This window comes from Cynocephalus volans, chromosome 15 (assembly GCF_027409185.1).
Source record: "Cynocephalus volans isolate mCynVol1 chromosome 15, mCynVol1.pri, whole genome shotgun sequence".
In the NCBI taxonomy this organism is placed as follows: domain Eukaryota; kingdom Metazoa; phylum Chordata; class Mammalia; order Dermoptera; family Cynocephalidae; genus Cynocephalus; species Cynocephalus volans.
The window spans coordinates 55,773,849-55,918,027 of NC_084474.1; the positions used below are offsets into that span (position 1 = coordinate 55,773,849).

The window sequence follows — 144,179 nt, forward strand, 5'->3', positions numbered from 1 at the left end:
ACCTTGACCTCCTCAGCACACCCAAATGCCTGTGCATCTCTGAAAATCAGAGAGTGGCCTCTACTTCACTAGGGGAAGAATCCATTTAAATTGCTGCCAGCTTGTCTTCCAGCTGTCAGCTTAAGCCATACCATCATATGTTTTCCATCAATAATTTAACTACCTCAGGAACAAAGAGGCTCCAGGGGGTCCTTGGGGAGTCAACTAGCTCCATTCATTATTAACTGGACACTTACAGCCTTGCCCCTGAGTGCTAGGGAGACCTGCTCCAGGCTGGATGCCTTCCCCATTATACCTTCTCCCTTCCTCTTTCTGCCATTCATTTCCATCTTCTCTGTCTACTCTTTCTCTGATGCTGATCCTTGTCATCTTGTGCGGATACCTTCCAGATTTTGTAGCACTTCCCACGTCTACACCTTGCCATCCAACACAAGCAGAGATGCAAGTCTAAGAGGAAAAGTGTATTCAAAAACTCTTCTTGTTCTCTGCTGTGCTTAAAAAGGTTTTGTTTGTGTGTAGAAACATTCATAGGTTTTTGTTCATTTGTTGCTTTTTTGTGGGTTTTTTTTTTTTTTCTACCAAGAACCTTGCGAATTCTCAAAAGAGGGCATCTTGGCTGGGGGTGGCTGGTGAGAGGGACTGGTGGCATTCCTTCTGATAGCTCCTTTGCCCCCACTAGTCACCTGGAAGCTGCTGCTTTTGTGAGTGGTAGAGGAAGGAGTGTGCTGTGGCCACAGAAAGAAGCAGGACTCAGAGAATGGGATCAGGGATGCTGGAATTAGTGGTGTGCTGACTGCTCCCTGCCTGGTACCTTGAACTAGACAGAAGTCTCTGCTAGGGGTGAGGGATGGAGCTGGAGGAACTGGTTTCACCAGAGACTTTGAGACTGTGGGCTCATCTCACGCTGCCCTGATAGGCCTGAGGTTGGTAACAGAGAGAGCACATAGAGACAGCATCTGCGACAAGACCAGTCAGCAACGGTGATGGAGAGACAGCTTTAAGTGGCATCTCAGGCAGCAGATATGAATGAAAGGGAACAAAAGCAGAGGAGGAGTGATATGGGGAAACTCCATGGTGACTGCAACTGACAGATTGGTTTGCAGGACATATGGGCTTCTAGAAGTCACTGTGAGAATTGAACAGTGATGACTTGGTGGCAGGGTCAATGGTGTTGCAGTCACAGGAACAGGGGCTCAGAGCCACTGAATTTTAGACATTAATGTTTACATGATCCCTTTGGAGCTCACATCCTATGGAAGCCTGCAACATATGACTTATATCCTAAATACAGAGTGATTAAAAATATTACTCATCAGTCACTTTCGAATAGTTATTATTCCATGTTCTGGTTATCGATAGCTATGAAACAAAATGCCCCAATATTTAATTGCTTTAAACAACCATTTATTTTGCTCATGATGTTGTAGGTCAAGAATTTGGGAAGGCCCAGCTGAATGGCTTATCTCTGTTCCACGTGTTGTCGTCTGGGGCAGCTGGAGGACCCACTTCCAAAGGGCTCTTCACTCACATGTCTGGCCCATTTAGTGCTGTTCAGTTTCTCTCTTTTTCTCCCCATGTGACGTTTCATCCTTCAGGGCCTATGCATGTGGCTTGACCATCTTACCACATGGGTGTCTCAGGTAGCTGCTTTTCTTACATGGCAGCTGGCTTCCAAGAGCCAGGCCAATCAAGGACTAGAGGACGAACTGATGCTGAATCATTTCTAACACATGATACTGATGAAAGCACACATGGAGTCCTCCCAGACCAAAGGAGTGGAGAAATAGACTTCCCACCTGATGGGAGAATGGCAAATTCACATTGCAGAAGAGCCTGCAGAATAGGAGATACTGATATGGCCATCTTTGGAAAATTCAATCTGTCACTCTCAATAACTATGCTATGTGTGAACATGTAATGTAATTAAAACTAACTTGTAAAGAAATAATCATAGTTGTTTCTATACTCTTACAAACCCACAACATGCACAATTCATGTCACATGTCACACATTAATCCAACAGCCTTATTCATTCCAGACTCCTTGAAGCATATCACTGTCAATGGCTGAAATGACAGCCATGATGTGTTCCTTCATTTTTAATTTTTTTTGGTGGTTGCCCGGTAAGGAGATCCAAACACTTGACCTTGGAGTTTGTTCTTTCATTTTCATAAGGCTATGAGGAAGAGTGGCATAAACATGAAGTTCATAATGTATCACCACTAGAACAGGTTACTAAGTAACAATATTTGGAAAGTTTGCAATTCTCAATGAATTTCCCTGTATACTAATTGTGTTGTGTTGATGAAAAGGCCAAGTAATACATAATATATTTTAAAGTTTCTAAACTAATGAATTGACTTTAGAGGCAATACAGGGTACAGTTAAGAGTTTAGGCTTTGGAGTCAGATGAAACCGGGTTCTGGTCCTGGCTCTGCTATTTATTAACTATGTGATCTTAGAGAAAGGTTCTTAACCTCTCCCCACCTCAATAGTACTTAGGTTATATTGGTTGATATCAGGTGTTCCCATTAATGATTGCTGTGCAGGAACCACCCCAAAACAGTGACTTATAACCGCAATTTTATTTCTTTTGATTCTGTAGGTCAGAAACTCAGGAAAGGCTCGGCTGGGTGGTTCTTCTGCTTCACGTGGCATCATCTGGGGCCACTCTCATGGTTGCCCTTGACTGGCCATTCAGATTGACTGGAAGGTCCAAGACGACTTCACTCAGGTGTCAGGTGCCTCAGTGCTCCTCCCAGTAGCATGTCTCTCTCCACGTGCTCTCTCATTATTCAGTAGTTTAACCCAAGCTTCTTTATGTTATGGTTCCTGGCTTCCTCCAAGTGAAAGTAAAAGCTGCTAGCTCTCTTTAGAGCTAGACCCAAAACTGGAACAGTGTCACTTCTACCTCAGTTTATTGGTCAAAGCAAGTCACAAGGCCAGGCCAGGTCCCAGGGGAGGGGAAAGAGTCTCCAGCTCTTGGTGGGAGAAGTGAGTGGTGTGTGAACAGAGAAGAGAGAACTTGATGGCAGCTATCTTTGGAGACTGGATACTGCACCAGGATCCAATGAGATAATTTATGTAAAATGCATAGCACAGTGTCTGGCAATCAATGAATGTTTGCCAATTATGATAATTTTTATTTTTGTTGTTGTTGTTGCTGTGTGTTTTGTTTTTTGTTGTTTTTTCTTCTGTTTTTATTTTATTTATAATAGTGATTTTAAAATGTACAATAAAGATTTCATTTTTCTCAAAATATTTGACTTCCCAATTAAGAAAAATCACAGAATGGGTTGTTTGTATCTGAAAAAATAATGCGAGCATGGTATTACTGGAAGTGATTCAATTAAATTAATCTTTATTAAGCACCTGCTGTGTACACAACACTTTGTGGCATAATCTTTGCCCACAAGGACCTTATCCTGGTAACACGGGGACCAGTTTTTTTATCTTTATAAAACTGGTCCCCATGTTTTTTATCTTTCAGACAGTAAAGGCCATTTGATGCTGAAGTAACAAAAACTCCAAAATCTCAGTTCCTTAAAACCACTAAAGTTTATCTCTCACTCATGCAAAATGTCTGCTGGGGGTCCAGGGCAGCTGTTCTCCAAGAGTTGGTTCAGCTTTCCAGGGGAATTTGGTCTTAAGACACCTCTATATCAATATGTGCTTCCAAGATCACTGCAGAAGGAAAAGACAATGTTTAAATACCTCCAGGCAGATGTGAAATGTGTCACTTTTCCTTACATTTCACTGGCCAGAGCTAGTTAGATGGACAAGCCTAATTTCAAGGGGGCAAGGAAGTACAATCCCCGTGCTGGAAAGACCAGAGAACCCAACATACTGGTGAGCAGCAGGGTGCCACTCCACTACTCCAGAGGGTAGATGTGATGATTAAATGAGATCAAGTAATCATTGAGAACGACATGGCCACACTTAGAGGGAACTGTTAGGAGACTAGTTAGCCCTACTCAACACTAAGTGACTAACTCCTGTCCACCAGCCTCAGGGGCACAACTTTAACTGATGAATCCTCAGTTACTGCAGGTTTTGGAACTTCCATGTCATTCTTAGAGAGCTGAGTTGAGAGTATTAAAATTTGGTGGGGTGGGCGGGAGGGAGGGGCAGCTGGCTGGTATAGGAACCTAACCGTGGATCTTGTTAGCAGCACCACACTCTAAGCAGCTGAGCTAACCTGCCAGCTCAGAGTATTAAATTTGAGAATACAAAAATTCTGTGTGGGAGAAATGAATAGACATAATGACTTCAGACAACTTACAAATCTATGAAAATATTTGTTTCTATTTCCTTATATTTTCACCCCTTCTGTCTTAGTCAGTTTGGGCTGCTATAACAAAAATACCACAGACTGTGGCTTAAACAACAGACTTCATTTCTCACAGTTTGGGAGACTGGAAGTCTGAGATCACCGTGCCAGCATGATCAGGTTCTTGGTGAGGGCTCTCTTTCCAGCTTGCAGATAGCCACCTTCTTGCTGTGTCCTCACATGGTGGAGAGAGATTATCTCTATCATATCTCTTCTTATAAGATCACTAATCCATTCATGAGGACTCTGCCCTCATGATCTAATTAGCTCTCAAAGTCTCCCCCTCATAATACCATCACATTGGGCATTGGGCCTCAACAGATGAGTTTTGGGGGATGCAAATATTTAGCCCATGGCATCTTCCAACTGCAACCCCTAAGGCAATACAATAACCTGAAACAAAGCATTGTGCTTTAATATGTAAAGCCACAACCACTCATAAAAAGCCCTTTCCTTGTGTTTAGGGCTTTTGCACAGGCTGTCAACTTAGCTTCAAGTATCCCTAGGAAGGACGAAGAAACATTCCGACCGCATTCAGGTCTTTGGTATGAGAAAGGTTGTTTTGATTTAAATTGTACATTGTACACTCATTTCTTCCTTTAAGAGATTTAAAACCACTCACTATTTCCCAGGCCTACATGATCTAATGGTGGGATAACTGCATACAATTTAAAAATGTCCTCAGTGTTCTTGGAAAAGACTAGTTAATAATTAACCAACTACTTATTTTCCCTTTAATCTCTGTAATTACATTTCTGTAACAGAGGCAGGAAGAGGGCTGGTAGCCAAACAAACCCAACAGGTGACAGCAACAATAGAAAGAGAAGGGAAAACAAGCCAATCCAAGTGACACTGAGGCAGGAGACACAGAGTCAATGCAGCCCCAGCCCACTGGCAGTCAGGGAGCAGGGATGTTCAGAGCAATCGGCTTTTCTGGTTCAATGAGATTTAAGAAGGAATTTAGCCCTTTTAGCAAAAAGTTCTCCAGAAAATATACACTTTCCTACTGGAACGTACAGAATGTACAGAAAATAATGGCATCATGGATGGTTGACTCATCTTCCTTAAGATATACAAGTCAGCCTGCAATTATACTGTCATCTGTGAGCTCATTGAAACAGTGGCTGCCTCCTCCACCAGACTGTACACTCCAGGAGAACAGGGTCTGGGTCATGCTTTGCGCATGTGGTAACCCAGAGCTTAGCACAATGCCCAGTGCTTGGCAAGCTTGAGTCAATCTAGGCTGACTGAATGAACAGATGAGTTTGTTACAAACAAAAGTATCTGACAAAGCCCAAGGCTCTTATTCTTTACTGCCCAATGCTTGGGTGTGGACACAGGAGACAATTTAGCCCACTGGCTCAGAGTAGCCTTGAGCTGTCCTGCTGGGGTTCAAACCCTGGCTTTGCTACTGAGCAGTATGCATGCAATCTTGGGCAGGCTTCTAACCCCTCATACTTCAATGTCCTCATCTATAAAATGGGGATAATAACAATAATGCCTATTGTGTAGGGTTGTAACAAAGATTAAGTGATTTACTCATAGAACAGTGCCTGGTAAGTACAGCGAGTCTAAAAATGTTGGCTATCATCATCATTTATGTTCATTCAAGCTAGAAAACTGTTCTGGATAAATTTCTGATCTGAATTTGCAATTCTTTTGCTCTTTGTAAAGAATTTAGCTTAAGCTTTACATTTCAGCCATGTTTCTTGTTAGTTGAGGTTTTATTGAAGGCCACTGGTACAAAGGAGATATGGTTTAACACAATCCATGGGAAAGTGATGCTTTTGATTATGTTTTCAGTATATTTATGAGGCTTAATTAATGTACTTAATTATGACTTTTTGCATTAGGGCCCTTTTCTGGATATAAGAAATGTGCTCACAGATTCCAGCCAAGGAGTAAACCCTCAGTTATAATCCTTTCTTTTTTCCTTTTATGATGGTTTTATACCGTGTCACCTCGGCTAAGCTGAAACTAGGTTTGTCACAATCCCCTTCCTTACGTGGTTCCAACTTAGACCCAGCCAAAGAGAAATTTGGGTGAGATTGGAAGGCAGAAGGGAAACAGTGACCAAGAACTTCTGAAAGTCGTTGTGGTTTAAATGCAGAGAAAGACCAGTGTGGAGGTGCTGGCAGATTCCAGCCTGTCCTCACTCTCCAGCTCTGCACCCACCTCTTCCTCTCGACCACTGGCAGCAGCAATGCCAGCCCAGCCCAGACGCAGAGTGACGGGCTCCCACGGGCTCCTCAGGGCCCACTCCAGCAGCGGGTGCACCTGGCTTCCAGCTGCCCTCGCGAGTCTGACTTGCTCATCCACGTCAGTGCTTCAGCTGATCGACCTGCCCCTCCTTTTGAACGTCTCTTCCTCAGTTTCTCCCACAGCTGTGCGAGTTTGTCCACTTAACACACAGACCCCTTATTCTCTACCATGCATAGTGGTTCTGCTCCCAGCTTGAACCCTGACTGCTTTTGTTACTGGAACTGGTGAACATGGCCCTTGGTGAACCACATCTCCCGAGGATCACACCTTTGTAAAATCCCTTCCACATTGAATCCAGCTGACCCTGTGGCTCTTTTGAATCAACAGAATGCAGTGACAGTAACACGTTCCTCTTCTGGCCCTATGACTCAAGAAGGTCTTCTGCTTTGGCACTTTCAGGAACCCCAAGCTGCCCTGTAACAAGTACAGCTACCCTGATGAAAAGACCACATGGAAAAGCCTGGAGGGAGAAAAGGCCCCAAACTAAATGGAGAGAGAGACCCCACTGTGCCAGTGTCCCTGCTGATCTCAGCTTCCCAGCCACCTTCATGAAATAACAAGAGGAGAGATGATGCTCATGGAGCCATCCAGCACATGAATATCCAGAACGTTCCTGCCCCAGCATCTAACTGCAGATGTGAAAGATCCCAAGTAAGGCCAGAAAAGAAATGACCAGCCGAGCCTCAGACAATCCACAGTAACAGGAAAAATAAGAAAAGAGTTGTTTTTAAACCCTTTCTATTTTTATATAATTATAGACTTACAGAAAAGATGTAAAAATAGTACCAAAAAAAAAAAAAAAATCCTATATGCCTTTCAGCCAAATTGCCCAAATGTTAACATTTGCTACTGCGCCACAACTGTTTGAGAGTTAAGTTGCAGTCGTGATACCTCTTATCCCTATGTAAATCAGTGTGTATTTCCTAAAAACCAGAAAATTCTCTTACATAAACACTGTATAATTATAGAAGTCAGAAAATTACATTTTATAATGCTATTATCTAACTTACAAACTTCATTCAAATTTTACCCATTGTCCTTTATAGCAAAACAAAATCCTGATCACGCATTGCATTTGCTTGTCATGTCTCTATGACCTCATTCAACCTGGGCAAGTTCCTCAGGCTTTTTTTGCCTTTAATGACGTTGACACTTTTGAAGAACACTGGCCATTTAGTTTGTAGAATGTCCCTCAATTTGGATTTATTGGGTATTTCCTCATGGTCAGATTCAGGTTATACATTTTTGGTAGAAATACAATAAAGAAATGTTCTGTTTTTCTCACTGCACCTTATCAGGAGGCAAACAATGTTGATTTGTCCCATTACTGGTAATGTTAAATTTGAACATTTTGGTTATAAGGTTGTCTGACAGTTTTTGCATATTTAGTCTGTGTAAGGTTACTAGTTTTTCTTTGTAATCAGTAAGTATTTGAAACCATATAACCATGCTGTTGTTCATGACACTGATCCACCAGCTTTAATATGCACTGATGATTCAATTGATGAGTCAATTAACACCATGATGATTGCCAAATGGTGATTTTCTAATTTCATCATTCCTTCTGCACATATTAATTAGCACTCCACTGAAAGAAAGAGCATTTCCTTCTCCCCCATCGATTTATTTACGAGTCTTAACTAAGTGATTCCCATTTAAATGGGTTATAATCTGTTGCTATCATGATTTATTCCGATGCTTAAATTGTCCCAGATTTAGCCTTTGAGAGCCTCTTCAAACTGGCTTCAAAGTTCCCATGATTCTTTGAGCACTTCCAAACTCTTTGGGCACAAGATGTTTCAGGCTCAACTTGTACTGTACCTACCCCAGCCTTTGAATCAATCATCTTCCTAAGAAGCCCTGGTTCTTTTTAGTGGGGAAGGATATCTAGAAACCAAGACCTGGGGGGTAGGTATACTCACTGCTGCCGGAGTGACATTAGTTTTTGGCCCTCTTAATGGACAGACCTAGGATATATTTGTATGTGTTCATATGCGCGCACACACATGTACACCCATACTTTATCTACTTTTATGTCTGTCTTTTTATATTAAAAACGATTAGTTCGAACCATGAGTTCATACTGACACCTCTAATTCCAATCTAACACCATAGAGCTTTATTCTAGCTCCTCCCCTTTCCATATTTGTAACTTCTTTTTCCAACAATGAAAAACCTGGCTTCTATTATACATAACATATCGTCTTATTTTCTTAATCCTAGAATATACAGAGAATAGTTTCAAAATTGTTAACCCATACCTCTGCAGGAAAAAAAAAACAAGATAAAACTGCTGACTTGAGTTCGATGTTTACATATAGTTTTTGTCTCTAGCCTCAGGTTAAAGAGTCCAAGTACTTTCTTCAAAAGTTGCTCAAGGTTGTTATAGTTGTTTTAAGCCACCGTTTTAGGGGGTGGTTTATTTTGCAAAGACTGTAGAATGACTTTGCAAATTAGCACTTATCACAGGTCTAAAGTGAAAAAGGAATTAGGCAGCTCCTAAATGACATTAGGCTGTAGAGAAAGAAGTTTCATCTGACATATGCAGGAATAGGCATTCATTAGTTAGGTTCCTCTTGGGTAAATCTGAGAAGAGTAGTGCTGGCCTTGGGCCTAATTATGACTCAAATGAGGTTTGTCTTAGATATCTCATCTCTTTCAGTTTCCATCATTCCCAACTCTCTCTTTCCAGATACTCAATGCTACCCCAGGACATTCTACTATAGTTTCCCAGCTCTGCTGGGTCTCCCTTCCCAATCCTCCAGCAAGCCTCCCAGTCCCTCAGCTGTGGGCCCTTGGGAGGATAGCTATCTAGTTAAACAAATTCACAATGAAGGGTGAGACCATTATGTGACGAGTTAAGTACCCTCCCCAGGGTATTTGCGTACTGCGTTTGTTAAACTCAGGCCTTGGGAAAGGGTGAAAGGGAAGTGTCTTTGCAGCAAGCCTTCCCTGCCCTGACTTCTAATCCCTGCCTACTTAATCTGTGAGCTAGAATTGTCCTGGAAAGAGCTGAAAGGAATGCACATAATGTATGCTGACATGAAATCTATTACAGACATTTCCTTATCTATCACTTAAACGGTTTAGTGCATAAGTAAGTAAATACATTGAATTTATATACTCATGTTACTGAACTAGAAAGTTCATGAGCAATTACATCCCTGTATCTCCTGATTCAGTGAATGTCCTTACTGTCCACCACTTGAGCAGTTCACGAAGCCATGTGTTAGCTGGAAGAACTGGTCAATGGGAACCACAGCAATACCCTCATATGCCGCCATCACCGCCACGGGGTGGGATAATATCTGTGATACATCAAACTAAGGAGTTTGAAGAGATCTCCTTATTGAGCTGCAGACTTGCTCTAATCTATAGGGCATTGATCCCTGGCCTGCACAGCAAGTCTGCAGCTCAATAAAGAGTTCTCTTCAAACTCCTTTAGAAGCAGCTGGAATGATTCCTTATTGATCATAGAACCATTTCTCAGGGTTTTCTGAAATTACTTAGGGGAAAAGAACCTCATAATAAGAACAGCGTTTCCATAACAATCAAGATGAGGGCTTAGAATCATTTAATTTGAATTTTCAGAGATACAATGTTATCCTGTACCCAGACTGGCCAGGCAGGGCATAACTCAGGATATATTGCTGTGTCAGGTAAAAAAAAGTGCCTTCCCATCTGAATTGTTCTTTGCAGCTAATTTCACAAGTGTCTCAAGGTGGAGGGCCATCAGTGAGCAAAATGAATTTCAATATTATGGAGAGATTTCCAGGGAGTTACATTACAAATTAATAAGTCGAGCCTGAATTTGGAGGGATGATTAAAGGACCTGACTAGCCTATCTTCTGTGACAGAGCTTCTTAACTTGGGGTTCAGGGATGGATTTCAGTAGATAAATGCACATGCCCCCAAATTATGTGGGGTTTTGTTTAGAGTTGTGCTTGTGCATTTTTATGAGGACAGCGTCAGTAGCTTTGTTTAGAGTCCTTGACCCCTTAAAGGTTAAGAATCTTGATCTAATCAAACATTTCTGTGACTATGTTTCCTCAGACAACCATGGTAGGTGGCCGCCACCTAAAGGATGCTTTCACACAGGTGTGTTCAGATTTTGATCACCCTGTCCCCCCAGATTGTGACAGAAAGTAGAGCAACACCATAACCCACAATAGCCAGAACTGTCTGCTAAGGTCTGAATGCTTGTGTCCCTGAAAATTCATATGTTGAGCTTAATCCCCAGTGCAGTGGTGTTAGGAGGTGGGGCATCTGGGAGGTGATTGGGTCACGAGGATGCAGTCAGCGTGCATGGGATTAGCGCCCTTATAAAGGAGGCCTGAGGGAGCTTGTTTTGCCCCTCTCATCCTCCCCCCATGTGAGGACTCATAAAAGGCACCATCTATGAGGAACAGGCCCTCACCAGACACTACATCTGCTGGCATCTTGATCTTGGACTTCCAGGCCTCCAGAACTGTGCACAATAAATTTCTATTGTTTGTAAATTACCAGTCTCCAGTATTTTGTTATAGCAGCTGGAAGGAACTAAGACAGTATCTCTGCTCACTTAGTGGGAGTCACTTTCCTCCTTCAATGATAATATTTGAATGCAAGTGAGAGTGAGTGAAAAGCTAACTGCTCTAATTTATCTTAAATAGGAAATCAGCCCCAGATAAATATATTTATATATTTCCAACATACCTCACATTGGGTTGAGACAGACTTGATAATCAATATTCAGTGAAACAATGAGATGTACTCTGGAAGAACACTGAAAAATAAGAGTGGGAATTATGCAATATTTGTGACTGGATGAGCCTGTGATCTCTGGGGAAGACTCCTGGGTGCAAATTTTGGCTCTGCTGCATCCTAGCTCTATAATCTTGGCAGGTTACTTCACATCTCTGGGCCTCAGTTTCTTTGTGTGTGAAATGGGGATGATAATAATAGCACTCACTTTGTAGGGTTATTTGTGAAGATTTATGGAGCTAATACTTTGTAAAGCCCTCAGAACAGTGCCCAAAATGCAGTAAACAGTCAATAAATGGCTATTGTTATTATCTTCCCCATCAATTTGATCCACTACATTGTCAAATTCATTAGTTAATTTAGAGTCAGCTGATTGTTAGTCCAGATCCAAATGTTGGATCTATTTAGGATTCAATTGCTATGGTAGAGAAGAGTCCAGTTAAATAATAAGTAAGTTTGATTAATCATTTCGGGAGGAGCCCAGGGAGTAGATTGGCTTGCTTCTCAGGGAAATCCATCTTCAGACCTGAGGCTGTGGGTGCAGCATTTCTGCTTGGTGCAGGGCAAAGATCCAGTCCATGTGATGGAGAAAAAACAAGAGTTATCCTTGTGATCACTTACTGACAGCCTTTTGTATTGGAAGGACTTTCATGTAGCCTTCACAATAATTCTGTAATGTCATTCTATTTACCATTTCGCCAATGGGAAAATGGAGACTCAGAGAGGTTGAGTAATTTTCTCAAGGTCACACAGCTGATTGGCACACACATCGCCTGACTGACTCCAAAACCCCAACTCTGTGTTCTGGACTTGGCTTCATCCTGCTTTCACAATTATCAACTAGTAAAATGAGAATAATTTTATACCGTCACCCAATCCTACTTTACTAAGTACAGCCTGTTTCAAGAGGTCTGGGGAAAGGCAGAGGGGATGGGATACATCAATTTCTTCATTTGGTCACCTCTCAAAGACGGGGTGCTCTAAACTAGCCTCACTTTCCCACACACCATATTCTACATCCCCTGCCCCAATTTTTCCTCTTTCTGTAGCCCCTGCCCCACTTAGCATCACACACGCCAGCAGGAAACAGGGAGCTGCCCTGCTCCCTCACCCTCAGCCCTCACTTTCAGCCAGCACCAAGTCCTATTGTTTCAATCCTTAAAATGCCTCTCCATTCTCACTATCTTTGTCCTAGTTTAGGTCTCATTGCTTCATGGCCCGGTCATTTCAACACTTTTCCAAGTGGCCTCCCAGCCTTCATTCTCTCCCGTTGTGATCCATCCTCCATGTTGTCTACAACATTTCTAAAGACAAATTCAATCCCGTCATTTCTTTCGGTCCCTCCAACTGCCTACAGGATAAAGTCCAAACTCTTTATTGTGGCTTACACGACCATGGTTGAGACTTTCTGAGTTATCCACCCAGTCTATGAGTCACGGAACACCAACCCCTCCCTGCCAACTCCAACTCTTTATCTGAGAACTGTTTCCTCTTCCATCCAGGGTTGGGCTACCAGGTACCATATTCACAAACTATCATCTCCCCACATTTGATTGGACGAGGAGTGGTCACATGATCAGAGCTGTACTTATTGGAGTTCCCTCCCCAAGTGGAATTGGAACCACAGGATTATTTTCTCCCTGTGTCTGAATCTGTACCATATAAACCCTAGAGCTGTGAGCAGAACAGGCTCTGTTACGTGGACTGCATGTGCAGAATTCCTTTCTGGAGACAGAGAAGAAAACAGATTCTTGTCTGCAGAGAGAAGCAGATAAAAAGATGAAGAATGAACACTGCCTGGGCTTGCCCTTGACTTGTCTTTCCAGCTTGTAGTCCTTCCTGGCACCCTGGTGTGTCCCTGCCTTTGGGGTCTGAGAGATTTCCTGTTTCTTTATAGCAAATCCCTCTTTTTAGTGTAAGCCAGCTTCAGGGGTTTTTGCATGCCACCAAAGATGCAGCTAATCTGCCCCCGATTTTCCTCCCCACATCTCCTCCAGCTCCGCCACCTTCCCTCCTTGGGTTTAATTGATTTGCTGAGGGGCCCGAGGAACTCAGGGAAACACTTACTTAGGTTCACCCGTTTCTTATGAGGGATATTATAAAGGATACAGGCGAAGAGATGCATGGGGCTAGGTACGGGGGAAGAAGTGTGGAGCTTCCATGCTCTCCCTGGGAGTGCCACCCTCCAGGAAACTCCACGTGTTCAGCTCTCCGGAAGCTCTCTGAACCCAGGCCTCTTAGGTTTTCATGGAGGCCTCATTACTTAGGCGTGATTGATTAAGTCATTGGTCACTGGCTATCAACTCAACCTTTAGCACCTCTCCCCTCCCAGGGAGGGGAGGTGGGGATGGGACTGAAAGTCCCAACCCTCTCATCTTGCCCTGGTCAGTCACCATTCTGAAGCTACCTAGGGGCTTCCAGCCCTTAGTCAACTCATTAATATACAAAAAAGACAGCACTTTGGAGATTCTCAGGATTTGAGGAATTGTATGCCAGGAGACGGGGATGAAGACCAAATATATATTTCACAATATCACAACATGGTTCTTGGCTTTGAAGATGTCTTCAGAGGTGGCCCTAAGATGGGGCTGTTGCAGAGGAAGAAAGATAGAGAGCCCCGAGAGATCAAACCTGCACCCCCACTCTCTGGACATCCCAAAGCACCTCAGAGGCTCTAGCTTGACCTTGGTCTCCTTTCGTTCCAGGGAACCCTAAGCATTTTCTAATTGTTAAGCTTTTCCCTTTTCCACTTGAGAAACTGTTTTAGAAATTCTATGCTCCACTGCAGACTCTGGCCCCTGCCATTTACCCTGCTTGCTTCCTGGGCCCGCCTTCTAGGAGATAACAGCAGTCTCACCTCCCCCACCCCCAGGTGCCAGAGGCAAATTAGGCTCCTAAAGTGACCAACAGACTGTGTCCCACAATCAGCCAATCCAAATTAGCAGGACAGCATCCCTCATTTACATAAGAGGGCTTGATGGGAATCTGTGAGGGGAAAGGGCGGGAATTTAGGCTATATAAGGGGGTCTTTTCCTTTGTTCTGGGAGACACTGGTCTAGGAGTTCTTGCTCCCCAAGCAAAAAGAGTTCTTGCTTGCAAGCAAAAAGAGGGGCTGCAACACTGAACAAAGAGCTGCAACACTAAAATAGCTATAAAACTACAACACTGGTGCCAGTCTTGGATTCCTCTGTGCATTTGCCCCATAACACTTTCTGGCCCGTACTTTGATGGAGACTCAGAATATGTGGGGCCCATGGATGACTTGGCATTTGTCACTGCTGTTTCCCCTCCCCCCTCCTTTCAGTGTCCTCTCCAGGCATCCACAGGCCCACGTTGCCTCCTGGCACCCCCTTCCTTTTCTCTCTCCCCTGCTGCCTCCCACTCCTGAAGCTCCCCATCAGCTGCACATTCCACTCCCTACGAGTTCTCATTCACGACCCGTATCCTTCACATTCAGAAGTCATGAGCATTTATTACACACTGTGCCAGGCAACGAGCTAAGTGGTCACTGAGAGCTTGAGCCAACTGGAATGGCAAGATTATGTGCCAGGCTCTGGGGCCAGACTCCTGGGCTCAAATCCTGGCTAGGAACAGAAATAATAACAGTGCCTACCTCATGGGGTTGTTACAAAAACTAATGCATGTGAAGCACCTAGAACAGCACCAGGCACTCAGTAGGTGCTCATGAAGTTATTGTTCACAGGTGAGTGTAACATGCCTCCGACTTAAAGACACATGGGCATCCCAAGGAGGCTAATAATTCAGTGACCCTTCAAACCAAACATTATTGAGTTATTTTTTAAGCTTTATTTAGAACAGTGTTTCTCAAACTCTAGCATGCATCAGAATAATCTAGAGGGCTTTTAAAAACAAATAGCTGGACCACACCCCCAAAGTGTCTGATTCAGTAGGTCTTGTGCTGCCTGAGGATCTGCATTTCTAACAAGTTGCCAGGTAATGCTGATGTTGCTGGGCCAGGGGTTACACTTTGAGAATCACTGATTTAGAACCATGGTTCTCAACCTTGGCTGTACATTAGGAGATATTAAAACACCTGATTTCCAAGCTATACCCCTGTGGAAATAAACTAAGACCACCTGAATCAGAACAAACACAGTCCATTTATACAGTTTGCCCCACAAGGGAGTCATAACACTAAGGTCAAGAGTTCAGATCCCCACTGGCCAGCCACCAAAAAAAAAAAAGTCAGGAAGAGGGGTGGGGAAAAGAAAGCTTTATAATGGAAAAAAGGGAAGGCTTCACGTATGCTCTGATTGGGTTGTTGGTCCAGAGAAGCTGTAGGTAGCTAACTAAAAGCGGGGCGTCCTATGGGATTGGTTAGGAGTACATACTTAACTTTCCCTGAAAGGTCCTAAATTGGAAGCAGGGGCAAAAATTAGGGAAGCTAGCAGTTATTGATTAAGTCCTGAGAGCTTGGTGCTGGCTGCTACAGAGGTTGTAATTTGGCTTCCGGGACTGGTTGCTGTAGATTGTGTGTTAGATTTCCATCTTTATATATGATTTGGCCATTGTCTATTTGCATATTCAGTCTTTCAACCCAGACCAATTAAATCAGAATCCCTGAGGGCAAGATCCGGGCTTCAGTATTTTTTTTAAAGCTCCCCAAATGAATCCCACGCGAGCCAAGTTAAGAACCATGATTTTGAGGGAGAGTGAGCACTTTGCAAGGGGGAGTAGAGAAGGAGGAGGGGTGGGAGCAGGGCTCTTCCTCTGCTCTCCTGTCCCCAGGAACCAGTCCCTCGGTGAAGTGACCTGCCCTCCTAATAAGGCCAGGTTAGTGATCGTCTTTTTGCCTGGAGGTACCTCTAGAAGATGGGTCCCTACTCCTGGTGCAGAAACTTATCAAAAATATGACAGTTCGCAGGATTAGCATGTACTGCTGTCTGAAATTACTGTAGTCAGTTTATATGTTTATCTCTCTCCCCCAATAGCAGTGTAAGCTCCCTGCAGGCAGGGATTTTGTCTGTCAATAAGATACAGCTAAGAATATATTCTTAATGCTTGAAACAATGGGTTCCCAATCAACATTTGTTGAGAAAAGATGAAGGAAAACAAACAAGCAAACACTTGTTGAGAGAATGAAGGGGGTCAGGACTTTGCTCTTAATCTAGATTCCTCCCCTCTGTCATTTACTGAGTGTGTGACTTTGGGTCAGTCACTTTAGCCTCTCTTAGCCTCAATTTTCCCATCTGTAAGTGGGAGATGATACCTTCCCAGGCTTTCTTCCAGAGCTGCTGTCATGGTCCAATGATGTTTTGATGGATTTAAGCTCAAAATCTGCTCTTTAATGTGCAGGCTACTATCCTCAAATCTGCATTTCCAAAGGGTTTATTTCATTAACCCTGCAGAATAGCTTAAATATCCACTAGCAGGTCAAGTGAAGGGGACTGAGCACTTCCAGGATCCTCAAAGTCTGCCACCAAAGCAGATACCATCTCTAGCCAGCCAATGGGCCACTTTCTAACAGAGTCATATCACCCATGACTAGGGTGCTGCAATTTCTTGGGGACCTTGGGTGAAATCTGAACCAAGAGTGGAGCTGTGGCAGCCAAGGAGGGGCTCCTCTCCGGCCTCCTGCTGAGCTCAGGTACCTGCCCATCTCCAGCAAGGCCCCTTTGTCACTCCTGGGCATTCACCCCGAGACCACGCTTTCCCAGAACTGCTCCCAGCTGATGACTGGGCACCACAGAGGCTCTGGAGCTGGGCGTTCCTCAGAGCTGCACTGCAGTCTGCAGTTTTTCCTGTCCTGGGCTCCCCCTCTCACTCCCCTTTCACAGGTACCAGACCTGCACTGTGCCCAGAAGCCTCTTTGCCTCCTTCCGAGTCCTCCCCCTTATCCTTGACAGGTATTTCCCTTCATGTATCTCTGGCACATCTAACCTATTTTGGTATCTGCTTCTCAGAAGAGTCAAAGTGAGGGCCGGCCTGTGGCTCGCTTGGGAGAGTGTGGTGCTGATAAAACCAAGGCCAAGGGTTAAGATCCCCTTACCGATCATCTTTTTTTTTTTTTTTTTTTTTTAAAAAGAAGACTCAAAGTGGCCCAGAAGAGTTGGAGACAACTCTTATTCCTCCTGAGGCCATATCCTCCTGGCATTGATCTAGGCCCCGTTACAGCTTACCAGGTATAAAATTTTCATAAAGGCATCTTCAATTGGAAATCACCCTGTCTCCTCCTCCTGTAATGGAGTCTGGAGCAAGCTCAACTGTTGGAATAGATTTTACTGTCCCAGATTAGGGCTGAGTGAGGCAGCCCAAGACCCTGGTAGAGAAGGGTCATGGAAATCACAGGAATGCACACTTTGGGAAGTCCCCCCCTTTTGTGGAATCCCCAGTGGATATATGTATCATTGCCCTACAAGGAAAGAGGAACTTGGCAGAGAGGGTTGGAAATTAAGACACATTTGCCAAGTAGAATTAATCAATGGTCGCATGCAAGAGGAAGTCAGGGAGGAGGAGGCAGCAAAGCACTTAGAGGAAAATGTGTCTGGTAGACTAGATGCAGGAGAATTCTCTCTCATTATCTGAAGTTTTGAGTAAGCACCTAAATGCAGAAGGTACTCCTTGGAGGGGTTGTCCAGAGCAAGTGAGGACCACAGGACCTCATAGCAGGGAGCCTGAGAGGACATGTTCTAGCCCAGTGGATTTCAAATGGGTCCCCTTGAGTGATCACAGGGATTTTCTGGAAGGAGAAGGGGGTGGGGGGTCCCAAAAGATATGGGTCTCCTTGCCTTCTTACCCTTCAACCAAAACACCTCCACCGTGAAGGTTGTTTTTCAAAACCAAGTCTAGAAACCACTGATACAGTCTCACGCTTTCCTTTTATCCACAGAAAACCAGAAGCTCAGAGAGGTGGTGTGACTTGCTGAAGATCGCACCGCAAGTTAACAGCACAGGTGGAAGGATTAGAACCCAGGGCCCTTAGCCCTAGTCTGCTTCTCCTTCTGCTTCACAGTGCCACCCGCTCAAGGAATGTAGTAGCGTTTCTACATCAGCTTAGTGGCTATGTCAGATCAGACATAATCCAGTAAGCTGAATTAAACACATCAAGCAGATGTTCAAGCTGGGGTTGGGCAGATGTGTCAATTTCTGGTTCCGAGAAGATGAAACCAAAGAGATTTCCTGCTTTCTCCGCAAATGGTCATCTAGGCATATATTACTTGCATTTACTCATGGATATTTAAATTCATCATTACTACTACGGAGGCAATATATAGTGGTGGAAACAGCATGGGTTTTGAGGCCAGACACATCTGGGAGCGAGCCCTGACTCCTACCCCGGGCCCTCAGACGAGTTATGCGCACACCTGGAGCCTCAGCTCAGCTGCAGTGTGGACGGCACCGGCTCAAGGAGGGCACCGGCTCGCAGGCTCTTTGAGGGCTAGAAATGACGGAAGTGAAGCGCCCAGCCGGCGCCTGGCACACAGCGGGCGCTCCAGGGCGCTCCATAACCGGCAGAGAGTGTCACAGAAGGAAGAGGAGGCAACGACAAACTGCTAAATGATCACTGCTGACAGCGAGGGATTCAGAAGAGGGAGAGATTAATCCCCGGAGACGATGTAGGAGAGGGAGGACTTGCCTTGAAACTTCAGGGATGGGCTGCGGATCGGGGAGGTGGGGGAGAGGGGACGTGAGGAGGAGGTGATAGCAGGAGCAAAGGGCAGAGGCGGGCGTGCACTCTGGGAGTGGGGGGGTGGGGCGTGAAGTACCGAAGGAGCAGCTTTAGAAACCCACGTCCCTGCTGCAGCAGGAAGGAACGTGATGTGGAGCTAGCACAGCTCCGTGAGGTTGAAGACCGGGAATTCTGCACATGATCGATTGTTCTCGGTGTCAACTCTGAACCTGCTTAAGAGCTGAGGAAGGAATAAACCCCAGGTTTTCTCTTTCTTATATATCTGGGGTCTTACCCCAGTGTTTTAGAGGTGAGGAAACAGAACCAAATGACTTAAGCAGCTTCTCCAAAGTCACACAGCTGGGATGTGGCAGAGTTGGACTTTGAACGCCAAACCTTTTGACTCCCCAAATCCCTTGCTCTTTCCAATTTCAAACGCTTTGCTTTCTCCATAGTGCCAAACACAGGACTGGGCAGATAGATAATAAATGCCTTGGGAAATGCAATAAACCTTGACTGCAGTTGAAATAAGTTGCAAGTGCTCCAACAGTGCTCTTCAACACTAAGTGCGCATGGAAAGCAGCAGGGAGCTTTAAAACAAAGAAATATTGATCTCCAGGCTCCAATACACCACTTAAATCAGATCTCAGGGGCAGGGCCTGGGCATCAGTATTTTTTAAAACTCCCCAGGTGATTCTCACGTGCCACCGTGACTGTGTATCATCAAGCTGGAGTGTTTAACACACCTGGTCCATCCCCACGTTGGCGTTTCTCAGAAGAGTTCTTGAATGACACACCATCTGTGCAATCCACAGGCCTTCTGTGCTCGCCCCAGCAGCAGGCAGGTCTCTCTCTCCCTCTCTTTCTCTGCCATATCGCCTCTTGATTTGGTCTTCAGACTTGTTGGTGACTAATTAATCCTCCTGGAACAATCAAAGAAGACCTAACCGTGGGTGAGCCATCTGGAGAGTCTCCTTGTTTGACTTGGACTTTGTGGGGTGAGGGAAAGAAAGTGGGAAATGACTCATACTCCAGATGAAGCACAAAAATTATGTTTATTCAAGGAGGGTTGTGGTACTTGGGGCAGTAACTTTTCTTCCTGCTTCTCAATGGCTCCAGATGGCACTTTTTCTCTTTCTGCACCTGCACGTCCACACTTACCTCCATATATAGGGAGGCGTGGGAACTTACTCCTGTTCCAGTTCACAATGTGGATTTGGTATTTCCTCAGCAGTTTGTGGCTGTAAAATGCTTTGTGAGGACTAGGGAGCTCACTCTCACAGTAGTAGTCTTTTATAGCAGCATTCTCTTTTATAGATGGAAGAGGGGAGAGGAGGAGTCAGTTGTCAAATATTTATTGAACACCTGTTTTGTGTAAGAATGAGTTGGTGTTAGAGCCCAGCCCAGATCCCTCTTCTGGGGTCAGGGTGCCCATCCCACAGCTGCCATGCATGGTGGCTGCAGTTGGCTCTTAGCTGTCACCTCTGGGGAGGAAAACCCTCAGCTGATGGGCACCCCCCCCCACCCCGCCCCAGGAAGTGGTGCTTCGTGGGGTGGCCCACGGCCTGAGACTGACTGACATGGAATCCAGAATGCCAGCCCCTTGCCTCAAACAGGATACGGTGCATGCTCCTCACAATTCAGCCTTGTGTTGACCTGAGCCATGTCCTCGCCCACATTTCCCCTTCCCTCTTTGTTCCCTGCTTCCCCCTCCCCCCTCCCTTTCCCGGATTCCCTCAGGGCACTGCCTCGACAGTCACAGGCTCTGAGATCCTTTCTTAGAATCCCTTTTAGGAAACTGACCCGATTCAGAAAGCTTGCTAGGTGAGGTGACAGCTGCAGAGATGTCTCAGACGCTATTCTTCATGGGAAGATCCTTCTCGGTCCAAAACAGAGGCAAAAGCGTAACAGGTAAAAAGTTAAAAGGAAAAGAAGTAAATAAAAATGGCAATTAGATGGGACCCATCACCAGGTAGTACACAATTCTTAGATGAGTTTTAGAGGTAGAATGTTTTGAAGGAGAATGGCAGAGATCCATGAGAATCATTCTAGGAGGAGGAAATAGCTTGGACAAAAAAATGAAGGCAACAAAAAGCAAGGTGCAGAATGTCAGGCTGCAGAGCAGGGGTCTCAAGCTTTAGGGGGCATCAGCATTCCCCATAGGGATTGTGAAAACAGGGACGCCAGCCCCACCCAGGGCTTCCCATCCAATAGGTCTGGAGTAATTTGCATTACTAACGAGCTCCCAGGGGAGCTGGAGCTGCTGCTCTGGGGAATCACTTGCAGAGCCACGCCATAGTAGGAGGAGATTTGAGAGACCAAGAATTGTTAGTCCCCATGCTTCCTAATACCGGGGACCCTCCTGCCACCACTCAGCAGATATCAGGGGAGGGATAGATGCTTGAAGAATGAGGAGTTAGATTCTTGGCTCCCGACCGATAAAGAGACTTTCTTAAATCTCTATTGCAGAGGCAATAACTAATAACTAGTAACTGATCAAAGCTGTGACTTACAAATCCAAGGACCAGAGCTCGAGGGACAAAAGGCCCTTGCGTGTTTTAAAAGCTTGGCTCTATGTATCAAAAGCTCAAGTCTCCACGACTGAGATCATAGGATTTGTACCATAAACCAGGGGCCAGCAAAGGAAGTCCTGCGACCTGTTCTGTAAATACAGATGTGCTGGAACACAGCCACGCCTGTTCATTTTCCTACTGTATAGGCTGATTTCCAGCCGCAATGGCAGCATTGAATAGATGCCATAAAGACAGAATGTTCTACAAAACCGAAAACATTTACTATCTGGATCTTTATGAAAAAAGTTTGCCTACTCCTGCCATAAACCAAAGAAAGAGTAAGTAAAATGGGGGTCAGAGGGGTGGTGGGTGTTGAAAGAGCAGCCTTTTTATCTCTGAGGAGGGAGATGAGGGAAGTCCTACCACTGAGAAAGAAGGAAATCGTTAAGTTATGACAGAGTATCTCTTAGCACCGGAACGAGGATAAGAGCAAAGTTATATTCATGTGATATTGTGAAAATATATATTTGGTCTTCATCCCCATCTCCTGACATACGGCTTCGGGAATCCTTAGAATCTCCAAAGTGATGAGTCTATTTGTAGTATCGAACCCAAGAAGGGGGTTGTGGAAACCCCGACTTAGAGCTGGTTGGTCGGAAGTTCCAGAGGCCTGGACTTGTGACTGGCATCTGAAGTTGGGGATGGGGTGGCATTCTTGGGGACTAAGCCCTCACCCTGTAAGATCTGACACTTTCTCCAGGTAGATAGCATCAAAATTCCATTGGAAGACATCCCCTCCCCCACTGGTGTCCTCTGGGGAATTGCTTGCTTGCTTGCTTGTGGTGTGGAGAAATCCCCACGCATTTAGTCCCAGAAGTCAGAAGTCAGTCTTCTGTGTTACCTGTACTGTGAGAGCAGAGGAAAAACATGTGTGTTTTTGCATATTCATACAGTTTAGTTTTAGGAAGATGAACGTCCATTTTTGCATTTCTAATGATCTGTAAAAGTCATATCTGCCAGGGATGACTAAGCGGGATCCAAATGCGAAGAGTGGAACAAAATGGGCTGAACTGTGGAGTCTTCACGCTTGGAGGGTGGGACCTGGCTTGTCCCATCTGGTGTCTGTCCCATCTGCAGAGCAGCCTCTCTGGCACATGTCAGGTGCTTGAAAGGTTTGCTTTTATTATTAAAGTTAGAGGTTTTTTTATTGAAAACTTTCTCTGGGTCAAACACTATTATGGACTATATCCATGCATCTATCTATATATTTAATTTCAAATACAATAAAGAGATATTAGGTCCATTTCACAGATGCGAACCCAAGGCTCAGAACCCTTAAGGAACTAGCAGGTGGCTAAGTTGTGGATTTCAGGGAATAGATGAAGTATCTAGCTGAGTAGTTGGATAATGGCCAGACTAAGCATTTGGGACTTTTTCCTACAGGGGATGCTAAGCGTGGGAAGCTTTGAAAAGAGGGATGTTAATGATGAAAAGAGAATGAAGTCTGAGTAGGGTGGCTTGAAATCATTTTGGTAATATAGCTGACTTTGCCAACTAGACTGTGCTTTTAACAGAGAACCACATCTTAATCGTCTGTAACCTGGGTCATCTCATGGCCCATATGAGAACTGGGTCACATCTTTTAAAACATCAATGTGATGTAATTTTTATAAAAGATCTCATCACGGGCTTGCCAGGATTGGGAGGAAAAAATTTCTATTGAAGTTTCTTGAAGAGATGGAATTTCTAAACCTCTAAAAATCCTTCCTCCTGAAAGTCCCGCTTGTTACTGCAGAGCAGCTGTTCCTCTCTCCAGAGTTCTTCTCTCCAAACTTCCAAAACATTTGCCATGAACCTCAACATTTGCTAATTCCTCTCTTCTTCTGCCCACCTTCCTGGTTCTAACTATTCTGCCCCATCCAGTGTACATCAATCTGGCCTCTGTAAGTCTGTTGTTTGTGAGGTTTTTTTACTTTTTTTTTTTTTCTGGCTCCTCCTGGTTCACTTCTCTGGGCATCACCCTGCTCAATCTAACAAAAGTCCTAAGGGCTGAGAACTGGAAACTTGAAACCTTAGAAGGTGTGTGTGCAGATATAGAAAGTGGATACTTGGAACATTAAATTGTGTATGTGTGTGTGTCCTGTTTCTTTGCATCCCCAGAGCCAGGGGGTGCCCTGATAGGCACTTGGTAAATGTATGTTGAATATGAATGAATGGAGGGGGTGAGACTGGAGCTGGGACAGCCAGCTCAGAGGCCGTCAGGGTCATCCATGTGTGGGTGGGTCCACAAGGTTTGGATGGTGCCTGGAGAAGCAGGAATCAAAGTAGGTGGCTGATAGGGGTGCGGGGAAAATAGAATAATTTACTCAGGCTCCCTCCCTTAGGTCTGGCTGGGGGGTTGAGCAGCACATTTCTTGTAAACAAGTTGTGTGGATGGAGTTAGTGTGCATGTGGACCCATGTATCATTCTAGTTATTGCTTTTGTGTGTTCTGCAGTTTGTGAAGCAGGCTGGGCAGAGAGCTCCCATCTAACAATAGAGCATGTTTACTCTTCTGGCAGCTGCTCAGTTTCAGTTTTTCTTTGGACTTTGCCTTAGCAGTTGAGTTTCTGAGTTTCTCTTTGTACTGCTTAGCTCATAGTGTTGTGTGTGCTGAATAAATACTATTCCTTCTTCAGCCAAGGCTCCAAGGACCTTTTTGTCTGGTTACCTAGCTCATAGACCTGCATGCGAAGGGTTTGTGAACGGGCTTGAGGGGTCTGTGAGCTCCAGACCCTGCCTCTAGCTCTACACAGGGTGAGGCTGGGAGGGAGTTAGGAATAAAAGACTTGAATGGGACTTGAACACTGACTGGCTCTGGTGGATGAGAAAGAGGAAGGAGTCAAAGATTCCTGACCACACAGTCAGGACACCAGGCCAGAGCAACCTCGGGGGAAATGGGACAATAACAATGGGCAGATGGGGGCAGGGCTGCAATTTACAACCATACAAACTGCCTCGCACAACTCTAGGGGGCACTCATTGCCAAGGGTGTGTGATGAAAATGGCACCTGCTGGAGTCGTCCTGTGCATAGTCCTCATAGCGGCCAGATGCGGGAGCGGTTGGGGGAAGGGAACAAAGCTCCCCAAAGGCTCCTTCCCAGTAACACTCCTGAGAAAGGCCTTTGAGGGGCAGAAGTCACTGCCTGCCTGGGCCTGTGAGCATCTCTGAAGTGAAACATGCTAAAGGGCTGTATTAGTCAGAATCCTCCAGAGAAACAGAACCAATAGGATAGACATAGATATACAGAGGCGGATTTGTTATGAGGGACTGGCTCACACGATTATGGAGGCTGAGAAGTCCCTCGAATCTGCCATATGACAGCTGGGGAACAGGGAACTCGGATGTCCCAGTTCAAGCAGAAGGCAAATTCGCCCTTCCTCCACCTATTTTGTTCCATTCAGGCCCTCAATGGATTGGATGATGCCCACCCATGTTGATGAAGGTGGATCTTCTTGACTCAGTCTACCAATTCCAACACTAATCTCTTCCGGAAATACCCTCAAGACACACCAAGAAATAATGTTTTAGCAGCTATCTGGGCACCACAGTCAAGCTGACACATAAAATAACCACCATAGGGGCTTTCCAAAGCCATCAGAAGCTGGGTCTCCCTCTGAGGAGCAGTTTCTCAAATGAAGAGCCAACTGCAGAGTGACACAGATGAAGTTGACATTGAACAGAATGTGTCACCCTCACTCACCAAGCCTCCATCAAAGGGCTATAGCCCCAGCTGCAGGCCTGAGGGACAGTGCTATGTAGGCCTTGTACAGCCCAGCCCATGGAAAGCCCCCAAGTAGATGTGAATGGAAAACTCCAGGGCCCATGCAACACAGGTGCAAATAAGGGGAAATTGCCCCTGCATTGACACTGTAAGAAACTAAAGGCCTGGAACCCCCACATTTACATGAGGTTAGGTGATATGACTCACCAAGTAGTAGAATTACTGCTTTATGAGGTAGTTCACGTTATTTCTGGGTGCTGATGTGGCTGAGAGTATTAAGCACAGGCAGACCACAGTTCTATTCTTCTCCAGCATAGCTAACATCGTATTACACCTGGTCTGCCAGGACCGTTGAACTCTGGATAAGCCTTCATGAAATTCAAGAGGGGTGATGGGGAGCACATGCACTTAGCTGAGTCAGAATTGCGTTTATACCCTTCACACTTTATAAGTCAACCAAAGTAAAAAGAACCTCCACTTAGTCTAAGTCATCATTTTTACCCATCCTTGAACCTGAGCATATCCATGGTCTGGCCTAGAGGGAGGGTACTGGCCAGGACGAGGGCACTAGAGGTGGACGTCCATGGGCTGTGTCCTGTCTCTGCCATTTTCTAGCAGTGTGACCTTGAGTTATCATTGAACCTCTCAGTGCCTCATCTGAAAGATGACATTAGCAGTACATCTGTATCATACAGTTGCTATGCAGATTAAATGAGAAAATGTATGTAAAGTGCTTGGTACAGTGGTCAGTACATTTTGGCTGCTATTATTAATGGGGTCACAACTCAGGATGGTCTGGGTATCCCACTTGATGGGATGGGGAGGGGTAGTGGGAGGTGCCAGCTGGCCTTATCAGGTGAAGACAGCACCGCTGCTGGGGTCAGGGCAGGGCTCGGGCCTAAGTGGGCAGAGGCTACTAGAGTTGTACTGGGTGTCAGGGCCCAGCTGAGCTGGCCCCATTTAGGTCAGATCAGGAACGCACACACAGGAGGTTTTGTTCTGGAAAGTGAGACCACAGACTCAGAGTTTAGGTTGCGGAATTTATACGTGAATATTATCTGTGCTCTGCTATTTCTCCTCTGAGGGATTCTTTAACATTTTTGTGCCCTTTCATTCCAGTAGCCAGCAGATGCATCTCTTTGCTAGACAACTACTCCAGGCTGCCTGGGGATTCCACACCTCTCCCACCCCCAAGCCCTTAGCCAATGGCTGAGTGGTGTGAGGTATAAGTAGCTCTCTTGCCCCTGAGTCAGTCAGCTCTGGGGTGTGACTTACACCACCTGTAGAACTCCCCTGGGGGGCTGAGCCTAAATGAGCTCCTGTGGGCTGTTGCCTGACAAGTCACCCTTACTGCTTTAAGGGAACTTCAGTGGGTTGAGGTGGCATCTCACCCCTTTGAGGTGGAGGTGTTCTTCAGCAGTCGACTTCTGATCAGGAAGCCAGGGCCTTCCCTCTGGATGACTGGAGCCCATGTTTGGTCAGAATTCTTGGGTTGCCAGTGACAGAAATAGACCCTAGAGAACTCAAGTCAAGAGGTAATTTCTTGGAAAGATATGAGGACATTCACAGAACTGACAGGGAGGCAGGGGCGCTAGGCTGGGAAAGGAGGGTCTTATAAGATGAACTGTGTCCCTCAAAAGTTCGTATGTTGAAGCCTTACCCCCCAGTATCTCAGAATGTGATCTCACTTGGTAATAAGGTTGTTGAAGATATAATTAGTCAAGATGAGGTCATTAGGGTGGGCCCTAATCCAATATGACTGGTGTCTGTTAGAGACAGAGTCATACATAGAACACCGTGTGAACGTGAAGATGGCCATCTACAGGCCAAGGGGACAGACCTGGAGCAGATTCTCCCTCACAGCCCTCAGAAGGAACCAGCCCTGCCAGCAGCTTGACCTCAGACTTCTAGCCTCTCCTGACTGAGATGATCAAACTTCTGTTGTTTAAGCCACTAGGTCTCTGGTATTTTGTTAAGGCAGCCCCAGGAAACGAATGCAGATGGAAACCAAGGAACTCAGGGGTTGGGTTCTCTCAGGGCAGCCCTGAGGGGATCAGTAAGGGTTGTTTTCAACTTTTTGTCCTTGTGCTCTAGAATTCAAATGCCAGAGAGAGAGAGAGACAGAGACAGAGAGAGAGAGACAGAGAGACAGAGAGAGAACGTGATTAACTGTCCCACCAGACAGTGCTCAGCTAGAGAGGTGATTCCCCTTGAATGAAAACAGAGGGTTGGACGTACTTTTTACACACAGGCAGGATAATCCAGCAGATGTGCACATGAGTCCCAAGCATGGACAGTGGAGGGGCTCACCCGAAGCTTGTCTGCCCAGCCCTAAGGCCCGCTGACCACTGCAGCTCCGGTTGCCCCCTCTGTCTTCTGGGGACTAACGGCCTGACCCCCGGTGGGTCCCGGTCTCTGCAATAGAGGAGGCACAGCCCCTGGGGCCTGCTTGGGTCCTGGCTCATCAAGCCGCTTGCAGACCCTCCACCTCCTTTGGGCCTCACAACAGCCCTGAAGGTGGTTCCATTTTGGCAGGGAGGCACGTGAAGCTCTGAAGGTCTGAGTGACTTGACTTGGGACTCAGTTACCAGGTTTCTAACTCCCTTTTCCGGGAGCTCCCCCTATACTGGCCAAGAAAGGGAGAGGCTGCCACAGCCCCGGATGGGGATTGCCAGAACTCCCTCATGACCTGGATGTGATGGAGCACGGACAGCACAGGGAGGCTGTGGAGGAAGGTTCTGCATGTAATAAAGAGAATAAGTGTACTTCATTCATTCCTTCATCCACTTATTCATTTTCCAGCCCAGAGATGTATTCCTCCCTGACTTCTGAGGACAAATGCATTTTGATTTTTTTTTTTTTCAAAATCCTTTAGTCCTTAAAAGCTGTTGATCATCCTTGACATTCACCCAGTCACATTTGTTTAGTAAAGCAGCACAGCAGAAAAAAGAAAATCCTAAGACTCTGCAGTCAGATAACTGTGGGTTTGAATCCCAGTCTTACCATTTAACAGCCAAGTGACCAAGGACAAGTCTCTGTTCCTCAGTTTCCCCTTCTGTAAGTTAGAGGTAATAAGACCTGCCTTTGGTCCTTAACTAGGTAGCATGGATATGAGGAGAGGCAAGTAGGCTTGTCTGTGCAGTGACTGGGTACCATCTCTTGGTTACCTGGCACTGCGTTGGCAGGGACATGGGGCTTCCCTCCTCCCAGTGAGAGGGCCTGTGCATGGCCTCAACCTCCTGCAAGGTTTCTGGGTGCTATCAGCACAGTGTGCAACAGTGAGAAGTTTTCCTTTGCTAGCAAGACCACTCTCATGACTGCAGAAACCTGCATTGTTCCGTTCTTACCAGGCACTATCTGTCTCCAACCAGAGTCCCTGTAGCAAGGGAAACCAGAACAGGAGGCATCTTGGGGCTGCTATAACAAAATACCTTAGACTGGGTAACCTAAAACAATAGTAATTTATTGCTCACAGTTCTGGAGGCTGGAAAGTCCAAGATCAAGGAGCTGACAAATTCAGTGTCTGGTGAGGGCCCACTTTCTCAGAGATAACACCTTCTGGCTTTGTCCTCACATGGCGGAAGGGGCTAGCTAGCTCTGTGGGGCCTCTTCCACCAGGGCACTAATCCCATTAATGAGGGCTCCACCCCATGACCTGATCACATTCCAAAGTCCCCACATTCTAATACTGTCACACTGGGGATTAGTTTTTAACATATGGATTTGGGGGGACACAAACATTCAGACTATAACAGGTGGGGTCCCTCTCAGAGCACAACCCATGACACTGTCAGCAGTGCCTGGACCTAACAGGCTTCACCACAGTGCAAGCTAGGTGGGTCCTTCTTGGTCCCCCCTGTCCTGCACCAGGGTTTGGGATGAATTCAATTCATATGGATTAAGGAATATGCTTTACTGGAGAAAGGGGCAACCTGCAGAGGCCAAAGGGGAGCCAGAGAAGAGGAATCTTGGGTCCCCTGATTCTCCCATCAGGTGTCCCCTGGCCCAAACTCTGCTGGCTCTACAGTTTGGTCTGTGTTCCGTGGAGAGGCACCCCTCACCCCCTGCAATGGGCCTCCCTTCACACAGGGTAATCTTAGGAAAGCAGTTTTGTTTGTGGTGGAGTAGCTTCAGCCAGGTGGTCTGGATTTGGGGGGCCATCTGGGGCACAGAAAGTGTGTTTTCCGGCCTAAGGAACCACAGCAGACCCTGGCTACCCTTTCCCTGTCCTCTGACCTGGAGAGCAGGGCAAGTGGAGGTGACTCTGCAATCTTGTCACTGCACATTAGAGCAACACATGACCAAGTCCTGACGGCTCGGGCCTGCTGCCCAGGGTGCCTTCCCAAGGAGAGAGAGGCTGAATAACATCAGGTAAAATCAAGTGCAGGGCTCTGGAAACATCACAAAGCAGAATCAGCTCTTAGCAGAATCACAGATGTCATTTTGGGATCAAATAGGCATTTTTCTCCCTGAGAAGTGAGTAAAATTAGGAACACTTTATTTCTACTTGGGTGACAGAGCAACAAGCCCGGGTGAGATCAGATGACCAAAGGGTGGCTCACAGAGAGACTTTTATTTAATCCTTCTTCTCCCTGCCATGCAGAGGGTTTCTGCAGTCCCTGGGCACAGTGACACTGCTGATGGCTCTCCCGCAGGAGTGACAGACAATGCCGGTGGCCAAGAGAGGCCCCGCTGTCACTACTGTGGATAGCACCCACCAGTCCTGGGGTGAGTTAAGGTAAACCATTGTATCTACTTCAGGATAAAATGGCTAAACAGTAAGATTCAAACCTTGTTCTGAAAGGAACAATTTATTTAAAAATAAACTTTCACCTAGGAAGAAAAGAAAAAGCAAGCAGCTCACATTTCCAGTGATGACTTCTAGATAAAAACCTGTGCTCCAGGAGAAGGCTGTGGGACACAGAACGGGCTGCGTGAGGAGGTGGTGGTGTCCCCTCCCTGGTGGCCTCTAGTATTCAGCTAAATCCTCACCAGCCTGAGGTGACTTAAGTACAATGCTGCCTAAAGGCGGGTGTTTTAGTCCATTTTGTGTTGCTATAACAGAAATACCTGAGACTGGGTAATATATAAAGAACAGAGGTTTATTTGGCTTATGATTCTGGGACAGCTGCATCTGGCACGGGCCTCAGGCTGCCTCTACTCATGGCAGAAAGTGGCAGGCAGCTGGTGGGTACAAGCAGGTCACATGGCAAGAGGAAGCAAGAGAGAGAGAGGAGGTGCCAGGGTCCTTTAAACAATCAGCTCTCACAGGAACTAATCAAGTGAGAACTCACTCATTAATCCCCCCTCCCCCAGGGAGAGCATTCCATTCATGAGGGATCCGCCCCCATGACTCAATCAGTTTCCAACACTGCCACATTGGAGATCAGATTTCCACATGAGTTTTGGAGGGGACAACACATCCAAACTCCATCAGCGGGCAACTGAACAAAATCAGCAAAAGGGAAATCCCGTGGGGGCAAACGATGGTATCTTCAGCAGCAAAGTTTGTTTGGTATAATCTAAACCATTTATTAAGCACCAACATCCTCCTATTTAATCCTGGTAATAACTCCAAGAGGTAGATACTATTTTAATCGTCTCCATTTTATAGGTGAAAGAACTGTGGCGACATCCTTCTATAGGTGAATGGCTAAATAAACTGCAATACGTTCGTGGAAGGGAACATTAGTCGGCACTAAAAATCAGTGAGCTATCAGGTCACAAAAAGACATGGAGGAAGCTAAAATGGATATTGATAAATGAAAGAAGTCAATCTTCATAATACATTCAGAAGATCTGGAAATGTAAACTGAGCTTTAGGGAAGTGGGTAAGTAGGTTCAAGATGTCAGGAGGGGACAGATTGTGAAGGTCCATTCTTATCCAGCTATAATTTCTATAAGCCACCAAGTGGCTCTGGCGCGCGCGCGCACACACACACACACACACACACACACACACACACACACACACACATTACTACATAAAAAGGGAGTCCTATCTTACATATAGCATCATTTTGTCTTTTATGCATATCCTAGTGTTCTGGTACTTTGGAAATGCTCCTGTCTAAATAAAAGCCTTGATCCCCACCGGAAAAAGAAAAAAAGAGAAAGAAGAAAATCTGAAAAGGCTACATACTGCATGATCCCAACTATATGACATTCTGGAGAAGGTGACACTATGGAGACAGTTAAAAGATCAATGGTTGCCAGGGGTTGCGGGGAGAGGAGGATGAACCAGCAGAACAGAGAGGATTTTTAGGGCAGTGAAACTACTCTGTATGATTCTATAATGGTGGGCACACTTCACCATACATTTGTCCAAACCCAAAGAATGTACAAGAACGAACCCTAATGTCAACTATGAGCTTTTACCCACCATTTACGTTCTTTCTGCCATACCTCCCGCCATCCTTCATGTTGTGCCCAGCACGAGTGCTCAAAAAATATCTTCAGATGAACAAATGAATGAGTGCCTGCTAGCAGAAACTCAACTGTAGTCAGTTAGCAGGCAGACGTTTCTTTTATCCCTGTGAACGAATCATGGTTAGTCTAAACCACTATAGCGATTCCATTTCCCTGTGCAGTCATTGGCCTAGGAGTGGGCGGGTGGCCAGCATTTGATCTGTTCTGATTATCTAGTGTCCATGCCATGCTGGTTGTTAAATTTCTTGAACTTTACCAGGGAGTAATGAGAATTCTGCAGGGAGGTTTCTAAAAACAACCTTCTCCCTGCATAAACAAAACCAGAGGTTCGTGACCTTATGTTCACTCCCCTTCCTCCTGCTTTAACAGTATTGTGTGGCACTGCGACACCCATCTTGCAATCAGGAGGCAACAACCCAATGAGAAGATAAACAGAGCTGAGTTCTTAATGGTACTAGCCAGCCACACTGCACCAGGCCTGAAGCTGTCCTCCTTCTAGATGTTTCAGTACATGAGACAATGAAATACCTTTCATGGAAGGCTTGACTAATTGGTTCTTCTGTTACTTGCAGCTGAACACACCCTAAATGATACAGACTCAGGTTCAAAGGGTTAAGCAGTAACAATGACGATGCTAGATCGTTGTTGCTCTTCTCAATAACCTTAGAGGGAGACACTGTTATTCTTCCTATTTTTCAGATAAGGAAACCAAGGCTTGGGAAATTTAAAGAACTTACTCAAGCTTGTGAAACTAGCAAGTAGTAAATCTGTGACTTAAACCAAGCTCTGGCCTGGACTGCAATACAAATTGTTTCATTCTTAGCTTTCTCTTTGTAGTAGTAACTGCTCACTACGGTTCACGGTCCCTGTGTAACCGGCAGGGCCACCCAGGGACATTTACTTTCCATCATTCCAACTACAGAAGATTGGAGTGCCTGGACTCCCTACATATACAGAATGGATCCTTCACCCACTAACTTATCTAAACCTTTACTCAAGCTATATTTATTTTAAGCTTGTTTATGGAATTCAGTTTCACAAGGCACTGCTTTGCTCTAGATTTTTATTCAAATAGTATATAAAGGCAGTGTGGTACAATGGAAAGACTTGGGCACGCACCAGGCCTGATTCAAATCCCAGCTCCACCACTTACTGGCTGTAAAACAGACTCTTAGCCTCAGTTTCTCCATCTGTAAAACGAGGATACTAACATTGGCATTATAGGTTGTAGTATATAGAGTATGTCTTCAATAAATTTATTATTTTATTACTATTATTATTTGTATTAATTAGTCAGGGGTGGCCCTTATCTTAGTCCTGAGATATGATGGCACAATCCACGTTTATCCTATTGGCTGCTTGATGATTTTGTACAGTTGACTAAATCATCCTTACTCCCAACACCAGACTCTACCTACAAAGATTCCTCTTCCACTCAAAGTTATTATCTTTAAAGAAACAAAAAAATACCTGTCACATTTCACGTCTTCTGGTGTCATTTCCCTTCTTCCTTCCCCTGAAGCCAGTGTACATCCTTCCTGTGCATATTTGTGTGTATTTGTAACGTGGATATGACTCCGTAAACAAGAGATGTTTTGTGTGTTTTACAGATTTACTTGGCATTTCCTTACTATACAAGATTACTTGTTTTTAATCTGTTCTCATTCAGAAATCAGACATCGCCACACCGATTCTTATTTCATGCATCACCCCTTTGTCTGGACCATTATGGTGTCCTTGCCACATGGTGTTGCTGGGGAGTTATGCCCTGCAGGTGCTCTGTGGCTCATCTAAAGGTGGATTGTGGGTTGGCTTGGCTGCACTTCTGCCTCATAGAAGCCAGCGTTTTGTTGACCTTTTCAGCTGGGGCAGCAGAGTAAAAATTAAACTCAGCTAACATATATAAGGTACTTGCATGTGCCAGGCATTGTGTTGACCCTTCCACAAACATTCTCTCGCTGAATTGCTATTAATGCAGGTGAGTGTTGTTTGTTAGTGTCAAACTCCAGTGTCCAGGGGCTCTCAGAGTGCCTCCTGCTCTCACTCTACCCTGCAAAAGGGTGCCAGGCCAACGGCACTTTTTAAAGAATGGTGAGGGAAGAGGTGGAGTTTTTGTAGGAAGTTAAAATTCCATGAGTTCCACAATGGGGATCTAGGCTCCGGCACCACTTTTAGGTGCAAATACCTGTAGTCAGCACCTCGAGTTTTGTGACAACCTGGTTGTCTCAGGTGCTTCCGGCACAGTTAGATTCTATCACTTCAGGTACTCATCACTGATCCTCCCTTAAACTTCTGTTTTCCAGACGCGTATATAAAGAATAGTGGGAATATGTGCCTATAGTCCTTAATCAGGAGAGCGAGTGTAGTGGATACTGTGGTGTGCCACCAGATCCTTCCCCGTCAGGGCGGGGGCTGACGGCTATCAGTTGAATTCTTCAGGAATTGCCACCTCCTCCCTGTGGGTAGCCCACACCCAGTGGCTGATAGAGGGGGTGCCAAGGCTCAGTCCCCTTGCCTCAAGATGGGATAACATTGAGGGTCCATCACAGCCCAGAGTTCTCCACATCTCCCTCTGCCCATCCTGCTTGCTGCCCCCTCTCAGGCATTGTACCTGAGAGCACTCCTCAGTTAATCTTGTTTCACAGTCTGTTTCCCAGGAAACCCCCCTATGACAGTTAGGCACGTGATGGAGTTTGGATGTGTTGTCCTCTCCAAAACTCATGTGGAAATTTAATCCCCAGTGTGGCAGTGCTGGAAACTGATTGAGTCATGGGGGCAGATCCCTCATGAATGGATTAATGCTCTCCCTGGGGGAGGAGGCCCTGAGTGAGTTCTCACTCTATTAGTTCCCACTAGAGCTGGTTGTTTATAGGATGGCACCTCCCCTCTCTCTCTCTTGCTTCCTCTTGCCATGTGATCTGCTTGTACCCGCTGGCTGCCTGCCACTTTCCACCATGAGTAGAAGCAGCCTGAGGCCCATGCCAAATGCAGCTGTCCCAGAATCATAAGCCAAATAAACCTCTGTTCTTTATAAATTACCCAGTTTCAGGTAATTCTGTTATAGCAACACAAAACGGACTAATACAGCATCCCACCCCCAATTGTCTTTGTCTTTTTTTAACAGAGAAGTTTCTGGGACATTCTCAGAAGCCTAGAACATCCACCTTGCATGCAGGTCTGTGTGGATTCAAGGCTCTACTACCCTTATCTGACCCTTTCAACCACTATTTGAGGTCTTTTAGCATGCTTGCAAAGCCTATAACAGGTACATTTTTGAAAAGTCATTATTTATAAATACAGTGTTTATTTTTTAACGTGAATCAATAAAAACATTTAATGGTGTCAACAATTAATGTGTACTTATTTAGAGACTCTCCTTATTCACAAAGGAAATGCTATTATAGTCTATTTAGCATAATCCCTCGTTTTTCTCACCCATTCCCCATCCTGGGCCTTTTTTTTTTTTTTAAATAGAACAAGGCTACTAAGTGGAGGAGGATCCTGCGTAGGGATGACAAATTGCTCCAGAAGGAACTTGACATTCAGGCAAGGCTTGACATGATAGTAACATTAAGAGAAGAAGGGGTAGAAAAAATACAGAAAAGTGAGGAGACTGCAGGAGTGTGTCAGAAACTGCTGGGTGCCTAATTTTATATACGTCTCTTTTTTAAGCAGTAGAACTGCCAATTATTGATGGGTATGTGGCTTTACAGAGTGAAGACTACATATCCCAGCCTCCTTTGCAGCAAGGGGTGGTCATGTGACTGACACATGAAATGTAAGGAAAGTGCTATGTGACAGCTTACTAGAAACGTCCATAAAAGATGGGTGGTCCTCCTTTACCTCTTTTCTTCTTGTCATTCCCTTCCTCCTTCATGAAGGCTGGAATGAGAATGAGATAGTCGAAAGTTGAGAAATTATCCTGGACCATAAGACGTAAAGCAGTACTGAGGATGGGCCTTCCGCTGAAGACAGTCCTTCAATTCTCAGAACGCTCCCAAGAGACAGCTCAGTTATGCAAGTCGGTAAATTCCTTTGTTCTCCCAGCTACTTTTTATCTCTTATAACCAAGAGTTTCTATTCTTTTGTAACCAAAAACTTTACCAACACATGCAGTGCTCAACTAAAATAGTGTCCAGAGTAGAGGGAAATTTCTTTACCAGAGGCCTTAAAGATGAACTGGTTTAACCCATCAATTACAAAACAAATATTAGTTAGGTAACAGATTTGTTTAGCAAATTCAGTTTACAAAGCACATTTACCTGTATTGTATTTTAAGTTACCTTTTTTGTGAACTAAATTTGTTTTTTAATAGTGTGAAATCTGATTTTTTTTCCTTCTGAAGTCTGAGTTTCCTGTTATTTTAAACTTTATGGGCTTTCTTCTAAATGAAAAATAATAACAAGGGCCGGCCCATGGCTCACTCGGGAGAGTGTGGTGCTGATAACACGAAGGCCACGGGTTAGGATCCCTATATAGGGATGGCTGGTTAGCTCACTGGGTGAGCGTGGTGCTGACAACACCAAGTCAAGGGTTAAGATCCCCTTACCGGTCATCTTTTAAAAGAATAAATTAAACAAACAAACAAACAAACAAATAAATAATAAGAAAACGACCATCTAAGTAGAGTTAATTAGTTCCTTTCTTAATGCCCCTGTGGTTCACATTACAGCTGCTGGGCTGCTTACACCTATATTGCTTTACTTTCTTTTTAGTCTGTCTCCTCTCCAGCCTGTGACTTAAAGGGAACAGAGGGGCTATGCCTTTTTCATCATGGTGTCCTCAGTCTTTACAAGGTGCCAGCACATTGAACGTTTATTGAACAAGTGACTAAAAACCAATTACATCTGGGGAATATTTTCTCTCACTCTTAACACTACAGAGGTCACCAACAAAGAACCTGTGCAATTTCATCAGAAAAGTTTGTGTAGAGACTGTGGGGGGAGGGAGGAATCACCCTGGGGGAACCATTGCCACCGACCCCCCCCCACGGGTCCCTGCCATGCGGCAGCTCCTTGACCTGACCCCCCATTCCAAGTCTGGCCCCTGTTGTGCAGGCTGAGAAATTCAATTGGTAGTTACCCCAGCGCTGAGTGGGTTCTAAATACCTATCTCCCCAAAGCCACAAAGGTGAAGAAAAGAGCTGTCAAGCAGACCGAATACATACGTGCATTTGTTGGTTGGTACCTGCTCTTCCTTGAGGCTTGGCGATATATGCACATGGACAACTAGATTATAGCCGGGAGGCTGCCTGCTTGGCAAGGGATCTGAGATGGGTAGAAAGCTAGTGGATCATAACTGCAGATATTACCAAACTATGCAGTACCTGGCAAACAGATGTAGAACTCGTTTAATGGGTCAGGGGATCCATTCTGCAGACACTTACATCACTAGGCTTCCTTGGCTGAACATTCCCTCACCTGATCTACACATTTATTCTTTGGATGTGTGAGTGCCTTCAGGAGCTCACTGCCACCTCTTCCTGTCTAAGGCCAAGCCATTCTCTTTAAGGGTGACTTTGCCTACGGTATCTAGGCACAGCCATTATGATTTTTACTTCAATTCAATTCTCTGGGGGCCATCTTGGTTCCAAATCCTTTTTATTCTAATACTTTGCATAACTGTTCTACGTGGAGTTTCATTCAAAGAAGCATCTTCGGACCACCGTAGTAACTTAAAAGAAATTCCACCCTTTACTTGGGTGTCTCAAAGAACATGCAAAGGTATAATAACCCACAGCAACATATCTCTGAGCCTCTTTCTTCTGCTCCTTGGTCTCACATTCCTGATGTCTCTGGCATCTAAACCAGACTCGCTCCAGCCCAACCAGGTGGTTTTTCTTTCTTTCTTTCTCTTTCCTCCTCATTTTTTAGCTCTTCACTGTATGAACTGACTTGGCCATCCTGGCTAACGCCTTTCCCCCTTCCTTCCACCTTATCCTCTCTCTACTGATTCTTGTCATCAAAGATAGTCCTTTAGTGGATGGGAGAGGGTGAAAAGAGAGAATGGGGAAAGCAGGAAAGGGATGTTAATAAGTTTGTTGCCATCGAAACTTCACCCAGCAGTGTCCTGAGGACAAAATGGTGCCCAAGGCAGACTCCTCGCCCCCACGGAGCTTCCAAGTTCTTGAGACAAGTTGCTCCTGCCTCCCCTGCTGAAGAGAAGGGCTATGGCTGGGACAGAGGTGGAGACGGTGCGCACAGTGCAGGTCGATGGGGTGTGGGTGTATTATGTGTGTCCTAAGTGGCTGTCCTGCTGGCCCACCCTGAGGAGTCACAGCTAGGACCTGGAGTCAGCAAAGGGCAAGACCTCAGAGAGGAAGAGGGGTTAGTTCTGGGGATGTGAGTGGAAGAGGAAGAGCTTCTGGTGGAAGGAGAGCAGCCTCGCCCTAGGCAGGGTGGGGAGCGGAGGGGAGGTCCAGGACTTCACGTCCTCCCCCTGCATCAACAAAGAGAGGGGGCTAAGGGCAGGGAGGCTATTGCTGCTGGCCCTGGGGGCAGATTGCCAGGGGTTCCCTCCAGCCCCTTTGTCCCATGCGGTGGAGAAGAGGACAGGGGTAGGAGCAACCTTTGTGGGGAGAGGATGAAGGGCTCCCTGCCAAGCCCGACTTAGCCTGGACCTGCCTTCCTAACACAGACCGAGCCACCACAAGGATGCCCCGTGATTTATTCTTTGGATGCTTTGGCTTCCATGGGATAGATTCCCAGGAGTAGAAGTGTTGAGTCAAAAAGTAGATTTTTTCATTGTAATAGATGTTGTCAGACCGCTTTCCTAAGTGCTGGTAAACCATGCGCAATTCCACCAACAATATGTGAGAGTTCCCTTTTCTCTGCATTGCTGTCAACAAAGGTGTTACAGCTATTTTCATTTTTTCTGGTCTGGTAGATATAAAGTGACTTTAATTTCCATTTCTCTGGTCTCTGATGAGTTGGGGCATCTTCTCACATGTTTGTGGTTATAGAGACCTGCCCATCTCTGGATTGCCCTTTTCCTTTCTTTTCTTTCTCTTTTGTGCTTTCTTGTCAATTATAAAGGGCGCTTTGTATATTATAAACATAAATATTAATATTATAAATATGTTTTTAAAGCTTTAGACAAATTAAATTTAACAGAGTTTATTGAGCAAAGAACAACTCTCAAATCAAGCAGCCACCCGAACCAGAATAGGTTCAGAGCGACTCCAGGACTGCTGCATGGTTGGCTAAGATTCAAAAACAGAAAAAGGAAAGTGACCTGCAGAAAACGGAAGCGAGGTGCGGACATAGCTGGATGGGTTACAGCTGGGCGTTTGCCTTATTTAACACAGTTTGATCACTTGGCTGCCCGTGACTGGCTGAGACCCAGCTACTTGTTACACAAGTAGGTTACAATCTGTTTACACATCAAGTTACATTACAGTTCACTATGTCTGAAGAAACCTTTAGATCAACCTTAGTTTAACAATTATTTCATTCTGAAGATTTGTGGCCATCAGCTTGAGAAAATCATTTTCTATCATTTGTATGATAATTCAAATTATTTTCCACATTCACTGATTTTGGAACTAATCAGCTTGAAGTCCAGAGTGCAGGCAGTCGGGAAGGGAAGGTGGAGGTAAACTGGGAAGAGCAAGGGTGAGGTGGGACCACAGGCGTAGACTGAGGCCCGCCTGGTTCGGTTCTCGTTGCCTCGGCCCTTGCGGTGCGGGGTGGGCATCTGCCTTTGATCCTGGGGCCAAACGCACACACCAGGGCCCCGGAGTCAGGGCAGCTGGAGGAGCATGCAGGGGAGGGCAGAGCAGGTGCAGCCTGGTGGCCGCCTCACACCAGGAGACGAGCCGGCAGATCATTTGAGCAGCACATTAGTTACTGCTTCACTTCCCCCTCTAAATCTCTCCAGAATCTCTGTGGTCCTCCCAAACCAAAATATACAGGGAAAGGATTTTGGGAAATGTGGTTCAGCCTAGCCATGTTGACACCTTACAAAGCCACCACAGCTTCCTTTGAAATCTTATTTTACATTCATCTAGCATACTTAACACTCATATAAAACACATATAACTATGTGCCAGCAAGTGTTCTAAGCACTTTCTGTATATTAACTCATTTAATTTTTGTAAGGCCCCTATGAGGTAGCTATCATTATTATTATTAATAACCCTATTTTACAAATGGAGGAACTGAGAACAGAAAGGTTAAGTAAACTGCCTAAAGTCACACAGCTAGTAAATGGCAGAGCTGGGCTTTAAACCCGGAGTCTGACTCCAGCGTTTGTACGCTCCACACTATACTATGCAAAGGCAGTAATGCCCACTGGCCCAATGGATATTTAAAAGTGAAAACTGGTGAGCTATTATATATATATATATATATATATACACACACACACACACATACACACACACACACACACACATACACACACACATATATATATATTATTTTTTTTGCAGCTGCCCAGTATGGGGATCTGAACTCTTGGCCTTGTTTTCAGTACCAGGCTCTAATCAAGTGAGCTACCAGCCAGCTCTTAGAGCCTTATTTTAGAAGCTGTTTATTTGATTGGTTATGTTTTTATTTTGGACTCTCCCAATTGAAGTGGTTTGATTAATTTTTTTGTAATGAGGAATCTATGCTCCAGTAAATAGATGGTCGAGATGAAGCTGAACTACTTGAAGAATCTGCATTCCTCACCCCTTGGCTCCCCTGCTTTAACTTTGCCAGTGCTTCAGAGTCCCCTGGAGGACTTATTACAGCAGGCCCCAACCCCAGCGCTTCTGAATCGGTGGGTCTGGGGTGGGGCCAGAGAACTTGCACTTCTTATGAGTCCCAGGGTAGGTCGCTGCCTCTGCTAAGGGGACCACACTTTGACAACCACCACTTTCATAGCACTGCCTTCTCCACAGAGGCCTCTGAGGTGTGACACTGCTCCAATGTCAACCGCTAAACGTTGCTGCCAGCCAAGCTGGGATCAGCTAGAGGCCACCTTTCCTGCCCCCTCCCGCCCTGAGTTGGCCAGCACCAGCAAAGGCCGCCTGAAAGCCAGAAGCCAGATGCCCTGGAGGCCCCAGCCCTCTGCCGCTGATCCTGATTCCCCACACAAAGCATTTGCTGTGGCACAAGCTTGCTGACAAGCACCACCCTATGCTTTGGATGAACCAAGCCTCTGTAACCAGGACACCCATGGATTCCCGGCTCTGTAAACTGATGCTGAACTCCCCCTGCTCTCCCAGCCACCCCACCCTGACACACCCTCCTGCAGGCATGCACGCCAAGTGGAAGGCCCCCGCAAAGCTACACAACTTCGCCAGTTGTCGAGTAAGGCAAATCATAACTAAAGCCAAAATGCTTTGTTATTTTAGTTATATTAAGTTTCCATTTGTATTGCCAGGTCTAGGGCTTAGACCCTTCAAACACATTGTACAGACTGAGTCACCCAGACCCCTCACACACAGGTCCACACTAGGTAATTGGGAAAGATCCCGGGAGCCTTTGGCAGATGACGTAAGCTCAGTCAGCAGCAGCGGTGGCAGCGGCAGCGGCAGCGGCCTCCTGGAGGGTCCCAGAGACACTGGCAGCAACAGCCTCCAGCAGCAGTAGCGGCCTCCCCATGGCCCCCCAGGAGGATCCTTGGGGTGGGGGGCCCTGTGAATTAGAGCCACTCATCCTTTATACTTAAGTCCATAACCCAGGACACCTGGGTGCACAGGTGCAATTACATTAGACAACCAAGGAACATCTGGGTTCACGTGCATATTTACATCAAATATTTGGCAAGAGGGGCCCTGACCATTTTCCTATATTTTCCCAACAGCCCCAAACTGGGACACGGCCCAGCAGGAGGTCTAGGAACTGCTTTGCCAGCGGATATCAGGACTCCACCGGATGCAGCTGAGGCATGAATAAATGTACTCCACAGCTCCCTCAGGTGTTCTAAGTTCTTAAAGGGCTTGTGCCCTGGCCTAGTATTCAAAACCAGACACAGGTGCCCTGACTGTCAGAGAGGAGAGGCTTAGGCGGGGTTGGAGTTCCTCAGCATTCAGGAGAAAGTGTCCAGGCTCCAGGGCAGCCCCTTTTGACAGGAGTCCCCTCTCAGAGCCTCCCTGGCTCCAGGTAGTCACCTTTCCTATTCTGTCTTGCCCCCTGGCCACCTCCTCCCATCCCTATGCACCTGAGGCGCAGAGCGAGATATCTGCATGTACAAAGAACTGCTAATGGTCTCCTAGTGTTTCAACCTGGACTGACTAGTCGCAGTGTCTTACCTGGGCCCTGCACCCAGATGTGGATTGAAGGGGGGAAGGTCAGCAGGTTCTGAGGTATTCATCTGTAAAGGGCCCCAAAGAGCACTAGAGCAAATCAAGAGTGCCAGCTGACTGCAGCGCCCACACACAACCCTTGCCTAAGTGGAAAAACTTAAATTGCCCTCACTCCCAGCCTCAGGTGAAAGAAGAGAAAGAGCTGGGGCTCTTTCTGCTGAGTACTTGTGGAGTACCCAAGAGCCAGGGGACAGCCACTTGAAATCACAGTTGGTGGAATAATTCCAGGGATTGGGCTGACCATTAGAAATTAATCAGTTATTTAAATGGCTTTTAAATGAGTTCAAGGATTCAGAAAACTGTATGTACAGTTGGTCCTCCGTATCCATGTAAATCAGCCCCTAAATAAGTATTTGGGGTTATTCATTAGGGGCAATTCAACCAACCATAGATCGAAAATATTTGGGAAAAAAATTAAAAATACTGTTGGGTTAAAGCAATAGCTATACTTGTATAGCTAGGCATTGTATAGCTAGGCATTTCACAACTAAAGCCAAAACGTTTCATTATTTTAGTTATACTAAGTTTCCATTTGTATTGTCAGGGCTAGGGCTCAGACCCTTCAAAACCCATTGTACAGACTGGGTCACCAGACCTGTCACACACAGGTCCACGCTAGGTAATTGGGAAAGATCCCGGGAGCCACTGGCAGACTACATGAGCTCAGTCCTCAGCAGTAGGAACAGCAGCAGTAGCAGCAGTAAGCAGCAGCAGTGGCCTCTCAGGGCATCCCGGGGCACTGGCAGCAACAGCCTCCAGCAACAGTATCAGCCTTCCTGTGGCATCTCCCCTCCCTCTCCAGGCATCTCAGGGTCAGCAAGGGGGTGTGGGGGGGCCCTAGGGATCAGAGCCACTAGCCCTTTATACTTAAGTCCATAACCCAGGACACCTGGGTGCACATGCACAATTACATCAGACAATAACCAAGAAACACCTGGGCACACATGCATATTTACATCAAATGCTCATCAAGATTCTGAACATGTAAGGGGCCCTGACCATTCTCCTATATTTTCCCTACAAATACAAATTTAAAAAAACAATACAGTATAACAACTATTTACATAGTATGTATATAGTGTTAAGTATTAGAAGTAATCTAGAGATGATTTGAAGCATATGAGAAGATGTGTATTGGTTATATAAATATTATGCCATTTTATATAAGAGACTTGAGCAGGCATGGATTTTGGTATCCAAGGGGGTCCTGGAACCAATCCCCCACAGATACCAAGAGATAACTGTATGTGATGAATTCTAATCTCAAACACAAAGAGGTTCATAGTTTTTATTAATATAAAATTAGTTTCTCTCTGTTAATGAATACGCTAATAAATATTAAATCTTTTTTCAAAAACTAATTTGAAAGAGGTACCAAATTATAGCTTGCCACAGATCTCAGTCTGTATAAACTCTACGAAAATATGGTACCTATGTACAATTTTCTGGATAAGTATTCATAGCTTTGGTTTCATTTTCAAAAGAGCAATAAACAACCCCACCAAGCAGAAAAGGGTAAGAACCACTGGCTTAGATTCAAAAACAGGTCAGTGATCAATTATTTCATCAGCCTTTTGGACACTTTCCATGATCACGTGTTGGTTTCAACAGACAATGTATACCTACTGTGTACAAGGAATTGGATGCAGTGCTGCAGGGGCTGCAAAGATGAACAAGGAATGGTTCATGCATCTGGGCATCTCTGTCTAGTCTGGTAGACGGATGTGTACAGGAAAACACCATAGAGAACAGACTGATGAGATGCCCTGTCATGTGCTCCAGGGGCCTGGGGAGAATTCCATGGCTTTTGCTGGCTGCTCGTCTCCCTGGGAGGCTGGGGAGGGGAGAACAGCTGTAACTGGTGTTTTAAGTGGTGCCTGCATTCAGGGGAGAAAGCAAGGCTGAGCTGTTCCTTGGCTCACTGGCTCCTCTGCTGGTTCCAAACTGAACCAAGAACATGGTTTGGTCTCGGCATCCAGCTGGTCACATGCTACAGGCAGCTAGCTCCTTGTTTTCCATCATTCCATGGCCTCTGCATGGACAGATTTCAGAGGCGTGGGGCTCTGCTTGGTTACACAGAGACAGACCCTTCTCTCAACACTTCCAGCCCTGTGTTGGGGCATGCAGTCCTTCCAGTCCCCGCCTGCCCATCTCCAACTGATGATTAACTGTAGCTGACAGCCCAGCATTACATAACAGGATTATGAAACTCTGCAACAGGAAGGTAGGTGATCTGTATGTATAAATAGACAAAACCTCATTATTGTGCTACTTTAAGACTCAGAGACATCTAGTGGCAGAAAATCATGTCTGCAGTCCTAGTCTGTCCACTCGAAACAAGTGACTTTTAAAAAGTTCTAAATTGTGAAAGTTTCATACAAATGCAAACTGCAAGGCTTTGGGTTAAATTTTATTTTTAGGAGTACAGAATTGTCTTTAATAAAAAGTACCACAAGCCTATATTAAGTCTGTTTCCCCATAGTTTTAAATGCACACAATTGTATATAGTCCATAAAAGAGAAAATGAGGATATAATGACTATTAATATCCTCTACCCACGCACCTATCATGATGCGGAGCTTTTTTTGGTGTGATTAGGTTTTTCACCAATTTCATAATTATTACTACCAAATTGGTCTTACAGATGAACATACATTGACTGAGCAGGAGAAAATTCCTAAAAACTAAGCACGGTTGGTTCCCTCTCCATCCCCTCACTCGAGTGGCTGCTTTCTTTTACGTGCTCTTTCCCCATCAGTGGGGGAGGCTGTGTGGGGCTCATTACTTCAGAGGAGAAAGTGCCAGCAGAGGAAAAAGGAGTCTCTCCCTGGCTTTTGAGTTTCAAAAAGTTTGATCTTTAAGGTAATATAAAGGACTTCAGACATAAACCACATGTATTTTATGTAGTAAACTTTTTTTGAAGCAGATAGCATAGCTTCAGAAAAGTGCAGATGTCCTAAGTGGTCCAGTGTGATGCCCTCACAATGTGAGTCCCCCTGTGTGACCATCAATCAGTTCAGGACATTTGAGCCCCCCTTTCTCCATCCAATCGCTCCCTTTCCTTCTCGCCACTGCTTACCACTAGCCCGACCTCCAATGCTGTAGATGAGTTCTTACTGTTCTGTGAAAGTTTGTACAACTCGAGTTACTAGTGTGTATCCTGTCATGCCTGTCTTCTTCTGCTTCACATCATACTTGTGAGATGCATCTGTGTTGTTGCATGTGACAAGAGTTCATTTTTATTGGTGTAGAAAATGCCATTGTGTGGATACAGTGCATTAATTCATCTCAATGGACATTGGGTTGTTTCTAGTTTGGGGCTAAGATAAAGTTGTTGCGAGCATTCTTCTTTTGTGCATATATAGTCATTTCTTAGAGTACATAACTAGAGATAGAATTGCTGGGTCATAGGGCTTGTTTGTTCAACTTCAGTAAATTCTGGCAAACTGTTTTCCAAAGAGGCTATACCAATTTTCCACAGCAGAGGGTGAGGGATGTAGTTGTCCTACCTCCCCAGCAACACACAGTATGGGCAATATTTTACATTTTTGTTATATTAGTGGTGTTATCGGTTTGGGAAAAACCCAAACTGTAGTGTTTTTCCCTCTATGCTCTTACTCAACAACAAGCCCAGTCATTGACTCAGAAGACTGACTTCTGGGACCAAATTGTAGGGATTTCTCCCCACTGGCAAGCAAGCCAGCAGTTCTTCAGCAGACACCAACAGGGTGTCCTCCAATTCAATCCTGACACTGTCTGCATGGAGGCAGCATCAGATTGCACAGAGTGAGGGCTCAGTCCCCTAGACTGCACCCCACTTCAGATGCCAGGCGCAAGTCAAGGCCTCTGGAACTTTTGACCAATCAGTTTGCTTGAGCGGTATTGTAAAGGATACAGATGAGGAGATGCACAGGGTGAGGAATGGGCGAAGGGGCTTGTGTTATGTTTCCTTGGTAGATCCCTGAGCAAGTGGAAAAACCCAGAGAAGAAATGGTTGAATCATATACCTGACAGATATGACCTGGTAGGCAGCCACCCAGAGTTTCCTACACCCCAGAATAACACAGGAATAGCAGAGCAATCCCTGTGTACCTATAGGTAGCATAGAATCAGGAGAAGGAAACACTGAACATCTTGAATTGCTGAGAACAGGGTTGGACATGGAGTGTCCCAGCAGCTGCCTGCATGACCAGAAGACACCCCACCCACCAGTGCCTTGACCCCAGGAAAGCTCCCATTACTTAGTCACAAAACTGGGGGAGAGCACATGGGAGAGTAAATCCCAAACAGAGTGACCCTAAGTTTTGTCACCCCCGTGGGATGGAAATGTAAAATAAAATTAAGTTGAACTACAGAAAATGATGAAAATACTATATATTTAGTGCCTATATTTGTGGACTGAGATGTATTATACATATATGCTACATACTCACAGAAAAAAATTAGACTTTAAAAAAATTGTAAGATATTTTGAAGAAAACCACCACTCTTCATAGTGGTTTAAATACACACACACACATACACACAGATAGTTTGTGTATTGGTCAGGATCTCAGCTGGAAACAGATGACAGACTCAAATGGGTAATTTACAAAGTTATGGGTAGAATTTACAAAAACTAACAAGGGATTATGTAGTACCCTGGGGCTAACCAAAGCAGAAAACATTACCACTAGGCCTAATAGGGAGAGGCGAGGGAACCCAGAGGGACAGGACCCTCCAGACAGGAGCTGTGGACTTTGCTGGAAGGAGTGGGAAAATAGGCAGCCCACAGCACGCCCTGGGCATTGACACAGGGAGAGAGCTTAGAGAATGTACCCCAATCTCACTCTCCCAGCCTCTAATCTCTGCCAGTGCACGTCCATTGAAAAACCCACCTCGAAGCCATCGATGGAGTCCACGTGGTCAGCCGCAGGGGGCACAGAGCAGCAGGAAAAGGAGAAAGTGGAGTTAGAGAGGCAAACGGAAGATATCAACACTAATGCTTTGTTCAAACAGTGTCACATAAAATGTGTTTATATCTCACTCCACCAGCTATCTAAACTCATAAATTTCTGACTCTATTTTCTCTGTCCCTCTCTCTTTTGCTCTCTTTCTCTTACACACACATATACACACACTCTAGACATTATTCAATTGTTGACCATTCATTATTCAAGGTATAACCAGCTTTTTTTCTTGATTATAAAAGTAATATATGTTTATTTTAAAAAATACATGAAGGTGTAAAGAAGAAAGCAAAGATCATCTTACTTCCACCACCCAGAGATGATCACCGTTAATGCTTTAATCTATGCATCTTTTCTATATAAGTACAGGTTTGTACACATATTTAAGAAATGAGTCATACCATGCAAAAATTTTTTACAGCCTATTTTCCCACTCAATAAATTGCACAATGCTGTCAATATAGATGTGTGTCACAATTTTTTTTGCTTTTCTTGTGTGTTTTTTAAATTATTATTTTAATTTATCAATATACAATATAGTTGATTTTCATGTCTCTTTACCAATTCCTCCTTTTCTTCCCTCCCTTTCCCCTCTCCTCCCCCATCAACATCATATCTGTTCACTTGTCTTAACAAGTTCAAGGAATTGTTGTGATTGTTGTGTCTTCTTCCCCACCCCACCCCATTTGTTTATATATATATTTATTTATTTATTTTTATTAGCTCCCACAAGTAAATAACATGCAGTATTTCTCTTTCTATGCCTGGCTTATTTCACTTAATATAATTTTCTCTAAGTCCATCCTTGTTGCTACGAATGGTAGTATTTCATTTTTTTTTTTTTTTTTTATAGCAGAGTAGTATTCCATTGTGTAGATATACCGCATTTTCCTTATCCACTCATCCAGTGATAGGCATTTAGTCTGGTTCCAACTCTTGGCTATTGTAAATAGAGCTGCAATAAACATTGGAGTACAGGTATCCCTTCAACATGATGATTTCCATTCCTCTGGGTATATTCCCAGCAGTGGAATCGCTGGGTCATATGGTAGATCTGTCTGCAATTGTTTGAGGAAAATCCATATGATTTTCCATAAAGGCTACACCATTTTGCAGTCCCACCAACAGTATAGGAGGGTTCCTATTTTTCTGAATACTCGCCAGTATTTGTCATTCTCAGTCATATGGATATCAGCCATCCTAACTGGAGTGATGATGGAGTTTGCATGTGTTGTCCCCTCCAAAACTCATGCGGAAATTTGATCTCCAATATGGCAGTGTTGGAAACTGATTGAGTCATGGGGGCGGATCCCTTATGAATAGATTAATGCTCTCCCTGGAGGAGGAGGGATTAATGAGTGAGTTCTCCCTCTATTAGTTCCCGCCAGAGCTTGTTGTTTATAGGACCCTGGCACCTTCTCTCTCTCTCTCCATGTGATCTGCTTGTAGCTGCCGGCTCCCTGCCACTTTCCACCATGAGTAGAAGCAGCCCGAGAATGAGAGTTCCTTTTTCTCTGCAACCTCACCAGCATTTATCGTTCAGAGTCTTTTGGATTTTAGCGATCCTAACTGGTGTTAGATGGTATCTCAGTGTGGTTTTGATTTGCATTTCCCGGATGCTGAGTGATGTTGAGCATTTTTTCATATGTCTGTTGGCCATTTGTATATCTTCCTTAGAGAAATGCCTACTTAGCTCTTTTGCCCATCTTTTAATTGGGTTGCTTGTTTTTTTCTTGTAAAGTTGTTTGAGTTCCTTGTATATTCTGGATATTAATCCTTTGTCAGATGTATATTTTGCAAATATTTTCTCCCACTCTGTTGGTTGTCTTTTAACTCTGTTAATTGTTTCTTTTGCTGTGCAGAAGCTCTTTAGTTTGATATAATCCCTTTTGTTTATTTTTCCTTTGGTTGCCTGTGCTTTTGGGGTCGTATTCACGAAGTCTGTGTCCAGTCCTATTTACTGAAGTGTCTCTCCTATGTTTTCTTTAAGAAGTTTTATTGTTTCAGGGTGTATATTTAAATCCTTAATCCATTTTGAGTTGATTTTAGTATATGGTGAGAGGTATGGATCTAGTTTCATTCTCCTGCATATGGATATCCAGTTCTCCCAGCACCATTTGCTAAAGAGGCAGTCTCTTCCCCAGTGTATAGACTTGGTGCCTTTGTCAAAGATCAGATGGCTGTAGGTGTGTGGGTTGATTTCTGGATTCTCTATTCTATTCCATTGATCAGTGTGTCTGTTTTTATGCCAGTACCATACTGTTTTGGTTATTATAGCTTTGTAGTTTAGTTTAAGGTCAGGTAGTGTTAGGCCTCCAGCTTTAATTTTTTTTGCTCAGTATTGCTTTGGCTATGTGTGGTCTTTTGTTATTCCATATAAATGTCTGGATAGTTCTTTCCATTTCTGAGAAAATTTTGATGGGGATTGCATTAAATTTGTATATCACTTTGGGTAGTATGGACATTTTCACTATGTTGATTCTTCCAATCCAAGAGCATGGGATATCTTTCCATCTTCTTGTATCATCTCTAATTTCTCTCAGCAGTGGTTTGTAGTTCTCATTATAGAGATTTTTCACCTCCTTGGTTAACTCAATTCCTAAGTATTTTATTTTTTTGGTGGCTATTGTAAATGGGCAGGCTTTCTTGATTTCTCTTTCTGCATGTTCACTATTGGAGAATAGAAATGCTACTGATTTTTGTGTGTTGATTTTGTATCCTGCTACTGTGCTGAAATCATTTATCACCTCCAAGAGTTTTTTTGTAGAAGCTTTAGGCTGTTCGATATATAGGATCATGTCATCTGCAAACAGGGACAGTTTGACTTCATCTTTTCCAATCTGGATGCCCTTTATTTCCTTCTCTTATCTGATTGCTCTGGCTAGTACTTCCAACACTATGTTGAATAGGAGTGGTGAGAGTGGGCATCCTTGTCTAGGTCCTGTTCTTAAAGGAAAAGCTTTCAGCTTTTCCCCATTCAGGATGATATTGGCAGTGGGTTTATCATATATGGCTTTAATTATGTTGAGATACTTTCCCTCTATACCTAACTTATAGAGGGTCTTTGTCATGAATGAGTGTTGAATTTTATCAAATGCTTTTTCAGCATCTATAGAGATGATCATATGGTCCTTGTGTTTGATTTTATTAATATGGTGTATCACATTCATTGATTTGCGTATGTTGAACCAATCTTGCATCCCTGGGATGAATCCCACTTGATCGTGGTGAATAATTTTATGTATGTGTTGCTGTATTCTGTTTGCTAGTATTTTAGTGAGGATTTTTGCATCTATATTCATCAAGGATATCGGCCTGTAGTTTTCTTTTTTTGGTTATATCTTTACCTGGTTTTGGTATCAGGATGATGTTTGCTTCATAGAATGAGTTTGGGAGATTTGTGTCTGTTTCAATCTTTTGGAATAGTTTGTAAAGAATCGGTGTCAATTCCTCTTTGAATGTTTGGTAAAATTCTGCTGTGAATCCATCTGGTCCTGGGCTTTTCTTTGTTGGGAGCTTTCTGATAACAGCTTCAATCTCCTTTATTGTTATTGGTCTGTTCAGATTTTCTACATCTTCATGGCTCAGTTTTGGGAGCTTGTGTGTGTCCAGAAATTTATCCATTTCCTCCAGATTTTCAAACTTGTTGGTGTATAGTTGTTTATAGTAGTCTCAAATGATTCCTTGTATTTCAGATGAATCAGTTGTAATATCACCTTTTTCATTTCTAATTTTTGTTATTTGAATCTTCTCTCTTCTTTTTATTGTTAGCCATGCTCATGGTTTGTCAATTTTATTTATCTTTTCAAAAAAACAACTTTTTGATTCATTGATCTTTTGTATTGTTTTTGGGGTTTCAATTTCATTAAGTTCTGCTCTGATTTTAATGATTTCTTTCCATCTGCTAACTTTAGGTTTGGATTGTTCTTGTTTTTCTAGTTCTTTAAGGTGAAGTGTTAGGTTGTTCACTTGCCATCTTTCCATTCTTCTGAGGTGAGCATTTAATGCAATAAATTTCCCCCTTAAAACTGCTTTTGCAGTATCCCACAGGTTTTGGTATGATGTATCATTATTTTCATTAGTTTCAATAAATTTTTTGATATCCTGCTTGATTTCTTCTTGGGCCCATATGTCATTAAGTAGAATGCTGTTTAATTTCCATGTGTTTGTATAGTTTCCAGAATTTCGTTTGTTATTGATTTCTAGTTTTAATCCATTATGGTCTGAGAAAATACATGGGATAATTCCAATTTTTTTGAATTTGTTGAGACTTGATTTGTGACCTAATATGTGATCTATCCTGGAGAATGATCCATGTGCTGATGAGAAGAAAGAATATTCTGAGGTTGTTGGATGGAATGTTCTGTAGATATCTGCCAAGTCCAATTGGTCTAGAGTCTTGTTTAGATCTTGTGTTTCTCTGCTGATTCTTTGCCTAGATGATATGTCCAATATTGACAGTGGGGTGTTCAGGTCCCCTGCTATTATGGTATTAGTGTCTATTTCCTTCTTTAGGTCTAATAGAGTTTGTTTTATAAATCTGGCTGCTCCAACATTGGGTGCATACGTATTTATGATTGTTATGTCTTCTTGATGGATCCGTCCTTTTATCATTATGTAGTGTCCCTCATTGTCTCTTTTTATGGTTTTTAGTTTAAAGTCTACTTTGTCAGATGTAAGAATAGCTACTCCAGCTCGTTTTTCTTTTCTGTTTGCATGGTAAATCTTTTCCCATCCTTTCACTCTTAGTCTATGTGAGTCTTTATGGGTGAGGTAAGTCTCTTGTAGGCAGCATATAGTTGGGTCCTCCTTTTTAATCCAGTCAGCCAGTATGCGTCTTTTGATTGGGGAATTTAAGCCTTTTACATTAAGAGTTGTTACTGAAAAATGTTGATTTATTCCTAGCATTTTATTGATTGTTGTTTGGTTGTCTTAGGTGTCTTTTGTTCCTTGCTTTTTGATTTACCGTTTGTTTTCTGTGTTTTTTTGGTTCCTTAGGTTGTAGATAGCCTTTTTGTTTGTTTGTTTTCTCTTCATGAATGCCATTTTTATTATACTAGTGGGTTTAGATTTTTCTTGGGTTTTTATGCCAGTGGTAGTTATTTTTCAGGAACCAAACCCAGTACTCCCTTGAGAATTTCTTGTAAGGGTGGTCGTGTGGTAGTGAACTCCCGCAGTTTTTGTTTGTCTGAGAAATATACTATTTGCCCTTCATTTCGGAAGGATAGCCTTGCAGGGTAGAGTATTCTTGGCTGACAATCTCTGTCTTTTAGTATTTTGAATATATCATCCCATTCCTTTCTGGCTTTTAGGGTTTGTGATGAAAAGTCTGATGTTAGCCTGATTGGGGCTCCCTTATAGGTGATTTGACACTTCTCTCTTGCAGCTTTTAAAATTCTCTCTTTGTCTTTGACTTTTGCCAATTTGACTATAACATGTCTTGGAGAAGGCCTTTTTGGGTTGAATACATTTGGTGATCGTTGAGCTTCCTGGATTTGAAGATCTGTGATTTTTCCTATACCTGGGAAGTTTTCTGCCACTATTTTGTTGAATATCTTTTCAGTGCAATCTCCGTTTTCCTCCCCTTCTGGAATACCCATGACTTGGATATTTGAGCACTTAAGGTTGTCTGATATCTCTCTCAGATTTTCTTCAATGCCTTTGATTCTTTTTTCTTTCTTTCTTTCTTTCTTTTTTTTTTTTTGTCTGCTTGTGTTATTGCAAACAGCCCATCTTCAAGTTCAGAGGTTCTCTCTTCAACTTCCACAAGCCAGCTGGTTAAACTCTCCGTTGTGTTTTTTATTTTGCTGAATAATTTCTTCAGTTCGGCAAGTTCTGCTACATTTTTTTTCAGGGCATTGATTTCCTTGTACATTTCCTCTTTCAGATCCTGTATACTTTTCCTCGTTTCATCATGATGTCTAGCTGAGTTTTCTTGTATCTCATTCATTTTCCTTAGAATTATCACTCGAAATTCTTTGTCAGTCATTTCAAGGGCTTCTTGTTCTATAGGATCTAGAGCTTGAGATTTATTATCTTTTGGTGATGTACTTTCTTGATTTTTCGTATTTCTGGTATCTTTTCTTTGATGTTTATTCATTGTGGCAGGGGCTTTCACAGTCCGCAGATCAGATGAAATGAGCAGAGTATCTTCTGTTCCACTGGGCAGTCTGATGAACACAGCAGGCAAACTCAGAGGAGAATTGGGGGCAGCGCAGAGTCCCCGGTCGAGTGTGGCTGCCGCCCATCGGCTCCAGCTCAGCTTGATATGTTGAGGCGGCTGGGTCTGGAGGGCCCTGATGTTTGGGTGAGGAGGAGCCACGCTGCCACCGCCGCTGCTCTCAATTATGTTTCACAGCAGCAGACACATGGGAGCAAAATAGTCCGAGTGGCCTCTTGCCCCTTGCGGCTAGAGTCTTCTCCGGTGCCCAAAGCTTTCCAATTTTCACCAGTGATTAAATTAGCCTTTTGGCTCTGCTCTCTCTGCTCCACCATTTTCACAATGTAGGTATCCTACCATCACTGAAGTCACCACCAAAGAAAGCCTTCACTAGATGTGTCCCCTGGACTTTGGACTTCGAGCCTCTGAAACTGGGCATAAGTGAAAGGAATAAAATTCAACACCAGTTAAAGGATGAGACACAAATGCAAGGCAGCTCGCAGGAGAAGGTCGGGTTGTTTGGTTTTTTGCTGTTAAGTTATTTGAGTTCTTTGTATATTCTAGTTATTAAACCTTTGTCAGATGTATATTTTGCAAATATTTTCTCCCACTCTGTTGGTTGTTTCTTTTGCTGTGCAGAAGCTTTTTAGTTTGATATAATCCCATTTGCTCATTTTTCCTTTGGTTTCCTGTGTTTTTGGGGTCATATTCATGAAATCTGTACCCACTCCTACTTCCTGAAGTGTTTCTCCTAAGATTTCTTTAAGGAGCTTTATTGTTTCAAGTACATCGCAATTTTTAATTGGTGCACGGTATTTTATTTTATGAATAAACCATAGCAAGTCACTTTTTTAAAATTAATATTTAGTTAAGGTATAATCAACAAATAAAAATTGTATATAGTTGTGGTATACAACATGGTGTTTTGATATATATATATATATATATATATACATTGTGAAATTATTAATCTAGCTAATTAACATATCCATCACCTCACATGCATATCCCTTTTTGTTGTGAGAACATTTAAAATCTGGTCTCTTAGCAATTTTCAATTGTAGTCACCATAAGGTACAGTAGATCTCCTGAACTTGTTCCTCCTGTCTAACTGAAACTTTGGACCCTTTGACCAATAGCTCCCTGTTTCCCCCTCCTCCCAGCCCCTAGTAACCACAGTTCTACTCTGCTTCTACAAGTTCTACTTTCTTAGATTTCACGTATAACGGAGATCATGTGGTATTTGTCTTTCTGTGCCTGGCTTATTTCACTTAGAATAATGTCCTCTAGTTTCACCCATGTTGTCAGAAATAACAGGATTTCCTTTTTTTAAGGCTGAATAGTATTCCTGTGGGTGTGTGTGTGTATACATTCCACATTTTCTTTATCCATTTGTCAGTGGACACTTAGGTTGATTCCATACCTTGGCTACTATGGATAATGCTGCAATGAACACATGAGTGCAAACATCTTTTTTTCTTTTTTTTTTCAAGATGACCGGTAAGGGGATCTTCACCCTTGACTTGGTGTTATCAGCACCACACTCTCCCGAGTGAGCCACGGGCCGTCCCCTGCAAACATCTCTTTGACGTACTCATTTCAATTCCTTTAGATATATACACAGAGTGGGATTTTTGGATCCCACGGTAGCTCTATTTTTAATTTTTTGAGGAATTCCATAGTTTTCCACAATGGCTGTACTAATTTACTTTTCCTCCAGCAGTGTACAAGGGCTCCCTTTTCTCCACATCCTTGCTGACACTTATCATTTGTCTTTTTGATGATAGCCATTCTCACAGGTGAGAAGTAGTATTTCATTGTAGTTTTAATTTGTATATTCCTAATGACTAGTGATGTTGAGCATTTTTTTCATAACAAGCCAGTTTTTTGAGGGGCATATAGGTGGTTTCTAGTTTTTTGCAATTGGTAATAATGTTGTGATAAACATCCTCGTATGTAGTTTTTTGCTTGCTTGTTCAGTTAGTCTCCCAGGACAGTGTTTCTCAAAGTGTGTTCCATGGAACCCTGGAAATACCTGAGGGGCTTCTGCAGGGGTGAGGTGAGGCCAAGCATCAATGTTCCAGCCCCAACACTGTTTCAGCAGTAGCAGCATTACTTCTCTCTGCTGTATTTGGTGTGAAGAAAGCTTTCCTCCTGTAAATGCAGCTGGAAATCCAGTGCTTTAGGATATAGTCAAAGAAAAATTAAATTGTTAGGTCAAAGATTATGCATATTTAAAGATTTGATATATAGTGCCAAATGACACCCCCCCAGAGGTGACACTAATTTACATTTCTACCAAAAGCATATGTGTGTTTATATTCTCTCATACCAACACTTTTCGTTTGTACTGAACTAAGGGCAAAAATATCATTCCTTTAATTTGTATTTCTTTGAATAGTAATTGTATTAGTGTCCTATTGCTGCTGTAATAAATGACCACAAAGTTGGTGGCTAAAACAACACAAATTTATTATCTTGAAGGGTGGAGGTCAGAAGTCCAAAATGACTCTTACAGGACTAAAATCAGTGTGCTGGCTGGGCTGCATTCCTTTCAAAAGCTCTAGGGGAGAATCCATTTGCTTGCCCTTTCCAGCTTCTAGAAACCACCTACATTCCTTGGCTTGTGGCCCCTTCCTCCATCTGCAAAGCCAGCAGTCACATCAATCCAACTCTGCTTCCTTCAGCATGTCTCCTTCTCTCACTTGGATTCTCTTGCCTCCCTCTTTCACTTATAAGGACACTTGTGGTTACTTTGGGTCCACCCAGATAATTCAGGATAATCCCCCCATCTCAAGATTCTTAATCACATCTGCAAAGTCCCTTTTGCTTTGTAAGGTAACATATTCTCAGGTTCTGGTAATTGGGATGTGAACATCTTTGGGGACCATTGTTCTGCCTATTATAGTAATGATATAGAATATGTTTTCTTTAATTTACTGACAATTTGTTGTTCTTATATAAATTATCTCTTTGTGTCCTTTCCTCATTTTTCTATTAGGATTTTTGTGTTTTTCTAATTGATTTATTTTTAAAATGTATGTAAATTTGGAGTTATGAACATGTTACCTATTACATATGTTGCAAATACTTTTTTTTCACATTTCTGGGTTTTAAAGTTTCCTTAGGCTGTGTATTAGTCTGCTTAGGCTACCATAATAAAATACCATAGACTGCATGCCTTAAAAAACAGAAATTTATTTTCTCACAGTTCTGGAGGCTGGAAGTCCAAGATACAGGTTCTAGCACTTTTGGTTTCTGGTGAGGGCCCTCTTCCCGTCTTGCAGATGCCTGACTACTCACTGTGTCCTCATGTGGTAGAGAGAGACGGGGAACCCTCTGGTGCCTCTTCTTATAAAGACACTAATCCTATCATGAGGGTAGGGCTTCATCTCACCCTAATTACCTCCCAAAGACCCCATCACCAAGTACCATCACATTGGGGATTAAGGCTTCAGTATATGAATTTTGGGGGAATATAAACATTCAGTCCATATGAGGTTGTATATTAGAAGATGTTGGATTTTCATGTGGTCAGATTCACCAATTTTATTCTTGATGCTTTTTAGCTTCAATGATATGTTTAGTTCAGCAAGGCTTCCCTCACCTGAGATTCATAAACATGAACTTTCTTCTTAAATTTTTATATATTTGTTTTATTTTATGCTCAAACTTTAATCATTCTGGAATCTAATTTGGGGTAAGGTCTGACTCTTTTTTTGCCCACTTAAAGTACTTCAATTATCATTTTGTTCTTCAAATACAACTTCAAATAGTTCTCTAAGCACTTAACGCCTCTAACAAAAGACTGGTGCCCTGGATTGCCCATCATCTGAGTAGTGGCCTATTGTAACTCATTTTATTCCTTCCCTTTTGGTGCTAGATGTAGAAAATTATATCTGGAAAATCCATTCATTCAGTAAAGACCAACAACTAAAGCCAACTTTTTTTTTTTTTTTACAGAAGCAGTGAGCTTCCTTAATATCTCAGGCTTGTACAGCTTTCCCTGTGTAGCAATTTATGAATGACTCATCTGAATGATTCTTAGGATTCAAACATTCCTTTGAATCCTAAAGTTATTTGGTCCTCAAAACAAACAGGAAAAAAAAAAAAACTGCCCATGGAAGAAACTTATTTAGATATTTGACCTTTAAAAAACTTGTGCTTCATCTTTTTGGGGTCACTTAGTGTCCTGCACAGGCCAGCAGAAAATGCTGTATATGGCACATTAATAATTATAAGTATAAAATAACATAATGCATAGTATATAATAATATCATAACAAGTATAAAATGATCTCAATGATTAAATAATTCAATTAGATTAAATTTTTCATTTACCCCAATAAGTCTTTCATAAGCCCCTACTATGTGTCCCAGCCTGGTGTAACCAAGGAATAAAAAGTATACATAGCAACAAAACAAGTAGTTGTAATGCAAATAATTTCAAGACACAATACAAATTTGTTGAGTTAATACAAAAATGTATACGTTGTATATATCGTGTGATATTATAGGATACATTTTTATTAATATTGTGAAAGCAACTTCATGATTTCATGGTCAAACATTGAAAATCAGTAGTTTCCAATCCACAAATGGGTTGAATTTCAAAAATGTGTTTCTAAGCAATTTGTTCAAAACTCAGAACTTGTGTCACTATACAAATAAGATTCTAAGTAGTGGTGAGAGCCAGTCTAGCTACGGGTTTTTGTTTGGTTGAAATTATGTGAGCAGTGTGTTGATGAAGGAATGGGCACAGCGCTTGCAAGATTATCCCCTTGGGGGAAGAAAGGAGATGGTAGGGAAAAGACCTGCTGCGAATTGGCCCCAAGGCCTTTGTGCGAATCCTGCTGAAGATGCATAAACTTCCTCAAATAACAAGTATGGTCTCTGCTGCCACATCTCCCTCCCCTATGGTTCTGGCACCAAATGTAGTCAGAATTAGTATTGGACCATTTCAATATTTCTCCTTTGCAGTTGGTATGACATTCAAAGGTTTTTGCAGTAGGGGGCAATGGAGGGATCCTGCAGGAGGAAGGGGCTTCTCTTCCTGCTTCCAGTGTTGTGCTGCTTTTTGTTCCTACTGCCTGAGGCCTTCCAATCTCCTTTAGTACGAAGTACTCAGCATTCCAAAGTGCCATGCTTTGGGGTATCATTTTCTGAGCCGCAATATATTGCAGTTAATTTTTTATACTAGACTTTATCTGTACAACTTACTCTATGGTTTCTCTTTCTTTCTTTCCTTCCTTTTTTTTTTTTTTTTTTTTTTTTTTTTGTGGCTGTCCAGCATGGAGATCCCAGCTCTTGACCTTGGTGTTGTAACAGCATACTCTAACCAGCTGAACTAACCAGCCAGCCCTTTACTCTGTGGTTTCTGTCTCCTGATTAGTCTTTGATTAGTCTTTGTATTGACAACACTAAATACTTTTCTAACCAAAATTCATGTAATTATTTTGGAAAGATGGGAAGTTGGAAAGTGTGAAGGTGTGTGTGCATGTGTGCATATGTTTGTGTGTGTGTGAGAGAGACAGAGAAAAAATTAAGTCCTTATTTTCCATAGCAGGAGGTTGATAAATGAGATCTAAAACTGAAAAATCATAGAATATAGCATAATTTTTTTTCGAGATTTGAAAGTGGTTGTATATGGGCTGCAGGAAATGGAGTGCAAGGAATCTGCTATTTTTTGTGAGGCTTGTATTTGAGTCTTATGATCATAGATAACTTTCATAAGAATGAAAACTGATGAAAAGAAAATTACTAGTGCTGATGTAAACAGAGAAGGCAGGAATGAAAGTTACAAAGTTTGTGGGACATTAATAGAGGCATCATTGGGATCGTTTATTTTTTGACTAAACACACAATACATGATCAAACTAATTTTTGGCCAAACTAATTTAATGGAATGAGAAAACAGGCTCATTGTCTCCCAAAAGAAAAGCAGAAATATAGAGGAAATGCATACTTTGGTCACCTAGAGCACCAGGAGGGGAGTGTAGAAGGACCCACAGAAATCTCTCTCTATTGGGGAAAGGGGAAGGCAAGGACTCTAAATGATTGAGGCCAGTAGAATTATTTTCATATTCAAAAGACAGCCCCATAAGCTGCCTCTGAGGCTTCTTCTACTGCCTCTCTAGGAATCACGCCTCACAGTCAGAGAAACAGCCGCTTAAATGGATTGTCACTGTTAATAAGGGGGCACGAATGGAAACACCTCTTTTTTTCCCCCCCTCTTGGCGCAAATGCACTTGGTCCCTTGATATACAGCATGGTATTAATGAATTAGTGAAACAATAGTGACACATGAAAATTTGTGGCTTAGGAAGGAAATCTCACATAGCTAAACAGAAATCCCATCACCTCGAGGGTAGAGCAGGGAGGCTGGAAGAGGGGTGCTCAGAATGTAGAATTGGAGCAGAGGCGAGGCCAAGCTGGATGCAGTCTTAGTTGCAATTCTGGTGCTGCAAACAGAGCCAGATTGTTGCTTGTGTTGAAAGTGAATGTAGCTCTATTCATTTTTAGCTGAGTCTCTAATGAACTGAGAATAAATACGAAATATATGATAAATACCCAAGAAAATCCACAGTGGCAATATTGTAACAAAACGTGAAAGGGAGGTGTGAATATAAAACTGTCCCTTGTCTCTTGGTTTCTTTCTAACACCATTGTTTTTGTGAGAATTAGAGATAATTATAGGTAATATTACTAGCATAATGTCTGGCTTGAAGTAACATTAAATGATTGGTCGTATTAGTCCATTTTGTGTTGCTTGTAACAAAATACCTGAAACTGGGTTATTTATAAAGAAAACAAAATTTATTGCTTACAGTTTCTGAGGCCAAGAAGTCCAAAGTCCATCTGGTGGTGGCAACAGTGACCCAGGGGTCTCAACATTGCAAGATGGTGGAAGCAGAGAGAGAGAGAGACTCTCCTCTTCTTTTAAAGCCCTCAGAACCACACCCTTGACCACCATTTTTAATCCATTCACTACCGCACGGTCCTGCAATCCAATGACTTCTTCAAGGCTCCACCTTTCAATTACCATAATAGGATTTCCCACCCTCTTAACAGTCACAGTGGGGGCTAAGTTTCTCATACATAAAACGTGGGGGACACAATTCAAGCTTCAATGAGTTTTGGGGGGACATAATTCAATCCACTACACAGGTCATTACTGATATTTTTCACTACTTTTATTATCACTTTAATTAGTAGTATTTGAAAGCAGAGTTGCAGCCTCAGAAGGTTTCGGGGAGCCAGGCCAGAAACGTAAATGAGGCAAGTGGGTCTTCCAGGGACTGCAGCGAACTGGAGCGTGCTCACCCCTCCCAATGGAGTGGCTCCCTTTCGGTTTTAGCAAGTCCTTGTCATATGAAAATGCTGGTCTCCTCATCATTATCCTCATACTTACTGTTTTTCCTGGAAAAGCCAGAAATCCAGATTTTTATGTGAAATCTCCCAATTTTATATGTTAAGGACTAAATCACTCATGTCCCTGGGAAGGATGGGGCCACCAAGCCTTACCTGCTCTATTTTAAAGAAACAACTGTGTCCCCAGCTAGAGGAGCTGGCTCCTTCTCTGGGGTCCTGAGGTTATCCGTCTTCCTCAGCACTTCCCCCAGCATTCTCCCACACACGCCACACACTGCTTTCTCTGGTTAACGGCCACCAAGTTTTTGTGAACACTCCTGCGGGCTGTAGTGAAGCCCGTTACCGTGTACGGCCAGGCCAGACTCTTCCCACGGATCCTCCCTGACCCTCTGGGCTCCAGGATGACAGAAAGACCATATACAAAGCCCTCTCTTCCACACTTGGGCCATTTCCTTAACTTGCCTCCCAAGACCCTGTAGGAGCTAAGAGCCCCACCTAAGGAAAGTGGTAAGATAGTTATTCACGCTAAAGTGTTAATGAGTTAACAGCTCACCCCTCACAGTGGGTGTCTACATTTTCAAAGAGAACAGGCAGAAAGGAAATGGAATTAATTACTTATGCAGGAATTTTAGGGTTCTTGGCACTTCAGAGGAAGGAATATGTTTACTTCAAAGTCTTCCTTAGCTTTTCAGATCATACCTGGGAGCAAAACCAAACACTGTCTTTGGAGAAAGCTAGCTGAGCTCCAGTTTCTTTCTTCTGAGGCCTGGTTTAAAGTCTTTGGGGAACCAGGAAGGAAAGATGCTGTTAGGTTCTTCCTGCTTGTATTAGTCAGGATTCTCCAGAGAGACAGAACCACTAGGATGTGTATATAAATGTACGAGACGGGATTTACTACGGGAATTGGCTCACTCAATGGTGAAGGCTGAGGAGCCCCACGATAGGCTGTCTGCAAGTAACATGGCTCAGTCCAAGTCCAAAAGCCTCAGAACAAGAGGAGCCAATGGTGCACTTGGGTAAATCCTGGAAGCCAAAAGCTGAAGGGTCTCAAGTTCTGATGTCCGCAGACAGGAGAGAAGAGTGTATCCCAGCTCCAGCAGACAGAGAGATCAGCCTTTTCCTCTGTGTTCTCTCTGGGCCCCCAGCATATTGGATGGTTCCTGCCCACATTGAGGGTGAGTCTTTCCCACCCAGTCTACTCAGGCCCACATGCTAATCTGTTCTGGAAACATCATCATCGACACACCCAAAAAGCTTGCTTTACTAGGTTTCTAGGTTATTCCTTAATCTAATCAAGTTGACCCCTAGAATTAACCTTCACACTGTTGTTGAGCAGTCAGTTGACTTATTCAACACTCAAGTCAAGAACACTTCAGTGTCTACCAGGTATTGGTGAAGAAACACACAAAAATGCACACTAGATCACTATGAGTGGATGTAGAATTACCAATTATTATTTACAGGTAAAAAAAAAAAATTAGCAATTGCTTGCTATAAATTCATTTAATTGTTTTTCTCTATTCAGCCAAAGGATTTTTCCCTGGCTTCTTAAAAAGCAGTCCTTGCAATTTGAGCATGCGGTCACCAGGTGGTGGAAGTGTGCCGTGACCATGTTGTGTAAACCATGGCAAGAGAAGCCCAGCTCACCTGGCATCCAGTCACCTGAAAAACAGAGAGAACTCTGGCTTCCTTTCCTCTCATTCATATTCTACCTGGAGTGACCAAAAGGTGTTTGCCTTTCTAGCAATTCCTGGCTAAATTTTCTGTGTTGTAACCCAGAGCACCTTTGCTGAAAAATTTCACCCTTCTGTCTATCTTCAAGAAAGTACAGAGTTCCTGTACTTTGAAAGTATAAAAATCCCAGGACACTCCTTTTTCAATAAGCTCATCTCTGCCATCTGCCACTTTATTTCTGTATTTTCATTTTCCCCCTTCTTTTCACAGGGGTAGGGCAGCCTTACCCTCTCTTTGCATTCCTAGGAAGGAAACAACTCTCTCCAGGCCAGCCATTCTCAAAATATGGTTCCAGGATCCCTGGGGGAGCGAGTTTTTTCCAACAACGTATCTGTGTGAATCTGGATTTTCTTTATATACTTCAACTAAAACAACATACCATAACAAATTGAGTGCAGGAGCAGATCTGAGAATTCATCTGTCTTCTGTTAAGCTAGATCAATATATAACCTTCTATTAAAGAAGTTTGCAAAAATAAAGAACTATCACTAAAATTTTTTTTGTTTTAGAAAACATAGTAATCTTATTTACATTCATATGTCATGGGTTTGTTATTATTACTTTTAAACAAATTAATAAATATTTTAGGTCTCAGTTCTCATTTCTAATACAATTAACATTGATAGGTAAAACCCACTTAATTAAAAGTTCTTTGGGTATGCAATAATTTTTAAGAGTGTAGAAGTCCTGAGACCCAAAGTTTGAGGACCACCACTCTAGACCTATAATCGCATTTTCAGTAGCACCCCCGATATTTGCATTTGGACATCCTGACAGCACCTTAGCTCAACTTACTGAAAGTGCTCTCATCAGTCTCCCTCACCCTCAACCCATTCCTCCTCCTGCCATCTCGATTTCTGGCATCATGATTCTCTCAGCCCGATCCTCTCGAACTTTGCCCCTCTATGAATTGCTTACAATTTTTACTCAGGAATGTCTCTAGAATCTGTCTCTTCCTTTCCATTTGCACTCCACTGTCATATCCAGCGCGACACCCATCTGCCTCTATACTCACGAGCTACCCTGCACTTGGCTAGCCCGTCAGTCATCAGCCAGGCACTGCATGCCAGCTGCTGCTGGGACACCAGCAATCGAGGACATCCCAGGAGGAAGTCCAGGGTGTTGGTCCTCCATATCTGACACCAATAGCCCCTTCCCGCAGGTCCTGCTATTCTTTTTTTTTTTTTTTTTTTTTTTTTAAAGATGACCGGTAAGGGGATCTTAACCCTTGACTTGGCGTTGTCAGCACCACACTCAGCCAGTGAGCGAACCGGCCATCCATATATGGGATCCGAACCCGGGGCCTTGGTGTTATCAGCACCGCACTCTCCCGAGTGAGCCACGGGCTGGCCCCCCTGCTATTCTTCTGACCAGACTTTCATCCCTCCCACCCAGAGAGAAGGGCAATGGCAAAGAACAGTGTGAGAGTGTGTGGTGGAGGTGGAAGGTGGCTTGCTCCACTCCACATGCCAGTTGCTCTGCATCTCTGTCACAGTTCCACACAGATGAACTTTTACCAGTGTAGCAGGTATGAATATTTTCCACCCACAAACTCATGTCACTACAGGATTCAACCTCAACTCTTGTGCAATGGTGTGGTGTTGGTGGGGAAGGGCAAACTCTTCTTGGCTGTGACCTGTCCTAGGCTGTCCTCCACTGCGATGTGTGGGGGCCCCACTGTGGTCTCTGGTCCTGACTCCCTGGGGAAGTTCTCCTGTAGCCTTGGCTTCCAGAAAGGTCTCAGTGCTGGCCAAACACACATAGATTGCTCCTCCCCTGTTGGCTAGTTACTGATGATTTTATCACCAATAATAGCAATAGCTAATATTTCCTGCACTCTTACTATGTGCCAGTGTCCGTGCTAGGAGCTTTTTAGGTTTTATCTCATTTAATCATCACAAGAACCCTATGAGTAGGTACTAATATTATCTTCACTTTACAGACAAAGCTCAAAGAACGTAAGTAATTTGTCCACATTAATAGCTAAGTAGCAGAGCTGCACCTTATGCCCAAATCTGTTTGAGTCCAGTGTTCACATTCTTAGATCCTCACACAAAATGCTTCCTCCTCTGGAAGGCCCCAGAATCCTTCCTCCTTCCCACTCTGCTTAGATGACTCTTATGTCCTGGCGCTGGTCAGGGGTTAAAACTAAGTAGTTGTGTGTACTCTGCATACTCAGTCAACCATCAGTTTATTCCATCACCCAGGGAGGAAAGGGGAACCAACCCCAGAATCTGCCCTCCAGAAGGTCATATCCAGCTATTCTGAGTGGCTTGCTCTGAGGTGTTGCAGGACTGCCAGGGCAGATGCTGTCTGACTATTGAAAACAAAGAACACCACTGTTGCTGCGTAAGGCTGTGAAGCTATCAGCCCAGCTAAGAGCCAAGGAAAAGGGCTGTATTGGCCCTGACCTGAGGCTGCTGTGGAGTCCCTGAGAGCCTCCCCCAGAGCCACTGCCCTGCAGAGGAAAACCTCAGAATGCCAAGGGTGGGTGACTAATGAGAGTCACCTGTCTGCCCAGAGAAGCAGAAAGAGAGACTAGAAGAGGGAAGAAGGCAGGAGGGAGGGGAGAGAAAGACAAAGTGCAGCTGCAGAGAAGACAGCTGAGGTGCCGGATGCAGCCTCACAAAGACTTGCTCTATGCTAAAAATGTCATCCAGCTGAGCGCCAGCTTTACCCAAAGGTCATCTGTTGTCAGAGGGAGCCCAGGTGGAAAGTGAGGTGGAAGGGATTCTGGTAGCTGATTTCATTCTGGTTTAGCTGGTTTCTGTATAAGTAAATAAATAGTGGTAGAGTTTCAGTCATTCTCCAAAGGGCAGTGAAATGTCCCCTGTCACCCCGAAGTCACAGCAGATTTTAATATAAGCAGTTTAGTTCCACATCTTCCAAAGAAAAGGAATCAAGTGAAGCAAAGGTGGGTGCTCAGGTGTGTGGAAAGGGACTGGTGAAAGTGGACTTAAGAGACAATCTGGTGGCCAAGGCTCAAGGATACATAGTGATCTGTGTGGACAAAGCACAGCAACAAAGACACAAAGAAGTTCTCAACTACCTGCAAACACTTGCATCACTTGGGGTTTTTGGTTGCAAAAAACAGAAATGAACTCTGGATAAATGAAGACAAAAAGAAGTGTATTGAAAGGCTATAAAGTAGCCCACAGAATCAGAGGAAAAGGCCACAGCAAGGACAGGACCCGGGGTGGTCTCGGAGATCCAGGGAGCAGGAACTTATGGGCAGCCCTACCCTCTGGGATGGACCCATTTTGCCATTTGGGGTCCCTGTAGCACGAGGCTTTCCCTAAAGGGAATACATTTTATGGCAGCATCGGTCATTAGCATAAATTCTATGGAATACATTTTATGGCAGCATTGCTCATTAGAACCGAGATAAGAAATATAAAAAACAGAAATAGAGTAAGTGTTGCAGGAGGAAAGAAATGGGAAGCAATGTCTAAAAGGGCAACTTGAAAGCCAAAGGTATGGACGCGTAATGGGGGTGCAGTTACTTCTCTTCCTGCTCACGGCTGTGCAGAATTTCCCCTGTACAATTCTGGGAAAATGCCCCAACTGGCTATGCCCAAGGGGAGGCACCAGTGATAACCAGAAATAATAGATAAACACAAAAGAAATAAATAGAACAAATTCAGGTCAAAATTTGAGCCAAAGCATAAAAACTAGCCTATATTTAGGCATCTAAAGAAAAATGAAATACATTTCTTTGATAGTCCATAGTCCCTCTCTATTCTTGTGCATTTTTCCGAAAAGTACACAACTCCATATAAGAAGAAAATAAAATCAGAGCTTCTAAGGAAGTTATTCAAGAAAAATAAGGTCATGTGAGAGATAAAATATTCAGAAAAGTCACACAAACTCTTGTAATTAGTTAACAAGTCAGGAAGAAAATGAATAACATAGATATTCATAGAAAACAGGGGAGGTGGCTACAGCACCGAGAGACAGAGACCCACTAAGTCTCAAAAACCAAAAGGGCTGAGTGAGAAAACATTTGGAATCAAGACCAAACGTCCACAGTGCAACAAAGGCAAACATGCCTTCAGAAGAAGGTGAGAGGCCTCCCCTGCACTCGCTCACTCGGCAGGGAGGTACTGAGCTCCAGGTGTGTTCTAGGTGTGGTACCAGGTCCTGATACCATTATTGACCCACTGTCTTCATCTGTTTTGTGCTCCTGTAACAGAATGCCACAGACTGGGTAATTTATAAACAATACAAGTTTATTTGGCTCGTGGTTCTGGATACTGGGAAGTCCAAGAGCTCAACCCTGGCCTCGTGAGGGCCTTCATGCTGCATCATCCCATGGAAGAAGGTAAAAGGGAGAGAGAGGGGGAGGCGGAAGGGGGCTGAATTCATCCTTTTATCAGGAACCCCCTCCTGCAATAGTGGCAATCATCCATTCGAGAGGGCACAGCTCTTATGACCTAATCACCTCTCAACACTGTTGCATTGGGCATTAAGTTTCCAACACATGAATTTGGGGAGATACATTTAAATCATGGCACTCACTAAGTGCTACCACCTTACCCTCTCATATTGAAATTCCTCAAAGGCCTAGTAACAAAAATATGGGAAGACAATGTTCATCAAGTTTTAAAAAATTCTTTTCTGTGTAGCTGCTTGATTTCATCACTTAAAGAAAGGAACATTAAAAAATGAAAATACAGTAAAAAAAATACAGAAAATCAATTTCGTATCATTTTAAAAAATTTTTTCTAATAAAAAAATCACCCTTGAAGTTTACCAATTTTTTTTTTCTTTCAATGGCAAAGATATAATTTGTATTTAAGAGGTCATGCATCTAGCACAGTAATAAAAAGTTTTAAAAAATTATTTAACATACTGATCTACTCAGTTGGAAAAATATAACAAAACATGAAGCTGGTTTAGAATTCAGAAAGGTCTAGGCTGGTTCTGTGGGTTGTTTTTGGAGAGGAGGAATAGGGTTAGAAATTTTCTGGATTTTGTCCAGGTCAGATCCAGCGCAAGCTTCAAAGAGAGAACAATATTGTTATTTGAGTTCAGTTTCAATTCAAATTAAAATATCAGTTTCCTACTTTGGGTTTATTTCAACTACCGCTGAGATCTGAGAATGTCATTTAGTGGAAGAAAAGATGCCAGAGCAATTATTTTTTATCTCATTTTGTTATGACCTCCTGCCCCCCCCTCCCCCCCTGTAAACTGAGTCTAGCTGACAGCTCTGATTCACAGAGCATCGAAGCCCTACGGAAATCCTCCAGTCCACAGAATTCCTTGTGCCCTGGACACATGTGGCCAGAGAGCCTTTGGGAGCTCACAGCCTGCTCTGGTGAGAGGCAGGAGGGACACCAGGGTCTGTGGTTGGCCAGGGGTGGGAAGGCGTAGGAACTGCAAGATAGGCTATGCAGAAGCTGAGGCTTAAGATCAGGAAGGACGCCAGCAGTACGAAATGGACTCAGTCCTACGCAGGGAGAAAGGTCAAGGCAGGCCTGAATTTTATTCTTCATTCATTCCCAGAGACCCTGACAAAGAAACTCAGTGTCCAGAGGAAAAACTGAATAATGGGGAAAGGGGATGATCCCAAAAAGGGACACAAAAAGGCCAGTCATGGGAAACACCTGCTCTTTCTCCTTCCCCTGTCTGATGCTAACATATCCATCACACCCTTGCTGACAGCGGCTGCTCGATGCTGCCGCCCACCCACCCACCACCCACACCCAGCCCCGTGTCTGCCCAGCCCTGACCACCATGCTTCCTTATGGGGGCAACCCAAACTGCTCAAAGTGACAACTGCTTAAGCCTCTTCTCCACTCCATCCCAACTTTAAGAAAGCAATTTAAGAAACTTCCTGGGAAAGTCTTTAAGTGACAACGGTAAAGGCATTACATCATTGTACTAGTTCCCATCACTGCACCTATGTCCTGCTAAACCTGGGCATGTGCCATCCATGCCCCGTCTACAATCACTTTGAAGGATTAAAGACCAAAAAAACTAAATGTCAGGCCACATTACACATTCTGGACTTGTTGCAACCCTCCAACAGCCCAGAACTATAAATAATGCATATCACATGATTTTGTTTATAAAATAAACAAAAATTAAAAAACATAAAATTTACCATTTTAACCATTTGCAAGTGCACCCTTACGTGGCATCAAGTCCATTCACATCGTTGTGCAGCCATCACTGCCATCCATCTCCAGAACTTTTTCATCTTCCCACCTGAAACTCTGTACCCATGAAGCACAAACTTCCCATTTCCCTTCTCCCCCTAGTCTCTGGTAACCACCATTCCACTTCCTGTCTCTATGAATTGGACTACTCTAGGTGCCCCGTACAGGTGGAATCACACAATTTCGTCCTTTTGTGACTGACTTATTTCTCTTAGCATCATGTCCTCAGGTTCATCCCATCTGTAGCATGCACTGGAATTCCCTTCCTTTTTAAGACTAATATTCCGTAACCTTTCCAAGCATCCTGTGAAGTTGCTATCCCCATTTTACAGAGAGGGAACTGAGTGGCTTGATATTTATTTAATAGTCCACTCTATTACCCATTGATTTAAAATGCCACCTTTATCATAATGTAAATTGCCATATATACATGACTATTCCTTAGCCCCCTATTCTATTCCATTAGTATATTCAGCTTTTTCTGCCTCAGTAACAAAGCCTTGAATTATGGCTTGTTTGTGTTTTCCCATTTGACAACATTATACTTATACTTTATTTTTTTTGCTAAAGTATTTTTAAAAATATATTTTCCCAGCATTAGCAATATATTTTAATTTTACTTAGTTTGTTGTCTAAGGAATACATGCACAGGTACCAAACACAAAAGACACAGGAGGATAAACAGTGTCTGGGTCTCTTCCCCTATATTCTGTAATTCAATTCCCCCTCAAGAGGCAACTGCTGTTAACTAGTTTCTTATTTGCCTTCTAGAAATAGTCCATGGTCCACACATAAGAACTTTAAAATAAGTTTCTCAAGTGCTACCAAAAAATTCAATTAAAATTTTGATTAGGACTGAATTAAATTTAGAGATGAATTTTTAAGAAAATTGACACCTACACAATAACACATTTTCTCATTCAGCAGCTAAAATGTCTTTCTACTTCTTTTGGTCTTTTTACATTCTTCTATAAACATTTATAATTTTATTCATATAGATCTCCCACATTTCTGATAATATTTATGCCTAAGTATTTTAGTATTTTTTCTGGTATTGATATGTTACTTTTGTATTTTTCTTATTAGTCTAATAATTTCTCATTTATTTTCCTGCATTTTCTATCTGTTTACTGCATTTTCGATACTGTTTACAAATAGTGACAGTTGATCCCTTCCTTTCAATCCTTATACTACTTTTGTTGTATCTATTTTATTGGTTTAATAAGACTTTTCCTAGACTCCAGTGATTAGTGGCAGTGGTAGAAGGCAACACCACCTTCTCCCTGTCTTCGTGGGAATAACACTTTCACCCCATCAAGTGCAATGTTTGCTTGTGTTCTCAGTAGCTGTTTCCATCTCTTTCACCTACTAAGAGTTTCTAATAGCAATGGGCATTGAATTTAATCAAAAGCTTTTTCAGCATCTCCTGAGATACTCAAATCTATTAATTTATTGAATTAAACTTTATTGAATTACATCGATAGATTTCCTAATGTCAAACCACTTTTGCATACCTAAAATTAACCCTATTTGTTCATAAGGCACCGTTTACAAATGTTTTACTTAGTTTTTTTGCATCTATGTTTATAAATTAGATCAAGACTTCAATTTTGAAAGTCCTGAATGCCAGGCTACAGAATCTGAATTTCTTTGCTGAGGAAAGCTGGGGAACAATGAAGGTTTGATTAATATTTTTACCACCTTGAAAATGTTATCATGGCCAGTCCAGTGATAAGAATTTATCTTCGGTTAATTGTCTAGGTCTCTTCTCTGCTCTATATTGCTGAATGTTTTTGACTTTGTCCTGTCCCAGGTAGTGTTGTTTAATGACTATTGTGGAGATATGGCTGCAAAATCTTTCCTTTTCTCTTAATTAGAAATCATCTATTTCAGGTAACTATTGCTTTTTTTTTGTTTTCATGCTTTCATGCCATTACGTTTTACACAAGAGCAGTTTGCCAAGAAGGGGTGTGGAGCTATGTGACTAGCAACTCTACTGGGAAGAGGGTACCTCTCAAAGGCCCCCTTCACAGGATTATTGCAGGAGTACAACATAACAATAATATATGAGCTCAGGCAGTGTGACCGTACTTGCTCCAATTTCCAGAAATTTTTTGGTGTCCTGTTCCATTGTCAAACCACATGTCAGTGTGCATGTTCTTTGTTGTTTTGAAAATAAGGTCACTGTAGGCAGGAGACCAGCTAAAATCCATCTAGTGTGCCAGAAAGCCTAAGATATGCTGAAGAATTTAAATCCTCAAAAAATCTTGGTGAGAAACATGTTCGTTGGCCTCGCGGATTCCTGAAAATAACCCTCCAGCAGCCACAAAGGCCACGCAATGCCTTTTAGACAACACTAGGCAAAGTGGTGGGGATAGCAGCAGGTGTGCAGAGGACTTGTCACCCTGGACTCCTGACTCCCGGACTTTAGGTTTTTAGTTCCACTTGGGAATGGTTCTGGATACCCGTGGCTGGCAGCTAGTTGTCCCTCTATCCATTCTCCCCTTCTTTCCATGATAACAGGGTCTGGTTGAGTCCTTGGCCACTCAGGCAAAGACGACATTTCCCAGTCTCCCTTGCAGCTAAGTGGGCATGTGACTGAGTTCCTCCCAGGAACCTGTGAGCAGAAGTGATGTATGCCACTTGCAGGTCTTTCCTTTAAAATGAGCTACTCTGACACATTTCCACCTTCCCTAGAAGTAGAACCTAGGGTTGGAAAAGGAAGACCACAGACCACACAGCTGCCCTTCACTCTCCTGTTGTAAAGGTACTAAGTTGCATATCTCCTGAGGGCTTGCCTAACTGTAGGGACAGTCCCACTTAGGCAGGTGGGAGGCTAGGGGCCACACATTTTTAACCCCCTCATATATTTGGGGACATGCCCACCGTGTGCTTGTTCCTAAAGACTGTTACTTGCACGTGAGAGAGAAACCAAAGCTTAGCTCAAATATGCCCTGTGCCAGCTCTAGAGTAGGAAGTCCGGAAAGCAGGGGCAGCTTAATATAAGCTGGGGTATGAATAATAATTGTGCAGTATTTAAATGTATATTGATTCAAAACACAAAGAAAGGCCGAGAAATTAAGAAGCATTGCATAGCAGATGTAACCAGACATAATGAAATAAAGTTAAGGGGGGAAAATCTAAAGTATAAACAAGAGGGAAAAGTCTAATATCAAGTTAACAAGATTACAAAACATTTTAAGAATTCCGGTGGGACTTCTGCTTCTTTGCAAGGTGGATTAAACAGCACAGTTTTAACTATAATTATAGCAAGAAAACCTAAATGTTGGTTAAAGCTTAAAAGGTAGACTCCCTGATTTGACACCTGGCTAGAAAAAAACTTTAAGAAGAAATTACATTCAGAGACACAAGTTGGAAAATATAAATAAATGAAGTACATTTACAAATCAGTGAAACAAATGGAATTTAAAAAAATTAATGAAAAGGGATAAAATGACTAGGAACAGACATTCTTAGAAAGTTCAATTAGCAGCTGTGGTATAAGGCCTGGCAAATCAGAAAGGGCAGATGAGTCCTGAGAGTTAACATAGCTACAATATGTGTCAAAAACCAAATTTGTTGATTGATCTACAAGGCAGGCAAGATGGGGTGAGTGGGTAGCAAAACTCTATTACAAAAGACAAGCCAACCACATGAAGTATAACATTATAGGACTGAGAATGGGCACACTTGATAGGCTTGAACCTGACAGGGAGTGACAATTATCAAAAAGAAATTATCCAGCCCCTGCCTCACCACTGTCAACATTCTGTGGACTTTATTAATACACCAGAAGTCAAAGCATTGTTTTAGTGAAGCTTGTGAGAAGCTTCCCTCCCCACTAACCTGTTAGCTTCCAGTGGTCCCTGAGATCAGAAAACAGCTAAAATATCTTACGAGTAGTAGGAACTCAAAAATAGTTGTCAACATTTAAAGCATAATTGTACAGTTGCTCATCCCTGTATCCCTGGCACCAAATAGACTGTAAATGCTCAATAAATATTTGCTGAATTACTGTCTACAACATTTTTCCGTTTTCGGCTTTCCCTGAACTCTTTTTTTTCACTCACCTCCCATTCTGGAAGCCCAGTATCCTCCACCACATGGCAAGCACTTCTGTCCCATTTGTGTTCTGGGGCTTCGCAGTAAATGCATTTCTATCTTATTTTTATGTATGTATGTATGTATGTATTTATATTTTTTATTGAAGCATAATTGATTAGGCATGTTTGTGGGGTACAAAGTTGACTATCAGTAGTTGGGTATAATATGTGATGGTCAAATCAGGATAGTTAGCTCATTCATCATTACAATACATAATCATTCTTTGTGTCCATTAACCAATTTCTTAGTTATTTCTCATTAACCCTAGTCCCCTTCCCTCTTTCCATTTCTAGTAACCACAGTCTGTTCTCTCCTTCTAAAAGTTCAGCATATTACTATAATTGTTTTTTCTTTCTTTCTTTCTCTTTCTCTCCCTTTCTTTATTGTTTATTTGTTTATTTATTAATTCAGCTCCCACTTATGAGTGAGGACATGTGGTATTTCTGTTCCTGCACCTGGCTTATTTCACTTAATATAATTTTCTCCAGGCTCATCCGTGTTGCTGCAGATGGCAGAATTTCATTCTTTTCTGTGGCAGAGTAGTATGCCGCGGTGTATATATACTACATTTTCCTTATCCAGTCATCCATTGACGGGCATTTAGGTTGGTTCCATTGCCTGGCTATTGTAAATAGAGCTGCAGTGAACATGGGAGTGCAGATATCCCTTTGACATGATGATTTCCATTCCTTTTGGATGTATACCCAGCAATGGGATTGCCGGATCATGTGGCAGTTCTATCTGTAGTTCTTTGAGGAATCTCCGTACTGTTTTCCATAATGGCTGCACCAATTTACAGCCCCACCAACAGTGCAGAAGTGTTCCTGAATGCATTTCTTACTCTAGGCCACAGTCAGACAAGTCTGAAAAATAATGCTCTGCTAAAGCCTGAAGGGCAAAGAAGAGTCAGTCAGGACAGGGCAAGGTGCTGGGAGGAGGTGGAGGCACTAGTTGGAGCTGTGTGTGTATAAAGCCCCCGAGGGTGAGAGTTAGAGAAACTGAAGGGTGCTCAGAGTGGGCAGGGGGGAAGTGAGCGGAGCGGGGTGATGGGGCTGGAGGAGTAGAGGGGCCACATCACGGGGCCTCCCTGCAGTTTAGACCAAGTCCATTATTGTGGCTGGGGGCCACATCTGGCTTGCAGATGACTTTCATTTGGACTACACGGAGGGATTTTCCTTTTTCACCCAAAGTTTAAAAATCAAAATATTTCACGTAAAATCCAGATTTCTTATTTCTACTGAAAAATCAAATCTGCCAACATTGGGCCCATATTCCTTTATGGAAAAAATCTGCTGGAGCTGAGTCGCGGCTTCCTGCTTAGACTCGGGATGCCCTCTCTCCAGTGGGCCCAGCCCTCTCCACCCACTCCTCCTCGCCTGCCCTGACCCTGTGGCCTCCATGGCTCCAGCTCTCTTGGGCACCTCCTGGTCCCCCTACTGCCCGTTCACTGTGGGCAGCCCAGGCAAGCCTGGGACGCTGCCTCTGGCCAGTCTACCCGGACTCATCACTCAGCCATCTCCACTCTGCGCTCTGCTGAGGAAGGGCGGGCGATAGGGGCCCAAGTGGTCCACGCTCTCCACTCCCACAAACCCATCAGCCAGTCTTCGAAGCACTTAGCAGTACCTGAAGTTTTCTTATTTGTTTGTTCACTTGTTTATTCTCTGTCTCACATGCCCTGGGGACAGGGACTCTGTCTGCTTTTCACCGTTGGAAGCCTGACACCTAGAGCAGTGCCTGGCACCCATACCCATGCTCCATGTGATTCTGCGGTGAGCCTGATCCTCTTCCTCTTTCTCAGGGACACACCAGAACCTAAACTCTCCTCGCTTCTCCTCCAACCAGAAGATTCCTTACTCGATCTGGGGGATGGGGGGCGGGGGTGGGAGGGTGGCTGGGAAGCACTGCCCCTGTGTCACCATGGATGATTCTTGCCAGAGTGCTTCCTTCACCCCCAGGCCCAAACTACTGAAACCTAAAGGCCATGAAAGACCCCTTTCCTTCTGAGTCCCTAAAGTGGTTAGCCAAGGACTGCCAAACTGTGCTGCCTGAGTGGGGAAGAGCTGTCTGGACCAGCACCATCAGGAAAAATTTAATGCAAGCCACATATATAATTTTAATTTTCTAGTAGCCTCATTAAAAAATGTAAAGAGGAAACAGGCAACATTAATTTTAATATCATATTTTATTTAACCCAATTCATCCATATATTATCATTTCAACGTGCAATCAGTGTAAGAGCTATTAATGAGATAAATTGCTTTTTCTTTGTACTGTCTTCAAATTTTGTTGCATATTTTATGCTTACAGCACTAGCTACATTTCAGCACATGTGGCAAGTGGCTTCCTACAGCCAGGTCACTGAGGAGAAAAACCTCCATTGCTATTTTAATCTTTTTTTTTTTTTCCTTTGCGGCTGGCCAGTGTGGGGATTGTACCCTTGACCTTGATGTTATCAGCACCACTCTAACAAAGTGAGCTAACCAGCCAGACTGCTGTTGGTATTTTTAAATGTCACCTCCCCATCTTCTTCTTGGTATCTCCAAGATCTAACACACAGCCCTGAAGATAGTCTGGTCAAGGGGTAAGAGGCAGAAGGGTGGGCAGGGGACCAGATGCAGGGGTGGGGCACGAGAGGGATGGAGTGGGAAGTGGTCACCATCCTGCTCTTTTGCTGTCTCTGAGACTCCACCCCCATATTACCAGGGGCCCTGGCAGGCTGCTTTGGCTGTGCCTACAGCTAGAGAGGCCAACTCTCTTCTGTTCCCTCTAGGTGGACAAAGAAGCTGGCAAGGGGTCAGCCAGAAGTTGTCCCCTCCCGATGGTCCCAGCCCTAGCTAGGACAAGGCGCAGAGGGTTGAATGTGCAAAGCATTTGTCCCTCATGCCCATCTCCCCTGTTCCTGCAGGGGGGGCTCCCCCTGTGCCCCTAGCTGTTACATTACTGCCAAACACCTCGTGCCATTTTGTATGTGTTCCAAAAAGGTGCATTTACAGAGTCTCTCCACTAATCAGCCTAAAGGGTGATTGTCCTATTATGAAGCTGGGCCTTATTTCAGAACCTGCCATCAAAGGTCTCCAAGGCTCCCCGTCAATCACTTGTGAACTTCTTCCTCCTTTTTACTGGAGGGGAAGCGCCTGAGAAGCCAGCGACTGCCTATAAACAGTGAGTCACGGAAGAAGCCAGCGCCTCGCCCACCCCACTGGCATGACAGTGGAAGGATGTCCCTGAGACTCCTTCCTTGTTGAGCAATGTCACGTTCCTCCTGTGGGGATGGTTCAGATGCTTGCAGCTTATCCTTGCAGCCACTTCTCAACAGAAGACCAGAAAGCGATTACAGACATCCCTGCTGTACTCACTGCAGGGTGATGAACATGATCTAACTTTTTCTTGATGAATCAGGCTTATGGTTATGACTGATCTTTTTTTTTTTTTTTTCTTTTAAGATGACCAGTAAGGGGATCTTAACCCGTGACTTGGTGTTGTCAGCACCACGCTCTCCCAAGTGAGCCACGGGCCAGCCCTTGATAATTCTTCAATGATGCTTCAAATGTAATTATTTCTGTCCCTTTTCTAGCAACCACTCCTGGATGTCACTTCTACTCTCTGATCCCTGTTTACTCCAGTCTCCCTTTTCCAGATGTTCCACTTTCTGTCAGCTGGGGTCTAAAAGGCCGGATAACTATGTCTTGTAGAAACGTGTAAACGGAGAGTCGATGAGCCCTGAAGGATCACTGAAGGGCCTCTCTCTTAGCGACACTTAGGTGCTTGGGTTTTGTCACAGCTCTTAGCTCCGCGGAGATTTTTTCCGAATGGTCACTTTATCTACAGGTAATTGAGGAGTTTCCTTATTTGCTTGTAAACATTACTTTTCTAGGTGATAACAAGTTTCTCTGCCTTTTATTTTATGTAATCTTGGAGGATATTGGAAAAAATGATTCCAGCTTCAGATCCAAGCTCAGGGCACTTCCGCGAGAACACACAAGCTGGTATTCTTTGTCACATCAAGTGTTCTCATTTTTCCCTAACCTCTGGGCACATTTGCAAACACGCTTAAAGAAAGCATTCATAGCTTATCATCTACCAGACAAAAATGGAAACCAGACTTGCTTTCATCGACACCTACCTTAAAAAACATATTTAAGTTTCTTACTATGAAAATGGAAAGGGATGGGCACCAGTTGGCCACAGAAGTGACTGTTTTAGGCTCTAATGTAATGATTACATTTTGATGGAATTGGAGGTTCTTTTTTCTTATCCTCAGGAGCATTTCTCCTTTGCCCTTATCTCTATAAAACCCTAAATTTTGTGAGATCGTGACAAATATGTCTCATTCTTTACAAAGGGAGAAGTGTGATTGCCTTTCAATTCTTCCTTCAGACAATGGCAGAGCAAAAGCTTCACTAGGAAAGAGAATCCAGGGACAGCACTGGCGGTGACATAAAAAGTCGAGGGACAAAAAGTTTGGCAAAGCTGATGCTCAAAGAAATGAGATAATATAACAAGTGAAACAGATGGCTCGGACATCCCAAATAGCTTTGCTGCCACAAACTGGGACAGAAGACGGGAGGAGAAAGGGACATGACATTGTGGGGCTTCCTAAGCAGTGATTTTACTAAAGAGCTGCTGAAAGGTGTTGCAACAGATGTCAGCAGGAAGAGACTAGACTCTGGGGACTACAGATAAATCCTACACAGGGAGCACAGCACTGGCCAAGGGGCCCTTTTCATTGAATAATGCTTACTTCCTACTCAGAGACACAATCTCCTCCGACCCAAGAAACGTTTGAAAGCTCAGAGCAATGTTTACTCAACAGATGAGTCATAAGAAGCTACACCTTTCCAGGAAGTCTATGAGGCTGGGGTAAGCCACAGGAAGGAAGCAGGTTTAGCCGGGTGCAGCCCTACTCGTTTCTGACTCACCTTCTGACGATGTTCCTCTGGCTTCACTATGCCTCAGTTTTTCTACCTGTCAAATGGGAGGAGGAGGGGTGGCATCATTTGTTTGGTAAAATTCCCTGAAATCTTTTGCTGAAAGATTCTTCAAAAGGGCATGATCCTATAATTATCCCTTGGCTATTAGGTATGCAGTTGCTATAAATAGGGTCTGTAATACGGTCACAAGGTCATATAGCTGTTTACAATAGTAAATTGGGCATACAAGGATTCAGGGAAACCTCGTTAGAATTCTTTGGTAGGAAATGCATTCAAGAAAGCTGAGACTCACCACTCCCAGGGACCAAACGCACACATGTGCACACACACTTACACATACACAAACACACTTCTATTGTGTCTCAGGAGTATCTCATCTCTCTTGATGCCAAAGGCAGTGTCAGACACACACGAGGACAATCTGATACTTCCCAGCGGCTCTGGAAGAGGCAAAGCATGTGCCTGATACCTGTGTGCCCCGCACTTTCAGTAAGGATGGCCCCTTGTCTCACAGCACTGCTTCTCAAATGTGACCTGCCCATGGCAGCTATGAGAGTTCCAGGTGATCTAGGGGACTGGACCAAAATCTACTTTATACTGAAGTGGGATGTCCTGTTTAGCTGGGGGTGGAGGGAGGCTGAGAATGGCCATGGGTTAATATTTCCTAATCCCATCCAAACGTTTTAAAATGTAGAGGGACAACTAATATGTACTGAGTATCTGCCCTAAACCAGGTGCTTTACCTGATCCATTGTTCATTTACTCAGCAGTCTTTTAGGAAAGGGATGATTCTCTCCATTTTGCAAATGAGAAGCCACTGGCTTTCCCAGGTGTTCATAATAACTGGTACAAGGTCGCCTCACTCCAAATCCCATATGTTTTCAGCTACATCCTCATGCTGGAAATAAAGGAAGAATAAAGAGTTGAAATAACTTAAGCATCAGAAACCATTGTCTATGTTTATAAAACCAGTTTGTACTATAAATTTATAAATAAAGAATGCTTTGTGTGATTAGATTCTAAAAAGACCAGTGTTGATGAAGCCCCAGGTATGAAGTTTTTAACATACTGCTAGACATAGATGTGGCATTCAATAAATTCTTGCCGAGCGAATGAATGGGTGTTCCATGGCACGTGTTCTATATCATTAAGGAGTTCTTTCAATGGGTCTGGCATTGTGCTGAGTGCTTTGCATTCCTTATCTCATGTAAGCCTCTTAACACCTTAAAGCAGGTGCAATCATTTTCCCCATTTTTACTGTTGAGGAGCCAGAGACTGAGAAAAAGTAAATAACTCCTCAAATTCACATAATTCATAATTGTAGAGGTAGGACTTGGTCCAGTCTGTCTGGTTCTGCAGTTCATGCTCTGGGCCTGGGTTTTCCTGCCTCCTGGGAGGAGGTGTGGTTGGCAGGCATCCCTGGCCATGCTGCCCCAAAGCACTTCACTTCTACCACCATACGCAAGGGACTTACCTCCCCCAGGTGCCTTCTCTCTCCATGTGCAGCTGAAGGGCCATTGGAAAACTTCCCCCAGATTGTGGTCCATGACCCCACAGAACCAGCTAGGCTACAGAACCTAGCAGAGAACAAGCCCAAACTGACTTGCAGTGTGGTCCAGACAAGCATGGTGATGAGGAGGGCCTTGAGGTCCCTGCTCTGGCTTCTCTTTTCAACCCCAGAACATCAGACAGACAGAGCCCAGGATGAAAAGAAAGTCTAGCTGTACGGAGACCTAAGTTAGGGGTTGTTTTCACCATTTTCTGCCTATGTCATCCTTTTAAGCCCCTTAACCTTATTAAAACTCCATTTACTCCTTTGGAGAGCAATAATCACAATAAAAATAACAGTGTCTGTCTGTTAGGGCTATTGAGACCAGGCACAGGAAAGTTCTCCGTAACTTTGCAGCACTCCACAAGTGACTCAACTCCCAGAGCCGGGGAAATGGGCCTTTTCTACCTCACACTACACCCCATCATAAAGGGAAAGAGAGCACTTTGAATAAACCAAGGATATCCCAGGACTGCGTGTTGCACCTGGGTCTGGTTTCTGACTTCAGCAACAATGAAGGGGCTGCAGCTTCCAGGCTGTTCTGGCTGTGGTCTCCCCTGTGGAGGAGTGGGGATCACAGCCTGTCTGAGGCCCCTGCATCTCTGAGGACCTGAAAGCACTGAGCCTCTCCTGTCCCTACCTGGACAATCACAGACACTTCCCTCTCTACTTCTGCACAGGCCCACTGGTTCTTCCCCTTGGAGAGTACAACTGTGCTGTTCTGAGTGACACAGGGCCTTTTCTTCCCTCAGGACCCTACTAATCATGGCTAGACCCTTTGTTGTCCCATCTCCACTCTGGGACAGCCAAGATGGACCAGGGGTGGGAGCACGGTGGGTTAGTAAGAGCTGGCTGACTCCCTAATCTGCACTCCTTCCATCCAGAGGCACGGAAACACATGCATGCACGCACACACGCACACACACGCACACAAACACGGGTCCCTGATTTTATTCTTCACAAACTGTTGCTCAGATAATATGGTTACTGGGGATTTCTTGGGGAACGTAGTCTTCTGATCTCGACTGAGAAGCTTATCGTAAGACTTATGGCTCAGGATATGGGTAGTGCTGGCACGATATGGACCTCCCCACAGCCCCCAACCACGGTGTGCTCCTTTGAGAAACATTTTCCTATTCTGTCCTGTTAAGAGGCAGATCAGCCATGGATATCATTTGACATCGAAAGGTAGTTCTGAGGATAAACTAGATCCCTGGATAGGAATCAGGATCCCTCTGGGATCTTGGTCCAAAGATAGTTGTAAAATGTGCCAATGGTCAGTCAACATTTATGTTCATATTTATAATTAAATATATGTATATATATTCCACTTGTACAAACTACAGCAGCAACAATTATAGCAGGATTCCTTACCCCCTCCCTCTGCCAGATATCAGGGACTGAATCTCCCATGCCGTTTCAGAGAAAAGAATAAATAAAATAAAGTTTCATCACCTGTCAAGTATAAGTACTTTTTTATTTACACTTTTAGGTCATATAATATTCCTCCTATTACTAGGAATTTGAAGATGGTTGACTCAGCCATTACTTTGATATTAATATCCAAAGTAAAAAACTTAAATTTGTCTTTATTGTTTTATCAAAGACTATTTCGCATTTACAGCTGGCAAAACTACTACTAATACTATCGACTCTCAGTGCAGACATCTGGATGTTCATACTTGATTAAATTGTATTTGGGATAGTGACTGGCTCAGGAAAGAGGCTCGGGAGAGGAGAACATCTTACTAGCAAATATCTCCTTTGGAGTACTCTCTAAGAATATTAATTTTTTTTTTTTTGCAACTTTAAGATTGTTACTCCATGGCCTTATCTCAAGATTCATCAGCATCTTAGAATTTGTAGCTAGAAGGCACCTGAGAGATCATCTAGATGATCTCTAATTTCACATACGAGTGATCTACGGCAGTATCAGCACTAAATTAGGAAAAAGAAAATTCAAGAAGAAAAGGCTTGAGCTTATATTTGTTCTTTAAAGACATTCTGAGCACTGTTCGTTCATTTGACTCAGATGTATTGAGCACCTTCCATGTGCAGGCATGGTGCTAGGTGTCAAGGGAGAGACATGGCCCCTGCCTTCAAAGACCTGACTTTTGGGGGCACCCCAATGTTTCCAGCACATTTAACCTTCACAGATGTACCATGAAGTAGGGATCAAGACCCCCATTTTACAGATGAGGAAACTGAGGCTCAGAGAGGTTAAGTCCAAGATCTCTTGGGTGGTGACTACAGAGCAGGAAGTCAACACAAGACTATCAGATTGTATTCATTTTCTCTTGCTGCTTAACAAATTACCATAAACTTCGTGGCTTAAAATAACATCTGTTTATTATCTCACAGTTTCCATAGGTAAGAAGTTCAGGCTATACTCTCTGCTCAGGGTATCATGAGGCCAAAATCAGTATGTCAAACAGGACTGCGATTTCATATGAGGCTTGGGTTCTTCTTCAGAGCTTACAATTTGTCGACAAAATTCAGTGCCTCATGGTTGTAAGACTAAGGCCCTCAGCTCCTGAAAGATACCCATAGCTCCTTCCAACATGGCCTTCTCCATGACAGCAGATTGCTTCTTCATGGCCAAGAAAAAAACATCTCTGCTGCTTCAAATCTCTCCTCTCAGAGAAGGCCTGGATTCTCTTTTGAAGGGCTCACCCAATTAGGTCAGGCCTGCCCAGGAAAATCCCCCTTTAGATGAACTCAAGGTCGACCTTAATTAATCTGCAAAACCTCTTCACTTTTGCTATATAACATAACCTATTCGTCGGCCATCATATTCACAAGTCCTGCCCATGTTCAAGGAGCAGTCATGTACACCAAGGGACAGGAATCTTGGGGAGCACTCTAAAATTCCACCTACCACACAGATATACCATATATTTTCAAACTACATACTTCCCACAATGTCATGGACACTGGTTCTGGGCCTAGGAGACAGACAAAAAGGTATATCACATACGTACAGTGAAGGAAGTGTGCACAAAGTAGAAAGAAAGGTAGAAAGAAAAAATGGTCTACTATGCACAGGTGGTGGGCTAAGGAGGGGCTATTTCAGGGGAGCTTCAAGAAGTGATGTTTCAACTAATTGGTCAGGATAAGGATCGTGCCTCCTCATTTTCGTGTCTCCACTCTACCTAGCACAGTCTTAAAGCACATAGTAGATTCTTGGTAAACGTGTGCTGACATGAGTGACCATGAAGATGTCTTCTAGACAGAGGAGAGTAAAGTCTAGCAAAGTCTAGGTAGAGGGGACCTATGGACAGAGGCTCAGAGGTATGAAGCCACGTGCTATGGTGGAGGATCGGTGAGGAGCGTCAGATACTATTAAAACACCCAAGGCAAGAAGCGACAAGAGAAAAGGCAGGAAATGGGGCCAGAACATGGAGGACCTTGAGCCTAGTGCTAAGATGGTAGGGCTTTATTTTGAAGGAAGGGGATCACTTGAAGAGTTTTAAGGAAGTGGAAAAGAAATGAGACTTGTGTTGGAGAAAGTTAGCTCCAGCAGAGAGCACAGAATGCAGGCTGGTTTGGGGGAAGGTTAGGCTGGACGCAGTGAGGGCCACCTACGGCTGCAGAAGTTAGTGCCGGGAGGCCACACTGTCCAGGCCCAGGTGGGGGAGGAGGAAGACCTACCTGAGACCAGGGCGGTGGGACAGAGGAGAGGGGGTGGCTTCCGAAGCTGGTCGGGGAGTAGCGCTGACAGAACAGCACGCCTGACAGGATTGGAGGGGTGTAGGAGTCATGGAAGATGACTGAGGCTGAAGAGAGGAGTGAGGTGTGGGTGACAGCAGGAAGGAGGACAGCTGTGAATGACAAGTGCACTTTGCGACTTGTCAAGGTTGAGGTGCCAGTGGAATATTCCATCAGGGAATTCCAAGAGGAGGCCATTGAGATCTTAGCTGTGTAGCTCAGTTAGGTTCTCCCGCTGGTGGGTGGGTAATCAAATCACAGCAATAAATAATCCCGGAGGGACAGTGTGTAGAATAAGAAGAGAGAATAAAAGGGGAGTCCTCAGGTCTGCAATGTCCAGGGTAGAAACCATGACCTGGAAACCAAGGCAGGAGAAGACAGGATCTCAGCAGACAGTGAGCCTGGGAATAGCAGTCACCTCAGAACATAGGCAAAGAAGAAAGGAGGCGGGGCTTTGTTGTTGGAAAGGGTGCTCATGAAAATTCTTCGTGGTATTTCACTGGCTTAAGTTGTAGAAAAGACAGGGAGGGCAAGACCCACCACACCATGTGTAAACAAACACGAATCTAAATAAATTAGCTGGAAGAATAGATTGTCGTAGATTTCTTTATTGGATTAGGAAATACTTGTTTTCACTGACGTTTGTTCTTCTAGGGAAGAAAAACTTTGAGTTCAATGTATTATTCTCCTTTGATCTCTGTAATTAAGAGATTGGACCCAAGTATTCATCAGTTCTTTATGCAAATCAGTGGCATTCCCGTTACTTTCCATGGTTCCTTTTCTCATAACTTGAAGGATAAAAGAGTATTTTTCATAAGATCATCAGGGATAAAACAGGATTTCACAAGAAGAGAGATTACTGTGGAAAAACAAAATTTTAAAAGGGGACAGATCCACTTTCTATTCAGTTTTTCTTTCCCCATTCTCAGACTCCACCCACTGACCTGAAAAAATACCATCAATTGCTCCACCTCACCAGTTTGTGTATGCTTCAAAATTGCTGTAAGAAGGACAATAGGTTTAATTGAGAAAAATATAAAGACAAAGTCAACCAAGTGTGTGTCAGTTGATCACAATGTCAGAACTCATTATTCAGAGCAGGTAGCCAGTAACAACCCCTCAGTTGAGGCCCAGACAGCTGAAATGCAGAGATTCAAGTGCCAAAAAGTGAATCTCCCTTCTTTTTTCCTCTCCTTCCTGGAATCTGATGTCTTGCTGAGCAGCTGGCCAGGTATTCACATTCTTGGTGACTTGGAGCAGGCAGGAGATTTGGCAAAGCAGCAGCAATACACACACACACACACACACACACACACACACACATCCCCATGTACACCCTCACTTCTGTCCTCTACAGTCTCTTCAAACAGGCTGCTCTACTTCAATTGTAATGACAAACTTTTTTAAAAATTATTTTTATTGAATCACAATTGATTATACATATTTTGGGAGTTCAACATTGAGATATGTTGATCAAATCAATATTACTGGCATATATATATTGTTACAAATCATAATTACTCTTTATGCCCCTTGTCCAATCTCTCTCCATCCCCCTTTCTCCCCCTCCCCCCTGTAATTACCCTAGATTTCTTCTCTCCTTCTGAAAGAATAATGGTTACTCTGTTGATTTGTTGCCTAGATGATCTGTCCAATGCTGAGAGGTGTGATCAGGTCCCCCAATATTATCATAGAGCAGATGCTTCTTCTGTCACTCTGAAATGGGTTTTGTGGAAAGAGACATCATGTTCTTTTCTTTGGTCTCTGCTGGTGACTCTCCTTGTGTCAATGCACTCCAGTGGCTGGCAGACCGTCTGCGTGGTGGTTATGGCATCTAGCCACTTTCGCAGCAGCCATGGTTATTGTGGTGGCTGTGGTGGGTCACCCACATGGAGATGTTTTTGGCATGTTTCTTGGTGCTGGCAGTGTTTCTGGTGTGGGAGGGGGTTCCGGTCCCCTTCTCCATGCCTCGGGTCCCCGGGCAGGCCCCAAGGCACTGATGCAGTGTGCCTGGTTGTGGGCTGTGGAGGGGGGCAGATCCGGTCCCTAGCTGCATGCCCTAGGCCCCTGGGTGGGCCTGAGGCACTGGTGGTGTGCCTGGCTGTGGGAGTGGAGTCCGGTCCCCGGCTGCATGCCCCAGGCTCTTGGGTGGGGGTCCTGTTCCTGGATCCATGCCTTATGTCCCCAGGAAGACCCCAAGGCACTGCTGGTGGTGTGCCTGGGCCAGAAGTAATTTTTTGTCCTTTGCTTAATTCTAACACGGGAAACTTCCTGTGGGAACCAGTACTTGAGCTGTGTGATTGAGCTAAATTGCTGCTTTGCTGCTGTTTCCCTAAGGAAGGCTATTTGTGCAGCACAGGGTTTAATGGTCGACCTTGTAGGTACTTCCGGCTCTCCAGAGACTCGGTGCACCTGGGTTCCGTAGAAACTCTGATCTGGGCCTGAGCTTTTTCATCAAACCGCACCCCATGCAATTCTGCATTCCCAACCAGTCTCCTCTGAGTGGTCCTGCGCTGATTTGGGGGCAGATCAGCTGTCCTTACTGTGTCCCGGTGTTCTCCCAGTGGGCCTGTCTCCCCCACTGCCCATGCTACAAACACTTCCCAGGGGACAGGCCCTGTGCTGGTCCCTTGCGATGACTCACCAGCCTCTGAATGGCTCCCTTTTTCATTTGTTCTTGCTCCTCCCTCCTGCATGGATCCGTGGGAACCCTGCTAGTAGTCTCGCTGTCCTGGAGGCCACCAAGGCCCTCTTCTCTCCTGCTGCCTCCAAGTAACTCCATCTGAAGGGCACAGCTGCGGCTTCTGCCCACTCCTGCTCCATACACTCAGCAGCTCCAGCCTTAAAGCAGCCATGGCCTGAAACACTCAAAGCAGTTTTTTCTTTCTCTCATCATGGTTTCTCCCACCTTCATGAGCTCCGTGGGTCTCTCCTCCTCTTCCCCTGAGCTCCAGCTGCCCCAGCTTGGCTGATGTTACATTTTTATAGTTGTAAATTGGTTGATTTGTGGGAGAGAGTGATGCTGGGGACCATCTATTCCGCCATCTTGACCAGAACTCCTGTAATGACAAACTTTTAAGTTCTAGAATGAAGCTGAGGATATTTATATGAATTATCCTATTTCTCTAGTATTCGGTCAGCAGGTAGCTGTTGCGACTGGGTTCACATATTGAAATCACCGGATGGGAGATGATTAGTGAGAATGTTGAGCAATGGGGCTGATGAAATGGTAGAGAGACCCGGCCTTAGGGAAGGGAAAGAGGCCAGAAAGTCCTAACAGCAGCAGAAGCCAGAAGTGGGCACACCAGCAGCTCCTGGAGCCGGTATGACCAGAACCCGGAGGACTTTAGTCCACTAATCAGAGCAGAAATGGAACTAAAGAAGAAAGCCCATGGGAGTGGAAAGAATAGAAAAGAACAAAGTATTTTATTATGGAGAATGGGAAAGTTACACACTTCTCCCACCCCTCCCCCAGCACGACTGGTGCTTTGCTTTGTTAGCCTCTTTGAGAAGGTGTTTGGATATGGAAATGTTCTGTAGCCTATCACTTCATAAGGAAATCTATTAATGATTTCCAGTGAAAATACATTTGAATGTCAGCCGTCAGTAGCTCCTCATGTAGAAGTGAAGGAGATGGGGTGTGAATGCTTTTATCTCCTGTCATGTGAAGCTTTGGAGTTAAAGCAGAGGTAAAAACGTGCAGTGGTATGAGCACAATCAGACCAGGTCCAAATCCTGGCTCCACCATTTAACAGTGTGACCTTGGATATGTTTCTTGACATCCCTAAATCTCAGTTTTCTCATCTATACAATGGAATAATAGCACTCCAGATCCATAATCCCTTATCAGCAATTCTGAAATCCAAAGAGCTCTGAAAGGCAGATTTTTTTTAAGTTTACAGAAAATTTATTTAATTTATTTGTGTGTGTGTTGGTTTTTTGTTTTGGCAGCTGGCTGGCACAGGGACCCAAACCCTTGACCTTGATGTTACAAGGCAGAGCTCTAACCAACTAAGCTAACTGGCCAGCCTGCAGGAAATCTATCTGAAGAAAAAGCCTGACCTGAACTCCTAAGAGACTTTATATAGTTTTTATTTATCCAATTAAGCATGATTATCCATATGTTTGCTGTAGAAATATTAATATGTTTGATACGGATCCACCCTAGACCTTGCTGGGGGGTGTTATGAAAAATACAGTATATGCACAGATCTGTCGCTCAAAAATATGAGCAATTCTGAATTCTGAAGCATGCCTGAATTTGGATGGAATCCAGATAAGGGATTGGGGACCTGTACCTTGGGGATCATTGGAAGTACTGATGAGATAACGTGTGGGAAGTGCTGTGAAAAAGCCTGGCACTTTGTAAATGCTCAGGAAATACAATCTATAATTTACTATTTAAAAAATACTCAAATAATGAGTGATTCTTGTCTTGTTCTTGTTGCTCTAGAATTTGTCCAGGGGAAACTTCAAACTCTGAACTCCAACTCCCCTTTCATCAGCCCCCTCACCCCAAGAGCCCGCATTTTTAGGGGAAAGAACCTCCCTGGTAGGAAGGTTATGCACCATGTTCCTGCTGGTGCTGTGGGGTTGAGACCCAAAGCCTAAAGCCGAGAAGAATATTCCAAATGCACGATATCCGAGAATGACAAGATAGAGAATGAAAGAAGGTCTGACATTGGATACACTTCCTCCGGAAGGTGACGCCGTATGGTAGAAGGAGGCTCAACTTTGGAGCCAGAGAGACTTCAGTCCTAGCTTTGCCCTCCCTGCTAGCAGGAATCATAGAGTATCAGTTTCTTTAGGTGTAAGATGGGCCAATAAAACCCACCTGAAAGTTTCAACGTGACAGTAAGTGCTCTGTGTGGGCCTAGTACATAGGAGAGGCTCAAAAGTAAAGGCAGAGAGACACATGCACACACCATGTTTACTGAGTGACAAAGAAAACCAAGGTTTCCTTGCCCTAAATTAGCCAGGGGTCTCCCAGGAAAGGCTAAAGCCTTACCTTTCCTGCAGAAGTTGAGGATAAGAGACCATGCAGAAGGAGCTCTTTGTCTATGAAGATGTGCAGACCCACAGTGGTGGGAGCCAAGCTTGGGTGCTTTCCCTCCCAACAGGGTAGTCATCCTGTGCCTTCTCTGGGGACTTCTGATGCAACAGGACAGGCATGCATGACATCAGGTTGGGGGATTACAAGGTGATTTGTGGATGCATAGTCAATAAGGCTTATTCATACCCTGAATCCAGTTTTTGGCTGAATTACAAAGTCCCAATTAGACTCTAACCCTTATAAAAGGAATAATTTTAGAGCGTACCTAGTAGGAGAGGGGGTTGTTTTCTGCCATTCGAAGTGAAGCCTTTTATAAAGGAGACCTTTCACCCAAATTATCACCTTGTCCTCGTATGACCAAATCAGCACTAAAACAAAAGCTAAACAGCGATTTATTCCAGAAGTTGGTCTTGAACTTACCACCTGCCTGCTTTTCTACAGGTGGAGACTCTGCCCTATATCAATACCTTTTCTTCAGACCTGAGCCATAGGATTTGAGAAATGCCAGGTGAAGACATTGTCGCCCCCCAGGCATTCCTAAGCAGCACTCTTTTCTCCTTTCCTGCCCATATTGGCCGAATGTGAGGATGTACCCCTCCCCCGCTTTCCTGACCTCCTGTGGGCCTCAGGGGTTCCACCCCTCATTCCAGGTGAGTCACAGGAGCATCTAGAACACACCTTCCCGGTGCCTGTTCCTCACTCCAGCAGGAAGAAGCTCCCTGGACATCCTTTGACTGGCAGCTCTCCATGAACTTACCCCCATCTCTTCACACCAGGATGGCTCAAAAGGATGGGTAGGGTACAGCACAGCCGGGGTGAGAAGAGGGCCAGAGAATGAATGGGGGAGAGAAAAAGGAATTTTTTAGAAATAATTAGACTTTTGATTACTTTTTTAAAGCATCAAAGTATAAAATAAAACCCGTGAGCCCATAGGTCTAAATAAATAATTGAATAAATAAATAAGTGTGGGAGAAAGGACAGTTCTTCCTTACAAAAAATTCCAATGACTAAATGTAGAACGAATGAGGAATATAGAAAATCACTATTAGAACACTGAAGTAATATTTGGTGTAGGCAAGATCCACTGATGGTGCTAATATTAGTGAGCGAAAGTTTGTGGAGAAACAGGGTATTTTCATAGTTTCAAAGTATTTCCCCCATCATGCATATTCATTACAAAGAGAAAAATAGTAACTTTACAGTGAAGAAATCCAAAATACCACCTTAATCAAGTAATCAAGGTTAACATCACCAGTATTAAGACATATCAGCATGGATGACATTTTGCACTGAGAAGGGTATTCTTGCCAAAAATGCATAACTTCAACTTAATCATGAGAAAACATTGCACCTGCACAAAGTGAGGGACATTTTATAAAAATAACTGACAGGTACCCTTCAAAAGCATCAAGGTCATGATAGACAAGGGAAGACTGAGGAACTGTCACAGATTGGAGCCAACTAAGGAGACGTGACAATTAAATGCAGTGTGGGACCCTGGATGGGATGTAGCAACAGAAGAAGAACATTAGAGGAAACATTGGTGAAATAGGAACAAAGTCAGCAGTTTAGTTAATAGTATTGTACTGGTGTTAATTTCTGAATTTTAGTCATTGTACTATGGTTATGCAAGATGTTACCATTGGGGAAAACTGGGTGAAACATCTGGGAAAAATTCTCTGTACTAACTTTGTCTAATATTATGTCAAAATAAAAGAGTTTTTCTTTAAAAAAAAAAAAAGCATCAAAGTGGTGGGATCATTAATGAACTTCCTCGCATTAGGTGAATGGTTTGGGATTGCTTCTGTTGTGAATTCCATAGTAGGGGTGGAGGGAGGGAGGATGAGACATTGGAATCATTTCAGGGCTCAGAGCCTCTAAAAGTCGTTTTGGGCAAATTGTCTTTGTCTCCAGAAAGTCACCAGCCAGCTCTATTCCTCACCCAGGTCATTTCATTCCTCCTTGGAGATTGAAAGATCTTAGAAACACCTGCCACGGCATCACCAAATTCTCTTCCGGGATGGTTCTGAGCGCTTGAGGACCTTATCTCTAAGATGTGGCCATACTTTATGGTGTTGATAGGGCAGTCTTTCCAGAAGACTATTCACTTTAATTCCAGAGACAGAAGCATGCCATGCTCAGGAGCGTGGTCATTTGCTTAGGATAACAATAGAACCTATTTTGCTGTTGTAAGAATTAGATGAGCTAATACATGCTATAACATAAGGGAACCTAGGGGTTCTCAAAATGTTCGTAGAAAGAGTCTTATTATCTTTATTTATTTGTTTTTTGGAGGGGGTCCAGCTGATCGGTAAGGGGATCCAAACTCTCGACCTTGGTGTAACCAGCATCATGCTCTGAGCAAGTGAGCTAATCGACCGGCCCTCATGTTATCTTTTAATTCTATTTTTCCACGAATTTTTTTGAGGTACCCTCATATATAAGGAAACTCAAATAGGCAAATTTATAGTGACAGAAAGTAGAATAGTGATTACCAGAGGCTGCAGGGAGGAGGTAATGAGGAGTTACTGCCTCATGGATACAGAGCTTCAGTCTGGGAAGATGAAGAAGTTCTGGAGATGGATGGCTGTGTGATTGCACGACATTGTGAATGTACTTAATGAATTCATTCTTAAAATTCAGTGGCATTAAGTACGCTTAAAAATGGCTAAAATGGCAAATTTTATGTTATGTATATCTGTCATACCACAATTAAAATACAAAAAACTAAAAAAAAAAAAAAGTAAAAGTAAAAAGAATTAGATGAGATGATAAAAATCTCCTATAAACACCTGGCTCACAGTAGACATTAAAATACCATTAGCTTCCTTCTTCACTAAAGTTTGAGAAAGCAGAACTATTGTGTAGTTGTTCAATGTGATTTTTGACCATGGCAGCTACATATGATTTCCTCTAATTAACCATATTCTTAACCATGGCCTGGTTTTCAACATGCATTTTTTACTCTCCACCACATTAAGACCAAATGATGAATTTTAAAAATGTTAGGCTCAATTGTTCATGAAAGCATTTTCTTTAGAAGAACAGGTACAACTGATACTGGCTACATGATTCTCAATGCTGCTATGAGGAAATTTGGCCATGGCTCTAGGTGTGGCTTTACAAATATGCTTGCAACTACACCCTAATTCTATTGATTGATTAAGTTGTGTTCCTCCTTGGATTTGCCAAATCACTTGAACCCTCTCTGCACCTCCACTGACGCTGCTGCCACCACTCCCACCACTTCCAATAGAGGACACCTGAGCCACCTGAGAGGTAATTTCATAGCTAGGCTTGACACTGCTGTGTGGCCACTGTGGCCAAACTTGAAAATCACTTATAGTTAGTATCGTCATGGCGTCTTCTGCTGAGCGTGTGACCAAACTCTGCTAATATGCTGAGACACGGCTGGCATTTCATCATCCTTTTCATCCAGCCCTGTTTTGTGATGAGACTCCCTGCTGCATGGTAAGACTCATGCTCAGCCTCTCGTTAAATGAGGTTTACTTAAAGGATCTGCTAGGGCGAGACACTGTCTTGCAAAATGCTTCTTTTTTATGGTTTTCTGTGATGGAACATTGTATTGTTCCACATTTTAGCTTTAGTTTTGTAATCACTGGTTACACAATAAATTCTGATTCTGTGCCTGCAGAGTTGGTCTGCATTACTAAAGACAAAGGAGAGGATACAGCTACTTTAGATCATACAGAGACTGAGGCACTCTCATTGGTACCCCCCAATCTACTCCACCACCATGCATGCCAATCTTGTGAAAGATCAGTCCCACATCATACTACAATTTGTGGGGGAGGGGGATGGCAGGGGAACAGCATGAGACTCCTTCACTTTTGCACAAAGAATAGTAGATCCTAGGATAGTTTGAAATTTGCAATTTCATAAACCTCAGCTACCTCCAATGGGGCTATCTCTGACTGCTTCACTGACCTATAAGTGCCTTAAAGTCTGTGTTCTTTACCTCAAAATTAAGGTTGCCAGATAAAATACAGGACTCCCAGTTATATGTGAATTGCAGATAAACAGTGAATACTTTTTAAAGTGTGAGAGTATGTCCCAAATATTGCCTGGGAAATTGTCTAAAAAATCATTTTTTGTTTATCCGAAATTCAAATTTAACTGAGCATCCTCTATTTTTATTTGCTAAATCTGGCAACCCTACTTGAGATCACCTTTGTCATTGTCCTGTCCTCCGGGTCTGTCCTTGTGGGACTCCAATAATGCTTTCTGCCAAAAAGCCTGGGACAGAGGAGGTAAAGGAAGAATCTTAATCACACTTGGCTTTTTGTTCTTATCTAGCTCCAACAGTCACAGATATGCATTAAATTCATAACTAAATTAAACCCTTTCATTTGGACAGCTAAATTTTAGTTAATTTTTATCCTGAAACTTTAACAAGGTTGGATTCCATTGAGAGAAAGAATGGTGGGAAGGGGAAAGAATGATGTAGAAATCAGGAAACCTGGTCACTTATCCCAGGCTGAGTGGCCATGGCATCAAATTGTCTCTTAATTCTTTGTCTCCATTTGAAAACTTAAAGCATTGGATTAAATGACCTCTAAGGTCCCTCTCAGGGCTAAAAATTCAACGATTCTACATTCGAAAGATCTGAAACTTCCTATATTGTGGAAAATCACAATATTAGATGAAAAACAATTTTAAACATCAGGGTTTTTTTATTTATACTGAAAATTTTGAATAAGTCACCGAATTTTCAACAAAGAGTACAAGTCTTGGCATCCTCAGAACTCTTGCTATTATGTTAAGTATTTTGTGCAATCTTTTTACTTAATCAGTACAAGATTTGTCTTTCAGAGTACTCCAACAGAATTTTCTTCTTGTCTCTCGTTCCTGAATGACACTGATAAAATCCAACATTCTAAATTTAAGCTGTATCATGGACCCAAGTTATTAGTAGCTACTCTGTGGAAAGATCAATATGATTTTGGGTAAAGAAAGATAGTCAACGGAAACATTCTTAATCCAGGCCCAAAATACATGCCAAGGAAAAAGGCACTCATGTGAGCCACTGCTCATTCTTTGCAAGTGATTCAACAGACATCGATCACTTGGGCTGCGCCACATTCCTCTGGCTTCAACCCCCACTTACATGTTGATGGCTTCTAAATCTGTGTCTACATCTTACTTCTCTCCTGAGTTTCAGAACCAAATTCCATCTCCCTAGTAGAAATCTCCATCTGGATGTCCCACAGGCACCTCAAACTTAGGAAATTCAGAATAAACTTCCTAGTATCTCCAGCACACAATCTGCTCTATTGGTTTCCTCAAACTTGATTATCACCCACCATCATTATTAGCACAAGCTAGAAATCTGGAAATCACCCCCCGTTTCAGTTGTTGACCAAGTCCACTCAATTCTGCCTCCTAAATGTTTCTTGAATTAATGTCCCCTTTATCCATGTCAAGGCCACTGCCTCAGTTCGAGCCCTGTCACGAGGACTACTGTCGGTTGTAGTCCTCAGTGTCTTTCCCATCCATCCACACAGAGACAGAGTGGTATTTCTAAAGTACTGCTCTGATCAACCCAACTCCTGCTTACAATAGTCCTCACTGCCTGGGGAAGAAGCTCCGAACTCTTTCACATAATGAATGTGGCCTTTGGATTTCTGACCACAGCCAATTACTCCAATTTCATTTCCCTTCTCAATACTCTGACGCCCAAAAACTTGCCATTTCCTCCGTCCATTAGCTCCTTCCAAGCTTGCCCATACTGATCCCTTTATGGAAATATCCCTCCCTCTCTCATTTTTTCCAGCTGGTGAATTCCTACTCACCCTTCAAGACCTCGTTCAAGTGCCCCCATGGGCAGGCTTCTCTGACTAGTCCCCTGCCTTGCTCCGCCCCAGGCTGGGTTAAGACTCCTTCCCCTAGAGTGCCTCAGCACATTGCTTATACCTAAGTGTACCACTAACGCTTTGCATTGAGATTCTGTACTTTTCATCTGCTTCCTTGACTAAACTATAAAGACTAAACTTTGAATATGGGGTCATGGCTTATTTGGCTTTGCATCTCTAGGACTCAGCAAAGGGCCTGGTACAAGGCACGTGTTCCATAAACATGTGTTTGGGTGGGGGGTGTGGATAAAAGAAGAAAAGAAGTGACATTTCTAGATAGGTACTGCTGTAAGTGCTTTATCTCATATATTTTCTACAACACCCTTATAGAGGAGGATCCTGCAATCACCCCCATTTTATAGATTAAGAAACCAAGTATTTAAGCAACTTGCCCACGTTCACATGTTAATCAGAAATAGAGCCAACACATGGTTTTGTTCCTCCAGATTTTTTTCCATTCCAAATTCAGTTAAGGGTATTAATTGGCAGAGAAGAGGTCAAATGTGAGGAGGCATTAAGGAGACACTATGGGGAACAAAGATATTCTACAGAATTATTAGGAACTCATTAATAATTAAATAGTCTGTGAATCCCATCTAAATTCTAGGCTTCCTGTTTTTTGGGGGTTTTTTTTTTTTGTACTCTTTCCATTTTTTGTTATTGTAAAATATTAGATTTTACCAAAAGAGTGGATTAAACATACGTGTGGTTGAAGAATAATTGTAACCTTTACAACTCCCACCCATGTCAAGAATTGCCAGGGCTTCAGAGCCCTGCCCCCAGCGTCTGTCTCCCCAGTCACTAGAGGAAACATCATCCTTACTTCTGTGATAATGATTTCCTTGCTTTTATTTATTGCTTTCCTATAAATAACACATACACGCACACACACATTTGTATGTATTAATTTCCTGTTGCTCTTATAGCAAATTATTACAGACTCAGTGGTTTAAAACAACACAAATTTATTATCTTACACTTCTGGGGATCAGAAGTCTAAAATGGGTCTGCAAGCCTGTGGTCCTTCTGGAGACTTGAGGGGGAGAATCTGTTTCCTTGCCTTTTCCAACTTCTAGAGGAAGTTGCCTACATTCCTTAACTTGTGGCCCTACCCTCTACCTTCAAGGCCCCCAGCATAGCATCTTCTGTCCTCTCTGTCCTCTGCTTCTGTTCTCTTCTCTCTGGCTCTGACTTTCCTGCCTCCCTCTTAGGAGGATCTTTGTGATTACATTGGTCTCAGCTGGATAATCTAGAATAATCTCCCAATCTCAAGATTCTTAATGACATTTGCAAAGTCCCTTTTGCTACGTGAGGTAACATTTTAACAAATTCCAGGGATTAGTACCCGAACATCTTTGGGGGTCATTATTCAGCCTACTACAACCCCTAAACAATTTCCTTCACTTTTGCCCGTTTTTGAACTTTGTATACATGAATCATATTGTGAGTATTACAGTATTTTGTTTATATAATCCACTTACATTTAATGTAATTATTTATATACTGGAGTTTAAAAGTACCATTCCATTTATATTTGTCCCATCTCTTGTATGTTGTCCTTTCTTTCTTTTCTTGTCTTCTTAGATTGTTTGAATTTTTGTTTTGTCATCCCATTTTTTTCCTTCTACTGGTATGAAAGTTACATAATCTCTATTTTTTAGTGATTATCCTAGAAATTAATATGCATCCCTAATCAAAGTCTGAAATTAACCAATGCCTTTATCCTTCTTCCACCCAATTCAAAGACCTTAGAACATTTTGATTCCATTTACTTTTCCTGACATTCTACTGCTGTGAGGTATTTAAATTCTATCTTGTTTTCATTGTTGTTTGTTTTTGCCCTTCAAGATATTATTGTTTTAAACAGTTAATATTTATTTAGATGTATCCATATACTTACCACTTTCTTTGATCTTTCTTCCTTCTTCCATCTCAGGTCTTCCTTATGAGATCACTTTTATTCTACCTAAAGGAAAAGTTTGAAGTCAGAGTGTGCTGGTAGCAAACTCTATCAGTATTGATCTGTTTAAAAATGACTCTATTTAGCCTTCATTCTTTTATTTATTTATTTTTTTCAAGATGACCGGTAAGAGGATCTTATCCCTTGACTCAGTGTTGTCAGCACCACACTCTCCCAAGTGAGCCACGGGCCGGCCCCCCATATTTTGCCTTCATTCTTGAAAGATGCTTTTGCTGGGTGCAGAATTTTAGTTTGGTAATTATTGAAGTTCATCGATGGTGTTATTCCACTGCCTTCTCTCTTCTTTTATTACTTCTTTTATTACTATTGAGAATTCAGCTATTGTCTAGTTGCCACTAGTTTGAAGATCATCTTTTTCTTTGGTTGATTTTAAGATCATATTTGCCTTTGGTTTGTTAAAGTTTCACATTGATGACTCTAGATGTAGATTTCTTTATTTTTCCTGCTTACCATTCTTGAATCTGTGGACTGACATCTTTGATCAGTTCTGAAAATTTTTCAGCCATTATCTTTTCAAATATTATCTTTCTCCAAGTCCTTCTTCTTTCTCCTTCTGGGATCCTGTGGGGAAAATAGGATAATTTAGTTAGGATCCCTTGGCTCAGGTCTGGGTGGGGGTCAAGCAGCACATTCTCATTTCTTTGTAAACAAGTTGTGTGTGGGTGGAGTTAGTGAGCATGTGCCCCAATGTATCTTTTTAGTTATTGCTTTTGTGTGTTCTTCAGTTTGTGAAGCAGGCTGGCTGGCAGAGAGCTCATGTCTAAAAATAGAGCATGTTTATTCTGCTGGCAGCTGCTCAGTTTTTCTTTGGACTTTGCCAGTGAGTTTCTGAGTTTCTCTGTGGACTGCCTAGCTCATAGTGTTGTGTGTGCTGAATAGATACTATTCCTTCTTCAACCAAGGCTCCAAGGACCGTTTTGTCTGGTTATCTAGCTCATAGACCTGCATGTTAAGGGTTTGTGAACGGGCTTGAGGGGTCTGTGAGCACCAGACTCTAGCTCTAGCTCTACAGAGCCTGATTAAAGGAATATTAGACCCTTTAACTCTATTCTCCATGCCTCTTAACCTCTCTTTCATATTTTCCATACTGTTTTCTCTTTGTACTGTACTCTAGATTACATCTTCTGATCTATATTTCAGTTCTTCAATTCTCTCTACAGTTGTGTCTAAACTGCTCTTAAACATGTTTATTGAATTTTTAAATTTTTGTCAGTGTACTTTTTATTTTGAGAAGTTCTATTTGGTTCTTTTTCAGATTTGCTAGGTCACTTTTATAGTTTCCATTTCCATATATATTTTTTCTATGCTTTTTCTTAATTTGGGAAGCATAGCTGTTTTTATAGACTCAATCTAACAACTTCAGAAACTGAAGTCTTTGCAGGTCTCTTCTACTTCTCATTCTTAATGGGTTCTTTGTAGGCTTGATTATATTTGACTGGGTGCTATTCATTGTCCTTGAAATTTTATTTGTGGGGAATTCTTAGAAGACTAGGGTGATGCTAATTTCCTGCAGAGAGAACATTTATTTGCTTGTGCCAGGTACCTAGGGGCACTGTAAACTAAATTCACGACTTAAGAGGTTTTATAGTTTCTTTTGTTTGTTTGTTTTGTTTATTTATCTTTTGACCACCAAAGCAATAAGAATTTGGAAGTTGTGGAAGTACCAACTTGCAGTTATAATTTCTCAGGGCAGTTTTCTATCATTAGTCTGTTTTGTTCATCATAAGGGCAACTTTTCCTGTACCCTCCTGGGCCTGATAGTGAAGGCACATTTACTTTTGTTTCACCCTTGCCCCGTGGGGTGACCCATATTAGTGAGGGGAGGGGCAGGTCCTGGGCTATGTTTCTGTCCCCCTTGTCCTGAGAAGCCCTCAGAACCAAAGTTCAAGTTTTTCCAACTGGCAAATGCCCTTAGTGCAAAAACAGCTTCAGGCACCACTTAACTTTCAGAGTTTTTATTTTCCCTTTGATTTTGGAATTTAATTTCTTACTCTTACCATGTCTTTGATTCTTTTAACGAGCAAAAAAATTAGGAGCATTTTGGGTTATTTTCAGTGGGAGGTTGGTCTGAATACCTATTCTGCCTTATTTCTGGAAATGGAAATCCCTTCCTGATCTTCCTAGGTGTTGTTTGAACTACACACTTCGAAACTAAAAAACCAACATGATCTGCCTCAGCAAATTAGCATATGGAAAAACAAGCATTTGTTTTTTAAGTCTTCTGTACTTCAGGAAAAGCATCATTGCAAGGTTCCCTTAAATAGACTACAAAAGTTGAATTATATAAAACTTTTCAGAAACATATCTAAAATTTTCTAAAAACATGTATTTTTAAAAATCTAAATTTCCAACTACTATTAAACTATTTTAAAATTGTAATACTTTATCCAGAAATTACTTTTCCAGCAAACTCAACAACCCAAAAATCCAGGGGTAAGTATAGAATAACTGCATAGTCCAATTAGATGGCATAAGGTTCATGATGTTATTTAATGTACTTTATTTGTCAGAAAGTTCCTAAGGCTTCATTCAGAGCATATTAACTCTTATTTTACACACAATTCAAAGGAACCTGGTGTATTAGTCTGTTTCTGTTGCTTATAACATAAATACCTAAAACTGGGTAATTTGCAAAGAAAAAATATTTATTGCTTACAGTTTCAGAGGTTGGGAAGTCCAAAGTCCAGGGAACATATGTGGTGATAGCCTTGTTGGTGGGTGGTGATAGCGATGCATGCTGTCACATGGCAGATGGCTGAGCAGAGAAAGAGAGTTCTTCATGAGCTCTCCTTTTAAAGCCATCAGAACCATGCCCATGACCAACATTAAACCATCAGATGGATGAATCCATTCACTATGGCATGGTCCTCACAATCTAATCACCTCTTCAGGGCCCCACCTTTTCAATTACCATAATAAGATTTTCTATCCTCAACAATAACAGTGGGGATTAAGCTTCAGGGAGTTTGGGGAGACATTCAATCCACAGCACCTGAATCTCTGGTTTTATAGCCCATTGCCCCTTAGAAACAGTAACTTGAAAGTACACATGCATTTTAAAAGGTGGGGCTATTTGTAAGAGGCAGGAATAGCATCTGACAGCTGCACAAGGAGAGGATAGACAGAGGACTATAAAAATTTGTTCCAAAAGCTCGAGAAAATGTACAATGGAAACATTTAGCCCAACATACCACAAAAGCTTGCGTTTTTAATTTTGGTTATTATTTTTTTTATTTTGAGAAGTTCTGTCGGGTTCTAGTAGGCTCACTGCACAACTCCACAGCATAGTGAACAAATATTTATATTCTTGGTGCTGATCTTGAAGCAGCATTGAACCAGTCAGGCTGTTTCTGACAGCAGAGAAGGATTTAATGTTTTAACACATTTTCTATATGTTCTATATTTGCAAACATTAAAAATTACTTTTATGGTCATTTTTTTCTGATTTGGAGAACCTCCCTCACTAGTAGGTTCCAATAAATAAGCATTTCTGTGTAAGAGTGTCTTAAAATCCAATTTCCCTCTGAGACTGACTCCAGAAAATTCAGAGCTTATAAATACCATAAATGTGCCTTTACATCTTTAGCCGTCAGTCTAAGAGTTGGAGAAGTATTTTTCTCAGTACCACTGAGTTCTAATGTATTTACTTAAGAGAAAAGAACTATAGTGACCACATTTGAGAGAAAGAGTCAGAGAGTCTGGCTTTACTTCAGAGCAGTCCCATTTGGGGTAGATTAGGTAAATACACAAGAGAGAACTTCATCAGTGCGAAATAGAACCATCAAGATTGTTAAGTGGTAGAATCAGGGTTCAGAGGATGCATGGAGAAGGAAGGGTGAAGAAAGTGGGAGGGAAAAAATGCTCCCCTGACTGCCCTGCTCTTGTTGGTCTCTTAGCATGAACAACAGCATCCCCACCTCCTGATGTAAGAAGCCAGGATTCTCAATGTACACATTGATTTTGGATCCAAATGAAATGGTGACCCTGTTTCTGTGGTATTAGAATCATTGCTTGAAAGGTTTCAGTCCTCGCTGATCCCATGAGATGAGGTTCTGAGTTTTAGGGTGGTTCTCATTATTATATCATTAGTACCATTTCCAGAGTCTCAGAGGTAAGAAAACCCAGCCATCTGCTTATTGCTAGATGCTAGCTACTCCAGCCATATAATTCCAGTGTAATTCCTTGTATTTCCCCCTTAGTATTTATCATATCTTGGATAGACTTTTTTCCCCACCCTCTTCTTTTTTGGCAGCTGGTCGATACAGGGATGGAACCCTGGACCTTGCTGTTACCAGCACCATGCTCTAATCAGCTAAGCTAATTGGCCAGCCCTGGACTGATTTTTTAAGTACTTAATGTATATTTGTAAGTTTTTTTCTTTTTTAGTCCATGAATGGATTAATAACTGAATTGTAGAGAAAAGGATTTCCAATTTGTTTAGAATTGGCAAATGGGTTTCCTTTTGTGAGCCAATTCTCGTTGATGTGGTGGAAAGCCATGTTTGGAAGGATTTTGAAGCTGCTTCTAGGCTCAGTTCGAAAGAGCACTGAGATCCATTAGCAACACCTGCCCTAATTCAGGAGCGGGAGGTCAGCATACATGTCAAATATTTGTCATCCCTGGTTTGGTTCAACAAATATTTATTGAGTGCCTATTATATGCCAAGTGGTATGTAAAGTGCAAGCAGTTTTCATTTTAAATAAAGGGGACATGATCCCTTCCTTTCAGAAGGTACAGTAAATGGCAGACATATGAACAAACAATTAAAATATAGTGTGAAATATATAATGTGGAAGTGAATACAAGGTCCAGAGGGTCAGCAAGGAAGGAGTGGGATGGAGGCATCAGAGAAGGGATCAAAGAGAAGGTCAGACAGCAGCAATTCCAGAAGGCTGGGCGGCCTCAGCTTTGGCCCGAATCTACCTTCTTCTCACCTCAACTGCTTCCAAATGGCAGAGCTCCAGTATATTACCTGTTTCTGGGCAAATTTCCTATAGGCCCTAATAAGTAGCCCATAGGGCAGTCCTCTGTGTCATCCACAGCCTTCATCTCATTATCAATGAATCCTTGCTGCATGCCCCAGCATAGGCGACTGCCTTGTGGGCATGTAAAGCAGCCAAGTCAGGCTGGACAGAATGCTCCAACATGCTCGGGCTTTTAAAGCTATGTTTGGTTCAAAAAGACCAACCAAATAAGACTGTGATCCATTGCTTGGGAGAGATATGTAATGCTAATTAACAGATTATGTGGAAAAGTAATAAGTATCAAATTTTTCTTTCCCATCATTTTCCTCTGTATAAGGTGTTTCTCACAGGGTGGTACATCAGAATCACCCAGAGTGTTTGTCAAAATGCATATTCCCAGGCCCCATCTCCAATCCACTAAGTCTAAATCTCTGGGAGCAGACAGGGAATTTACATTTAAATAAGGCTCTGCTCCCTTTAAGCAATTCTGATGTACTCTAAAGATTTAAAACCACTACTCTCAAGGGCAAAACAATAAGAGTTATAAAGAAATTGAAACCCAAGATAAGTGAGGAGGTGGTAAGAGAGCACAACTGTTTTATATGAGTTTAATTCTGAAAATCCTATGAAATGCTTCCAAGATAACGAAATAACTTACATATGTGATCATACAAATATCAACATCAATTTTTAGGAAATCATGGAAAATGGCAGAAGTGCTAGAAGCTTAGAGATAGGCAAATATTGGTTGCCTTTTAGTGGCAAAAGGAGAGATTTAAGAAAATATAGAATTGTCAGTTTTAAATGGATTCCTATCCAAACCTTGGAAAGGGTTAACACAAAGTGTTTGTAAGCACTTAAAAATGGAGTGTTGATCATTAAGAGTCAGTCTGGAGTGGCCATAAGTAAGTCTATATGTCTTTTAAACCACATAACCCCTTGTTGAAAGTAATCAAGTTATAAACTACACTTAAAAAACTACACACTAAACTAACCACATTTTTTTTTTTATAAGGTGGCTAACACAGTCAAATGAAGAAATTAGCTTATGTGGCTTTTGCTAGGCATTTGACAAAATATTGCATGATACATATTTGGGCAGGATGAAGAATCTGAGAAAATTGATAGGACTAACCATTAATATCTATTGAGAGCATACTATATGTCAGGAACTATGCTAACTATTTTGTGAATTTACCCATCTCTATAAAGTAAAAACAATTGTCCCATTTTACAGATGAGGAAACTAAGCAGTAATTCATCAGGTAACTTGCCCAGGGTCATATAGCTAGGGTATGGTAGAGCTAGGGTTTGAACTAGGATCCATTCTGAGATCAAAGCTGGGGCTCCTAATACTGTACTGTATTTCAGATGGATGGATGGAGTCACAGTTGGGTAAAATGCCATGTCCAAAAATAGATGATCTATGGATTCATGCCAACCTAAGGGAACTCACTAATGACCGCCATGGGTCTACAAAATTGGCCCAGGTCTGCTCAACATTTTTATTAGTGACTTGGTAAAAGATTTAGAAGTCAGGCTTATCAAACTTACAGATGGCAGAAAGCTAGAGAGGAGGTATAGCTAACACAGTAAATGAGAGAATCATGATTCAGAATGATCTTGGCAGATGGGAATAATAGTCCAGAGCCAATATAAAATTTAATAAGGACCAAGGTAAAATTCTATATGCTTGTTTCACTGGTACGTACAATTAGGGATACCCAGACTAAGACATTAGAAAAAAAAAAATTAGAAATCTAGGAGATTAAGTAGATCCAGTAATATAGTCAGTTTTCTACAGAATTCAAAATGATATATATGCTGCAACAACAATAAAATGATCTAATGTAGTTTTATATCTAACTGGCTACCAAACCCATACCCCTCCAAAACTGAAGCTATCATATTCTATCAAATCTGAGATGCCAGATTTGATTGCAAGATGCACCAGTGTTTTAGTACCTCTGAAGGAGGAAAGATGCCATCAATTAAACTAAGACACAATGCTTTCATATCACTTAGCATTTTTATTTTATAATGATTGAAGGAATTTTTTAAACTTTAGTAGCTCTTTGAGGAAGACAGGTCACCACAGCAGTGGAGCTAGCCTGCTCTTGTGCTGACTCATGGCTGTTGGCTCTGCTCTGGTCTAGGAACAGGTCAGTCAGGAAGCCATGCCATGGCCTTGGCTTTTAAGGATACTGGAAAGACAGTCGGGTAGCCAGAGGTGGCGATCCACCAAATTAGAGTCACACTAACCAGCCACAAGGGAAAACCTCTGGAGAAGTTATGGGCTGACTCGTTCAGAGGCACAAAGGAAAAGAACCTGCAAGTGAAAAGAACCTGTCTGGCCATGCACCAAGACTAAGAATCACAATGAGAAAAACCCCTTGAGCTGAAGGTTCTCAGACTCGGGATCATTTCTAGATGAGAATCCACAAGCGATCATTGACTTGCACAGTTCTTCTGAAATTGTTAAACACATTACTTCCATCAGTATTGAGCCAGGAATGGAGGCTAAAGTCACCATTGCTGATGCTTAAATCAACTATTTTAATTAATTGATTATCAGCTGCTAAAAAAAAGTGTTTAATAGACAGACTTTTAACATATATCAGGTGTGCATAACACAAAAGGAAAATAAAAGAGAAAGAAATTGGTTAAGGTATTCCCTCAATTTCTCATTAGAAGTCCAATCTTCTGAAATGTGTTTCACTTCAGAGTTGTACACGTGTCCTGTTTTTCCATACACAGTCATCCTCTGTGCCATTAGGCCAGTCAGTTACTTGGCATTTCTTTAAACAGTTGTTTCAAGGATTCTCTTCCAAACCAGGAACTCCACCCCACCCCATAAGTTTTAATGCTGGTCCTTCCTTGATCTTTTCAGAAGGTGTCAATAGAGGATTTCAGAAAATAACCAGGTTTACAGTATTTCCTAAAATGGTCTTTAAATTATTCGTTGAATGAAAGGTTGATGGGTTGCTGTAGAGGGTTAGAAATCTTGATTCTCTTTTGATTTTTAGACAGGGCTCTTTAGCTAAAGAACTTATGGGACAGAAGTCTTTAGCTAGGAGGCAATGGCCTATAGCTAGTGGGCAAAAAGCCCATCTAATCAATTCTAATCAAGTATTTGTTGATTCTCAGTTGATTTTTAGATAGGGTTTTTAGGTAATGCACGTATGGGATGAAAGTCCTCAGTTAGGAGACAAGACAAGGGTCTACAGCTAGCAGGCAAAGTTCATCTAATCAATTCTAATCATTGTTTAGGGATGGGATTATGTACTTTGATTATTTAACATATTGATTGTTGTTAAAAGATGTTGAAAGAATTGCTGTCGGGAAAAATGTGAAAAAATGTTTGCTAAGGGCAAGCTGTTGGTGGAAACTTTAGAGACAATTAGATTTAATCATAAGAGTGTAACTCTTGCTTAAATAATTTAAAGAGAAGTTATATTTTAGATTAGATAATGATCACAGTTTGATCAACTTAGCTTTTCACAAATTGTACTTCGGAATGTCATGTTGTTAATTTAAATGATGTTATCAGTTTCTATTGTTTTAAGCTATACTTAGCTGTAGATGACTTTTGTCACATTGCCCATGTCTTTGTGTCCTTTTGAAATGATTGACTCAACTGATGTTTCTTGTAAAACTTCCTTGTCTTTACCATAAAAACAGAAGCTAACTTTGAATCGGGGCTGCACCCCGTTTCTCCATTTCTAACACAGGGGTTGCGGAGGTGCAGTCTCTTCAGGCTTCTCAGTACATCCATGTTGCTCTGAGTCATCTTTTTTGCATCTTTATTACACAGCGAGGAGTGTCACAGGTTGCAGCTGTGCATTCGTGCCGTCAGAAATAGAAGGCAAGTTGGCGCATGTACAGGCAATGACACTTCCATCATGGCCGTGGCCTGGCCAATAGCAATTGTAAGACACCATTGATCAGAAAAGGCATCCTAATTTCAGAGACGTTAAATGTAAAAGGATGTGTATCTAAGAATCAATAAAATCCGTTGTTTCTGCTCTACTTGCAGGCTGAACCCTATCCAAATTTTAGGATCTATCCATCCCATGACAGAGGAAGTTCAAGAGACTCATATTCATGGACTTTATAGTAATAGTTCTGTCTACTTTGGTATAACTTAATGTAATCATTCACAATGTTGTGAAGAGAAGAGTTTGAATCCTCAGCTTTGGGCAGGAGCTTGAAGCAGTTACCCAGCTGCAGAGTGACTTTGGCGTACTGGCATCCAGTAGTCCCACCTCAACGCAGCTTCCTGGTTCTTTACACCTTATGGAATGGGCAGTAGTCATCACATACTCAACAATCTTTCCTGAAATGTGCCATCATGAATTTGAGGATTTCCAAACAACATAAGATGTCTCTCTTATAAATGCAGTAGCTAAGAGGATAAAAATTGGACTCAGGCAAACCCAAGTTCTGTCCTGACAGTGGATGTAAGATCTTGGCTGAATTAGCCTTGCTAAGTTCCTGTGTCCTCATCACTATAATAGAGGTTGCCATAATCATTACTATTAAATAAGATAATGCATGAGTACATAAAGTGCTGAGCACCTCACCTGGCATATACAGCAAGTAAACGATGAATGGTACACCAGAATAATTTCAGATGGAAAGGTTGAAATGTAAAAAGTGAAATAGGGCTGGTTGTTTAGCTCAGTTGGTTAGAGTACAGCCTTGTAACACCAAGGCCAAGGGTTCAGTTCCCAGCACTGGCCAGCCGCCAAAAAGAAAAGAAAAAAGAAAGAGTGAAATAGTTGAAGATGATATAAGAGATTATTTTTATAATATCAGAATAAAGAAGGATTTTCTAAGTATGATACATGTGAAGAAGAAGGAGAAAGGAGAAAAGATGGAAACATTTGACTACTTAAAAAATAAAGCTTTTCTACATAGAAAAAAATAACAAAATGAACAGACAAATGACAAACTAGAAAAAAGTATTTGTACCATATAACACAAATGGTTAAAGTTCCTTAATATATAAAAATCTCCAAGAAATCAACAAGGAAAAGATCATTAAACTAATCTAAAACTTTGCAAAGGATGTTCAAAGGATATATAAATTGCTCTTAAACATATAAAAAGAAGCTTAATCTCGCTCATAAGAAGGGTCAAGTAGACAAATCAACTACAATAAACCACTTGACTTTGGCGCCCCCCCCCCACCACTGTGCCATACCTCCCTGCCAGGGCCTCCACCTACTGACAAACACAGGCTCTTCCTCGTTCTGCCTCTCTTCTCCTAGGACTCCCTCACTCGCCTCCTTCTAGGAACCTTCACTGAATGAAAGCCCATTGAGGAAGGAGAGGCTTCCCCTCCACTGACACCAGTTTTCCAGTCTAGCTTCCAGGTTCTAAAGATTCTAGTCTGGCTCCTCCCAGGATTGAGCACTGATTAGAATAGAGTTTAAAAACATATTTTGTTTTTATAAAATGTTGGGTTTGTATCCGGGGTTCAATAATCTGAAGTAGCTTGCATTAATCAGCCCACAACATTTACACCCTATGTTCTGCTCCAGACAGAAAGAGCAGTGCATTCAAAGCAGGGCAGTCACAAGGGTGATGGGTACTGAAACCACATCATTCAGGAAACAGCTGAAGGAATGGAGGATGTTAGGGTTCTGGCAGGTTCAAGGGCGCATGTCAAGAGTTCAGTTTGGGAGGTGCTCATTTTGAGACTCCTAATAGAAACCAAGTGAAATGTTGAGTAGGCAGCTCTGGATGTAACAGTCTGGAGTTTAGCAAAGGGGTCAGGGTTAGAGATATAAATTTAGGGGTCGCCACAACTAGGTGACTCTTACAGCCACGTGACACCTGGGGAGTGAGAGTTGCTGGAGAAAAGAAGAGGACCAACAACTGAGTCTTGGATCTCTCCAGTGCTCAGCAGTCGGGAAGATGAGGAGCCAGCAAAGGAGACCAAGAATGACTGATCAGGGAGATGGGGAAGAGCCAAGAAAAAGGGTGTCTCAGAGATGGAGCAGCAGAGTTCGAAGCAGGAGGGACTGCTGAGCCAAACGGAGCTGACAAAATGAGTATGGAGAGAAGACCATTCGCCCTGGCAGCATGATGGCCGCTGATGACCTTGACGGGAGCTGTTTCTTTGGAGTTCTGGGGATGAAGAGCTGATTAGATTGGGTTTAAAAAAGAATGGGCTAAATGCAATGCAGTGTACTAGATTGGATCAAACAGGAAAGGTACATAAATAGAAAAACTGGTAAAGTCTGGAGTTTAGTGAATAGTAATGTTCCAATACTAGTTTCTTGGCTTTGACAAATGTGCCATAGTAATATAAAATATTGACATTAAGAGAAACTGGGTGAAGAGTATAAGGGAGTTCTCTGAATTATCTTTGCAACTTTTCTGTAAATGTAAAATTATTCCAAAACAAAAAGTTGAGAGAGAGAAAGAAAAAAGACAGAATGGGAAGAGATGAAAAGGAACCAGCAAATATAGACAATTCTCTCAAGACAGAGTAATTTGTCTGTGGTTGACTTTTGAACTCTGTGCAAATTCTACCACTAAAACTCTCAGCTCTTTGGCAAAGATTCTTTTTCCCTGCTCTAAGGCAAATACTCCTGTGGAAGATAATCAATTAATCCTTATTAGTCATTTACACCTTAGCATAAATGAGTTTATCCATTACTTTTCTGACAGCAAGTGGGGTGAGAAAGCAGAAGTCAGGGTTTGCTTACTTCATAAATTAGACTAGGACTAGATCTCTTTAGTGAGGTACCTTATGAGCATTAAGTTTTTGCTTTCATTCTTTACATTACACAAATGTAAAGGCATAGTGTTATTAGGTCCATTTCTTTTTTCTTTCTTTTTAATGGTTGCTTACCAATTAGCTAAAGTTGGGGCTGAAATGTGTTTTCTTTCTTGGTTGGTTACAAATGCTTTCAGGATGTTTGCATTTTTACAACCACTTTGCTCCTGGCCCTAACCCAAGAGTAATCCACTACAGAAAACCATATCTGAGCCCCCAGACAGCATCGCCTCGCCTGAGGAAGGCTGGCAGCAGCGCACTCCCTCTGCAGATGACGTGTCCTTGCCTTATCTCACTGCCACAGATTCTTGAACTTTTTGCCTCTTCTGCTGTTATTTAGACTGACAGTATTGGATTCCTAGGAGTAGGAGAAAAACCCATAACCAAGTGAAAGCTCTTATAGTCAAAGAAGCTGTTATATGCATTCTTTTTCTCTGAGCAAAGTACCAAATGTGGGACTTTATAATCCAACATTTATAAATGTCTTATGAATGAAAGTGAATATATTTTGAACTAACTGTATTTTAAATGAAAAACTTCACAATGTTCCCAAACAAGAAAACTTTGACTTTTCAAGGATGAAATTACACATAAATAGTTTTGTTTTAGTTACCAAAAACAAGAACTTTAACTTCCAAAGGCAGAGGAAAATATATAGTAGCCAATTACTAACTGTGCAATTTCTGCTAAACTTTAAAATATGATTGAACTCATTAATACATATGAAACACTTAGTTCCATAAAATACACATGATTGTTTTTTATTAGAAAAAAATCTAAGCATAGTACCCTTTTCAAATTTATAATGTTGTGATGGGTCCTTTTTGATCTTTGTACATCAAAGTTCTCCTCAGCTTACAAGGCCTGTCATTGCTTTCAAGGTAAATTTATAGAAAAATGAGAACCCATCCAATATCTCATTAAAGAGAAACACAAAACCTTTTAAGATGATTGGATATTCTTTCTAAAAACACAGTGCAAGTGGAATCATTCATCAATCCTTATTTCATTTGTAATTAAAAATGCTGTGATTTTACCTGGAAAGGAAAGGGAATCCTTAGCTGTTCCTTTGCAGAATGACCAGAAGGCTCCTTTAGTTTGTTAGGAAGGAAAGGCCCCTCTGGAAGAGTTACACTGACGCCAAGACTGAGGCCAGTGCCAACCTTATGGGGCTGTGACTGGTGTGGTGGTGCAGGCCCCCATACTCAGAAGAGCCCTGTGCTTGGTTTCACGCTCTGCTGCCACCATCTTGAAATTATTAACAATTTTTGAAGAAGGGGACCTGATTTTCATTTCACACTGGGTCCTGCAAAATACATAGCAGGTCCTGCCTGGGAGACAGTAGTTGAGAATATTTGTTGAGGGCATAACAAGAAGAAGCCAGCCGTGCAAAGAACCTGCAGATGGATGTCCCAGGCAGAAGGACCAGCAAGGTCCAAGACTTTGTGATAGGAAGGAGCCCATTGTGCATGAGCACGGTCACCACACTGCACATTTCCAAGGGTGCCGTTCACCCTCTAGGCTCCTAAATGTCCTTCCTCGAGTCATGCAGTGTGCAACCTGCATGCCTGCACATGGTGGGCCATGTGAGAGAAACAGAAAAGTCAGTGTGGATAGATCATTACAAGAGGGAGGAGAGTGTAGTAACACTAGATCAGAGAGTGAGCCAGATCACATGGGACCACATGGACCACGGTGATGAGCTTGGATTTTACTCTGAGGTAAGAGGGAAAACAGATGACTTTTAAACAGATGATTGACATGATCTAGTTTACTTATAAGACGACACTAGCTTCAGTGTGGAGAATGGATGGAGGGGTCAGAATGAAAGCAGAGAGACTGGTTAGTAGACCAGGTTAGTGATAATGTCACGATGGCTTGGATTTTGGTGGTAGCATCAGAGAGTGAGGTATGAGCTGATTCAGTACTTTAGAAGGAGCAGTAGTATTTAATAGTAGTATTTATGCCTGGTTTCTGCAGTTAGCAGCCAGCCTTGTTGATTCTACATCATAGATAATCACTAAATTCTTAAGGTCATCTAGCATGTCAGAGTTGACAGAGTCCTGTGTGACTCACTTGTTACCAGAGTACATAGTTGCATAACAGACCTGGGCTTATTCAATTTAGATTATGAAGTCATGCTCAAATATGAAACAGGGAACCTGAAATTTGTGGATATATTTATTTTTGGTTGTTAAGAATCTCTTTAGTATCACTAGGAAATGAAACTATAAAAAATACAAGTATCAAAAGTACTCTAGACAGGAACTGCTGTATCATGACTGTGTTCCCATAGCAATCTCACAAGATATGCAAAAAACTGGAGCCACTTTGCAGTCAGCACACGACTATGGATTGACAATAAGCCAGTTGGTGGATGGTGGGTCTGCCTGTAACTGCAAAACCCCTCTAATAGGCAAGAATGCTCTCCAGCAGCAAAGTGCTGAATGCTGCCATAGAATTCAGCTACCTTGAAAGCACCTTGCTGCACAATTGCCAAAGATTTAGGAATATAGAATAAAAAACCACACTGAGCTCTTTGGAGATAAGCCACTTTACACAGTACCAAGTCCAAGATCAGCCTGCAGACCAAACAAGCAGCCTTGAGAATGAGGTCAGAGTGGTGGTGTTTGTCCTTGACCCTTGGGTCATCTTCAGCAATATCAAGCTGTCTGCACCTTGAAATGCACAAAGGTAGGATCAGTAGTGCCGTGGATTTGAATGTGAGTCATGCTTTTTAGTCACGATGCTCCTCTTTCCAGCACATGGTGGGTATAGAGGTATGACAACAATTATTTACATTGCTCTGAAGCAGGGCTGTTGGGCAAGATGCACCACAAGGACAAAAGGCAACATGACTATGGAATGCTTGGGAGGAAAGGGAAGCCCATAAACCAAGCTGGTGAGTCACAATTAGACTCAGGGTGGATCCACTCAAGCAAACAGGAGGAAGACAGAACCATGATAATTTTGGAAACAAGTGCTACAGATGGACAGAGAGATGCCAACCAGAAAACAGTTTCTATACCCCAGCCTGGCGTGGGAGAAAATGCTAAGGACTCCTGCCTGGGCACGACATTGAGGAGAGCAACAGTGGCCACCTTGCCAGCTTCTGATGGGAGGACTAGAACCAGAAGACAGAGCTAGTCCTGGCTCTGCCACCTGCTAGCTGTGGGACCTTGGGCACATCCCTTAAGTCCTGAGTTTCACTTTCTCATTCATCACCAAAGACCACTTCTGAGTGCTTGTCCTACGTGTCACTCTGCAGCATGTGACACTGGTAAACACCATTACCTTAAAGCACCTTCCTTCTTCCAGAGAACCCCATGTTCTCTGGCTATCCTATCACTCTGACCACTCTTTCTCACCCACTTTGCTGGTTTCTCTTCCAGTGCTCACCTCTTAAACGCCAGTTCTCTCCACACTTTTTCCTCTTCCCACCTCACGCTCTGGGCAGTCCTGTTCACGTCCAAGTCAGACTACCGTCACGTTTTCCTAACCTCTGTCTCCAACCTCAGCCTTTCTCAGGGTCCTTGGTCCTCAGGTATTTTGACTGGGCAGGTATCTCCAACTGCCTACAGGATTGGACATTTCTACCTGGATGTTCTTTAGCCAATTTAAATGTATTAAGTCTGGTATCAAGCTCATATTCTTCTCTCCTCTCTCCTGCCCTAGAATCTCTCCCACAGTGAGCACTGTCACCATCCACTTGCCTAGAAACCTAGGAGCTGTCTACTTCTTCCTCGCCCTCACCACAAGATCAAAACAGAACTTATTCTTCAAAGACATCCTCTCCTCTCCAACACACACCCCCTACTTTCATTCTGCCCTCACTTTTTTGTCTGTCCTATTACAGTAGTGGCAGTGACTATTAATTTTCTGCCAGGACTCATTCCCTTGACTTTTCTTTTCACATAGATCCCCAAGTTTTAGCTGGATATAAGTCTTCCAAGCTAGAGATTACTTTTCCCAAGGTACCTTACAGCGAGGTAAGCCACATGACCACATGGCCACATGACCACATGGCCACATCACGAGGTTCCAACCAAGTCAGCAGAAGTGAGGACCTCAACTCCCAGGCACTTTCTTTAAAAAGGAAATGCTCCGTCCTCTTCTTCCTTTCTTCCTGCCTTTCCACAAGCTGTTCCCACAGTTTTGACCTGACAGATGAGGACAAAATCCTAGGTCACTGTTTCTCAAACTTGAGTGTTCATCCAAACCCTCTGGAGGGTTTGTTAAAATACAGATGACTAGGCCCCACCCCTGGAGTTTCTGATTTGGTGGGCCTAGGGTGGGGCCTGAAGATTTGCATTTCTCATAAGCTCCCATGGGATACTGATGCTGCTGGTCCAATGAGTGACTCTGAGAACCACCATCTTCAAGGATAGTAGAGCAACAAGGTAAAAGGAACTGGGTCCCTGAGTGGTCTCGTGGAGTAGTAGTGGCCCTTCTGTGTCTCGTGACTGCTCACTTTTAGACTGTTACATGAGAAAAAAGGAAACTTGTTTGTGTCTTCTTTTGAGTCTCTGTGTTACAGCTTATCCTGTACCCAAATAATACACCCTCTAGTTCATCCTTTGTGATTCAGCTTACATTATCTTTTTAAACTAGTGATCGGACACGTCATTCCCCTTCTTTAAATTCTTCAAATCCTTCCAAGTGCTTGGCACAGCTCACCTTAGCCAGGATGTCCTGACAAACAATGAGACCTGGGATGTTCTGAGAAACAGGAAGAACTCCAGGCGGCAAGGAGCTGGGAATCGGGCACAACTCTCTCCTATTCCTTGGCCACGGTGAGGGATTTTCAAAATCTGAGTGCTCCCAAAGGAAAAACTATATAGTGAAATCCTCATCGGGGCAGATAATAATATCACCTAGTATCTTTTGAGTTATATGCCAGGCATAGAGTCCCCCAATTGCCCTGTGAGGGATCTACTACTAATACTTGCATTTTGCCGATGAAGAGGCAGAGAGACAGAAGTAAGTGAACTGGCTGGGGCAGACACAGATGCATTGCTCAGGGCCCCTCCAAGGCAGGACTCGCCAGCCAGCCGAGGGGAGTGCAGTCTACAGACAGCTTCCTCCCTCAGGGTCTGCCCCCTGCTGCAGAGAGCCACATCACCTGAGGTCATGCCTTGCCTGGGGCAGCCTGCATCTGGTGACTGGGGCAGGGGTGTGGGGCTGGGCATGGTTTAAGGGCCTGGCCATTTCAGCCTGATACAGGTCAACCCTGACAGGCCATATGCACTCCAGAACCTCCTGTCAGGTTGGTCAGGACTGTGTTGGGCCTGCTGTTTGACTCCTCCCTCTGCCCAACCCTGCTTCCTCCTCTTCCTCTCATGGGTGTCGATTCCTAACAAACATCTTGCACTCCAAAGTGTGTCTAGTGTCTTCTTCCAGGGAATCCAACCTGCAACACGGCCTGTTAAGTGGTGAGGCTGGGCTCCAAACACAAGCAGTCTGCCCATAATCACAATTCCACGGCATCTTGCAAAATCTACATACAGGATAAATTCAAGGTCCTTGGCATGTCACTCAAGGCTCTTTATAATTTGACTCCAATTTCCTTTGCTCACCTTATTTCCCACACTCCCCATGACAGGCCCTATTCTAAAGCCATACCAAGCATTTGCTCAAGTGGTATTTTGACTGGAATGTTCTCCCTCCTCCAAACGAGGTCCTTCCAAGTCTAGCTCAGACACCATCCCCTCTGCAAAGGTTCCCCAAGGCCCCCGGAGAGTAAGGAGCAGATATTGTAGTGAATGGAGCCTGGGAGTCTGTCAGCCTGACTTCCAGTTCCAGCTCTGGGATTTAGCTGCATGACAGAGAGAGAAATCTGTAATTCCATCTCCTATTCATAATATAAGGATAATAACAGCTACTTCACAGGGTTGTGAACTAAATAAAATCTGTAAAGCAGCTAGCCCAATGCTTCTCAAACTTTAATGTGCATAGAGATGTCCTCAACATCTTGTTAAAATGCAGAATCTGAATCAGTGGGTCTGGGGTGGGGCCTGAGATTCTGCATTTCTAACAAGCTCCCAAGTGACGTTGATGCTACTGGTGGTCCATGGCCAACACTTTGAGTAGCAAGGCCCTAGCCCAGTGCCTGGCACTTGGTGGGCACTCCATAACACCTACTTCTGACCCTTTCACTACTCCTTCCTCGTGGCAGCCATAACATTTCACTCTTACCACTTACATAATGCTCGCTACATCATACTTTAGTTAGTTGCTATGTCTGTGTCACCCACTAGACCATATTGAGGACAGAAACTATATTGTCTTCCTCTCAGTGTCACCAGTGCCTTGCAGAAGACTCGATATATAAAAGGGCAATAAATGTTTGATGAACTAAGCCTGTAAAACAGAAATAAAAATATCAACTCTGCTTGTCTTGACATATTGTTGTAACAAGCAAATGGGATAATTTGGGGCAGAGAGTGTGGAATCACGTATTGTATGACACAAATATAAAGTATTATTATCCATCATCTTTTCACTCCTCAGCAGTTGAGATTTACGCAGCTGAGGCATGTTTACTTGTGGCCATTGCTCAAACTCTGGCGATTATAAAAACTCAAATTCATCTATAGTTTAAGAATAAATCAAATCCTCTTCAGAATAACAACTGTGGCATTCTTTGCCTATGATAAGAAAGTAATTATCATGGTTTCAATAAAAAGAATGTATCCTTCAATAATCAACCAATCAGTCTCTAGGCAGGCACTGAGTACCCCTCTCCAGGTGACACTGGGCTTGCAAAAGACATTCGCTTGTCCCTCTCCCCAAATTAAGCAAATGATGTCAGCCTTATCATCTTCTGCCTGGCCAAAGGGTGTGACACTCAGAAACATCCCAGAGATGAGGGGGAGCAAAGAGAAACATTACCAAGCGTAGAGTACAGCAAGTCAAAGAGTGTTCCTCTCCGCAGTCTGATCCCAGGTATGCCCTCTGGATTCACATGGGTACTGTAAGTCTCAGACATGGCCCATCCAGCTGGGATATAAAGAAAAAACTGCTCACCGAGTGTGGGCAGGGTTAAGATAACCAAAGGAGGGATCGGGAGACACCTAGGGACTGGCGATGGAGCAAGACATCACCACCCCAATGCCAAGAAGAAATGCTATTACCAGGGTTTGGTTAAAAGCTGGAGTCATGGAAAAGGGGCTACCCCACAAAACTATGACCATAAAGGGACACAGTCATTACCTTTCATAATGGAGAATCATAGGGAGAGAGTGGGAGGAATAAATACCCTGACCTCTCTCTACTTCCAACCTCTAATCAACCACTAGTGCCTCCCACTGAAGAAGCCTTCTAGCAAGGGTGCTCATGTGGTGCCCCCCATAGACGTCAACCTTCCAAGCACAGAGCAGGGTAGAAAATGAATCTGGGTTGGGGGGAAAGGTTGGGAAGCCAGTCAGCTCGGAGATATACTTTGAGCTCTTTCCTGAATTGCCCTGATCCCGGTGACACTGGTCCCTGTTTTCTTGGTGCCTAGACATTTCCCCATGTTTTCTTGGTGCCTAGTCTTTCTGACTCTTCCAGTCTTCTCAAAACTGCTCATAACTGAAGCAAATCTTCTAGTTATGTAGTAAACTAGTATATTTCAATGCCACTCAGTTCCAACTAGAACCTGAGAGATTAGGACAGAATCAACCGTCAGTTATGCATTAGTCACTGGAGATAACGTCTTGTGTAATCCACCAAATTATGGTGTCTAGTAGCCCAGGGCTGAGAAATAAACTTGCTTAACCAAAGATTACTTTTCAATTAATTGTGCAAATGTATAAGTGAACCATGCCAAAATAAAAGTAGCAGTTTGATTAGGAGTAGGGTATTTTGCAAACAATTCCTACACACTTGTAAATTCATAGTGGATGTCTATAAATTCAGAGAGGCCACTGAGTCCTGCCTAACTGCAAGAGAGCCTCTGCTCCCCAAAGAGGGACCTCTGCACAGTCAGCAGGCCAGCAGACTGGCGATTGGCCTGAAAAGGAACTGGCTGAACGCCAGGATCAAAGTTTTCTTTTTTAGCAACATGGTCATCATTGTCTTCATCAAAATGGGACTATAAAAAAAATGCCACACAAAAGGATGACATAATCCTGGACCTGTCCTCTGTAGTTTACAGTATAAGCAAGATGGACCAGAGCAAATATGTGGGGACAGATTGTAGATGTGTTATGGTGAACCAGTTAAAAAAAATACATAGAAAAGAATTTGCATCCTATACACAAAAGGGATAATAGCAAGAGTTAACACCATGCTTGTACAGTAATCCTGTGGGGTAAGTACTACTATTATCCCCATTCTATAGACGATGCCCAGAAAGTTTTAAACTTGTCACATGCACATAGCTGGTAGGTGGTAGAGCTAGGACGTGCACCCAGGCAACTAGCTTGGGGTACCCGCTGCTAACCATTACATTGTACAGCCAGTAGGCTTGGGGTCTAACAGACCCAACTACAAATCCAACCTTTATCACACGAGTCAAGTGACCTTGTAAAAACTCTTTGGCCCTCTGAGATCAGTTTCCTTACTTATAAGAGCGGACAACAGCATGTACTTTGAACAGTGTGCACTAAGACCAGAAGTCCCCCCGTTCCCACATAAACCAGCTGTACAATTTGCACATCCTGCAGTGCTGAGACGGGAGGGCAGACAGGGCAGTGGAAAAGACTGCATGGGGAGAACGTTCGGGATCCTGAGCTGGAGATTCCAGAAGAATTACTGATGGAAACTATCTCTAGGAAAGGGAGACAGGTCAGTTGAGGAGCCTCCTTAAATCCAGCTGCCGCCCCAGCCACCAGCACCCCCCACCCCCACCCCATTCCCTTCTTGTCCCTGTGCCTCCAAATGTTGAGTTCTGTGCCACATCCGCACACACCTAATGAGAATAGGGACTCAGACTCCACATGGAATCTTCCCATTTTGAGTTTAGTTTATAGTTTTGGTCCAGTGCTCATGGTGGTTTTGAAGATCCTGGTGGAAGCCCCACTCATGGGACAGCCCTGGAGTCAGAAGGTAGCAGGACCCAGTGTAGTGCAGAGAGGTGGCCAAGTTCTGGGGAGCCAGAAGCTCTGGTTTAGCGTCATCTCTGAAAGGTGAGACCAGGATGAAGGTGGGGAGTTAGCTGAGGAGAGGTGTGTCAAAAGCAGATACATGTGAGAGCAGTCAGAAAGTTCAGAATCACGCTGGAAAACAAGGAGTAAACACTCCTGTTCCTATTTTAGGTGGGGCCTAAGCCACATGGTGCAGGTGACCCAAGTGGCCTAAGAAAGCCCTGTAAGGCTGGAAACTGTCCTTGTAGATGAACATTCTGTGCTTAGCATGGAAAGGTGAACGGACAAGACGCTGGCTGTGCCATTAGCAAAGAGCCCCAGAAGTGGCGAGAGGCCATGCGCCTCGGAACTAGCCACCTGGAACTCATGGCTGGAAGACTAGGAAGACAAAAAAGTTTACGTTTGAGGGTCATTTGGGATCTTCATGTACTTTCCTTTTGCTTGGCAAAAGATGAGGCGGGGCAGGCGAACAGCAGGGGATCTGCAGGGCTTGCCCTCTGCTTTGTGGGGGTACATGGTGAAGTGGGGGCACAGCAGGCTGGAGCGGAGGAAGGAAACTCCTGATGGTCTGGGAGAACCCTTCTGGGGAAGATAAGTCATGAGAAGATGCTGCATAAGGCTTAGGTAGCTCTGGGCAAAGGTAACGTTCCAAGGCAGCTCTTCCTGACGAAGCAGGGACTATGGGGGAGAAAAAGGTTAATGAGAAGGCTAAGTTCCTAAAATCTAGCACCCCGGGCACCTTGACAAAATGTGGCTGACAGGACAGTCCCATGTAGATCAAGAATAAGTGCCTACCAGCCAATAAACTAATGTTTTAAAATAATTTTTATGAAAACAAGGTAAAGTTCAAGGCAAAATTTTTTTAAAGACAGAGTGCAAAGCCATATATTAAGAACCTCCAAAATGAGTTGAATATATCTATATATATCATTCACAAAAATATTAATCTGGTTATAGCTGGGTAATTTTAATTTCTATTTTTATTTTTTCTGTATTTTTCCTAATTGATATGTATTATTTTATTACTTCAGAAAATTTTATTCCTTGTAAAAAGGAGACAAGGTTAGAAGTAAATGAACCAAAAGTTAGTAGTAGTTACCTGTGAATTATGGACTCATGAATACAGTATTTTATATTTTTTTTTGTGTGTGTGTATGTCTGGCTGGTACCAGGATCTGTTATATTTCTTAATTATACTTGTTTTATGTTCTAAATGTTCTACACCAATGTATATTGCTTTCATAATCAAAAAGTTTAAGTTTTCATAAGGGACATACCAGCAGTGAAAATAAGGAAAAGTCTGTAGTTGCTCAGTTACAAACCTAGAAACTATCCCTGATCCCTTTCTCTTTTACCTCCAGCACCCAATTGATGAGCAAACTGTGTTGACTATCTCAAAATGCATCCAGCATCCCACCGACTCCCCTCCTTTTCCTGCACAGCCACCCTGGTCTAAGCCTATATCACCTGGACTACACTGCAATAACCTCTTGACTGACCTGAGTCCATTCTCTGCACAATACAATCTCTTCTCCACATCGTAGCCAAGGAGAGCTTTTGACACATAAATAGGATCACATTGGTCCCCTGCCTTATGACCTCCTATGGCTCCCAACCACCCCTACAGTAAAATCCAAATCCCCGCCCAGCTGGAGCCCAGCTCTCCAACCTCCTCTCCAGCACCTCTCCTGCTCGCTCATTTAATTCCAGCCACATTGTCTTTCTGTTTGTTTCTCAGACATTTCAAGACATTTCACACCTTAGCACGAGCTTGATTTTGCTGCTCTCAGCCTCAGAATGCTCATCCCACAGGTCAGCGAGGACCGATCCTTCCTCTCACTCAGGCCTTGGCCTGAGTGTCACCTTTGCAGAGAGACCTGTGCTGAGCGTCCCAGTCTGAAGCACCCTGCCAGTCCCCTCTAGCTCATCACTCCGATGTGGATTTCTCTTTTTATAACATCTGATATTTTCTATTTTCTTTTTTTTTTATGCTTAAAAATAGGTTTTATTGAGACACCATGTTTTACATTACTACATTTTTATGTAATTACTTTTTAAATTCTAACATTTATTTGTACATACTTGCGGATATTTCCTGTTTTTGAACTGCTTACATGACAAAGTAAAGAGGAGCCACCTTGTCCTGCTCGTTCCCCCTCTGTCCCTAGAACCTAGAACAGAGCCCACACACAGAAGATTCCCAATATTTTTAATAAATTTAAGGTTACGGGAAGGGTGACTGATGGAATTCCAAGTCTAGACTCATCAAGACAAAGGAAAGCAAAACCCTTTCCTCTGGCCAATTCTGAGAGGCTTCATGGAAAAGGTGAGAGGTTTAGAGAGGTTCAAAATTCCCCCAAACTAAGCCATCTTTCCAGACACTTTTGTAAAAGCCCTACCCTGTGGTATCCTGATCATCCTTTCTCTTTCTTATCTCTAAATTCCTCATTCCCTCTGTCATCAATCCTTTACACTTGATCTCTAGCTCACCTCAGGAGAGAGCCCATAGAACAACCTCAAAATGCCACGAGTCTGCTTTTCTCCTTCCAGCATGAATTCCTGAAATACTCAGCCTTCCAGGAAGAAAGCTTTGATTTCTTCTTTAGACCACCTTTCCCAACTGCTCAGCATAGGAAATGATGACACAGTGTAAGAAAGATGTTTTGGCAGAGTGTACTGTGGGGATCTGAATGCCAATCCAAGACTTTGCACACTTTGAGTTGTAGGGTGCTGTGACCCACATAGTATCTGACTACTCTTCCAGTAACTGTGCTTAAGGAGAACACTGCAGGCAAAAGTCCTATCTTTGGTACTGTTACCCGAGGACTTTGCATTTAACAAGTAAGTTTATGCCATCGTATAGAGATGTGATTTTAAATGTATTTGATCCAATAACATGTGTACTTAGGCCAATATTCCCTGGACAATCCCATAGGTTCCTTCCTCTAGAGACAACCACTGTTACCAATTGGGCAGATGACCATTTTATTCATGGGATTGAGTCATGGCAACTGGTTAAGAATCTTCAGGGCTGCAAGTATTTTCTCCAGCCCTTCCCACATTTTCAACTATCACAAAGACACTGTGTAATGAATATAAGATATAAAATCAAAAGATTGTTTACCAATTTTCAATTCAAATTCTTACCAGGCTATTATTGCCCAACCCTTTGAGGCCCTAGGTGGGCCTGTGCTGTTCGCTGCAGATGAACAGATTTCTAGACAAACTAGAAAATCTGGAATCCAGGAAAAGTTTGACGCCTAGACAGATAACACATCTATGGTGAGTTCAGAGGTTAAAAGATTCGCTGCCCCTCCTACTGCCCACATATGCTCCCCACGACAGGTGCGACTCCATCTCCTGCGCTGTAGGACAGCACAGTGCAACCTGAGGGCATGCAAAGAACATGTGCTAAACAGTCCTATATTGAACCCCCAGGTCTGCTACTTGTAAACTGTGTGACCTAGGATGTGGTGATTAACTTCCCTGAGCTCTTTCCTCTAGTATAAAATCAGAACAATATCTACCTCATAGGGTTATTGTAAGGATTAAATGTAATAACATGTATGACCTGCTCAAGCCAAGGGTTAGTTCTATAGTTTTTAAAATGACTTTGGAATCATTTAAAATTCAGATGACCTCCCCAAAAGTGTCTTCCAGGACTGATTCCACCTGACTCTATGTAGCATCAGCATTCACTGGTCTCCAAGGCTGAATCTCTTTCTGTTCAGATCTAGCCCCAGTGTGGGTGATCTCCACGGCATCCCTCATTCTGACCCCTTGAGGATCTGCTGCCATCAGCTTTTTCTCTCCTATATCTGGAACATCTTTGTCCATTGGCTCTTTTCTTGCAGGTTTGCTCAAGTCTTTCATACTTAAAACAAAAAGCCCATCCATGAATCTTGTGTTCTCCATTACCTCCCACTCTTTCAGCTTCTCTCTCTCTCTTTTTTTTTTTTTTTTTTAACAACTTTTAAAAATATATGAAAACTTTTAATAAACAAACTGAAGGAAGAGCCTGGGTGACTGGTCAGTTTCCTTGTGCTGGGACAAGACTTCCAGGATGTGCTCAAGACTGCAGGCTAAGTGAACCTCCCTCCTCCTTAAGAGCGGGTTTCTGTGTTGGTGGTAAATGGGGAAGACTTTGGATCCTGGTTGAGGCCTGGAGCAGAGTGGGAAGGACCGAACAATGATGAAGGGAAGGGGCCTAATTCCTCCTCATTCTTCTTTGCTTTTAAGAGCCTGGGGAGATTCCAGGTAAAAGACCAACCTTCCTTCACAAGAATTGTACACACCATTTTAATTGAGTTAAAACTTGACCTGGGAGGGGAAAAAAGCCCTGGGGCTTCCCCTTTACCCAGAACTTAGGGGACTGCACATTAAATAAGTCCCAGCCTTGGTCTCTCCTCCAAAAAGCCAGTTTCCAGTGGGGGGTGAGCAGGAACAAGCCTGGGCCTCTAGAGAATGATGGGGAACTTCATACTCCATAAAATGCTAGCTCTCCAGACCCTAGAGACTGAGGAGCTGGACAAGGTATGAGGAAATGAGAGCAGGGACCCACCTTTACTTTTTATTCCAGACTGAAGGGGAAGGGCTCAGGGAAGCGTGCTGATTCCAGGGGTGCACAGATGGTCTTCCTCTCTACCGAGCCAGAGTGCATCCCTGAGAGCTGTAAACATTCCTACAGAGCCCCCAGAGTTGTTGCTTCCCTGTGAGGAGGAATCTTTGCTGGATGGGGGGCTGGAATACATCATCCACCAGTGGAGGGAAGCAAAAGATGCAGAAGGTTAGAGGTGTCTAGTGAAAGTGGAGTGATGTTGGGAAAAAGGCTCACCCTTGACTCCTCTGCTAGTATTGGCCTCAGGGGTTCTTCCTGCCTACTTTAGGGTTCCTGTTCCTAATTGCTCAGGTCTCAGGAAACAGGGAAGGCAGAGAGCAAGAGAGGCCCACAGAAAATGACTGTGGTCTACACCAGCATCTCGGGATGGATCAGCAGCTCAGCACGCTTTTTTTCATTTTTGGCTTTTTGTTTGTTTTTTGGTGGCTGGTGATAAGGGGATCTGATCCCTGGACCTTGATGTTATCAGCACCACACTCTACCCATTGAGCAACCCGGCCAGCCCTTCACAGGCTTTATGAAAGGGTGATCCCCACTCACTGCCTTTGCTTCCTTTCTCCGCTCCACTCCTCAATCCACTGCTTCCCACCAATCTGCCGGGTTTGCCGTTACCAGGGTTACCGAAGATGCCGTTTGTGCAGAACCCAGTGGACATTATAGGTCCTTATCTCCTGGATCCCTCTTGGGAATCACCACCGCGCCTCCTTGAAGTGGTTCCCTAGCTCCTGCAACTCTTCCATTCTTCTCCTTCTCTGGTACCAGGACTTTTGTTTCTCTTCATGGGCTCATCCTCTGCCTACCCCCTAAAAGTCGCTGCCCAGGGATTTTTCCTTGGACCTCTGTCCTTGTCTCTCTCACCTGGGCAACCTCATTCAGTCTCAGATTTTTAACTAACACCTCTGTGTAGGTACCTTACAAATCGTTATGGCCAGCACTTACTTCCCCTCTGAGCAGTCAGACCCTGTATGTAACTGAATGCTGAACATCTCCATTTGGAAATCCACAGATACCTCAAAATTAACATTTTCAAAACTACGCTCGTTATTTTCACTCCACTCAACCCCCATCCCCCAGATTCTACAAAACAAACCCTGAGGTACCTGCTACTCTAGTCTATATGTGAGTTCGTGGCACCCCATCCACTCAGACACCCAAACCAGAACCCCGGTGTCCTCTTAGACTCCTCTGTCTTCCTTACCCTTCCTTTTAAGATTTTGCATCCAAGTACTACATCCTGTTGATGTTAGCTTCCTAAAGTTTCTTCTCCACTATAATAGTTTGGAACTCACCAGCTTTCTTTTGTACTATAACCTCCTAACTGCCTCTGGGCTAGCTCCTTCTTAAAATCATATTCTGTCCTAGAGCTGGAGTGATATGTATAAATTTTCCCTGTCATTCTCCTGCTTAAAAAATTTGAATGGTTGCCTCTTACCCTCAAGACCCATGGCTCTCCTTAACCTGACTCCTCTCTATTTCTCAGCCACTCCCCAACTTTTGCTGGTCCTTCCAGCCGCTCATCGTGTCAATGCTCTCCATGCTCTGGATTATGCTGGGAATGCCTTGCCCACCTCTCTTTACCTGTAAACTCTTACATCCCGTTTAAGATAAAATTAAGATGTTATCATCTCCAAGAATCTTCCTCTGGACCCACCGGGTGGATTGTGACTGTCTGTCATTCTACCCTATAATTACGTGTCCTCAAAATAACCAGGAAGACTAGTAGTCAGTCTCCTAAGATTTTCCCTTGGTGAATTTACCAATCCAGGGTGTGGTACTCAACCTGGCAGACTCAAAAACCTGATTTCATTGGCATATTAAGAACAGATCCACCTCTTAGTGGCAGACTCAAATGAACTAACTTCTTGAAAAATGTAAATGTCAGAATTTGAAGAGATTAATTTCATAAGAACTATAACATTCCTAAGGACTGTAATACTGGACTGTGAGCGACCAGTGCATTCTTCCCCTGCAAACAGACCTACCCATGAAAATGAATGAAAATTGGTACAATGGAAGCTAGATAACTCAAATAGCTAGTGGAATCAGGATTTTAAAAGTTCGATGCTTCTATTTCCATGTCAGGAATGGGCTTGCCAATGGAATCATATCAGAAGGCTGTTGACTCGTCTCTTTCCTGGCTGAAGTCTGTATAGTCACTGCCGGTGCTAACCTCTGGGATTCCCTTCCACCTTCCGTGGCCAACCAAATGTCACTCCCCCACCCCTGGCTTGGGTGTTTCTCGCTCATTAGTCCTTGAATGTAGTTACCAAAAAGGCCTGTTAGCAAAGGCCATCCTTTTGGCTCATGCTTTGATTCTTTAAGTGTGGATTTCATAATTTAAGAGCTGAAACTTGTTTCCAAGTTCTTGATGGAGTCCTCTATGTAGCAGCCAAATGGAAAATAGAAACTTTAACATTTATCTGTCATATCAGAAGCTGTGCAAGGGAGGTGGCATGAGGGGGTGAAGGGATTGGGTATAATTTAGCCGGTGATTCCCCTCTTTTATCTTCATTCCAGCGGAATTCTTAAAAGCTGAAGCCTTTTAAACCACTTTTTAGGGTCAGTAATTGCCATGGCAGTTGTTAAAATTGCGGTGAAAAGACTATAGAGGAAGTGATGGAACCTCAGTGGTCAGACCCTGGGACCTCCAGAGAAGGCAGGCAACAGGTCGCAGTGTTCTGTGCTTTTGCATCCCAGGCAGTGGGTCTCCCTGAGCCAGCAGCTGCAGCATCCCCAGCATAGTCTCAGGCCCCACCCGGGACCTACTGAATCAGAAACTCTAGGATGGAGCCAAGCAAGCCCTGTTTTAGCACACCCTCAGGTGAGCGAGACACAGAGTACAATGTGAGAATCACTGACCAAGGTCAGAGCCACGGCCCTCCCCACAACGCACACCCAGGCAGACCTGTTTCCCAGATGGATTCCCCTGATGTTAGAATTCTGGGACCTGGTTTCATTTATGTCTGGGTTCGTTGGGTCCAGCACACAAAAGGTGTTTAATGGTGGCTAATGAACTAAACGTGATTGCGTATTTTACATATGTTTGCGATAAGTCAATGTATTCTCTCCTTAGGTCTCTATGATTGGGTGATATCCAAGATTGCCTCTTTCATGCCATTTCTTGCCGTTTTCCTCAGGTCCTCCTTCTCCTCCGTCCCCATCTCCCTAATTCTGATGTAGGGAGCTCTCCTACTGTCCTGTGATCTGTCCATTCTTTCCTCTCCAAATTCAGTCCCTTGAAACTTACTCCAGTCACTTACACCATCCCACATGTCACTGCTATGGCCTAATTTCCAGCTACAGAGTCCACTCGGAGGTCCCGGCATGTTCTATTCCACATGGGTGCCCCATGCTCTCTGCCCCCTTCATTCATTCCTTCCACCCCATTCCCAGTCTCCTGATTTCATTCCTTCTGGGAATGGTCCCACCATTCTCTGTCACTGTGGCTCCAACTCTTCCTCTTACTGATGTCCCTGAGTCTCTCCATCAGCGGCTTCCACTCCATTCCAGTCAAGGCCGCAACAGTTCAAGTCTTCATTTCCTGTCAATTGTGATTGGCTCCCAACTGTTCTATCTCGAGTCTCTCCTAGCTCTGATCTAACCACAGCACATCACTCTCAGATTGATTTTCATCAGACACCTCTATGCAGAATAAACTATCATGAATAGGCACCATTCCTGTCACCAGGGAAATGGCACATGTCCCTCCACCCACCTTATCCTCAGGGCTCAGCTCTTCTCCCATTTACTCTGATGTTTCTTCCCTTCCCTTGCAGAATGTCTTCTGGAACTCAAAACTTATTCTTCATTATGTCGAGCCATTTGGCTCTTAACTTATTCCTGCCATCTCCTCAGGACTGCCTTTTGACAATCAAAATGGCCCATGAAAGTGCTAAGTCCAGTTCTTCAGCTAAAGATAGTGACTGATTTTTAACCTTAATGATCCATTTCTTCTCCCCACTGCAGGGTGAAGAAGGATTGAAGTGGTTCAGGCTGCAATGGCTCACCCGGCCTAGAAAAGGCTCTTAGGCAGGAGGTCAGGGCCTCCAGAGGCTTGCTGAGTGCACTGGAATCCCGAGAGAGGGAAGGAACCAGCCTTTAAGGAGGTAAAAGAAAGCGCAGAATTGGAGTCTGGCCAGCTCCACTTGCACAGAGAAAGCTGAACCCTCTTCTTGGGATGCCAATAGAAAGAAGGCAAGAATCAGAGATGCAGAGGCCAAGGGACCCCCTGACCATACAGAAACCTCCTAGCCAAGAAGGTAAATCCAAACACTTCTTGAGAAGTTATTCCCAGATTTGGTTGGGATGACATAATTGTTTTCTTAGTGGATATGCATCTCTTAATCCCAGGAAGATTTAGAACTAAATAGAGATATAATGAAGGAAATCAGACCTCGTGGTGTTATTTTTTTGTATTAAGGAATCTAAATATTGGGTATTTTAAGTGCTTCTAATGTTTGGGTTTTTTTGTTTTTTTTCTTGGCGGCTGGCCCATATGGAGATTTGAACACTTGACCTTGGTGTTATCAGCACCACACTCTACCAATGAGCTAACTGGCCAGCCCTAATGTTTGATGTTCAAAATACTTCTAATGTTTAACAGTATTTACTTGAAATACTTTTAATGGTTAATAAAGTGTCTAAAAATTACCTTGCAATGCTTATTTAAACTGTATAGTGACTGATTTTGACTTTTGGCTTTAAATTAAAAATCTCTTAAAAGTTTTTACACTATTTTGGAACTTTTAAGAGAAATTACAACACACCATATGTATTAGTTCAGTTTGTTAGTTTAATGAGAATTACTTAAGAATTTGGGAAGGTTTGTTGATCAGAAAATTTATGTTTGAAAAAATATTCAAATTATTAAATAAATACAGTTTTAAATGTTTAAAATGATCAGAAATCAACTTGTTAGATTTATAAATAGAATAACAAAATGGATATGTTTAAGGTAAAAGCTTAAGATTTTGAATTTGAAAGTAATGAACATGAATTTTTAAAAACCAAAGTAACTTCTAAATAATCATTTCAGGGTGAAAAGTCTTAAAACGTTTTAAAAATCTTCTTTTTTAAAAATTTAATCACAGAGACAGTTCACAGGAAAATATCCAAATCTATAAATGTGAATTCTTCTCACTAGTGAACTGCCAAGAGAAAGGCATTTGAGGCTGTGTGAGCAAGCAGCAAGTGTGCAGAGTCTGAGAAAGAGTCAGAGGTTAATAAAAATGACACAATATAAACTCTGACTTCTTACCTGCTTTTTAGACTTGTTTCTCCAGATGCCTACAGGCCTGCAACTGAACATCCTTGCACCATCTTCAACTTTACATTTCAAAATCTTAGCTTATCCCTTCCTTATCCCCATCTCTCTATTCTTGGCCTCAGCCAAAAGGCTTCTCTTCAGAAATGTGTTTATTGCACCACAATCAGCCCAGCCTGACAGGCTGGAAACCTTGCAGTCATTTTTCACTCTTTCCTCTCCTTCTCCCCTGCTCTACTCCATCATCCAGTCCTGATGAACCTTCTCTGCTAGGTCCACTTTATTCCAATTTCCTCAGTCACCACCATCATCTGTGACCATGTTGCCTTAGTCCAGGATTAATGTAACAGTCTTGTCGGTCAGTCTCCCCTGCTGCAGTTCATTCTACACAAAGTTGCCACAAGAGTCACTGAACTTTGTTTTCACCTCTAACATTTTATTTGCATGAGCTTTTACCAACTCCCTAATGTCTGTCAAATAAAATCAAAGCTCACCTTGATATCCAAGGCCTTTCACCGACTGGGAGCACACCTAATATTAGCATCTTCATCTTTCGTTATTTCTTGATGGGACCCGCCATTTTTGTCAAGCTAAGTTGCTGGCCATGTTCTCCAATGACACTGTGCCTACACATGTGTCTTTGCATAGCCCTTTTCCTCTGTCTGGAAGGCTCTGATCCCTCTTGTTTTCAACCCCTTAAATCTGGTTTCTTCCTCTCTTTCCAAATCCTGCTGAACACTCACCTCTTCCTAGGCTTTGTAGTAGACCTTATTTGGCTATGTATAACTCACAATCTCTTTGGCATCTGTATACATTTCTGTAATTAATTCCCACGTGTTTATATTACTCTGAAACAATGTGTTTGGTATTGTATGTGTATTGTTTCCTTAAAAGACTATATAAATTTTTTAGGGAAGAATTTTACCAGCCTTGTCAACTACAAGGATTGTAAAGATGACAAATGAGATTGTTTCTGTAAAAGTACTTTGTAAACTACAAAGTTTGATTCAAACATGGAGTTGGAGCAGCTGTGGTGTGACTGAAAAAGCCAAGGATTAGGACTTTGAAGTTGGACTTGGAAGAGTTGAGTTCACTTACTAGCTCTCTTACCAGTTCTGTTGTTTTAAGCAAAATTTAATCTCTGCTGAGCTCTAGTAACCTCACCAGTAAAATGGCCATAAGATTCTTTACAGAGAAGAGGGGGTTGGAAAGATCAAATAAATTGACACCAATAAAAACTTTTTACAAACTTTGAAGCACCGACAAATGTATGTTTCTCAGTAATGACAAGGTAAATACTTGACTAATAAATGTTGACACAGAGACCAATACATGTTGACTTAGTGACTCAGAAAGATGCTCAGATGAAGAGTACATCTCTGCATGGCACAAGCAGCATCTCTTCATAAATGGCATGTGACAGCAGAAGCAAGCAGCTCCAGTGACTCAAACACACTGACTTACAAAGCAAGTAAACAGGACTCCGGATAGATGTCCATGAAATCAAAACCTTCTATAAAAGCAGTATTTCTATGAAAGTAATTCACTATGTTTATTCATTTATGAGGGTCTCTGAAAACATGGCATTTGTCTAAATTATCTCAAGTTTAGGGCCCTATATTTGAAAAGCATTCAGTATTTTTTCATTTTTTGTTTTAACAAATATTAATTGTACACCAGCTGTATGCCAAGCACTGTTTTATGCCCTGGAGATACACCAGTGAAGATGGCTCAAGAGCTTGTTCTCAGAGATCTTACATGTTAATGGCAGAGAGATAATATAAATAAACAAAATAATTACAGATCATAGTAAGTGCTATGAAGAAAATAGTAGTGCGGGGACTGGGTAGGGAGGGCACTGTGGATGGCACACTCAGCAAAGACATCAATGAAGAAGTGACATCTAAGCTGAGGTTGGGGAATGAAGTAGGGGGCCACAGAAAGAGACCAGAAAGGAACATGCCAGACTGAAAGATTGAATGCAAAGGCCCTGAGGCAGGAAAGAGCTGGCTGGGTTGGGAAGCTTATGTGGCTGGAGCCTAATTATGAAGAAGTCTGAAATCAGATCATGCAAAGTCTGGCAGGCCTTGGTGAGGAGTATAGATTTTATTCTATGTGCAATGGAAAACCCCTAAAGGGGCTTATGTGTTATTAAAATTAAAATTGTGCTATATTTTAAAAATTCATCTTTAGTGTTAATATAATATTTTGGGTCACTTCACAAAGCATAGCTAGATTTGGTTCAAAATATACGTTTAAAAGAAAAAGGACTAGGCATATTGAAATTTGGGCCTCTTCCACATGGGCAGAGTGCAGGGAAGGAGTAACCATAGGTTCTACCTGCTGTTATCGTTAGCTGTCTTGAGAAATTAGGATTCTTAACATTCCAAATGCAAGCTATCTCATCAGTTGTCAAGCTGTCAGACAAGCCACCTGCAAGGATCCTTTCAAATAGATTCTTAAGACTATACAGTCATAGGAAGGAGACTATTGATGAACTGATATGGAATGATCCCTAAAACATGTTAGAAAACAAAGCCTTATCCACAGTGATGTGCTGATATCACTAGTACATGCATAAAGTATCTCTGGGATACATAAGAAACGGATAACATTGGTCACACCTATGGTGAAGAGACCTAGGTAGCTGAGGGATAGAGTAGGAGAGAATTCTTACTGTATACCATTTGCCATTTAGTGGTTTAAGCAATACGAATATTTTATGTATTCAAAAAATAAAATCCTAAATTTTTTTTCAATATAAATCCTTATGTAAAAGGACATGGACAATGTTCCAGAATTGGTGAGAAGGAATGTGCATCACTGGGTAAACCTAAAGTTATTCTATCTGATTAAAAGGAGATTTAAAATCTAGACCTATACTGTCCAATACAGTAGTCACTAGCCATATGTGTCTATCTTACTTTAAATTAATTTAAATTAAGTTAAAAATTCATTTCCTGGGTCACACTACCCACATTTCCAGTTCTCAGCAGCGATAAGCTTCATGTGACTAATGGCTAACACATTGAACAGCACATTTTCATCATCCTGGAAAGTTCTATTGGACAGCCTGCTATAGACTTTCACAAATTACCACCAGGGTTATGAACCAGCTCTTAAAACTTAGCTGATCAATACATAGAAACTCGTGAATACAATAATTTTCCTCAGACGACTCACTAGAATGGCATTTTGAGGTGCAACCAAAACTCCCAGTATTATATTTCTAAGACAGGCAGGGATATGCTGGACAGGTGCCTACAATCACAATTTTGTCACTACAAAAAATCAGTTTGCACTAGTATAGACAGGCAGTTACGGCCTAAGAGTTAAAGAATTATTTTTCTCAATGTAAGCTTAGATTAAGCAAGATCAACATACTTGATATTTACTGAATTCAGTATTTCGTGCTGATTCGATAAATGAGTTAATTGTACCAACATGATAACAGCGTGAGTAATGAGATTTGATTACATTCAACTTCTTTAATACAATTTGTCAAATTTTCATTTTTGTTATCATTATGGACTCATAAATTTTCAAAAATTAATGCATTTCAACTAACTACAGTCATCATTTTCCTTTTGATACTCCAATTGACAGAATTTAGGCATGGGTGTCCCTTTAAAATGACTTCTGTTTTCTTCCATGCTTTTTAAAAATCATCTTTGCTTTCTAGCCCAACAAAATGTTCCAAGACTCACCTGTGCCTTCCCAGACACAGACCTGGAATCAGCCATTTTTCTAAGGTATGTTGGTTCCTTGAAGTGAAACATGCCCCAAAATTTAGATAGTAGGAGTGCATATAATCAAGCTCATGATGGTGGCATAATATGGTTCCTTGGCCATCCATTAAACAGATCTAGAAAGGACATATTTTATTATATGCTGTTAGTTTATATTAATGTTTCCAGCTTAGTTTTCACATTTGAGCATGCTTACTTCAATTTTTTATTCTTCCAAATTATAATTGTCTTTTTATTTCTTTATAATTTAATGAAACACTCAATTATCACTCTAAATAAAAATGTTGGATTCTTAACAAAGTTAGCAAAATCACCTATTTATTTTATCTGACAATACAAAAATGTATAAAATAAGAATACAAATATTAATACTAACAGTAAAACTATTGAATAACATTCACATTTTTCTTTGCTTTTATCTTAGAATGCATCTCACTAAGAATGACCAGACAATTATTTTGCCACTCACAATAATTCTTCATTTTGCATGCTTATCTAATTCTTAAAAATCTCTGGTTTGGTCCTCTTGTTTAGTCCATGTGAGGGCCTTGGCAGGCAGACAATGAACACTTCTGAGGTCTTGGATGGTAGTGGCTTTCAGCTTCTCACTTTTTCCTATCAAGAAATTAGGATTTTTCTTTCAAGTGCAAATTAGCTTATCTCTAATTAAATGGCACGTAGGCTATCTTCACATTATCTTTTAAAAATAGATTTTCATATGGAAGGAAATGAACAATGTTCCAAAATTTTAGTGAAAAGGAAATGGTATCACTGGGTGACCTGAAGTAATTCTGATTAAAAGTAGGTTTAAAATCCATACTGTAAACATACAGATTTCTAAGACACACTGGACAGGCACCAACACACATAATTCTGTCTCTACAATCATTCAACACACGCTTGTGAGGACATAGGCAGTTATCCATCATTTAGCATAAATATGTTTTCTTGCTCCACCTATGAATGAGTGAAAAGAAAGATTTCTAGAAGGAAATTGTTCATACTTGGTTGGTTTCCTAGAAGAAAAAGCAAAATAAACCAGTGAGCCATAGTTACAGAGCTGCCTAATAATTAGTAACACCAAACCAGAACTGACTTCTTCAGTTAATTTGACAGGTAAGTCACTTGCGACTCACAAGGGCTACCTCGATGCTCTATCAGGGCCAGGGCATGACCCTGGAGGCAGTGTTGTCGCTGAGCATGTTGCTAGTGGGCCTGGACCTGGGGCCCAGCTGTGCACTGACCTTCTCCAGGCTCACTTTGCTCCCTGAGCTGTTCTTTTGAGTAAAAGGGCTCGTTAAATGGGGGCCCTTATTAAAGTAGGGAAACTCAGCCTGATCATTCCTCTCATGCCCCCAACCCCAGAGTCTCTCAAAGCTGATTTCAATGCACCTACTTGTGTGCCCAGGGCAGCTTGCACTCATCCTTCTACTGAACAACTCACTGCCTTGCATCGTAATTGCTGGCAATCAAGTCTGTCGCCCCATCAGACTATGATGACTTCATGCAATATTTTACTGTTATAGAGGTCCCCAGAAAGCATACCTCTTCAATTGGGAGTTACTGTATTCCCTCATTACTCACATCAAATAGGCCTCTTGATATTAGACTTAAACACCTCATGAAACCAGTCAACTCTGATTTATCTTATGTAATGATATTCTAGATACCTCCTGAGAGCAGTAGCTTGAAAATTATTTATAAATCTCTAAGGAAGTTAAAGTGGTCAAATTTTCTGCAGAACTTTGCAATCCATTTACTATGGTTAAAAAAATAATAAAGACAGGTGAATTCTAGAGTGTTGGTGTAGAATTAGTTTATATTAATATTTCCAGCTTAGTTTTCACATTTGAAAACATTCTTACATACATTCTTCAAGGTGGGGGGGATTCGCTTATCCATTTCTGTATCTGCAATGCTTAAAGGTGCTTAACATATCACTCAGTAAATATATATTGAATGAGTAAAGTATATATATGTAAATATATATACCTCTTTTTAAGCACCAACCCAGGATAGTTGTGCTTTAGTCACCTATCAGACACCTCAGTTTGAAAATAACTTCAATCCACCTTTTTTGAAAAGCACAGATGAAATGACTGATATTTAAGATATGTTGTCTAAAGGCTGAACCATCATCAGTTTCCATAGATTTGATAAGTTTTATGTTAAATTCAGCTCTCAACAGAAATGCCTTTACTGAATTTTAATCAGCCATATTAACAGTGTACGGAAGAAAAAAAAATTCACCTGAAAATTGTTCCTGCATTTTAAAAAAAATTACTACTTAAGACCATTGACCAATTCTCTAGAAAGTAAGCTCCAGGAGGGCGGAGACTTTACTGGTTTTAAAATTTGATATGTAGAAGCTATAATAACCAAAACAGTATGGTACTGGCATAAAAACAGACACACTGACCAATGGAATAGAATAGAGAATCCAGAAATCAACCCACACACTTACTGCCATCTGATCTTTGACAAAGGCACCAAGCCTATTCACTGGGGAAGGGACTGCCTCTTCAGCAAATGGTGCTGGGATAACTGGATATCCATATGCAGGAGAATGAAACTAGACCCATTCCTCTCACCGTATACTAAAATCAACTCAAAATGGATTAAAGATTTAAATATACACCCTGAAACAATAAAACTTCTTAAAGAAAACATAGGAGAAACACTTCAGGAAATAGGACTGGACACAGACTTCATGAATACGACCCCAAAAGCACGGGCAACCAAAGGAAAAATAAACAAATGGGATTATATCAAACTAAAGAGCTTCTGCACAGCAAAAGAAACAATTAACAGAGTTAAAAGAAAACCAACAGAGTGGGAGAAAATATTTGCAAAATATACATCTGACAAAGGATTAATATCCAGAATATATAAGGAACTCAAACAACTTTACAAGAAGAAAACAAGCAACCCAATTAAAAAATGGGCAAAAGAGCTAAGTAGGCATTTCTCTAAGGAAGATATACAAATGGCCAACAGACATATGAAAAAATGCTCAACATCACTCAGCATCCGGGAAATGCAAATCAAAACCACACTGAGATACCATCTAACCCCAGTTAGGATGGCTAAAATCCAAAAGACTCTGAACGATAAATGCTGGTGAGGTTGCGGAGAAAAAGGAACTCTCATTCATTGTTGGTGGGACTGCAAAATGGTGCAGCCTCTATGGAAAATGGTATGGAGATTCCTCAAACAATTGCAGATAGATCTACCATACGACCCAGCTATCCCACTGCTGGGAATATACCCAGAGGAATGGAAATCATCAAGTCGAAGGTATACCTGTTCCCCAATGTTCATCGCAGCACTCTTTACAATAGCCAAGAGTTGGAACCAGCCCAAATGTCCATCATCAGATGAGTGGATACGGAAAATGTGGTACATCTACACAATGGAATACTACTCAGCTATAAAAACGAATGAAATACTGCCATTTGCAACAACATGGATGGACCTCGAGAGAATTATATTAAGTGAAACAAGTCAGGCACAGAAAGAGAAATACCACATGTTCTCACTTATTGGTGGGAGCTAAAAATTAATATATAAATTCACACACACACACACACACACACACAAAACCGGGGTGGGGAGAAGATATAACAACCACAATTACTTGAAGTTGATACGACAAGCAAACAGAAAGGACATCGTTGTGGGGGAGGGGGGAGGGAGAAGGGAGGGAGGTTTTGGTGATGGGGAGCAATAATCAGCCACAATGTATATCGACAAAATAAAATTTTTAAAAGAAAAAGAAAAAAAAAAAAGTGGAGTTGGGGGGAAAGGAGGAGGGTAGGAGGAGGGAGGCGAGGGATAATTGGGTGGGGGACACGGGGTACAAACACAATTTGTGGTAATGGGCATGCTACCAGTATGGATCTGGCCTTCACGTCTTGGGCACAAGGGGTGAAAATCAGTTCTGTATCTCATGAATATTCATAATCAATAAAAAATCTGTTTAATGAAAAAAATAATAATAATAAAATAAATAAATAAAATTTGATATGTAGTGCCTTAAACAGCACACACTGTAGCCATAAAAAACTATTTGATTTTTAGTGAATGAGTGAATCATATAATTAAATGTCCTTTATATAAATAGCCACACAATAAATTCTTTTTAAGATTTATTACAGGCAAAAAAGTCTTCATGAATAAAACTAGTGCGCTTCATTTCATTAGACAGGAAGAATCTGTTTTGTTTGATTTCACTTCCAGGAAGATCAAAATCTGACCATTCCAAGAATATCTTAATTGGTCTTCTTTTGTCTCTTGTCTTTCAAATCTAGTACTTTTACACTGCCACCAGAATTACCTTATGGGAAAAACCATAAGGCCAAAAGATAGATCCAGAGCTTCCTTCTCATTCAAGCCCCAATCCCGTCTTCCAATATTTAAGCCCAAATCTGTTTTCCCTCATTCTTGCCCCCAAACCTCTGTCTTTACCCCAACCTGTCACCGTGTTTCAGTCATGGGATTTTGTCATCTCCTTAATACACGATGCTTATTCCCACCTCCATGACATTCCTGATGTTATTTCCTCCATCTTACAATACACTTTCCTCTCATTATTCCAAGTACTGGCCCCCCCTTAATTCCAAGATCAAAGACCTCATCCTTTGAAACTTGCACTGTCTGTGTTTCAATCAAAGTTGTTCTACTTCGTAAGCCTCTTTCCTCATTGTCAGTACTGTAGTTGCCTGCCCCACAGAGTTGTGTGAGGAGGCAACAAAATTATCCACGGTCAATAAATATTCAATTACCCATGTTCAATAAATATCCATGCTCAGTGAATATTAGCTCTTAATATTAATAAAATTTCTTTTATTTACCTGAAATGTATTTTTGTCATTCTTTATATTTTATGTGCTTAAGTTATTTGTGCCTTAAGATCAGTGGTCCTAGAATATTATCCATCTCTCACGTTGACCCTCTTCACATAATAGGCAGTTAACTAAGTAGGTATTTTTTGTTATGCATCTAATACCTAACACTGTCTCAATGTGGTCATTGCATTTTTCTGTTCTCTAAATTAGTTGAGGACAGTAAGAGTTGTATCTTTTGTGTGTCTGTTTTTTTTCTTTTTTTTTTTTTTGGTGGCTGGCTTGTATAGGAGATCTAAACCCTTGACTTTAATGTTGTAACACTGTGCTCTAACTGAGTAACCAGCCCTTTTTTGTGTGTCTGTATGTGTAAGTCTCTGTTTAATACTTCCACCATGAATTTGAATTTGGTATCTGCCAAATCAATTGATGTGTGGTTACATTTAGAGAAATAGGAAGCACTCAATAAATGGTAGTACTATACATTATGCCATTTAGGTTTACATATATTATCTTACTCAAGTCTTAATAATCCTATTAGGTAGGTAGCAGTATCCCTGTTATGTTAAAGAATCATTATAACAAGTACACTGGTTTAACACAGATGGCTTTGCTATTAAAAGAGCACTTTGTAAGAAACCTTAGTATTTTGAGATTTCTCTGAGTTTCTCATTCTCTTTTACAACAAAACCATTAATTCCCCTTTTATCCCAATGTTGCTTCTGTGTTTACGAGTCCGTGTTTACGACCCTAAGTGGGTCTCTGTTTCAGGATCTATGTCTTCTTACTTGGCAGCCATTTTCTCAGAACTAACGTCAGGTTACATCATCTGACACAATCTAGAGAGAGGACTCAATTTCAAACTCTTCTATAAATCCCTTTCTTCATTCTTGGTTGGTATGAAGAAAAGACATAATGCATATGGAAAAAAAACCCACAAAATCTAAACTCATCATAGGAAATCCTTCTGATCATTGCCTAAAGATCTTATAAAGTCAGTCAACTTTAATTTGTCTTACATTACACATAATACTATAAGTTATTATGCATATGTTCTGAATATATCCTGAATATAGCCTAAAAATTATTTATAAATCTCTAGTGGAGTTCAAGTGAACAAGTTCTCTGGAGAACTTTACAATTTATTCATTAAATAAAAACAAGTTAATTGAATGATGTTGCTATCATTAGACATTCTTAGGCACCCACAGTGAGATGCTGCACATGTAAAGACATTATTCTGTCCCACAGCTTGTAATCTAAAATTAGATAAACACAGGCAAGCCAGATAAACATAGATGGCACTTCTTTTTTTTAAGACCAAAAAGAAATGATGGGAGAGAAAAATGAGAGTAGTGAATCAAAAAGGTAAAAGGAATTGACAAACATTTCATCTTCTGCCTTTTATTTGTAGCCTTAATTACCTCTATCAGAAGCAATCATACTGTTAAAGTCAAAGAGGGAGGTTATCTGATTGCCCCTGAAAGGTGTCAGAACATTAGTGGGACAGCCACTGTATTAGCCCATTTCTGTTGCTTAAAACAGAAATACCTAAAACTGGGTAGTTTGAAAAGAAACAATATTTATAGCTCACAATTTCGGAGGCTAAGTCCAAAGTCCAGGGAGCATAAATGGTAGGGCCTTGGTGGCTCTATTGCAGTGCAGGATATCACATGGTGAATACAGCAGGAGCGGAGAGAGAGAGAGAGTAACATCACTCACTAGTCTTATAAATCCAACAGAACCACGCCCTTGACCACAATTAAAACATCAATGGATTAATCTATTCACTAAAGCACAGTCTTCACAATCTAATCACCTCCCACTTTTCAATTCCCATAATAGGATTTCCCGCCCTCTCAACACTGTCATAGTTGGGATTAAGTTTTTAATACATGGGCTTTGTGGGGACAAATATATACAAACTATATCAGCCACTGTGCAGTGTCCTCAGCTTTGGAGGTCTAGAAACTCCTTTTGTCCGGCAGTCCTTGCTTGTCCTTGCCTGCCTGACTTTGGATACTAAATGTCTCCTACCTCTAAACTCAGAACCAGAAATGAGAACCCAACCAGTATCCTAAGAAATACTCCCTACAATAGCTACTGGAGTTTGGAAGTAATATGCTACAGCAGACCAAGTGGCCTGGAGGTGACACAGCCCTAGGAGAAAATCAGGTTGAGACCCTCCATTAGCCCCCAGCCTGTGCAGTCATTCCACAAGCCTGGCTGGCCTTCTCACTGAGGTTAGGTTAAAAAAATAAATAAATAACACTTCCAATGTGCCAGGCTTCATACTCAGTGGGAGGAATACGGATAAATGTGACACAGGTTCCCTTTAGGAGCTTTCAATTTATTTTGGGATACAGCTCATAAACAGACTATTTTAATATAATGTGGTAAATGTAGTGGCAGAGTGGCAGTCAGGGTAAAACCCAAAGGAGGAGTAACAAGCCCAATCTGGTGGTCAGGGAGGAGCTATTAGAGGAAAGAAGGAATAGTCTGTTAGGCAAAACCAGGAGAGTGTATCCCAGAAGCCAAGAGAGTGTGTTAAAAAAGAGAGGGAGGAAAACAGGATAAAATTCTGCAGATGTCAAATAAAATTGACCTGAAGAAAGTCCATTAGATTGTCAGATATAAGAGGGATCACTGGCGACTGTGCACAGGGCAGTTTGAGTGGAGGTGGAAGAAGTCATATTGTGGTGGGTTGAGGAATTGAGGGAAGATAAGTAGAAATTAAAAGCTTGGCTGTGAGAAGAAAGTGAAAGAGAGGAGTACGTCATTGATGGAAGGTTTGTTTGTCTTTTTTATCAGAACTACAGGTTTCTAACCTCAGAGAAAGGAGTTAGTTGGAAATTAAAAACAAGTGACTGACAAATCAAGCGAACAGGTTCTTGGTTCCAGTTCCAGATTCCACTTCTGTTTCCTCCTGGGATGGGCTCTTACCTCCTCTCCTGCTTCTCCTAGCTCCCTTTCCTCAGGATGGACTTTGTTTCTAGTTTCCCTTACACATGCTCTATTGTACCTCCCTAAAATATAGCAATGACACCCACTAAATGTCAAGAACATAGAAGTCCTGATGACCAGCTACCTTCCTAAAGTATTTAGTAATCTACAGAGATCTGATATACTGCAAAGAACTAACAAATCTTTCTTGTGACTAGAATGCTTCTATCTACCATACAGGCATCCATTTCCTGTTAAGCTGCCTTGCAAGCTGAACTATTAATTGGACTTATCAACTGGAAGATTGTTTGTTCAAAATAAATTTATAACAAAGAGAAGACTTTTGAGAGTTATTTAATCCAGGCTCTGGTGAAACCTGAGGGTACGACCTCTCTGGTAACTGGCATATTCAACTCACCCCAGACTTGCCAAACTCTTGCTCTTGACAACATTTTCTATACTCCAAGTGGAGCTTTTTTTTTTTTTCCCCACTTTTGTTATTTACAATGTTTTAGTGAGTTCCACCAGAAAAATGTAGCTTCACCTTCCTCTACCAGAAATTTTTCAAAAAAGCCCTGCATAGATAATCTTAGTGATTATGTTTGGGTTTTGGTAGTTTCAACTGTTGGTGTAATCTAATTTCCCAGTTATAGGAGTTGATCTCCCTTTATTTTTTTGTATTGAGTACACCCCTCCTACCATGCCTGTTTGTTTTTTCATATTGCCTCTGTTCAGTAATTTAATGAAAACACTAAAATGAAGCCATGTTTTCTTTTAAACTATAATAATGAAATTTCCAACCTCTTACATTTACAAAAACAAATTTAGAACCTAGTAGAAAATTGTCACAGCCTGATGAAATGCTAGGATTGGATGTTTATTGCACTGATTTTAATGCTTACATGTATATGATTAGCAGAGAGCTCATTATAAGCCTCTTGAGGGCAGGAATTTTTGTCTGTCATCTATCCTCTCCACTTGGTACGCATTCAAAGAATATATTAATGGATTGATTTTAATCAGAGTTCTAATAGATTGAATTGCGATTTATCATTTAGTAATAGATGTGTCTTTCTAACGCTCAGCCCTAAGTTCTGCTCTTTTTCATAATAAAGCACACAGGCAACATTTTTCAAAATTATTATCCTCTTACTTCATGATAGGGACAAAGTAGCACTTGTGTGGGATTCTTCTGGCTTAAATTCTAATGAAGTGAGAACAGATATAAAGTACCTACTACACACCTGGCAATAGAGTTGGCATGCATTAAAGTTTATTGAATTAAAGAATGAATTAGGCAATCATTTAACTTGAGACTGTTCCCTTACCAGTAAAATAAAATTATTACTACTTTCTCCACCTCCCACACGATTGCTGTCAGGAACAAACGACAGGCTGCTTATGCAAGTGCATTAAAAACTATAAAAGCACATTACTACTTTAAAGTGGAATTTGTATGTTGACTTAATGTCATTCCTACAGCTGGTATTTTTTATGGCTATCAATTCATTAAATTCAGCATTTCTATTAAAGCCCACAGTAACGTACAAATTGTTTAAAGCATTTATACTTGTGTTGTTTTAGACTATTTCTAATTTTGTCTGGGTGCAGGGCTGTGGTGCCATATGAGTGACTGTGATCATCTCATACTTTAATGAAAAACATTCCTTTTTCTCAAGTCCTGTTTTCTACCGCAAAGAAATATCTAGCAGAAATAGCACGAATCAATGATTTCAACCTAGCACCTTTTAAGGTAGTAAGTGATCAAAGACCCCCAACACAGCTTTACCAAATTAATGCCACTGTGACCCACGACAGCGTCCAGTGGAGAGGCGGAGGAAAGCTGGACTCGGAAACCAGAGGACAAGCCACCCACAGCCCCCTCCCCTCCCCCTCCCTCTCTTGGAAGCTCTGCGGGGCGCCGACGGGAGCCAGGCGCCCAGGACGGTTGGGGTCTCCGAGCGGAAGGCCAGGACCGGCAGCCAGTTGGGGTCAGCGAGCGCCGAGGCCGTTGGAGACTCCAGCTCCCGGCAGGCACCGCTCCTGCGGATGACGGGCTTGGCGGCGCTGCGCGCCGGGACTCGTAGTACGGTCCGGGTAGGAGAAAGGGGGAGCCACCCTTGGCTCCTTCCGTGCACGTTTCGGAACTGTGCCCGGAGGGAACCACGCCGGCTCAGTACTGCCCGGCGTCCCTCGGAGCCGGGGGGAGCGGAGAGGGGCCGGCTGCGGCAAGGAGAACCGCCTTCCGGCCGCGCACGTGGGGAGTGGTTAGAGCCGAGGAACCCGGAAGCCCTGTGCACCGCCCACCGCTGCGGTGACGGGTTAACGCTCCTCTGGGTGGGGATGGGGGCGGGGCGTGTGGGAGGAGGGACCGTCCCAGCCCACACCTCTGAGGACGGCCCGCGAGCCGGCCTCCCCTCCCCCGCGGGCCCTAGGCAGCGAGGACCCGCCCCCCGGCTGGGGCGCGTGCGTGGGAGCCCCGCCCCCGGCCCGCCCCGCCCCCCACAGCCGCAGCAGCCGCCGCCGCCACCTCTCCCTTCCTCTCTGCTCTTTCCTCCTCCTGTTTTCTCCTCCTCCTTCCTCCCCTCGCCTCCTTTTCTCCTCCCCCTCCGGCGCTGACGCTCGCGTAGGGCCCTGTCGTCAGACGCGCGGGGGCGGGGCGAGTGCGGCGGGGGGTATAAGTAGAGGGTGCAGAAGGCGGTGCTTCCCCTTCTCCCCGGCGGTTAGTGCTGAGAGTGCGGAGTGTGTGCTCCGGGCTCGGAACACACATTTATTATTAAAAAAATCCAAAAAAAATCTAAAAAAATCTTTTAAAAAACCCAAAAAAATTTTACAAAAAATCCGCGTCTCCCCCGCCGGAGACTTTTATTTTTTTTTCCTCTTTTATAAAATAACCCGGTGAAGCAGCCGAGACCGACCCGCCCGCCCGCGGCCCCGCAGCAGCTCCAAGAAGGAACCAAGAGACCGAGGCCTTCCCGCTGCCTGGACCCGACACCGCCACCCTCGCTCCCAGCCGGCAGCCGGCAACCAGCGGCAGCGATCGACCCCGTCTTGCGGCCGTTGAGTAGTTTTCGATTCCGGTTGATTTTTGTCCCTCTGCGCTTGCCCCCGCTCCCCTCCCCCCGACTCCGGCCCCCGGCCCCAGCACTCGCTCTCCTCTCACGGAAAGGTCGCGGCCTGTGGCCCTGCGGGCAGCCGTGCCGAGATGAACCCCAGCGCCCCCAGCTACCCCATGGCCTCGCTCTACGTGGGGGACCTACACCCCGACGTGACCGAGGCGATGCTCTACGAGAAGTTCAGCCCGGCCGGGCCCATCCTCTCCATCCGGGTCTGCAGGGACATGATCACCCGCCGCTCCTTGGGCTACGCGTATGTGAACTTCCAGCAGCCGGCGGACGGTGAGAGCCGGGCCCGGAGGGCGGGCGGGCGGCCATGAGGCTCGGGCGGCGGCAGCGGGCGGGCGGGCTAGGCCGGCGGGCCCGCGGGAGGGGGCCGAGAGGGCCTGTCACTCCCCGGGGGCCGGCGGAGAGACGCTCGGGCGCTGGGACCGTCGGCTGGGTCGCCCGGAGCCACGTTCTCCGTGCCCGCGCAGCCGGCAGCCGCACGCCTCTCGCACGCCCTGCCACTTCCTCCTTTGCGACCATTTTCTCGGCCTCAGACGCTCTCAAACTTTAGGGTGATGACGCGCCGGGAGGGTGGGTGAGGTTCGGTTCTTCCACGGCGCTCCCGCTGGGAGCCGCGGGATTCTGGGGCGTCCAGACCCGAGCCGCCTTCCCGGGTAATAGGTGGAGGCGCTCCCACCACCCGGGGCTCTTGCCGGCGCCCCACTTTGGGGAGGAAGTGCAATTCGGTGCTCGAAAAATACCACGTGTTGAACCCTGTAACCTCGCGGGCCCGAGGCCTGTTCCTGCTGCTGGCCCAAGAGCCTGGGGGAGCCACAAGGCCCTTAGAATAAAGTTAATATGGTGATGAGTGGTGGTGGTCCTCAGGCTTGTGATTCCACTCTTAATAACTCAGCAGTGACTAATGGATTTAGAAATGCAAATTACCAGTGAGATGTGCATTTGAGGTTTTCCTCTAGGTCAAACTTTTACCCTCCATTAACAGGAGTGTGGGAGAAGGGGATGTAGAAGACCCATTTATGTGAAAGCCAGTTTTCTCAGGAAACTAAAGTGATTTTAATCAACTTAGACTTTCTTAGTCTCATGGTACTGGAAGTTTGTTCAGCATATTATTTTTTCGTTTTTGAAATAGCTCCTATGGTTTTGAACTGTTTTTCTTTAAAATATATACACCAATTTGGGCTGTAAAATGCTACTTATTAGTGTAGCCTAGACTGGCCCATTGTACTTACTTGTACCATTCAAATAGTCAAGTTTCTCTTTTCTTTTAAAAGTGGTCCAGAATGTTCATAAATCTTGGGGAATGATTGAGTACAAAATAACCAAGATTAAATTGAGCTTGAAATCTACGGGGGGGGGGGGATGTAGCTAACCTTGTATTTTACTCTGAAGTTAACAGTTCACAAAAACAGAATTTGGCAAGCACATAAGATGTATGACCTGATGAGTTACCAGGATTTTTCTTTGTATCTGCATTACTCGACTTCCAGAAGTCAGCTTCACTTCATTATGCGGACCAATTTTGCTTTTTTTAAAAGTGGGCTGCTTATAAGGAATTCAGTGTTTGGTTGGTTTTTTTTTTTATTTTTATTTTAATAGTAAAGGCCTTAAGTGTGGAGTTTAAACTTACTTCATTAAGTTCGTTTAGTAGAACTTTGGTTAATAATCAGCTTTTCACTGGGTAAAGTTGATACTGAGATTTTGGGTAAGCAGAATACTGAATGATACAGAGCCAGAAGTTGTGAACCTGCACTGCAGGTTTTTTGCCCTTTTGAAATTCCAAATATCACTTCATAGCAGTTCTTCTCAGCTCTGGGCAAGATGTGTAGGAGTTGGTAGAGAAAACTTGAATGGATTCTGGAGACTGTAAAATGGTAACTTTGGAAGTATTATGCTTTATAAGCTTAATGTTTTTAACCAAAAATAATTTTTTAAAAGATTTCTTGGGATTGAGAAGTTAAACTTCAGGTTGCTATGGTTACAGTACACTATATTTATTATCAGTCTGTACCAGTAGACCAGTACTGTAACTGTTCAAAGGAAGATAGCATTTTTCCATCTTCCATTTAGTCTCCATATGTACAATATGCCATCTTAACAAATAGCTTTTTTAGAAGGATTCTTTTTATTTATTTATTTATTGGTACATTGATGGACTTGTGGAATAGCTTCTGAAAGTGGCCAGTATTCAATTTAATAGGAAGAGGTGACTCATTCAAAAGAAGCTCAAGCAAAGTCAGCTAAAAAAAAAAACTGAGGGAGCTGAGTAGGTGTGGTCAATTGATAATGAGCTGACAGCTGATTATCACTATATTCTAGAAACTGGAACTTTCATTTATAAAAAGAAGTGGCCGGAAAATTTGTCCTGTCAATAACTTTTCAGTTACATTGTCATGGAATTTGTGGAAATTGTTTCAGGACTTCATATGTACTGTTTAACCCCTCTTTAGGGACTAGTCTTCTCACTTAAGGATATATTTTCCCATTTAGAGTCTCAGCTTTTTAAAAGTGTTTCTTTAATGGTACAGATACAGATGATTTAATCCCTCATAGACACTGATATTAATTAAAGGGTAGAATTTGAAATTTTCTAGTACTGTTGAGATCATCAGTTAAGTAAATCAGTTATCTAAAATAAAATTGATTTTGTGTGTTAAGAAAGCCTTAAAAGACAAATTGTGAATATTGCAGACCTGGTATTTCAAAAATCCTGTGATTATTGTGCAACTAAGTATGCCCAACTTCACATTAGTTTTTGAAGGTTTGACTCCAGTCTTACTCTAGCCTTTTATTATTTCTAACAGGGTAATAGGAAGTTGTGCCATGCATCACCGAAGTCACCCCAAAAATTCAGGAACTTTTGTTTCTTTTAAGAAAATGGACTAATTTTTGTATAATATTGGCAATGATGAGCAGTGAGATGACCGATTTTGGTAACTCTTTGGGAATAAGTTAAGATGCTTAAATCCAATAAACTACATTCAGCGTGTACATAATCTACAATTGTCTAATGTCTTTTATATTGCCCATTAAACAGATTGTATGTGAAGGAATATTGGTTTTAAGTTGACTAGGAAGAAAAAGGTGCTTTTAAAGTTAATGGCAATTAAAGGAAGAGATTGGTTCACAAACACATTAATTATTAGCAGTATGCCATCATTTAATATATGGAAAATTTGGGGCTTCTCCTGATGTTTATCTTCTCTTTTTGCATTATACATTTAAATTTAGACTAGTTTGTGGTACTTGAAAAGTCTAGCCATCTTGAAGTTTAAAATGAA

At 42.8% G+C, this 144,179-nt stretch overlaps 1 protein-coding gene and 1 pseudogene across 2 annotated transcripts in view; both read left to right on the forward strand.

Moving 5' to 3' along the window:
* The first annotated feature begins 40,305 nt into the window (after nt 1–40,305).
* LOC134363687 (small ribosomal subunit protein uS10-like) lies at nt 40,306–103,047 on the forward strand (annotated as a pseudogene).
* A 37,451-nt stretch (nt 103,048–140,498) lies between these two features.
* The window catches only part of PABPC1 (poly(A) binding protein cytoplasmic 1), a 16,039-nt gene continuing 12,358 nt past the window's right edge, over nt 140,499–144,179 (forward strand). For both annotated transcript variants that reach the window (XM_063079184.1, XM_063079185.1), the window contains exon 1: nt 140,499–141,174. In XM_063079184.1, the coding sequence (XP_062935254.1) occupies nt 140,982–141,174 (193 nt within the window). In that variant the 5' untranslated portion in view covers nt 140,499–140,981. The remainder of the gene's footprint in view (nt 141,175–144,179) is intronic.